The sequence below is a fragment of the Coffea eugenioides genome, chromosome 6 (genome assembly GCF_003713205.1).
Source record: "Coffea eugenioides isolate CCC68of chromosome 6, Ceug_1.0, whole genome shotgun sequence".
Lineage (NCBI taxonomy): Eukaryota > Viridiplantae > Streptophyta > Magnoliopsida > Gentianales > Rubiaceae > Coffea > Coffea eugenioides.
In genome coordinates this window covers 11,885,197-11,986,961 of record NC_040040.1, presented here as the reverse complement: position 1 = coordinate 11,986,961, position 101,765 = coordinate 11,885,197, and the positions used below count along the sequence as shown (strand labels likewise).

The window sequence follows — 101,765 nt, the reverse complement described above, 5'->3', positions numbered from 1 at the left end:
GATTGCGAAGGCATTGCGTTTTTACTAGAAAGCAAGGAATAAAAGATGTTTTTCCCGTTGGGGAATATTGTCGAACACCTGGCGTGTGTCAGAGGCCAGTCCAGAGAAAGGAAACTAGAACTAAACTAAAAAGCTAAACTAGAGGTCCCCCCTTGCTTCTGTACGTCCTCTCCTTAAAAAGCCAAAAGTAAGATGACTAAAAGCTATCTCCGGTGGTCCCCACACATGTGGACAAAGTCTCCAAAATTACTCCTTCTTCCAAGTCTCTCTACGTTGCTTTCTTTTAAGAGCCCAAAATGACTTATAGCTTTGTGGTCCCCACCAATCCAAGGCCTAAGGATTGAAGCCCTTAGAAGTCTCCATATTCTCCATAAAGTCCCTCCTTTTTGGTAGTTTTCTGCTTCATTCCTGAAATTAAGTCCCGATACCAAATATGAGTAAATATCAGCAATTAACACAATATTTGTCAGGGATAGAAGGGAAAATTAATAATTAAAATACCAACAATTAACACCCTATCAATTCCCCCCACACCTAAACCATGCTTGTCCTCAAGCATGAGAACAAGAAACAAACACCAATATTTGATAGTGGCTATTGCTCTATCCAACAAATTGCCAAGATACCAAGAAAAATAATATTCAAGCATCAATGGTCAAGTCCAAGAAACATCACTCCGGTTAGCTTCTAAACCACAAATGCCTCTAATTCCAGGTTAACTAATCTAAGAAAAAGGAATGACACACAACAGTTATCAGCAAATGGTCCAACTATTAACCAAAATCTCAACATTAAATCCATAATTCGGCAAGCTGACTTTTATTACACACTAACACAACCTTCAACTTTTTTTCACATTTTTTCTACTTTTCTCTCCTTTTTTTTTTCTTTCAATAGTAACAAAAGACTTAGTCGCTAGCCATTTGAGCCTTTTGACGCGAACTCCAACATTGGCCAGATGAAGGAGCCCGGTTACTCAGCTTCTATCGCCACGTGACCACGTACTCATAGAAGTTACTACCTTTTGACGCGAGAATCAACACTTTTAGGTGCAGATCCCCGGTTACTCAGTAGTAACTAATAGCGGAGTACAGTCAAGTTTATTCATAGTTAAAAATCACAAAAACTCAATATAACACAAAAACCAAAAGAAAACTTGCATCAGCTAGCCTCATTTTCAAACATGGAGAACTAAAGTTAATAACCGGACCAATTCACACGAAAATGCCAATAATCATTCCCTATGCCTAGGAAAGTTAACCAAAAATTATAAGAGTAAAACAATCATTGATATTCACCAAAGAGATGTTTTTGGATTCAACCACATTAACTTGGTACCCTTTTATTATTAAAACTTGGCAATAGCAGAAATAGAGGCAACAATCCAACATCAAACTTGGCATCACATACGAGCTAATCACTAAAAAGAAGAAAAAGAAAATGAATGAAAGACACTAGCACCATAACTGCTCCCCCCACACCTAAATCCTACATTGTCCTCAATGTGACAAATAAAAAGCAAAAGTGAAGCAAAAGTGAGAGGGAAAGCAACCACACTTCCCTGAAATCGGGGCATAGTGAAGGGCGAGGTGGAAACGGAGGTGCAAAGCCTGTAAGAAACAGAGACTGCGCCAAATCATGTGCCATGCCGGCGACATTGGCATCGACGTTGACCATGCGAGCCTCCAAAGTCTGAACCTGGAAAACTAAGAAGAGAGGAAGAAATGAGCTGAAATCGCGTTTCTGAAGCCTTTGTTGGGACACATAAAACGCGATTGAAAACGCGCCTTCAACTCGCGTTTTATAAGTCGCGTTTCCTTCACAAATCTTGCAGGAATGAAAACGCGATTGAAAACGCGCCTTCAACTCGCGTTTTATAAGTCGCGTTTTGTGCACAAATCTCGCAGGAGTGAAAACGCGATTGAAAACGCGCCTTCAACTCGCGTTTTATAAGTCGCGTTTTGTGCACAAATCTCGCAGGAGTGAAAACGCGATTGAAAACGCGCCTTCAACTCGCGTTTTCTAGTCGCGTTTCACTGTGGCTTTCGGACGATTCTCATTGTGAGCTTCCTGCACGTCATCACGCGGGCACGTCAAAACTGAAGGGCACCTATAAATCGGCAAAAACGAAAACTGAAACCCAAAATTAGTCGAATTCAAGGAGAACACCTCTAAACTACCACACGGAATTGAACAAACAATTAAAATGAACAATTGGGTTGCCTCCCAAAAGCGCCTTTCTTTAAAGTCTTTGGCTAGACAAAATAATGCTTCAATCAGAGAGTTCAGGCACTGCAAGGGTCACCTCCTCAACATTATTAACTTGAAATCCTTCATAAAAAGGTTTGAGACGATGACCATTAACCTTAAAAATCTTGTCAGTGTGAAGACTTTGAATTTCTACTGCACCATGAGGAAACACATTAGTCACAATAAAAGGTCCAATCCAACGAGAACGCAATTTACCAGGAAAAAGTTTAAGTCTAGAGTGAAAAATGAGTACTTTTTGACCAATACAAAAAATTTTCCTTGAAATTGCTTTATCATGAAATGCTTTTGTCTTCTCCTTATAAATGCAAGAACTCTCATATGCATCATTTCGGATTTCCTCCAACTCTTGCAATTGCAACTTCCTGTGTTCTCCAGATTCATCCATCCGCATATTATAATTTTTAACTGCCCAATATGCCCTATGTTCCAATTCCACAGGTAGATGACAAGGTTTGCCAAAAATTAATCGGTAAGGAGACATACCTATGGGGGTCTTAAAAGCTGTACGGTAAGCCCAAAGTGCATCATCTAAGCGCAAACTCCAATCCTTTCTATTGGGATTCACCGTCTTTTCAAGTATCGACTTGATTTCTTTATTGGAGATTTCTGCTTGACCACTAGTCTGCGGATGATAGGACGTAGAAACCCGGTGAGTGACGCCATATTTCTTCAACAATGCTTCCATTACTCGATTGCAGAAGTGTGTCCCTCGGTCACTGATAATTGCTCTTGGCGTGCCATACCTGACAAAAATATGAGATTTAATAAAATCAACTACAACCTTAGCATTGTCAGTCCTAGTTGCCTTAGCCTCTATCCACTTTGAGACATAATCAACTGCAAGTAATATATACATATTACCAAAAGAGGAAGGAAATGGACCCATAAAATCTATACCCCATATATCGAAAATTTCACAAACCAGTATAGGAGTAAGAGGCATTTGATCTCTATGGCTTAAATTACCTGTCTTTTGACAATTTGCACATGATTTACAAAATAAGTATGCATCACTAAACAAAGTTGGCCAAAATAAACCACACTCTAAAACCTTTCTTGCAGTTCGCTTAGGGCCAAAATGTCCACCACACGCATATGAGTGACAGAAAGATAAAATTGATGGAACCTCTTCTGTAGACACACACCTGCGAATAATTTGATCAGAACAATATTTCCACAAGTATGGTTCGTCCCACACATAATATTTAACATCACTTTTAATTTTTTCCTTTTGAGCTCTAGACAAATCATTAGGTAGCGTTCTAGTAACCAGATAATTCACTAAATCAGCATACCAGGGAGTTGTCTTTTGAACTACAAAAAGATGCTCATCTGGAAAATTATCCTTCAAGGGAGCAGGTCCTTCACTATTGATCAAACGACTGAGATGATCAGCAACCATATTTTCGGCACCCCTTTTGTCTTTAATTTCCAAATTAAATTCTTGGAGTAGGAGAATCCACCTTATAAGTCGTGGTTTGGCCTCTTTCTTGTTGAGCAAATATTTCAAAGCTGCATGGTCAGAATAAATAATGACTTTAGTGCCAAGTAAATAAGAACGGAATTTTTCTAAAGCAAAAACAATAGCTAAAAGCTCCTTTTCCGTAGTCGAATAATTGCACTGGGCACCATCCAAGGTCCTCGAGGCATAATAAATGACATAAGAAGCTCTGCCCTCCTTCTGGCCAAGTACTGCACCAACAGCAAAATTGCTGGCATCACACATTATCTCGAAAGGAAGACTCCAGTTTGGTGGTCGAACCACTGGTGCTGAAGTCAATGATCCCTTGAGCGTGTCAAATGCACTCTTGCAATTATCATCAAAATGAAATACCACATCTTTTTGAAGTAATTTGCATAGAGGATGGGATATCTTTGAAAAATCTTTGATGAAACGCCTATAAAAACCTGCATGGCCAAGAAAAGAGCGAACTTCCCGCACACTTGCAGGGTAAGGTAAACATTTGATAATTTCTACCTTAGCCTTATCTACCTCAATTCCTTTTGCAGATACCACATGGCCTAAAATTATGCCTTGGTCCACCATAAAATGGCATTTCTCATAATTTAAAACAAGATTAGTCTCAATGCACCTTTTAAGAATTTTTGTGAGGTTAGTTAAACATTCATCAAAAGAATTACCATAGACAGTAAAATCATCCATAAACACTTCTATGATATTCTCCACATAATCAGAAAATATACTAACCATACACCTTTGGAATGTAGCAGGCGCATTACAAAGACCAAAAGGCATTCGTCTATAGGCAAATGTACCAAAAGGGCAAGTAAATGTGGTTTTCTCTTGATCTTCAGGCGCCACTGGAATTTGTAGAAAACCTGAAAAACCATCAAGACAGCAATAATGAGATTTTCCTGCCAACCTTTCCAACATCTGATCAATAAAAGGCAATGGAAAATGATCTTTACGAGTTAATGCATTTAATTTTCTAAAATCGGTACAAACTCTCCACCCATTTTGAACTCGAGTGGGCACTAACTCACCTTTAGGATTTTCAATAACAGTAATTCCTGTCTTTTTAGGAACTACTTGAACAGGACTTACCCACTTACTATCCGAAATGGGATAGATTATACCTGTGTCAAGAAGTTTTAAAACTTCTTTCTTCACTACCTCCATCATTGGTGGGTTCAATCTCCGTTGAGCCTCTCTCGAAGGCTTAGCACCATCTTCTAACAAGATGCGATGCATGCAAGTGGCTGGACTTAATCCTTTTATGTCAGCCACTGTCCATCCTATTGCCTCCTTGTGGTCCTTCAACACCCGAATTAGTTTTTCTTCCTCTAAAGCAGTCAATTTACTGGAAATTATTACTGGGAGTGTATCTCCATCTCCCAAGAATGCATACTTTAAATTATCCGGTAACTGCTTTAATTCCACCTTCGGGGCTTGCACAATAGATGGCAAAAGCTGTGAATGAGACAGAGGTAATTCCAAGTAAGACACATTGGAAAATTCTGGGCAAAGAGAATTCAATTCAAAAATAACTTCCTGCAATTCAAAAGGAAAAACAAACTTCCCTTTTATCTTTTGCAAATTTTCCTGACAGAGACCAGTAGAAATAGCAACCTTCAACGCATCGTCATTATTAAATTCAAAATTTTGCTGCGCCAAAGAATCAATTACATCTATAACAAAAATTGAATGAGATTCACCAGGATATTTCATGGCATCATAAATATTAAATTTAATAACATCACCATCAAATTCCATAGTCAATGTGCCAGTGAAAACATCAATTTTTGTTCTAGCAGTTTTCAAAAATGGTCTCCCTAACAGTATTGGAGATGAATTAGAATTATCATCCTCCATATCAAGCACATAAAAATCTGCAGGAAAAATCAAATTATCAATTTGCACTAAAATATCCTCCAAAACTCCATCAGGATAGGCATTTGATCGATCAGCCAGTTGAATTATTACGCCCGTCTCTTTTAAAGGCCTAATGTTCATCAAATTATAAATAGAACGAGGCATAACATTTATCGAAGCACCCAAATCCAACATAGCTTTTTCAATTTTAATATTACCTATTTTGCAAGGGACAGTAAACATACCTGGGTCCTTGCATTTAGGAGGCAATTTTTTCTGCAAAACTGCCGAAACATTTTCTCCCATATGCACTTTCTCGTTTCCTTTCAACTTTTTCTTACCAGTGCATAATTCCTTCAAAAATTTAGCATATCTAGGAATTTGCTTAATTGCATCTAAAAGAGGGATATTTACCTCAACTTTTCGAAAAGTGTCCAAAATCTCCTGTTCGTGCTCTTGCTTTTTGGACTTTGCCAGTCGACTAGGAAATGGAGGCGGAGGTGTAACCACTTGTGTTGATTTTTCTCCAAAATCTGGTTGTTCCAAGGCTCTAGGTTGAGACACATTCCCCTCTTTTTCGAGCTCTTCCTCGATTGCTTGTTCAGAAATTTTCTTGCTCGGCTCAGGCAACTCTTTGCCACTTCTTAATGTGATGGCACTAGCATTTTGCTTGGGGTTGACAATTGTCTGCGAAGGTAGCTTTCCAGATAATTGGGATTCCAATCTATTGACTGTGGAAGCTAACTGGCTCATTTGATTCTCCAAATTATGAATGCTAGTTTTCGTCTCCTGTTGAAATTGTTGAGTGTTAGTAGCCAAAGATTTCACAATATCCTCAAGTGACATACCTGATTTAGGAGCAGGTTGTTGCTGTGAAAGTTGAGGTCTAGGTTGATATTGTGACTGATGTGAAAATCCTGGTGGCCTTACTGCATAATTAAAATTAGGATGATCCCTCCATCCTGGATTATAGGTGTTTGCATAGGGATCATACCGTCTCTGAGGTGGTCCTGGAAATCCAACTGCATTAGCCTGCTCAGTCGAATCATCTTGGAGTGTGGGGCACATATCTGTTGGATGACTCGAACCATAGCAGATTCCACATGTTTTCAATTGCTGCATTTGTCCTATAGCTAACTTTTCAACCAAAGAAGTTAGACAATCTAATCTTTGCTCTATTGTAGAATTACTTACCTCATTGACTCTACGAGTCGTGTTATCCTGCCTGTCTCCAAATTGTTGAGCATTTGCAGCCATACTCGATATCAAATTTCTTGCCTCCGTGGGTGTTTTATTCACTAAGGAGCCCCCACTGGCAGCATCAATAATTCTTCTGTCAGTTTGGGACAGACCCTCATAAAAATACTGGATGAGGAGTTGGTCAGGAATTTGATGATGAGGACAACTAGCACATAGTTGCTTGAATCTTTCCCAATATTCATGTAGAGTCTCTCCATTGAATTGTCGAATTCCACAGATGTCTTTCCTAATGCTTGCAGCTCGGGATGCAGGAAAGAATTTTTCTAGAAAATGCTTCTTCATGTCTGTCCATGTGGATATTGACCCAGAGGGCAGATAATAGAGCCAATCCTTAGCTTTATCGGCTAAGGAAAATGGAAAGGCTCTTAATTTAATTTGCTCCTCTGTGACTCCCTGAGGTTTCATTGTCGAGCAAACCACATGGAATTCTTTGAGATGCTTGTGGGGATCTTCACCTGGTAAGCCATGAAAAGAAGGAAGTAAATGGATTAGTCCAGATTTTAACTCAAATGCAACCTCTAATGTAGGATAAGTAATGCATAGAGGCTGTTGATTTAAATCTGGTGCAGCCAATTCTCTCAATGTCCGTTCATTAGCCATGGTGCTATCTATCTCTTCCGTCTCACTAAATGAATCCACAAAATCTACTACTGAATTATGTCCAGTAGATGAGGAGGATGCCTCTGCTCGTTCTCTTGTTGCTTTTCTCAATGCACGAGCAGTTTTCTCTATCTCAGGATTATATTGCAGTTCACCTGTACGAGAAGATCTAGGCATAAACCAGTAACAATAAAAATAAAAATAAAAAGTAAACAAAGAAAATATAATTCAAAGAAAATAAATTTATTTTGACACCAAGTCCCCGGCAACGGCGCCAAAATTTGTTGGGTGTCAAACCAGCAAAAATAAAATTCCTACTCTTAAGTCACGAATTAAGTCCACTATGGTACTGGAGCAGGGACTTAGGCTGTGCAATGGGTTACTAGCTTCACCCTGGTGCCAGAGTTTGCTTGATCCGATATACCAAAGTATATTAATTACGTGAAAGACAAAATTCGAATATAGCAGCGAGCAGGGTCGAATCCACAGGGACTTGGGAATTTATTTTGAATGAATGTAACATTAAATAAAAATGGGGGAAGTTGATATGGAACTGTCTAATTTAATTGCTCAAATTAAAAATATAAAGTAAATTGACGGAAGGAAAATCTCTAGTCAAAGGTATAATCTCCACTTATGGTTCGAATCACTGATCACAGATGCAGAGATAAAATCTTTCATTTACAAATAAACTGGTTATGGTTGTCAACAAGCTCTGACAACCTGCCTAACCTTACTGATTCGATAACCACAACAAGCTCTGTAGTTATTGCCCTAGCCAATTAAGCAGTCCTAAACACGCTCTTAGGATTTAACCTATTGACAGCATTAATCATTAGACTGGCCACCAATTATAACCAACAAACACACACGCTCGGTTTATTTAGGCTATATCATATATTTCCGCAACAACGACTCAAAAGTTTCTACTACAATTGAATCATATCACTTGCCACATGCACTAAAATTACCCAACAATTACGGATTGAGCACTCTTAGATGGCTGTTAATTACTCACACAATTAAACAGTGATCAAGTATTTAATTGCAAGAAATAATCATATGCATAAGTGAACAGGAAATATATAAACACTTGCAAATTAAAGAACGTAGGGAAATCAATTCGATCTCACAGTTTTGTCGAACCAAAGCTTCGATTTAACCTCTGACTAGATGAAGAAATTAGCCACTCCTCATAGTTGAATTGCAGCCAAAAGTACTGGATTGCAAAGGCATTGCGTTTTTACTAGAAAGCAAGGAATAAAAGATGTTTTTCCCGTTGGGGAATATTGTCGAACACCTGGCGTGTGTCAGAGGCCAGTCCAGAGAAAGGAAACTAGAACTAAACTAAAAAGCTAAACTAGAGGTCCCCCCTTGCTTCTGTACGTCCTCTCCTTAAAAAGCCAAAAGTAAGATGACTAAAAGCTATCTCCGGTGGTCCCCACACATGTGGACAAAGTCTCCAAAATTACTCCTTCTTCCAAGTCTCTCTACGTTGCTTTCTTTTAAGAGCCCAAATGACTTATAGCTTTGTGGTCCCCACCAATCCAAGGCCTAAGGATTGAAGCCCTTAGAAGTCTCCATATTCTCCATAAAGTCCCTCCTTTTTGGTAGTTTTCTGCTTCATTCCTGAAATTAAGTCCCGATACCAAATATGAGTAAATATCAGCAATTAACACAATATTTGTCAGGGATAGAAGGGAAAATTAATAATTAAAATACCAACAATTAACACCCTATCATAGGTTAAGCTGGTGTAGTAGTATAGGCTATACATGCACCTATGCTAATGCATTGAACTGATGTTAGAAGCCAAACGTTGTTCAATTAAGCAAGCAAGGCGCTAGTGTTTATTATCATGTTAATTTGGAGTATGTTCAATTTGCACCCTTACAGTTTTTGGATTAATTTTTCATACACTGACCGTGTATATAATATTACCGTTAAATGTATGACAACTTATCTATATTTAAAATTTGAATCCAAATTTTGCTCGTATGTCATATACTTAATCGCGATAATGTATACACTGCTAGCGTATATAAGATGTATTCAAAATTTTTTAGCTAATTTCCATGTTTCACACCATAAACTCTTATGTTAAATAATTAGCATCTAAAAGATTTTTTTTTTTTTTAGTTAAATTGCAAATTTTTATTGATAGAGAACTAAAACGTATACGAAGTGGCATATACACGCTATCTATACATCAATGAGTCTCTACAATTATTCACAATCCAAAATTCAATACAGCTCATCAAACTGTATCAAAACACTTATGAAAAATACCCCACCTACGCACTCAACAATCAGCGACCAATTCTCCTGAATCTTTGGCGCACATCTTTTCATGAGGCTCCAATATACCGGTTGGTAACCACGTTGCTTCACTTGCATGTATCACGAAAGCAAGCAAGCCGGAAAAACAGTTTTGAAAATTCCTGCCTGTAATAGATAAATGGTTCTTTTGGAAAAGAAGAATAAAAAAAAATATATGAACATAAAAGGGAAGGCATTTAACGGCGTCCATTATTCAAAGTTTGCTATACTAGTGTCTAGCTTGCAATTTGCACGAGAGGATGACTGCAGTCTTTTTCAAGGATATTTTAAGAGATACACACATTACTTGGACCTTCACAATTTTCACATTGAGTAAATAAATCATCTGGAAATTTCGAGGCAAAACGAAGGATCACAACCAGCTTAGGTCTGAACAGTCATTTTTTAATACTTTCTTAAGTAGACTATGGTGATCAATCATAAAGCCAAAACTGGAATCTTGCATTAATTCTATGTTGGTTATGGAGTTGAATTCAGAGACAGGCCATCACACAATGTTCCAAGTTAACAGCGCCACGACAGGAGGCGATGCACACCCGTTTAGGGTCAAAACCATTTGCTGGGAACGAAACATTGCCAGAAGAATGTCTTAGACCCCAGGATCATGAAATGGAGAAGTTTGAATTTCAACTCTGATTTTCAGGCTAGCAGCTCCGTACCTACCCCAAATAGTCAGCCGTGGTCCAATTGACCAGCTAACTAGGATTTTTTTGGGCAAACAAAGATGAAAAAAATCAATAGAATCATCGCCATCACCCCTCATGGAAACATTAACATACACACAAATACACACGGAATTAACTAAAAGTATTAGTTTTTACAAGCTTATGCACATATTATAATACATCTATAGCCTTACTTGTATTTTACACTTTTTTTTATCAAGCAAGAACCATTCCATAGCCTTCCTTTCAGCCAATGCCTAAGCAAATTAAAGACAATTGACGCTCTTATAGTTAATGCTTAGGTACAATCCACAATAACTACTGATCGTCTTTTTAAAAAAAAAAAAAAAAGACTCGAAAATGTCCTACTACTAAATTACCCTACCAACTTATATCTTGAGGGGACAAACCTGCCAAGCATTAGGCTTAGTGTCTCCGCAAGTAGCATAACATGAAGCAATCAGTTGTTCTTGTATCAGTAGCCGTAATGCCATTTTTCTTTTTTTCCCGTTTGTTTCTTCTTCGGTTGAATTTGTCAGATCATTTTTTACAACTTCTTGGTTAAGTATTTTATCCTATTTATGTGTCTCATTGTCATCCAAGTTCCAAACAGAGGCTTATTTAAAAGATAAATCATATTATCATTTCAGCATTCGTCAACCAAACAGAATTCCAGTTTTTCCCCCTTTGACTAAACAAATGATTCTCAGGGACTTCAAGGGACAGGACGTGATTTTGTTAAGTTAGACCACCTTTGGTGGATTTGCTCTATTAAATTGTGCACTAATTTGAATTTCTATTCCGTCTTCCTATTCAGTGACTTCGCCAGTCCATCTCTCTAATCAAATTATATCCCAAAATGGAGTTTCAGAGCCATCAGTATGACCATGCAGACAGAACCTTGATGCTACTTCTGTGAGTCAGTAGACTGAAAAATTCAAACCCCGCTAGCTTTCTTCCTGCCTAGAACACAATTGTTATAAGAGTGAAGAAAATCTCTCTAGTAAGAGAAAATATAGTGCACAATTGAATAATGATAGATCACAATGACATCGCCTGCCATTTCATTTTAATATTCTTGAAGGGAGTACCGATTTGATGGTCCAAGAAATGAAATGAAACTTGTTCTAGAAATCCAAAAACCATTGCTATGAATTCTGTTATAATTAAGAAAACGTACACATCATGCAATCAATAAACATGCCCGAAATCTGCATATTGATCTAGAAGAGTTGAAGGCCATATAGAATTAGTTTAAGCCTTCTCATTAGCCTACAGTAGGAGTTCGGTATACCCGGAAAACGGGTTTAAACGCATAACAAAATTCGGAACCATCGAAGTCCATGTTCTCCTTCAACGCTCACATGACGCGAGCCATAAAATTGTTCGATTGCTCTCTAAAAAGCATACATTTAACTCTTCAATTTACCACAACTTTTGGTTATCATACTTCAAGAAAATGTGTTTATAGGTAATACAAATTACAAATTCTAAAATATGCAAATTGTTTGTACATAATATGAATCTGAAAGTTGTAGCGGGAGTCCAGTAATACACAAACAAAAACAACCTTAAAAACACCGAAAACAACTTCACAAATATCAAAAACATAAAAAACAATCTTAAAAAATACCAAAAATACAAAAAGAAAACCTTATATACAGTAAAAGTTTTTCAATTACATTGCTACGGTAAAATATTTTAATAACACCTCTAAAAACAGCTAATCCAAACGGATCCTACATCTTCGAGGCAAAAGTAGAGGAATCGATTTCTTGTATATAATATATGCTCCTTAACTGGTAGTAAAGGTATAGAGTCTCAAGAATCAATCGTATGCATGCACAGATACAAGAAAAAGGTTAACGCTTTAATTTTGATGTAGGTGTTGGAAACAAATACTCATAATTTACGCCCTGTAGCAAGGCATCTCAAGAAGGATCAACAGACCATAATTAATGGATTCTTGGTGCTGGAGTACTATTAAGCCTTCGTCGTGAAGGGCTGGGACAACTAGGCCTTCTAAGCCATGTTTGGTTAAGTCGAAATTTGGACGACTATGGAAAACAAAACACATCCGGCCGACTTAAATTAAATCCTTATGGGCTCGAAACCCTCAGTCAGCATTCATGACATGCAGACTGACATAACAGTTACAAAGCCTAATTAGGCTGGCTTGTAAGTAATTAGATTAGTGACCAAAAACGTTAATAATTTAGTGACACTCGGCGTCATTTACTTCTCTCTATAGTCTATATGTTCAATGCAAAAGTGAAGGAACCGGTTTCTTGTATATGTGCTTTTCATTTATTGGTGAATTCTTACGCATGTAAATACAGAAGAAGAGAGGCAATGCTTTAAATTTGAAGTAGGTGATGGAAACAACACTCATAGTTTACTTTTTTTTTTTTGGAATAAACGAATTCTATTAAAATAACATACTAGGATAATTTACTGATAACACCTTTCTTCTGAATATGACGCTTTTTCACAGCACCAAGGCATATGAAGAAGAACCAGACGATAATTTACTGATCTTTGCTTGGGTTGCTCTGCTAGGATAATTTGGTTGATTGAAGCCTTTCGACCTAGATTACCAACGTTTATTTCTGAATGGGGAAGCCATTCTTGAGTGCTCGAGAGCAAGAAAGCGTGGTCTTTTCACTACGCCTTTGTTGTCAAGGGGTGGGACGATTAGGCCCTCTGAGTTTGTTATGAGCAAATTGGGACGACTTAGAAAAGGCAACACTTCGGCCCAAGTTCGCTCCTGCTGGGCTTAAAGCCCTCAATCAGCCGACTGATCACAAGAAACTTAGCGTAAAAGGTTGCAATATCTAATTAGTTTCGCTTGTAAAAAGTTAGCTTTAGCTTTTAGCAAATTGACATAACTATAACTAATTGGCTTTTGGAACCCCTATTCACTAGTTTTTGCTCTTGTGAATTCGATCCCATTTATTCTTATTTTCACAAAATTCCTCAAAAACAACAAAAAAAAGGAATTCACAAAATGAACGGTGATTATTTATATCTTTGAGCTCCCACACAATCCAAGCAATGAAAAGAGGAAGTACCAAGATTATACTCAACCCAATTGCCATACATCATTGGCAGGAAAGGAGCAAAGATACCGCTCACCCTCTATATCTTAAATTACCACTTACTTAATTTAAAATCGTGGAAGGAGCTTGCGTCCCATAATTATAAGGTCTTAAGTTCAATATTCACGGGAATGGAAAGGATAATACTAGGAGAGCTTTTTCCTACAAAGGGCCTAATCTAATTGGAATAGGATCAATCGCAAACTGTAAAATGGACGCGAATAGCTGTGGTTTATACCAAAATATGGTAACGACAAATATAGGTATCTTCCGTGAGATGTATAGTATACAACTCACCGAAGCGCTCAGATGAATGAAGCCTACTTAACAAAACGAATGGGCCAAGTTCTATTTTGATTTGGACAAAAGACCTTCCATTTATTTATTTTCTTTTGGGGGCAAAAGAGTAGTATCTTTCCATTTACTGACACCACGATAAGAAATTAAGACGATGTATTTGGGCCCCATCCACGAGTAGTTAACATCGCAGCCCACAAAATCAAACCTGTGGAGGAGGGCAATTTCTCATAAAATCGTTGCAGTTATACTGGAGGACCACAATTAAAAACATATCAAAAAAGGGATATTGCAGGGCTTGAAATCAGCGGGATAGTGTAGGCGAACCACACATCTCCAGATCCAGGGGCCTCTCCAATCCTCAAACTCCACAACCCCTTTAGAGTTTAGCCTTTAGCGCTCCAACGAGCCAACTAACCAATCACAGTAAATGACAATAGTGTCTTGCAAGCTGCCTTCAAGAATCCATTCCATCACCTTGACCTAACCTCAAACATGCTATGCTAGTAAGTAATCCTCCTGGTCAAGGATGCTGTCACCTTCAATTTATTATTGTTAATCTTTCCTAGTCCTGTCTGGTCCACCAGCCAACCCCTTACATAACAATCCCACCATAAATTGGATCGTCCATCAATTTATTACTATTAAAGAAAATTGGGTTCTGATCCTCAGCTGGTTTTCCTCATTTGTCAGTGTATTGTTATACTTGTACTTAGTGGTTTTGGTTACATCATCTTGCACTTCATTAATCAAGCAATTCTTCAATTATTATCCCGGAGTCTTCCAACCGCCCTTCATTACATCCAAACATGAAACAACAGTAATGATGGTTCGCATGGAGTGATCATTGTGTTTGATTATGCCATATGTAAAGTCACGCCAATTGTTTGATGGGCTTCTTAATTATGTGCAAGTTTTGCTCGTTTGTATACGTACGGTTTTTAAGGGTCGGTTTCGAAATTCGATAACTTGTTAAAAAGTACTTCATCAACGGAGCATTCGATAAATAAGTACTTTTTTAAGTATGTTGTCTGAATACATAATTCAATAATCGCTTATTGTATTGAATAATGTGTAATTTAAAATTTTTTAAATTTTTTTATCTCTTTATTTAGTTCATAATATAGGATAAAATAATTAAATTCAATGTTTCATTTTTTAAGCAACAGAAGTTATTTTAAAAGTACCAAATTTAACCTTTTGCTATTTTTAATTTTATGAGATAATGTTTATCAAACACCTCAAAAAAGTACTTTTAGCACGTAAAAGTGCTTTTTAAACAAAAGTACCGTAATTCCAAACGAGGCCTGTGTGTAAGTTGAGAAAGATGAAAAATTTGTGGATATTCTCTTCTGTTATTTTCCACAGTAAAATAAAGCTCTTCTGTTAAAATGATCAAGCACGACAGTAAAAATTTCTAGTGGCTGCCAAGTAAACAGTAAGGTACCCAAGTTTAGCACGACAGCCACTCTAAACTATACAAGTGGCAACTGACATCCGCTAATTTGATAGAGTTCGGGTATCAATATTCGGATCTTCCTTTCGCATCTCACTCTCGATTCTTGGCATCTAATCTCAGATGCCTTCCAGCTATCCAATCCAACGGCCCCCATTCATCTCTCTCATCCCATAAATACCACTCATATTTTCACCATGCTTTTCCGAGAAGGCGGAAAGGAAAGAAATACTCTACTAATAAAAGGAACCGTCCTCTTACCGCTACTGTGTGACTGTGTGAGAGAGAAAGTGAGCAGAAATGAGTGCTCTGGATTCTCCGCTCGAGGTTCTGGCATTCGACTACCTGCGCTTCGGCCTGTTAACGCTCGTCAACAACGTCTGGACGTGGGTTGCCGTTGTTACGGCCGCCGTCAGCGTGTGGAGATTAAAGGCTTCGTCATTACCTCGCAGCAACTTTCCACGTGAAGCATCGCGGCCGGTTGAGAGACTGGTGGCTGAGCCTGCATCGGCGACGGCTGTGGTGGCTTCTGCTATAGTCGAGGCAGCTAAACCTTCGACTGCGGCGGCTCCATCATCGCCGTACTTGTTCAATGCAGAGGGAAGAACGAGCGGGAAGTTTACACTTTACTATGATCGGAGGGAGGAGGACGAGGAGGAGGATAGACGTGATGACGTAAACGGAGAACTTGACTGCGAGGACGGATGTATCGGGGATGAGAAGCAATGGTTCGGGGAAGGTTGGTGGGAGGTAACGATGAGAATGAGGATGGGAGATCATATGGGGTTCTACCGTTATCAGGATTTAACGGTGCTAGACGGAAGTGTGGTGAGATTGTGGGACGGTTTGCCGGCTGAGAAATGGAGTTAGTAGTTGCGCCCCGTTAATTAGCTGCGGTGGCGGTGAAGGTGGTACCATTATGTGGTAGGTGTATTTTCGGTGGTGGATGCAGCAGCGCAGAATCAAATAGCCGGTGGGCTGGCCCGGCCTTGCCTTGCCTTGACTAGAAGCAAATTATTATTATAATTAATTAATAATACGAAGAGATAGTGGTATTTACTATTTAGTTTTGGAGGTGATCAATTGATAAGGATCATCCCAAAAAAAAAAATTTTGTACATAGTATCAAATATTTCTGCTTGTTAATAATTTAAGATTTGCATTTCTACAATGTCCCTCTCTCATCAAACACAATTACAAAATAACACAACATCTGGAAATGTGCCTGGGCTTCATTTCCTGGCGTATTTTAATTTTTCCTGTTATTGGGGGGTGTGTTTGAGTTTTATTTATTCATTACCAGTATTTTTTTAGTAGCTTCATTTGACTCAATTATCGTCGGAGTTTAGAATTACAATTTAAGGACTTTTTATTTTAATGTGATGTGATTACAGATTATAATGATGAGAAGCGATATCCAGTCAAAGCTTCTATTTCGAAGTCCGTCTCAATTTTCTGTCACGAGCGCAAAACGGCAGGCAGGCCACAGGAATCTCAAGCTGAGTGAAAGAGAAAAGAGAGTTAATTGATGACACGGCTCAAATTCTCGTGGTCTCGTTCTCAACTGCTGACTGAATTGGATTGCTATCCTTCCATTTCAAGTTTGGACAACAAATTCGAAAGGATGGTTTTAATTCCCTTTCTTTTTTATCGAAAAAAAAATTCCCTTTCTTCTTCACCAACCAATAACAGCTAAGGGACTTCACATATTTCACCCAAAAAATTATGACCACTGGTAAATCAACGGATGAAACCTAAGTTGTTGGCTACCAAAAGAGAGACACTACTTGGATGTATAGGTCAATAGATCATGTATAGATCAAGGGATCGATTGATCGTGTATAAGTTAAGGGATCGAATCGATCCCTTGACCTACATTTTAATGTCCAGAATATCCTGAAATGTTCAGTTCATGGGTGCCTACGTATCCGTTTGAGTTGGTGGTGATTTAGTCTCCATTGGGTTATCTTTTGATCCCTTTAGGTCTCCTGCTTCTCCTGATATAAAGCAACAATATATATTATAGAATCTATCGTATTCGGAAAAAAAAAAAAAAAAAAGAAGGAAGGTAAAGCAACGGATGAATCACCTCACAACAGTAGAGACGTTGATTTCATTTTCTTTGGTTAATGCATACATTTGCTGACACTAATTCTCATGAAATTGATTTGACTGATGAAAGGCGCACTAGTAAATATCCTTATACTATATAAGATTGAGTTTTAGTCAAAAAATAGGTTGAATTTCAACAGCATAGGTGGGGGCTTTCTAGGAATGTGAAATGTTGTGTGTGAATTTAAAAGTTTTAGGTACAAGTTAATAAAGCATGTATTTGGGTATGTTTACTGAAATGACCCCATTTTAATACATTTAAAGTTGTCATTGATGAGCCATCTGGGTATTGATGGAATGTGTAATTAGTGTGTAACTGTTTTTGCATTTTGTACAACCCATCCATGCTTGTATGATGGTGTAATTACCGGAATATCCCTTAACTACCAATAATTCCCCGCCGCAAATAACCGTTTGAGATGTTGCTTTGTCTGAAACATTTGAATGGCAATCGGATTTAGGAAATGAGCCAACGATTTTTCTATCAATGGTAGGAACCCATTTCTCTATCATTTATAATCTGCATTTATGAGCCACAAACGTTGGTCAGTTTATCCCCTTTCAACTTCAGGAGTTAAGTTTTCTCTTTTTGCCTTTGTCTACAACAATTTGCCTTATCGTTTTCTCTTCCATCCGAGCTCAACGCTGAAATTACCTATTATTTCGTCATTAATTACACCCAATTCAATTGCCAAACCATTGGTATGTTAATACCTAAATGGTTAATTATCAGTTTCTCCCTGTTCGCATTCTAGGATTGAGATAATTCTACCTGGTTTCATACTAATCAGCTTAGAATGCTCTTCAGTCCCAACTACTCCTGGTGGTTCAGTATGAGGTTAGATTTCACCCCTCCCCCCCAATTTTTCAGTTCCTCCCTTAATTTTGTCGGTGTGTTCTTAGTACCTATAATTAGTGACTCTTATTGCATTGTCTAGTTGCAAGATAGCATTTTTTGGGTTGCTTAACCCCAATTGGTCTGAGTTGATTATAATCTTATAGGTTTGGAGCAACAGCAATAAAGAACTCTCGGTGGGGATTTTGGAATCAGATTAGCTCTCTGTGTTGCTCTGCCTTTCTGCATTATCAATGACCTTGAATTTGACATAGTTTTATTGTAATGCTGTGTGAATTGATTGATCATATCGTTTATTTTTTCATACTAAGTTTTATTTCTTCTCACAATGTACTATTATTTGTTCAACAAAAAAATCTCCTTTCCCACAGGCACCAAACACCCGCGCGATGCGTGGGCACTCCTCCCTAGTAATACTAATAATAGAGAGTAATGGGTTCTGTCAAGTTAATCTTTAAGTAGAATCCACACTCAATTAAAATGCAACTAATGTTTGATTAGCATCTGGTAATTGCTGGTAGTATAGTTTTTTATCTCCGTCACTGTGCACTTACCCAAACAATGTTAATTACTATTAAGGGAAGAAGGCTGGAAAAAAAAAGAAGGTCAAATAAACTGCATGTTGCAAGGCAGGGATACAAAACCTTAATTACTGCATGCTCTTTAGCTTGAAAACCTTAATTAATTAATGCATGTTGCTGACGGACTAGTTTCGCCAAAGCCAAAATGTGAATTCTCTACTCCATTCTACCCTTTATTAAGCGAAGCATCAAAATTTCCTTGACGTTTAAGTCTATTATCACAAACCTATTTATAAACTTTCTTTTTCCTGTATCTGATAATACACTGAACAGCATATGACTGTTACTTTTTCTAATTACACTGTACACAACTGCTTAAAGGTCTTTCAGTCGCTTTCCCAGTATTAATTGTAGCAAATGCTTGTGCTTTTTTTTTTTTCCCCCCCTTAAAGTAGTCACCCAGAGGCAAATTCTCATTTGGCCTCTTTATCATTTTCCTAAAGTAGATTGATGTTCATCTTATTGGCCAACACTACAAGGATCCATCAAAATCAACCCCCGTAAGTGGAAGAATTCATCTCCCCATTTTATTTAAAGGAATATTCAATTTCCAGATTCCAAAATGCTTTGGTCTGCTTTTGTTCTTTTGTTCTTTCTTTCTTTTTTAAAATTTCCTTGCGACCCTATGGTGTCCTCGTCTTTCTTGCTTGCTTGATTCCTAATTAAGAGTTTTCCATTGTGTAAATATGATTATTATCTTTTGTTTTATTTTATCTAACTTAGACAATCGAAACTGCTTAAATTTGACGGCAATTTGCATTTTTTGCTTCTTTTTTGTAATAAACATTAAAGTAGTATCAGCCATTTCCTTCTCTCTTTTTTTTCATTTTTTCTTTATTTTTAAATTTTGGTATCCTTCTAATTTTAGTATCTGTATTCCCTCTTATCGTCATATTCATATCAATTCTCATTTTAATATGTAACTGAATGCCATAAAAGCTTTTTTTTTTTGGGTGTTAAAATCAAAGTATGCCCAAATTTGTTTCTTTTCAACTTTAAATGGATACTCAGTTAACTTGTTGTCCTATCACAATCTCTTTTTCCTTTTTTTTTCCCCGCAGAAAGATTGGTGTCATAGATTAAAATAAATCAACAAATTTGTGAGTTACTAGAATATTTGTCTTTTAAAAAGAGCTCTATCCAAACACACTCACAGTATATAACAACATGATTTCAAACTTTCTTATTCCAAAAAACACACACAAGATTCTTTCCCACTGCCCCGAATTTTATAATCGTTTTCTCTTCAACCTTTGTCATTCTTTTTTTTTTTTGGCCCCCAAAAAGGGGCCCACTCGACAATTTTTTGTTTGGACATGACGACGCTGGGGGACATTTCAGCCGCCGCAGATATGGTTGTCAATTTGACAATTCCTCTCGCCGTTAATGGCAATTTACTTCTATTTTTAGACGCCGAACCTCAAATTTAATGTCGTGTAAAATTATGAGACCTACCGTAGCAGTCGTTTAACTTCTATCAGAGTTTTCCGGCCAACCTCATATTTCTGAAAGTAGTAATTTGAAGTAATTTACGCAGTACGCTATGAAATTAAAATAAAGACACAGAAACTGACACGGAATTTTCCTAAAATATCAGGACCTTGTGATTGTTATATAAAAAAAAAGAATAAAAGAAACAATAAAAATATGTTTCTATTTGACTCGTCCAAGAAAATCAGCACCAGGAGTATTATTAATATCTAAATGGAAAATCCAACCGGAATTGACTGCTCAAATGGTCTTTCCAGCGAGACGCCAGCTTTGTGAAATTGCATGAATGGAATAAATTGCTTGCACAGCAGTAATTGTCGCGTCTGCCATTTTTAGGAGCAGTAGTGCTACTACTCTCATTTATTTTGATCAACAACTTGCGCTGCAAGTTTATGCTGTCACTGTCAGGCGGCGGGCCTGATCCATATACATATACAGTATATTATAAGCTCATTTTTAATTAATAGTATATGTCCAAACATCAAAATAATAAGGTGGAATGCCCAACAACTTGTGCGTCTTTCTGCTTGCCACATTCAGTAATTCCCTCCCTTCCCTTGTATGTTTGTACATCACATCCTATTCTTTTTTTTTTTCGATACAGGGGTGTCCGGACCAATCCTTATGAGATCCGATTAATCCCCTGCAACTCGAGCCCGACGCCCCAACCCGACCAAGGCACGTTAAGTGCACAGGCGTCCCCGTAGCGCAGTTTCGAACCCGAAACCTGAAAGTCCCAAGGGAACGCTGCTTCCATGTGGCTAAATCCGTGGGGCCATCACATTCTATTCTCTGGGCACGGCTTTTACAAAATGATGCTTCACTTAATTCTTTCTTCTTCTTCTTTGCCTAAATGAATGCTGGTTTTGTATCCAGTCAATCATTACCCCATTTGCAAGGAACACGCCCGCCTTGATGGCAAAAGAAAATTGTTTTTCTTTTCTTTTCTTGTTTTTCCTCTACTAAGATGGTGGAATTTGAAAGGACGCCTTTTAACAAAAAAAAAAAAAGAAAAGAAAAGTCAATCATTACCATGGCTGCTGAACATCGAGGAAGGTGGAAAAGTTCGCCTGTGAGCATGCAAAAAGCAGAGACGTGGGCGTGCGGTGCTTGCCTTAACGCTTGTGGATAATTGTCTTGATGACTTTCTTTTGCAATGATCATATGGAAATGTCGGGATGGAAATGAATCCTCGTCCGTTAATTGTGTTTAAAAAACTTGTCATGTGGGGTACTTGTACTGAGTTACGACACCAGACCGGTGGCGGGTCAAGGCAGGGACGCTGAAGCCACGGGGCTGTGCCCACACAATTGCATATCCCTTCAATTAATTTTAGGTTTGCTCCCAATAAAACTTTCGGGTATGAATATATTGTAGGACTAATTTATGATTTGATGAAATTGAAATATGAACAAACACAAATCAAAAGGTTTTGTCTCTGGTCATTTTGTTTCTTTGGAAGTTATTTATATGATTTGCTCCTTATTAGTCAAAATGACGTGTCTAGACATTTTCCAATTCTTTTTTAAAAAACAAATTACGTTACTTTAATGGTGTATCTAGAATTAAGTAAAACATTATAATTTGATTAAAATCCGTACTATTAATGTAAAAATAATTATAAATTAACAGTATATAAAATTGATGGCTAGCTCAAGAGTCACTCTGTTGTTGTGCAAGTCTATGTGGACTATCCGTGTTCTAAGCTATGCTCAAATTTCTATCTTGGCCCAAAACGTCAAGCATGCGGGCACCACATGGATGGTCCAGTCCAACATTATCTGAGAAATTCTGGTGTTACTGTTGACAAAAAATACTTACCGGATGGATTTTATTGCATTGCTTCGACATCGACGCTGTATAAACAGTTTGCAAGTTCCGCATTGCATGAAGCATATATTATATCATTCTCAGAGAAATAACCTATTAATACCAATTTCTTTAGAGTTTTACGATTGCTTCTACTTCGTTAAAACTAATTTCTTTAGAATTTTATGTGAGAATATTGGCATCAATAATTTGGGAATTTCATCAACTGTACTAAGCTAGCTCAATTATGTGTGCACCAACGCATTGATGTGACTATCTGGGGCAAATTACTTCCCATCAACAATAAAAAAGCCTCCTACACGTAACATCATGCTTCCTAATATGGGTTGAAGCTTCCCACATGCCAGGACGCGGGGCTGTAGCGGTTGTCAGAACAACCGTTCCGGAAGGTGTAACACCATTTGTACATAGTGTAATATCATCTGTACAAGGTGTAATAATAAAATAACAGCGAGTAACACTAGAACAACATTTTTGTGGATCCCACACGGCGTGAAAATCGAGTTACAAGACGTGATCTGAGCCGCATAAATTTTTGAGGTCTCATCCAATCTGTGAACTGCCAGGGACGGTTATCTCTGACAACCGTCCAGGCCCCTCGTCCTCCCATATGACAACATGTTCTAAAAGCCTGGCAACCTCATCAGCAGAATCTCTATCATTTTAGCTTTTCCATCCAAAAAGAAAAGAAATTATTATCGTAATCCAGTCTGAGCTGTTTCTGTTTCTTCTAGTACTTCTGAGTTAGGTATAGTGTGACTGCTACACTTCAGCTTCTAAAATCCCAACCTATTTCTGCTCTTCGTTTCTTCTTCTTCTTCTCTCCCCCAACCCCCTCCACACGCACCGTGAAGATCTGGCTATGATGATACGTCGAAGGACTAATTCAGAACCTCTCACTATATCCAAGGGCAACGGCTCACCTTAACTGGTCCATAGTAAACTTACAAAAAATTGCTGATGCATGGGACATAATAATATGAAGACGGAGAAGCTTTAATAAGGTGACCAACGGAGCTGTTAAATGGAACGAGCAACTCGAAAGCTCGATTGAGCTCGACTCGATGAAGCTCGAACTTGGCTCGTTAATTGTGGTAAACGAGTAGAGTTTGAGCTCGAGATATACTCAACTCATTGTTATCCGAGTAGTTCGATTCGGCTCAATAAGAAAAGGCATATATGTCATTTCACAATTTAAAAGAATAAAAATTGAAAAATATAGGTTTTTATTGTGATTAATTTACATGAGTTTGAGCTCGAACTCATGAAAACTCGACTCGTTTGTGATAAACGAGTCGAGCTCGAAATCGAACTCGAGTCATATGTCCCATTTGATGAGTCGAATTCAAATATATTTCAAAACTCGTAGGTCTAGTCGAGCGAGCTCGAACCTGATTCGATTTAAACTCGACAGTCAAATACTCGGTTCCACTCGGCTCTCAATTAACAACACTAGTGACCAAGTTTTGACTATTGAGTAACCACTGACTCAATTATTTTCATGGGATTACATCCTGCTGGTGCGCGATAATTTGCTTAAACCGGGGCATTCATTGGATTAGAACTTTTCGAAGTCGAAGCTCGTCTTGCAAATAAAAAGAAGACAAGAAGAAGTAGACAGACGCAAGGAAGAAAGAAAATTTGATCTCTTTCATAGAATTGGTGTAGCTTCTTTTTTCCTACCGTACAACGTGGGCAGCTTCAAAGATGTTGTGGGCAGCTTCTATTCTCTTGGTGCAATTGCAATATTTATTTTTTTTGTCGTCGGGAAGGGGTTCAGGTTTAACGAGATAAGGATTGATCAAGAGAGACGGGTCACAGTGCATATTGAATACGGAGGCATCACGAGTTGTTCAACACAGTTGATAAGTGACGTGTAAACTCTTTAAAATAAATGGCTTTAGCATTCACACACAAATCATAGCCCATGCACAGCGAGGAGTCTGGGCCCTTTCAAACCTGCAATGTCCTGCAGCAAGCACATGCCATGCTCTGCTACCCTCCAATAAAAGCGCAGTGCTTTCGAAGGAGAAATACAACGTTTAGATCACATGATTCCTTGAGGTTTCGTCCAATTATTTGGTTTGGCATGGAGCCCTTTGTCGTGCCATTTGTTTCCCAACTGCAGCTGAGAACCAAATATCAAGAACAGTTGCAAACTGGTGTTTAACTCCGAATCAAACATGACTTCGTCAATTCCCGTAATTGGTTGGTTTTTGAGGTGTTTTGGTGACCATTTGAGACTTGATTAGGAGTAATTGGTTGGCAAGGATGCACAAATTCAAAGCTTGAACGGGAGGGATGAGAGGGTTTGATTTCGTGTCCATGCTTGCTGGCCAATCACTACTTTAATTTCTGGAAGCCGTGAATCGCTGTCCATGCCATGGGAGCAGCGGAACAAAAAGAAAAGAAAAGAAAAGATAGAAGGGCCCATTTGAATAGTACTAGATTATAACTCCATCAGGTCGGGAAGAACGAATCAAAAGAAAATGAAAGGCATCATAGCAAAACCGCGAAAAGCACTTCATTAAGAGCATCAAGAAATTGTCCGAGTTTATCCCGTCAATTGCAGACAAGATAACTTTTTTAATTTTCCACAATTTGTGTGGGGAGAAAATTGCTGTCATAGGTTAGCTTGCAGCAAGCACTGGCATTGAGTGGTGATTTTCAATACATGTGAGATCGTTTGAATTGTAATTTATTTATTCATATAAAAATGAAAAATGCAACTATATATCATGGATTGAGACTTCAGCACAGCATTAATTACTATGATATCAAAATGTGGGACCGAATTAACATGGAACGAGCGTCCGAGAGCCCTAGGTAATCTTTTGGGCACAGCACTGCAAGATCCAAATAAGAAGCGGAACTACAGTAGTGAAAGTTCATCATGCAACTTAACTTACGGCGGACCAGTGATTAAGTACGCAAGAGCACCTTGCCTGGTAAAACAAACTGTGCACCTAAGCAGCCGTATAGTTCGATTGTATAGTTCAATTTCCGTGAATTTCTTAAGATTCTGTTAGATGACTTCATAATATAGGTTAGAATAAGATTAAAAGTAAAAATAAGTATAGATTATAATAATAAATAAATAAAGCGAACTATGCATGGCTGGTAAATTTGGGTGGTGGAATTAATGCTGGACAATTGTGTAGCTGCCACTGCTGCCTTGCCTGCGGCGCATTAACTCCTATATGAGGCGGTCCATTTGTTTTTACGATGAGTATATGTAAATCACATCCAGGGAGCATTACCTATCTCACGTTTTTTACTCGCAGGCAAAAATATACTAGTAACAAGATTGTGAACCTGACCAAAACATATTTGTATTCTTTCAAAGCCCGAAAGATCACCATAGCTACGGACATTCTCATATTTTAATTTTCTCCAACTTCGAGACCATATATACTAAAGAATCTCTTTCTACTCTAAACTCACCTACCCCTACAAAATAAAACCAATAACTTCCCTCTTTCTCACCCTCAAAGCCCACAACACACTATCTATGTACCTAGCTGCTAACGATTGAACTATCCTTTCCCACCCCAAACCTACATTAGAAAAAGAAACCAACAGGACACTGAGATACTCCGTCTGAGAATGGCTTTGCCTTTCTCTTTCCTCCTCTCCCTCTTCGTCCTCCTCCTCTCCTCCACCGCCTCAAAAGCCCCCAAAGACCTCGTCCATGCATCATGTGCTCATGCCAGCTACCCCAACGTCTGCCTCAGAACCCTCTCCTCCTACTCCGGCCAGGCCAACAGCCTCCGGGGCTTAGCCCAGGCAGCAGTCAAGGTCAGCATTTCTCGATCTCACAAAGCCTCCAGCTTCCTTGCACGACTCAAAGGCCACAACAAGAGAGAGCGGGGGGCTTTAGGTGACTGCATACAACAAATGAGTGAGTCTGTTTATGAACTCACCAAGACTCTTTCAGAGCTCCAAAATCTCCGCCAGGGCAGCGAATTCAAGTGGCATTTGAGCAATGCAGAGACCTGGGTGAGCGCTGCCTTGACTTATGAAGATACTTGTCTAGATGGATTCAGGGAGATTGATGCTCAGGTCAGGTCTGATGTCAAAAGGGCCATCACCAATGTTGCTAAAGTTACTAGTAATGCTCTCTACCTCATCAACCGTCTTGATGGATCCCGTGGTTAATCAATCTTGGAGTTACAACCTTCAAGAAAAAGGTAAAAAAAGAAAAGAAAAGAAAAGAAAAGAGATGCCTAGTACGTAGTACCATGCTTTTCTGTAACTTATATATATATGAACCTTTTTGTCACATGATGACTATGGATTTTCTGAGTTTTTATCAGGTCTGTAATCTGTATGAATTTGTGTTCGCTGATTGGTGAGTGTTAAATTATTAATCTTTTTTTGTCAAAGTAGTGGCTGTACAACTTCTTTTGCATATTATTATTGTTACCTTTCTTTCTTCTTTTCTCATTGAATGAAGAAAAAGAAGCAGATTTTGCAATAGTTTTTAAATTGATTTGACTACTGCCCATGAGTCATTCTGTATGACAAAAGTATCTGGTGAGTCATTCATTTGCGTAGTTTGAAAGAAATCGTTTCATGCTCTCTTGAATCTTGGCATAGCAGTAGCAGCTGTACGTACATGGCATATTGATGCCGAAATGATCAGCCAACAGCATGATGGGATGCCATGACCGGAGAACCCCACCACTTGTTCTTAAGCATCACGATTACCGTCTGTTTTAGCACAGGCATTCTAAGGATTAATTGTCTCTATTAGCTGGATTCAGGGAAAATCGTATTAGTAATAATAGTCTAGTTGCGCAATATTCAGGCTTCGGATTATTCAAGAATGAGGACAAATGTGAGTTAAATATTTCAGCTCAATAAATCCTTATCTCATAAATGCGCCTGTCTCATGCCCACTCGCCATAATTATTACTAGGAAAGAGTGTTCTGGTATGACGCACAACTGCAGATGCCGAATGCAATGCGCATATTTTGCCCCGCAGGGTCTGAACTAAGTAATCAGGGGATTTTAGCAACGAAAGAAAAGAAAAGGAAGATACCAGATGCTGTATTCATTCATATCAAAAGAACCAGCCTTCAAAAGAAAATCTGGAAATGCATCTAACCAAACAACTCTGGAATCCAAAAGTTTTGGGTTTGGGGTCTTGGAAACGAGCAAACGAGTTTGTTCTACCATCTTTTCAAAAGTTCTGAATAGACTGGAGTAGCTAGCACAGAGGACTGATAAAATCAACAATTTCATCATATCAAAGCTACGAATGATGATGATATTTTCTTACTCACGCAGCACTAATTCATTTCAAACCTAATTGGCACAGCAACATCAATCGATTGTCTTAAATAAAAGACTAGTAGTGTATAACATCTTTTAGTGAAGGAACTCTCAAAATCAGAAACTGTTTTCTTGATGTGAAGGAACTTTTGACTTGTTTTAAGTTACTTCACTTCCTTCTATCATCAATCTTTTAAGTTATTCCTGTTCAAAATGTTTACATTGAAGCTAATGCTCTTTGGAATTTTTGTATGACAACCAATAATGTTTTTTTAAGTACTTCCAAACAATTTTTAATTACTGAAATTCCCTACGATTGGCAAATTAGTAACAGAGTTTTTCCAATTGTTTTACTTCCCGCAAATATTTGTCACTGCATGTACATAAAGTTATGATTAATGATCTTGACTGCATTAAGAATTTCAAAAGTAATATTAAAATTGTTTAGTCTCGAAGGATTTCTTATCACATGAAATGAAAATTTCGTTTGTTTTCTTCTTTTGGTAAATGCATGAAATAAAATGTAAAATCAGGTTATTAGTGCAGATTTAAGAACTACTTGGGATGCTATTGTGGTTATGTCAGACCTAAGGGGCAGTCATGTAATTTACTTTATTTCCATATCTTCTAAACGAAATAATAATAATACTATAATGTTAATATGTTCTGTTAAACCCATTTCCACCTAAAACCCTAGCGCCACTGCCTTCCGTCACCTGCTGGCCGGCTGGGGTTTCTCACTCCCTAACAATGGAAGGCATTGAAATGGACGACCCCCAATTCCCACACGATGACGTATGCGCTGAAATTCTCTCACAATTCGGCGACGCTGCAAACGAGCATCACCTCCACGTATGCACGGCCATCGGTGCAATGACGCTGGAGTTAAAGGAACAAAATCTCCCGCTCAAACCCCTCTCCTACTTCTGCGCCACCTGTTCTTCTCTCCACCGCCTCTCTTCGGCATCCGAAACGGAAACTCCCGGCCACCTCGTTGATGCCCTAATTACGATTTTGTCTGTCGTCACTGGGAAGTCTAATAACGCGGTTCTGAGGAAGAAATTTGGTTACTTGTCGGACCTTTTGATTCGGATTCTTCGGGTCAAGTCGGTTGGTCCCAATGGGATTGTTCCGGGTCTGAAGTGCGTCTCGCATTTGTTGGCTGCAGCAAAGGAGAAATTCACCTGGTCTGATATGGCTCAGCTTTACGGAGTTCTAGTTGCTTGCATAACCGATGATAGAACAAAGGTCAGCCAAAAATAATAAATTAAGCAATCATTAACTTAAAATTTCAATAAACTTGTTGCTTTTGAGGTTTTTCAACGCCTTTTATGCATTTCATTTTGACCGTACTAGAGTATATCATATCAATATATTGGAATTTTGGTGTTAAAGTTTACTTCTTTTAGTTGTGTTTTCAATTTTTCTTTGGGTGTTTTCAATTGTTAATCCTGTTAAGTTATGAGCGTCTGTCCTTTCAGTTATTGTAAACTGTGAGTAACAAAATGTTGATGGGTTTGTAGCAGGAGCATGAATTATTCAGTAGCGAGGTTGATTCTTTAACTTTGTGTATTAGTTAAGAAGGATGTCAAGTATACTAGGATACAACTTTGAGCATGTGAAATGCCTAGTGCATCTGAATTAGAATAGGTGTTGTCCACCAAAGAAAGCAATAGAGCTTTTATGATATACTGGCGAAAGACGCAAGCGCAATCAAAGTGCTTCAGGGATTTGTCTTGTTATGATAACCAAATTATCTCCTTTCTCCATTAGCTTTGCAGTTACATGGTCGAGATAAAGTCCAGACACTGAAAAGATATAGACGTGTGTTAAAGGGAAAAAAAAACATTTTGCTCTGTTTGATAAGAGGGAAAAACTGTGAATAGGAGTCAAAGCTTATTGATTCTCAAGTATTCATATGTTTAAGACATATTCAGTTGTACTGAATGTTGTTTTTACCATATGCAGGTAAGAAAGCAGGCACATGCATGTCTACGTGAAGTCTTGATATTGTATCGTATGTCTCCACTGCATGCTGCATTGCTGACACCAGCTAGTGAAGCCATATTGAAAGTTTTTGAACGGTCTCTTCTGCTAGCTGGAGGATCCAATTCAAACGTTTCTGAAGTCCCCAGAGGAGCACAGGAGGTTCTGTATGTTCTTGATGCTCTGAAAGTTTGTCTCCCTTGCATGTCTGGAAAGTCTTCAACCAACATCTTGAAGAACTTCAAATCTCTCTTGGATTTAAAACAACCTCTTCTCACTAGGCGAATAACAGATTGTCTGAATGCAATTTGTCTCAACCCACCTGGAGAAGTTTCCCCTGAAGCCCTTCTTGACCTTTTATGCTCCTTGGCAACTTCAGTCTCTTCAAATGAAACATCTGCTGAGAGCATGACATTTACAGCTCGATTGTTAGATGTTGGGATAAGAAAAGTTTATTCTCTTAACAGGCATATTTGTGTTGTTAAGCTTCCTATTGTATTCAATGCCCTCAGTGGTAGGTTATTCTTCTTGTTTGGAAAACTTTAAGTCCCGTCGGTCGTTATTCATATATATCTTCTTGTCATGCTTTAGCACTCTTGGTTTACTGATTTTGATACTTTGAAACTCCTGTATGACTATGAAAAGAAAAGCTAACATGGGAAAGCTCTTATTATTGACACCGTAATCAAGCTAGTTTAGAAAATCCTAAAGTTTGAGCAAGAAAATAAAATGATTTGCTTATAAAGGCATTAATGAAGTAGATTAACGTAGCATAGAATTTTTGTTTTCCTCAACAAATGGTTTCAACAAACCAATTCAAAAGTTTGATAGTAGAAATTTGATCTGTTGTTGGTTAGTTTCTTATGTGATATTTGGCTTCTGCAGATATTTTGGCTTCTGAACACGAGGAGGCTGTATTAGCAGCAATGCATGCATACAAGAGCCTGATAGATGCATGCGTTGATGAAAAGTTGGTCAAACAGGGTGTCGACCAGGTTATGTCAAACGCAAGGCAATCTGTGCCAACTATCATTGAAAAGGTGTGTGCAATTGTTGGAAGATTAGTTGACTATAATTTCTCTGCTGTCTGGGATGTGTCATTACAAGTTATCTCAGCAATGTTCTATAAATTAGGTAAGTGCATTCATTTATCTTCTGTCTACTTCAATTTGGCATCATTTTTTGGCTCTACAGGACAGATATACGTGTTGCTATTGTCAGTCGCCCATAGTGCACAGGTCTCCTGGCAGTACTACATAGCATAGTGCACACAACGTTCCAAGTGCTTATGACACAGTATGAAATTAAAGCAAATACAAATAAATTCTTATAAGAAGTTTCATTGAATCTAATAAAGAGTTGACTATTAACCTATCCCTAATCTTCACAATAGCACAGCACAAATGTATAAATAACACTACACCGGGGCTGTTTCTGCCATGTACCACTTGTAACTAGGATTGCTAATTGACCAGAATTACATAGGAAGGTCTTACCCTTCCCCACAAAAACCAAATTGAAGGATGAAATACTTTTTGTTATTTTATGTACATAGTAAATTTTTTCCGGCTTCCACTTTAGTATGGTATACGTATATAAGCACATAGATATAATGCCACCATCTTTATTTTTCTTCAAGTTTTATTTTTTTCCAAGTATGTAATTCTTATATAACCCAGTGAAATAATGTCAGAAATCTGTACTGATGTGTGGCCAAAATGCATTTTTCAGGCCAATATGCATCATATTTTTTAAGTGGTACACTTCAGAGCTTGGCAGATATGCAAAAGTTGCCAGATGAGGACTTCCCATTCAGAAAACAGGTGGGTTTTTTTTTTCTCTTACACCATTGTGTTATTGGCTTACATACATAAGATGAGGAATAACCCTGGTTCTTTTTGGTTTGAAGATTATTTGGAAAAACTTGCATTTTTTACTCTTGCACTTTTTTGATGTGATGTGAGATAAAAAGGTGGTTGGTAAATGTTTTTGGGGAATACTAAGGTGCGTGTTTGGATTGGTGCTATTTGGAAAAAAATTTTAGGATAATCTGTAGAATTTTTTGCAACGTGACATGTGTGAGTCAAAAAGATGGTTGGCGTGATAGAAAAGTTGTTGGAAAACATGTTTACGATGCAAGCAAATAATTTTTCCAATTAATGTGGTACCCAAACACTCCCAAGGGAAATATTTTCTAAATAATGATTTTCAAATGAACCCACTTGTTTCATTATTCTTCCTTGTTGCAGTTCTGGTCTCTTAGTATTTTGTCTCCTAGGAAAAGTTGTCATTTTTATTTGAGAATTGTGCTGTCCTACAAAATACCTCTGCCCTGAGAATGGACCGCAATCGATCCTGATCATGTGCTAAATTTAAAGTTGGTCATGGATTCAAAGTGAATAGATTTTTGAAGAAGTCTAGATACCTCATTAGGATTGTGCCTCCAATGGAATATTTTCCCTTTTTTGTTCAATGATTTTTTTAATTGTTTCCTTGGCACCTACTGTACCCACCATAATATTCAGCTCTGCAAAATCTGATACAGATTTTATCTAAGTCTAGGTGCCTTAAGACATGATTCTAGCTCATTTTCTTCTATCTATGCGTGTTCTTGGAAAACTTTCTATCATCTATTCATGTGTTTTGCTTTCTCTTTGTTATTGATTGAAAAGCTTCTGTATCCTGGTCTTATATTGTGGTGCTTTGCAGTCGTAACATGCTAACATTTTGATGAATGCAAATATGAGATATGTGGTGCTTACCTTGATTATTTCTAAGAAAAAGCATATACTTTTGCATGCAATGGTGAAATCCTTGGCTAGCTGACCATGAGAAAGCCCCTCTTTTTAACCTGAAATTATTTCTATGTTTTGGAGATTTTAATAGTTGGTCTGATAGATAGAGTCTCAATAAACATACGATAATATGTGATGTCACTAAGTGCTTTTAGTTCTAGCTTATAAGTTATGGATATTTATATAAGCTGCTGGGTAAAAGCTAGTAATGTGCTATATGGACGGTTTCTGTAAAATTTTAGATGAGAAGACTGCCTACGGGAGAGGTAATTGGTGGATCTTATTTGTACAGACTTCTATCATTTTTGCTTCTTTGTGTTCAGCATATGACAGGTGTTCAATTATCATCTGATATCTAGTTTTCTTGTTGATTAAGCTGCATGAATGTGTTGGATCTGCACTTCGCGCAATGGGACCTGAAACATTTTTGAGCATGTTACCACTCAAGTTGGATTCTGAAGTCCTAACTGAGGCGAATCTTTGGTTATTTCCAATTTTGAAGCAATATATTGTTGGTGCTCGGTTAAGCTTCTTTACTGAGTCAATTTTACCCATGATTGGAGCCATGTCACGAAAGTCAGCATTGGTATGATATTTTGATGCTAATGTTCCTTCTAGCCGCCTCCTAATTCGTGTTGCAGAGTCTTTATTTTCATTTGCTTGTGCCAGCTTGAACGAGAAGGAAAAGTTTATTCAGCTAGGAGTATAGATGGAATTGTATACTCCTTGTGGTCCTTGCTGCCATCTTTTTGCAATTACCCTCAAGATACGGCTGAGAGCTTTAGGGATCTGGAGAAAGCACTTTGTTCTGCGCTTCGTGAAGAACCTGATGTTTGGGGCATAATATGCTCCAGTTTGCAAATCCTTGTTCAGCAGAATAGGGGACATCTGGAAGGAAAAGAGGACATGTCCATCTTTGACCTAAGTGTTCCAGAACAACGAGCAATTGCACTTTACAATCCACAAGTTGCAGCCGATAATTTAAGTGTCTTGAGGTCCTCTGCTCGCGAATTGTTATCTGTTATGTCGGGAGTCTTCTTGAAAGCTCCCAAAGATATTAGTGGCTCTATACAGGTCATTACTTCACAAAATTTTACATCTCCGAGTTGTAACTCAGTATTTCCTCTAAAGGTTGCATTGAATGAGGATATTTTTGTTCACATTTTACAGTATAACTTTGAATTAGCTTCCAATTTAAATTGACTGTCCATCAAGTTGTGCAATGTTATGAGTTCATCTCAAATAGAGACTGGAGTATGGTTTTAGAATTGAAATTAGAAATTGCGCTGTCTAAGTCAGAACTCAAGATTGGTTGGCTTTTAGATTGTAGGTTACATTTTCTTGGAATTCAGGGGGTGCTGTCTGTGTTTTCAATTTGAAGATGCTTTCCAAATGTGAATATCCAAACTCTTTAAACAGTGAACTTGACTCTGTCTTGTGCCATATCTCATTTCAAACAAAATTATGGTATTCTTTTTTATTGTGCAAAACTAGGATGGTGATGAAGATAACAATCTTTTTTCTTACGTTTTATCGTGGTACTTAACAGTCTTTGAGGATTTTGAGGAAGCAGCAAGTTGATGAGAGGTTGTTCTTTTGGTCTTTTTTTTAAGCAACACCTCATTCAAAGTATATAGCGTGTTATTTACTTACTTTGATAGTAATTCAATATCTATTTTTTTGTTTGATAGCTTTTATGAATTTTGAAAATTTTGAGGAAGCATTGGTGGGTAACATAGTTCTCAACAGTTAGTGGAGTTCTTAAATGGGTTTGCTTATGCTCTTGATGTCTAGTAGAAATATAATACATAGTTAATAATTTTGCTGTTTCACTTTATGGTATCATTGCCAATTTTTTCCTTATAAATAGAGAAAAGGAAAACTTGTTGAATCTCATTTCCTGAACATGTGTTTAAATCCCCTTCTAACCTTGTCGAGTTTGATGAATTGTATAATTGGTATGTTTTACAGAGTACAATAGGAGAGCTTGCTTCTGTGTCAGAAAAAGAGGTAGTTGCAAGGTTCTTTAGGACCACAATGCAGAAGCTTTTGAAGGTGACTCAAGAGGCAAGTAAAGCGGAAAACTTTAGAAACTCCAAATCGATGCAGGTTGATGACATTTCTGGTGAAAGCTCGGTGTCAACAGCAAGGTGGGTTCTTTGTTTAGATTCTGCAATTGTATGCCACTTTGTGACTCACAGAAAATTGACTGGAATGGATGAGCTGCTATGAAAGCCTATGTTATTTTTGACTTTCTATTGTTTGGTTTGTTGTATGTACAGGGCACAGTTATTTGAATTGGCAGTTTCACTTTTGCCTGGCTTGGATGCCAAAGAAATTGATCTTCTATTTATTGCTATAAAGCCTGGATTAAAGGTCAAATGTCTCCTCTTCTTACATAAATTTCATGAAAGAAGAAAATTTCTGCATTTTGACTTTTGTAGAAAAAAATTGAGTGCAGGATGTTGAGGGCTTAATTCAAAAGAAGTGTTACAAAGTTCTTTCCATTATTCTCCGGGTAATGCTTCCCTTTTCCCCCTTTTACTCTGACTACTCTGCAGCTGGGATCACTATAAAAAAGATCATTTAGTTGTTTGATGTGGTCAAACTGTTTGTGACTTTTTATTTAAAAAAAATAGTATGCCATAGGTGGAGGCTTTAAACATGTATTGCAAGAAAGTTCTCTCTTTTTTATAGCACTTTTATCAAGGATTTGCAAAGGAGTGGTATTAGACTGGTTGCAAGTTTGACCTTCTGTAGTACAAGACTCTGTTTAGATTAATGAATAATCTCTAGGGAAGCAATGGTAGCGAGAAATCTTGACAAATTTTTGGAAACTGGACATATCTTGTTACCAGGAACATTGACGTACTGTAGCTTCTTGGACACTGCAGGGTACATGAGTGATGTTCATTTTGGATGCGAGTACCTTCATTCTGCCCCCCCAACAAGCCAAACAGAAATTAAATCCATATGGCAGCAGGAGGGGAGAGGGGGGGGGGTGAATAACATTTGTGTTTGCTGTGTTGGATATGGATAAATTTAATATAAAAGTGATGAGTTGTGCTCCACTTATACAATTTTCAAATATATGTGAACTTATAAGCCTTCTATTTTTTTCACAGAACTCAGATGAATTTATTTCGAGAAAGCTTGAAGAGCTGCTTAATCTGATGATTGAGGTTCTTCCTTATTGTCATTTCTCGGCCAAGCGTCATAGGCTTGACTGTCTGTATTTCTTGATTGTCCATATGTCAAAGGTGATTAGCAAGATCTTGAAATTCATTTACTTGCAAAAATCTTGTTGCTGAGAATGCATGGAAGAATTGTTTGTCTGAACTCGAGCATGAGAATTTATCTGCACTTCTACACCTTTGGCTGCAGGATTTATCTGGGCAGAATCAGCGTGACATCATCTCTTCTTTCCTGACTGAAATAGTTCTTGCACTGAAAGAGGTATAGCTTCTTAACTGCCATAATCTTCTTTAGTTTTTGCTGTATTTGGTTTGTTGGTTTCCCGACTGATATGGTAATTGCATTGAAAGAGGTACGGCATCTTAATCGCCATGACCTTCAGTTTTCTGTTGTATTTGGTTATTGTATTATTATAAGGGGAGATTTTGAAATCCAAAGTTTCTTGAGTTGCTTGTCTTGCAGTGTCTAATTGAAGAGTTGTTCTTGGTTGTCTTGCTATGTTTTAGTATAGCTTGGTATGGCATGCTGTTCGGGATATTGATGAGGTGGTTTTGTAGCGAGGCTTCACTGGGTGGTTGAGAGGTGTCAACAATCATGGGAAAAATGGCTTGTAATGGTGAATTTTTGGGGAAAGGGGAGGAGGTTCAGGTAGTGAAGAAGGTGTTGTGGTTTCGGTAGAAGTGGAATGTGAGGCATGACTTATGGTACCCACTGCCACTCCAATATACGCAGCTAATTGATAAAAGTAGAATCCACTACTTAGGTTTTAACATTGTAGTAGGGGCTAAGTACACGTGTCATATCTGACAAGTAAAATTATGTTCCTTATGACTTTCAAATTACAATGACTTCAAGTTTTACTTCTCATATCCTTCCTAATTTTAATTTCAGCGACTTCTCTTCCTGTGGTCCTTCTAACATTGGTTTGGAATTGTAAGCATAGTTAATGTTGACATGATCATTTATGGAAGGTTCAATTGTATATTATTCGTAATCTCAAAAGCTACAGACACACTTGGTGATCATGACAAACCTGGGGAATGCAGTTCTAGAATTGGATACTAATTTATAATAGTTTTGCTTGGACAAATATGGTATTACTTCGGATTATCATTCTTTTTTCTTGAGTGAGGGGGGATAAATATATATATATTTTGGGGGGGGGGGGGGGAGAGAGAGAGAGGTTTCTACTGTAAGTGTGTGCACATTCTGTGAAACCTGGCTTACAGCTTAATGCAGTTTTAGATACAGTAAAAAAGTCTCATTTGCTTGTATCCTATCTCCTAGGTCAATAAAAGAACAAGAAATAGAGCATATGATATTCTGGTTCAAATTGGACACATATATGGGGATGAAGATAAAGGGGGCAGAAAAGAAGACCTGCACCAGTTTTTTAACATGGTACAGAATCTTGGAGTTCTTACCTATTGAAATATTTCGATTTTGTCTGTTTTCCATCTTAAAGATGCATATCTTACTGTAATAGGTTGCTGGAGGATTGGCTGGAGAGACCCCTCAAATGATTAGTGCAGCTGTGAAGGGTTTAGCTCGCTTGGCTTATGAGTTTAGCGATCTTGTTTCTGTTACTTATACAGTTCTTCCATCCATGTTTCTCCTCCTCCAGAGAAAGAACAAGGAAATAATCAAGGTTTGCTTTACCAAATAGATAGCTACACTTGTGTTGATGTAACCTTTGTTGTAACCAGTTAATCTTCAGGTTGTCAATCATGAAATACTGTGATCCTCTAATATTTGCTTCTAATGTAGGCTAGTCTAGGATTGTTGAAAGTGGTGGTCGCTAAGTCCCAGGTTGAATGGTTGCAAACACACTTAAAAGGAATGGTGGAGGGCCTATTGAATTGGCAAGATAGCAGGAAGAACCATTTCAAAGCAAAGGTTTGTCTTTCCTTTCCTTCTGATTGCTTCTTGCTTAAATTTGGAATCTAATTTCTTGGTTGGGTAAGGTTCACATATTTTTGCACATGGGAAAGCACTACACATCCTATTTTTGTTTTAACTTCAGTGAGGCCATTTTGAAAACTAAATGAATTTTGTAATATTTTTTACACAAATTGGAAATTTTTCTTATTTTTGTCATTCAACATTACTTCACTTTGTACATCAGACCTGACTTTCTTCGTGCAGGTTAAAATGCTATTTGAAATGCTTATCAAAAAATGTGGTTTGGAGGCTGTTAAAGAAGTCATGCCTGAAGAACACGTGAAACTTCTTACCAACATAAGAAAGGTTTGTTGGAGATTGCCTGAAGAAAAGTGTTTTTGAAAGGCTTGATCAGGAACATTTATCATATTATGATCATGCAGATTAAGGAGCGCAAGGAAAGGAAACTTGCTTCCAACTCCGAGGAATCCAGATCTCATCAGTCAAAAGCTACTACATCCAGGTTTTTCTTTCTTCCATCTTTGTGAGCCTTTGAGCTTGGAAGCATGCTGGTATTACTCTGTTTCTGTACAAAATAGGCATTAAGCTTGTTTAATGTAGAGAGATTTAATGTATTTACTGCATTTTTACAAGAAATTCTAAGCTTGACAAGCACAGAATTAGGAAACCTAACAACTAAGCTTCATCGTTGTGAATTTAGTAAGGTACCACCCTTTGGAGTTTGTATAAGTTTAACTAGGATTTTATTGTTGCTGTAGCCGAGCTTGTTGACTCTGGAAATATACTTTAAGCACCTATATCCAAGTTCTCTCTCTCTATCTCTCTCTCTCTCTGTGGGGCAACCCTAGTACAGGGTTTAGAATTGAGCAAGAATTTAGAGTAATATATGCTAAGGAAATTATTAAATGGACTTGGATAAAAGCATTATTGAAACGTTTGAGCAAGTCTTATAGCTGATTTTAGTAACATGTTGTAACAGTCGTGGTGATTCATTGGCAATACAAAGATAGTATGGTTCCTCACATAATCAGTCGTATACTTCTTTGTGACAAATTTTTCAATCTTTTTACAGGCGGAGTAAATGGAATCATACCAGGATATTTTCTGATTTTGATGCTGAAGGAAGTGAGAACAGTGATACCGATTTCATGGATGTGAAGTCACTTAATGGCCGGAAGATGGACACGTCATCAGTGTCAAAATCCAAAGCATCGTCACATAGGTCAGTTTATGGACATTTAGCTTTTTACATCTTTTTAAACCAAGACCACATGAAAGGTTTAGGATGGCAGTTTCATGCTCGTTAGTGAGACAGTGATACGTACTCCGAACTGTTAAAAAGTAGAATCTGTATGTTTTGATCATCATTAGGTCTGTTTCTGAACCTGGGGTTTCTATACTAGCCAATTGACTAATAATAAGAAGTTTAATATTTGCATTAGAGCGCTTTCGCTTTAAGCTTTCAATTAACAGTAATCTGAAAAGTACTTATGTGCAAACATCTAGGACGCGTAAAGCTACCAAGGGCTTGCAGGAAGACTTGCTTGACCAAGTAGATGATGAACCACTCGATCTGCTGGATCGACAAAAGACAAGATCGGCTCTTCGATCATCCAAGCATCTAAAAAGAAAACCTGAATTGGACGATGAGTTAGAAATAGATGCTGAAGGACGGTTGATTATCCACGAAGGTGATAAGAAACAGAAGACAAAAAGAAATGTGTCATCTGACCCTGACACAGATGAAAAGAGCCATGCAGATAGTCATTTGTCAATAAATTCACGAAATACCCAGAAGCGAAGGAAGACATCCGAGTCTGGGTGGGCTTACACTGGTAATGAGTATTCAAGCAAGAAGGCTGGTGGGGATTTGAAGAGGAAGGATAAACTTGAGCCGTATGCTTATTGGCCACTTGACCGCAAGATGTTGAGCCGGAGGCCTGAGCACAAGGCTGCCGCAAGAAAAGGCATGGCTAGTGTGGTGAAGCTGACAAAGAAGCTCGAAGGTAGGAGTGTCTCAAGTGCACTTTCCATGAAGGCAGTAAAATTGAAGAAGCATAAGAAGAAGGATGGCCAGAAGAAGACTAGGTAGATGTGAAACATAATTTTTTTCAGCCAGTGGAAGAAAGCTGGAAGGTACCGTGGTGGTTTTTTTGTACTTATGCCATGGCGGTCTGCTTTTATCGAGACTAGAGTCGTCAAAAAGAGATGCAATTGTGTGTGCTGCCGGCTGCTGAAGATTTTACACAGGAATTGATTTTTAATTAGCTCCGGCTGTCATTTGGTTTGGTTCATGAAGGATCGAAGGGGAATTTCTCATGTTGGTCTCTGCTTCTATAACTAGAGGCACGAGGGATAGGATATTTTCAATGATCCTAATGATCATACGTGCTTTTGTTTTCGATATTGTACGTGATATGGTATCAAACCGGGAGAAAATGTATTCTTCATGTATATATGCACGTGTTTACAGATAGTTTTGTGGAAAAAAAGGGAAATCCAGCTATATTAGCAATAAAGAATATATTGATTTTTAGAACAGTGACAAGCCAAAATGGGCAAGTGCATTCTGGCTGAAGCATGTCTACTTGATATAGTTATTCATTTATCATCATTGAATTCCAACAATTGTCTTTGGTATTATTGGCATTTACAGCATTTTATTTACTGCTGCAAAGTAATGATTTTGCAGATTTACAACGAGGGCAGACTCACATTTGAGCTTAGCTTTAGTGGGTAGAAATTTGGTTTAACAAGTTCGTATTTGGAGGGATCTGGGGCCTCTACATCCGCCCCTCACCCTATTTTGAAGTAATTTTTCTGACATATTCATGGCCCAAAATAAATTCGGATGTGATGTGAGCACGAAGTGTTCGATTATGATAGTTGTTTGACTTCTTCAATTGCGTCAGTTCAATCAAAAATAAATGCCACAGGCAAATTTTTAAGATCAAAATTTAGTGATACAGGTCAGCAATAATTACTTGTACAGGGAGACGGCTAAACCAAGCACAGGCACCTTGTACTGTCGCAATGCCCTCTAGTTTATATCATCGTCAAAGCCCTACAATAATTATATGCATGAAATGAAGGGAATGTCTGGAGGGAAGAAATCCAATAAAATCTGCAATAGGTTCATAGGATTCAGAGGAGCTCGTGTTTTTCCCTTGAATAGCACCCCAAAAGACCCTTTGTCCGGGCACAGGCAAACATCCAATTCGTTCGGTAAAAGGAATCCAGAGAATATCACTAAGTGCACTGTGCACTAGTATATGATGCATTCTCAGTAAAGCAGCCACAAGAGCCTTGAGGATTTCTGAAGTACTCGAAAAAGTTAAAAAGATTGAATATCTTCCTGAGAATCAAGTTACATACATATCATGTTTCTTGTGATTCACACTATCAAGAGTAAGGTCACCTCTGAGGGACAACCTCAATAGAAATATTTATGAATATGATTATTCCACGTAAACCAATGAGTACATACCTAGAGCATCACATCAGGCAGAATCAAGCCCCCCCCAAAAGAAATTCACTTGTATGGAGCGAACAATATTGAAGAGTTGTGCCCACCAAATCCAAACGAGTTGGACAAAGCTATTTTAATATGAAGTCGTTCTTTCTCCGGGCCAACCAACAGTTTAGTGTCCTGATTCAAGGTATAAAAGCATCGTGTCTTGTCAGACAGACCCCGCTTGGAAACAAAATGATAGCATAAAAAGTACTCCACCCCTAAAGTCCAAAATACGTGTAAGCATGAAATGCATTTTCTTCTTCAACATAAATACAAATACATATTAAGCATTTTTACTAGCAGGATTGGCATATTATGCAAGAGAGTATGCAGGACAGTTATTAAATAGAGCAGCATCTGGATCAAATCAGCAAATGCTATAAGACAACATTTCCTGACTAAGCTAGAAATTGTTCTACAGTAACAGCAAAAACCACCATGCCATAATCCCACCAAGTCCCTTCCAAAGCAATAAAAGATGCTACAGCAGTCACTCCACAAGCAAAACTAGATACTATAAGCATTGTAAACATACCACGTCATCATCTGGGTTTTCAAGATTGATGTTTGGATGAACCCATCCTGTCCTTATAGCCTGCAAGATAAGAAATTCCAATTTATACAGTCAAGCTATTCATTATGGCATCATTTTCTATAGATAGCTCATATGAAAAACATTACTGCAAAAGAAGATGGCAAGAACAAACACTTGATCAAATACCTCAAGTGTACTACTTCAACAAACATAATGATTTCCAAGAAAACCCTTCAACAAAAGATACTAAATTATATATTTCAATTCAACAACAAAGTAGCTCAGGTTTCCAGTAAAAAGCTATAAGAGGTCCCCTTTATCATGTAAATTGACAATTATGGATTGTCTAAGAAGGTTAACATCAGAAACACTCAGTCATCTAAGGCTGCATGGAGTGCTACAAGTTATAGAATTCAAGTTAATGGACCTAGTCCATCACTAGCCTCGTCTGAAAAAAGAATAATAGGAGACACACAAAGCTGATCTTACAAGGGGAAAGTGTGAGTTAAATTACTATTGATATCCTCTTTCCACTCCATGTCGTAGCTTCCAAAGTTCATATTCCTGGACTACTGCAGTTACATACACAGCGTCTAACTTTGTAAATAATGACTACAGCACAAAGTCTGCATCTTCATGGCATTGCCAATGATCAAGAAACAGCTGGCAGAGTCTTGGGTCTCAAAAATTTGGTAGCTTGTTTCTAAACTAAAAAGCAATAACGCCTTTGATGTTCAATCAAATTCTCATGAAATTGTTGGCCGCCTAGTAAGAAGCTTCTTTTTTCATGGTTAATATCCAAAGCTGGAATCATGGCTTTCCTTTTCCTTAGCAGCCTGATAGATAACCTGGCATCTCTTTTATATTCATATCTAACTAGAATTTCTTGCTTCTGCTCACAGATAAAGAAATTATGATACAACTTCAAGATAAATAAAGAGGAAAAATATAGCACTTCCTAATAAGGCAGACAGCATGAGAGTTACATCTCAGTGTTAGCTGCAACCATAAATTCTTAAATAGATGAAAAAAAAATAATACTCACTATGAATGCAGATAAATGGCATTTCTAGCATGCCTATCATCCAAAGCATTTCCACAATCATGCAATCGAATTAAAGTTACGATCCAAAAGACACTCCAAGTTTCTCAGGAAATCATGAATAACACAAGTTACCTGAACGGTAGCAACAGCTTCAACACCCCCAGCTGCTCCTAGCAGATGGCCAATCATGGATTTTGTAGAGTTCACACGTAACTGCAGGAATTGAAAAAAAAAAAATCACAAATCAGAACCATAAAACCCAAAACTGGGAAAAAGAAAACAAATATATCATGTTATAGAAATTGAAAGTAACCTCTCGGTTCTCGCCAAAACAATGAACAAGAGCTTGATATTCCTTAAGGTCTCCTGCGGGTGTGGATGTAGCATGTGCGTTAATATAGTTTACATCTCCCCTAGACACCCCAGACTGAGACAAAGCCTTCTCTATGCACAGGATGACACCAGTTCCTGCTTATGCAAGCAAACTATAAAGGTTAAACCACAATGCCACAGAAAGTTAGTCATACACTGCAGTTAATTTGTGCACTAACTTTTTATTATTTGACCTCCATTTAAGGGTATTTATGAACCCAGCTGTGACTATATTGCTTTGAAGCAGATACAGTTTCCAGATTTTGGGATGTCAAAAGATTCTATCTCATACTCAGATATACTTAAACCAGCATAAAGTGCATCCACACCCACTTGGCTAACCACATATATCAGTTTCAGTAAAGCTCTATGCGCATCTAATGAGAACTTCTTGCCATAAAAAGTTGCAGTATTTTAGCATCAATGTCATGAATCATAAATCAGTTACCAGGAAAATATGCGAAAGAACAAATTTCTACACTGTGACTAGAAGAACATTCACTCTATCATGTCATCCACAAGATAAAACAAAACCCAGAAGTCAGAACTGGCCAACATGAATTCAATTTAATCATCCAATCATCTTTTAGATAAACCCCAAAAGTTTTCACATACATATGATCAACCCTTGGATCTTCAAGCTGCACATGACAGCTTTTGTGGGATTATTTCCACGACTAGTTCAATCCTATTTAAACAAAATATTCAAGGTTGCGTGAGCACTTTATTCCTAGAAGTTACAGCAAAATCAACAAGTACTGTTTACCACCCTTCTCTCAATGATCAAGTCAAGAGGATACACATTCTATGATTTCCAATTCATGTTTATCCAGGAAAACAAACATTCAGAATGACGAAGATTTGTAAATCCTGACACTATCCAATCTATACAGCAACATGCGGCTGAAAAAAAAGCTCAGAAGATTACCTTGTGGATGTGGCTCTGTCATGTGATAAGCGTCACAAGTAAAGCTTCCACCCAAAAACTCTGCATAAATATTTGCACCTCTTCCCTGTCCATTTGGGAATAATAAATCAACTTTGAAAAGGATAAAATGCAAGCGTTGTTGTTTCATTGACAAAAATACACAATCTGAGTAATGTCTCAACCTAGCTTTACCTTGGCATGTTCAAGTTCTTCCAGAAGTAGAACTCCAGCTCCTTCTCCCATAACAAATCCATCACGATTCTGTTAAATAAGAAAATGAAGTTTTTTGTCATGTGCCCAAAAAAATAAAAAAATAAAAAGAGAGTTATTTGTCGTACAGAAAGAAACCCGAATCAGATAATCCAATTAGATTTAATCATATAGAACTCATTTTTAAGGCATGATCACGACATTGGTAAAACTTTTTCTTGGCAAGGACAACACGAACTAGGATTAGCTATCTTACCATCCGCCTTTTTTGCTCCAGAGCTCAAGAAACAACTCAGGACTTTGTTATCGACAGTGTACAATACCAAAACTAACAGAAGGTAATATAAACATGGGATTTGAAGAAATTACACTGTCCCAAGGGCGTGAAGCTTTACTTGGGTCACTGTTTCTTTGAGAAAGTGCTCTACATGCGACAAAACCGCCCAATCCTGTAGCCAATTTTATGACATTAAAATTCAAAAACTTATGTAGCTAAAATTAATATAAATCGACAAAATAATACAATGGGTACCAATGGGTATGATGGCAGCATCTGAGCCTCCACAAAGCATCATATCCTGCATGTTCGCCATAAGTGTAAGAAAGCATGGCAAGCAGCATGATGTTTTATCTCTGTATAATTACTTGTCATAATTATTTAAAAATGATACACAAAAGTAATATCAAAACAGCTTAGATGCATCAAGCTTGACTTCACGATCAATAATGCAAGACACCTACAGCTTCTCCTCTAATGATGTGATTAGCTGCATTCAATATGCAAAAGTTGCTTGTAGCACAGGCAGTAGATATCGAATAGTTTGGACCCATCCATCCCTGTATTCAAAACAAAAGTATACAATAAGAAAGACATCAACCGCCACTGGCCATTTGGTCCAGTGGTCATCACCATTAAAGGTGATGCTGGAGGTCAGGGGTTCAATCCCTGCCTCCCACAAATTTGCCACAATTTGTGGCGGTCTTAATTGACCTTCATCGATGGAGACTGTACTCACATCGAATCCCCTCCCCTTCCCCTTAGACTAGGCTAGATTAGGTTATAGGACATCTATCGTTGCGACAAAAAAAAAAGAAAGACATCAACCAGTTTAAGTAATTTCTTCAGTCAGTATTAAAAAGCATAGGAATTAAACTAACCAAATCCATGGCCAGCATGGCAGAACCCATGTTTGTGGTTGCAAAAGGTACGCAAAAAGGATTCATCTTCTTGTATGAGATCCGTAAAGCTTCAATTGCATCATTGAAAACCTGCCCCATTCACAAAAATTTCAGGAAACCTTAAAAATCAGTTAATAAATTTGGACTAGTGTTTAAAATTTCACACAATCAATGGTAAAAAAGAATTTCATGTCCTTTTTCCTATTCAACAAAGGGATGTGAGAGTCCAGATACATAGTTTATGTCAAAAGTTTTTCTAAGATCTCACAATGACAGAAGCTAAAAAGAGCACTAGTAAAAGTAGTCGTCATTTTTGTTCTCGTATTAAATGCTTCCATTATGGCCATCTCTCTTTTAGCTAAAGAAAATTGTAGAGTGGTTCAAAGGTTCAACTTTCCAGCTTAGAAAACCAGATAGTGCATGAAAACCATTGAGTTCACAAGAACCAGAGCACTGCTTAATATAATCAGTGGAAATGATGAAGGACAGTATATGTAAGAAGGTCTAGATATAAAATCTGGTCAACTCATCTAGGTAACCATCATGGTCATTACATAACATCCTTGTAAGCACTTTTACAAATTAAGCACGTATGCAGCCTTATTACCAAGTATTTAAACCAAACTATGGACACAAAAAGACAGCAATGGTTCCAATTCCTACATGTGGAGGCATTCATGAAAACCCAATATGAGATCCATCAGTCAACTCTCTACTAACAAAGACACAAAACAGAAAATTTACCTGCATCCCACCCATAGCTGAGCCAATCAACACCCCACACTTAGTTTTGTCCAGTTCATCCATAATATCTTCAGTAATTCCACCATCAGCCAATGCCTTCTTCCCTGCAGTCAGCATGTAAAGCATGAACTTATCCATTCTTTTAGAAAGTTTAGGCGCAACCCAACCATCTGTTGTGAAAGATTTGATCTCCCCAGCAATTCTCTGTTTTTGAGCATAAAGATTGAATTATATACCAGTGGTATCCACCCAAAAAAAAAAAAACCAAAAAAACAGAGATCATTAAGATGACATACTGTAGGGAAATTGGAACAATCAAAAGCCTCTATCTCACTTATGCCACTAACACCTTGAAGCAAATTAGTGTAAAATACATCTGGATTATCACCAAGAGGAGTCTCTACACCCATTCCTGTCACAACCACTCTCCTTTGCTTGGTGGGAGGTTTCTTCTTTGGAGCAGCTTCCATAGTAGGCTGCACTGCTATGGCTACTGCTTTCCCTGAAATCCTCCATGTCAATAGATGGAATATAACTTACAAAGAAAAGGGCTGCACCAGAGTGGCTTAGATTGCAGAAAAAGCTAACATCATAACCATTACTGAGCGGAAGTGCAAGTTAACAAGAAGTCTAAATAGGTGAAGCAGAACCAAGCAGTGAATAGCTGCATTGATTCTAAAAGATCACATTTCTTTATGATTTTGAAGGAATTAGCATCTGGAAACCTAAATCTAGTGAACCTATACTGTTATTGCTATGCATCCTCCAATTTAATGGCAGCAACCTTGAATATAAGCCATCCACAAAGCTGCTCTGAGAGCAATTGGGTGGATGTAAATCTCACAGGACAGCATATGTGAAATGTCATTGGCTGCAAGTTAACCAATAGCAGCTCTCTCTTGCAAAGCTAATAACTTGTGCAGTTCTTCATGCATAAAGACTGAATAGCATGTTGCCACCAACCTTCTTCTCAAATACCAAACTTGTGAAAGTAGATTTCACTAATACTCCTATTTATCTAATATACTATATTGAAAAAAAAAGTTCACAATATTCAGATGATTACAATTTTCTTAAGTAACAAATGACCAAAAAAATAAAAATAATAGGAACTGAAGCCTGCCTGAGTTTTTTTTTTTTTTTTCCTTTGGGTTACTTTTTTAAAGGAAAAAACAATGCAATAAGGCCCCCGGCACTATAGGGTCTAACACGAGCTAAGAATCCGTCTGTAATCTCTATTACCAACCCAACTGACAACAGATAAAGCTTACAGTTCAAACCAAGGCCTCACCTTTAAGTCAAGTCCAGATCCCAAACAACATAAAACCCATAACATTTAGCCAAAAGCACTAAAAACCAGCAAAAATACAATCAAACAGGCAAATAAATGGCGAAATTCAATAAAAACACGAAAACGAAGATTACCAGAATGGACAGGTTGATTGAGCTTATTGCGCCTGCCATGACCGAGAGCAAGAGCTCCGTTATCACCACCAGAGAAGAAAGGGGAAGAAGAAAGGGCTAAGGAAGGAAAAGAAGAAGAACTATTCCTGCAAAAGTCAGGGCAGGGCTCAAAGGCCAAACAAGAACTCATAAGATTACGAATTCTAGAAAATTGAGGGGGGCCAGCTGCACATTTGGGCGAAATAGGAACAGCCCTCCTCCTTTTACGAGCAGCCCATTTGGTAAATCGCGAGGACAGAGATGGGTCGGAGCTCATCATCGAAATGGTCGTCTTGGAGTCATTTTCACAAGCAACTGACATGCATGCCGCCATCAGCCATGAACACACCACGGATGAAGCCATCCCTTGACCCCCCCCCCCCAACCCCACCAATAATTGCCAACCACCCACGTGAAGATTATACGTATACCGCTAATCAACCTATAAACATGCATAAAAAGTATCGAAACTTGCTGAAATGAAGTACAACAACGGAGGCGATGGAGGCACAAAAGGATGCTAAGATTGGGATGGTGAGGAGAGCGGATGGGACATTGGTTTTTCGTAAGCTTGTTAGTAGTGTATTTCTGAATCTGAGAACGCTGAGGGAGAAGCCCGGGATGCTGGGTGGTGGGATGTGGTGAATGTGCGGACTATAGAGCTGTCGTTTTGTAGCGTGCGTTCCACCGTTTGGACTGGGAGACGCCAAGTAATGTTGGGAATTAAATAATGAAATGCGAGTGTAAAGACTAGGGACTGTGATTTGTTCATTTGTTGGACAAAATCTGAGTCGTCCTTCCCCGGGGCGGGCAGCAACACGGGGCAACTCACGGCATTGTACAAGTCTAGCTAGGTATAGACAGGAACGGTTGCAGGAAATGCAATCGTTTCTGAAGATTTATGGTCAAGATTTGATCCAAAAAAATATTTGTTTGGATAGTAATTTTTTAAACTGTATTTTTCCTGAAGGTATTTTTCAATCATTTTTTTTACCTCACATATATTAAATTATTACAGTAATTTTTTCACAAAAAATTCAGAAAAATATAATCCAAACAAGGCTTTAAGATTCAAATTATATTTTGTACATCGTTTTTCACACTATGTGTGAGATTAATAAAATTTTGTTCTATAGTTACATATTATTTAAAGTGAATTATACCGTATGCATACAAAGTTACTTTTTGTGCATTTTTACACAAAATCGGCCTGAACAGTTTTCCAAGCAACCGTTCGAGGCCCCGTGTCCCCTGTGCACCTATCTGTTTCCTAGAATTGTTGATTGTAATCTCCTTTCTATTAAAAATTAATTTTCTATACACTGATAGTGTATACATTTTTACCATTGAATGCATGACACGTAATTCGAATTTAAATTTGAAACCCAAATTTTGATATGTGTCATGCATTCAACTGTAATAGTGTTTATACTATCAGTATATATAAGGTTTATTCTTCTATTAATTGCAATCTTACAATCATTTTTTTATCATATAATTTTTATTCGATCTGTCTAATAGGTACCTTATGGACACTCGTTAAAATATATTTTAAATGTTAGATTTTTAAAAATATAAACTTAATTAAGAGAAGTGCATGAATGTAAGGGAATTAACTAAAAAAAGTATATAAATGTAAGAAAAGGTAGTAATTGTTAATGTGTATATATATGTGGTAAGTTGAGTGGAACGGAGGTGTATTAACGAATACTCATTAGACACGCGTTGGAAAAATTCATTTTTATTTATTAGACTATATAATAAAACAAATAGTTGGAATGTAATTAACCAAAAAAAATAGAGTGCTAGTAATATTTTTCGTCTTTTTCCAACTCTACGTGGATTTGAGTTTTTTAATATGATTTCCTTGTTACGCACATCAAATTACCGAAAATAAAAGATAGGTGTGTACTCTTACCTAGTGATAGACTACTAAATCCTCCCCCCCCCCCCCCCCCACAAAAAAAAAAAAAAGAAAAGAAAAGATGGGGTGCAACGTACAATTATGAAAAACAAAAGGAGAGAATTTACAACAACCATTCTTGGGTTTTTTTTATTTAAATTAAGGTCTAGTTTCATATTGCCTCATATAATTAGGGGTCAATAGCTTATTATATGAAAACTACTACAAATTGCCCCTGTGAATACTAACAAGCATAAGTATTTGGCCAATAAAAAGTTAATGATGTCCTCACTGAAAATAAATTTGTCATAATCATTCTCATCTTTCGTTTTCTTCCCTCTTGTTAATATATTTAAATTTATCTTTTCTCCTCACCCTTTCCCATTATAACATACAAACTTTAAAATAATGCCTTTCTTTACTAGGACTTGAATACTAGTTGCAATCAAGAACAAAAAGAGTTACGCATATGGTTCCAGAATTTGAAACTATGATGGTACTTTTTAAAACTGCTGTTGAACAATTTCATTTTGAGAACAAAAGAAAATACCTTTTTACAAGTAAAAATTTAAAATTAGGTATCTAAAATAAACTAAAGAACAAACTCTAAGTGTTAGGAGTGCAACTATTCCTGGTTCGATTAATTGATCTAATGAGTTAGCTAACAAGGCACGACTCGAAGAAAACTCATTGAAGGAAACTACCTACTTGAGGCACAACGAGCTAAACTGCTCCCTCCTGAAATGGACAACCTCAGACAAGTCTTCAAGGTCATACCAATTAAATGATATTTCCCCCCTCTCCCTCTCAACTAACTGGGAGATTTTCAATCCTATCAGAGTATCATAACCTTAGTTGGGAAAAAAAAATGAACAATATGGTTATATTAAACTAATTTAGAGTATTAGGTCCATTTGGATTTTCAATTTTTTTAGAAAACATCTGTAGAATATTCTCAACTGTCTGTTTACTTTACACTTATCATATTGTCACAATATATTTTTCTATAATAATTTCAAAAAGCTCAAACTCAAATAGGATCTTAGCTTTTTACAAAGGTATAAATAAATTAACAAAGTGTTCGAACATAAAGGGTTAACATATACGGTGTTAGTAATTCTGGCCTCCCAATTATACGCTTGTAAATTGTTCAAGTACTAAACGGCTATTATTATCGAAATAATCAAAAAACACGAATTTATTATTTAATTGTCTAAGTTATATGTATCAATCACATCATATTGCACGCTTAGTGGCACATCAAATAAAGTCATTCCAGAGTAGATGCGCTATGTGACGACGAGTGGTGCTTTTCAATTTTCACGTGTTACATGCTTTATACATACTATCTCTTTTAAGTGTTGCTATTAATTATGACTCTATGATCCATCCTTCCAAAACTTTCTCTTTTTTTTTGTTCAATTTTTAACTAATAACTCAACAAGTAGATCATTTTAGAAAGTGGATTGTTTGATCCAATTTTATTGTCAAAAGCAGAAATTTATTCTTCTGTAATATTTCATCTACATCCGGATGTTGTGTTACAATCTATCTATGTCAATGTATCTATTCACCATTTTACATTTTCTAAAAGGTTTGTAATGCTCATAGGGCCTGACGCATGTCTAACAAACAATAGCACTACCAATGTCTTTTTTTTTTTTTTTTTTTTTTTTTTTGTTGTCTATGTAGGAGGTATCCAGGCTTCGGGTATGCCGGACCCGACTAATCCTCCTACGGCTCAAGAAGAGAGGCCCCTTCTCCTTGAACCGATAACCCTAGGACTCAATCCCTGATCCTTGATGGGGGAAATGGACAACGGATTCTAAGGAGCTTCCGTGATCAATCGGGTTGCCCAAGTGGGGCTATAGCACTACCAATGTCACTTCGTTACTTTTGAAATACAAAGTTAGTTATGGATACAAATTTCAAATAATGACTACTACCAGTCCAATGTGTATCACGCTTTCAGACATCTGTATATTGTCGACCTAAATTTAATTAGTTAATTAGTTAGTTGTCACTTATTTCCATATTTCTTTTAAAATTACGTTTAACAAAGTTCTTTCAGACATCTGTATATTGTCGACCTAAATTTAATTAGTTAGTTAGTTAGTTGTCACTTATTTCCATATTTCTTTTAAAATTACGTTTAACAAAGTTCTTTCAGACATCTGTACAATTTTTTTTTTTTAAAATAGAACCGATAAAATAGTACTATCACATCCAATCTATTTGCAGTTACTTAGTTAATTAGTTAGTTAGTTATCACTTATTTGTAGGTTGCTTTTAAAATTACGTTCACCAAAGTTCTATCACATATTTCTACAAACTTTACATGTACAAATTTTTTCACATCATTGAAAATATCAAGGACAATGACACAAAGGATATGTAGAATGAGTAATGCACCATATGCAATTTGGAAGTACTTACATGTTATGGAAAAATGGTTTGCATTAATTACAATGATGTCATAAACACAATGTCCAGGCAAAATGGATTACTATTGTAGAATATTTTGAATATTAATTTAACAATTAATATTTATTATATCTCATAGAAATAATAACTTTTATATTTTTATAACAAAATTTGCATCAACATTACTATTAGGGATTCAATTGGCCACATACAACTTAACCTTTATGATAAATAAGCAGAAATGATCCTCTGTTGCTTTTCAGCTTATTTAAAAGAGCTGAAACTAAAGATAATTTCTATCATACAAAAATCAATTGTCACTATTTTACAGCATAAATCTTACATTTTTACACTTTTTCTTTTTTTACTTCAGGAAAAGTGTTGCATGATAGTACTTCAATACATGCAATCATGCAAAGATCGTGTTTACTATCCAACTCCGTCCTCAAAGTACAATTCGATCACTAGATCCTCCCCCGTCAACGCGACATGTTTGAAGATTAAATGGTGCGAAGGAAGAATGCTTGCATCTTTTGATAAGAATCACAAATTCCGACAATAATTAATTTTTGTATATCTTTCCCAAGCCTCACAATCCATTTCATAGGGAATTGCATTTAATTCTACACAATCGAGATAGCTTTTCATTAATAATATAATGTTAAATACTTTATTCCAAAATTATAATTATTTGCACAGCACGGGGATTAATGGTAGCATGCAGAAAAAGACTCCCATACTATACATAATAAAAAATAATAATGTCTATCAATTTAGATACAACCATTGAGGTACTGGGAGGATTGAGAATGCGAAATAACAAGCATCAAACTGGTTTATTTAAATAAGTGTGTTATTAATTGCTTAAGTACCTGAGATATCTTCACAGAAAACCTGCCGGGAGAAAAAATTCACCCCGAAACCTGAAATGATCGACCGACATTCCGGCCTGGCACCTGCATGCAGAGCAAGAGAATGTCTTTTACCCATTTCGGCTCCCATTCGGTGCAGCTGATGGAGCAAGCTTTGTCCATTCCTCATTCTTAAATTTTGCAAATCCTCAACACCAAGAAGAACAAAGGATAAAATTGACTCTCACCAAAAAACCCAACTAAAATTTAATCCAGACTGATCTGTTGTGGGTTCGTCTACTTTTTATCCTCAGTGGCACAACAAGGTACGAGGTGAACCCCGTATTTAAAAAAACAAAAACAAAAAAAAAAGAGTGTAACAGTAGATGCTACTTTTTTTTCTAGCCTTAAGTTGGAGAGTTAAATGTTCAGTGATTAGAAGAGGATAGGGCTAACTCATGCTTCACAAAAATTGAATTGGAGCCGTCAACTCCAAGATAGAGCCATTTTCAATTGCCCATGCATGCAATTAGCGCGACTACGCATAATGCTTTTCATGTGGGTAACGTGTGTAATGTGTTCTTCTGTTGTTGTAGTGTTTCATTTGCCACTTAACCACTAGGATTAAATTAATTCAACGGTGGCTGGAGAAAGATTATTCTCAGTGCACTCTTCGCTATCAGGTTCGTGATTTCAATTATAGACTAACAGCACCCTTTTTAACTTACATATATCACACCAAAAAAAAAAAGTGTTACGTTATTTTTTTCAAATAATCCCCTATCTAAATATTTTCTTGCCTGACTTGAAGATAATTGAACAAATCTTTGTTTGGAAAGCAATTTTTCAAAGAAAAATTGTTATTTTTTTCGTGAACACATTTTTCAATCACTTTTTTACCTCGCATTTATCAAATCGCTACAGTACAAAAAATTCAGAAAAATACAATCCAAACAAAGCTATTAATTTATTTTTTTTGTAACAGATGTCTAATTGTTATGATATTTAAATCACACTCGACCTCTCTTATGAATACTCATACTAATAATTATTATTGTCTCTTAGATTTACATACTTTCTCTGATTTAACTTCTTTTTTTGGGTGAAAATTTTGATAGTTATTGAACTCTTAAACGTGTGTCCAATGGGTGCAAAAAAAAAAAAAAACTAGTTTAAGCATAGAGGGCAGCTGTAAACCCCTTACTATTTCGTACTATCTGATTCTGGGAACCGTGTGAAGTTGAATAAGAGCCCCAGCACGTGGGGTAAAAGTGCACATGTAATCGAAATTCATGGAAATGAAAAAAACAAAGTTTGGAGAGTTTTCCCCCGCCGCAAGGAGTCGAACAGGATTAATCGCAGACCGTAAAACGGATCCGACACCTATGATTTATATAAAAAAAAATAAAAATAAGTGCAGATGTAACGTAGTCCTAGTGAGATTCCAGAAACGGTTCTCTCTGCTACTCTGCTATAACCATCAGATGACCTACCACAATATTTAATCAGTCTAGTACTGTTTAATTAATGGGGATGACTTGTCGTTTTAGCCCTCCACGTTTTATCCAAAGCTATTATTGTATTATTAAAATTTGCCTATTCTAAATTATGAATTATAGGACAAGTTGAACCTGGGATCGTATTTTAGCCCTTTGTTACCGTTCGGTCTTTACATTGAGGAATATGCAATTCCGATATTCTTCTTGTCAAAAAAATATTCCTCTTCACTATTTAATGTTTCGTACTAAAGAACTAAATGAGACTACCCAAAAGGATAAGATAGCTGTGACTGACTGAGTTCCCTAACCTTGCTGTCTCACTTTCAAAGTTTGTTGGGTCTATTCCGTTATGGCTTATGTCTTTTAAGGCCTCCAAAAATGAAAAAAAAAAAAAAAAATCCTATCAAATTCGACCAAACCCATCAACAAGGAGGTACCACGTAGCCTAGAACCAAAAAGGGCAACAAAAAAGACCACACGAGAGACCAAAAGAACGCATGTAATTATTATAAAGATTGCATAAGACATGATGTTCCCTTTGATTGTTACCGTTCTGTAATAGCAATTAATGCAAAACTGAAATACGAGAAAATTTTAGGTGAGTTTCGTTTTTAAGACTCAATAGTCAATCTTGTGGACGGTAATTACTACTACTAGTTGGTACAATCAGTGCAACGTAATTAGGGGGACCAAAAAAAAAAAAAAAGGTGGAGTCTCGACTCTCTTTTTTTTTTTCGGAGAAAATAAATCTATTCTATCCTACATTAAGGGGGAGGGGACGGATCTAAGGAGGTCCAGGAATAATTCGGAGGGAATTGAACCACCACCGGATCAAACGGGTGCACAACACACCCGTCTGAATTTTTTTAGAAACAAGCCACTGAAATGTGATATTTTTGGTGGGAGGCAAGATTTGAAACCTTGCTAGGAAATTGGGGTGGCCACCCAAAGGCTGGTGGTTGGAGTCTCGACTCTCGACTGGCGAGATTATACACCAACCAAATTGAAAAATTCTAGCAAGGAAATTGGGGTTGGTCTGTAATTGGTAGCCGCGACTCAAAGGAAGACTTTTGCAATAGTAGAAATTATTAAAATCCAAACCAAACGTACGTCCTGTCCTTCCGCAGTTTAGATGTCCCACCAAACGCATCTAACGACGGTAAACACGAACCGATCAACACGCGTATGCAAACTCCTTTTTTTTTTTTTTTTTGTGGAGCTTAGTGTCGGTTGAAAATGGTTTTGGTTTGGTTCTCTCCAATTCCAAGTTCCAACCACTGTAGAATTTAGCAAATCGCCTTGTTTGGGTTATGAATTTTTGAAACAAAATTTTTAGTTTCTTTTTTTTTAAAAAAAATATTTCTTATATAAATTTTAATCACTTTTTTATTTTATATCTATCACTACGCCCTAAAACAAAACAATGCTACAATAAATTTTCATAGAGACGGTAAAAATGCAATTCAAACGGGCTCGTCGTTTATCATTAATGCAACATACACGTCCAACGAGTTTTACAGCAAATTGTTTGACAGCTTCTAAGGAATCTGGTTATTTTTTTAATATTTATGGGAGTCGTCTGACAAATGAATTTTTTGGGTGTTTGTCTAAAATTATACTGTAACTTACTGTAGAAATTGTAAAAAAATTTTTTGAAATGTATAAACTTTTGAATATTTTGAAGTGTATGGTTTAAAAATTTTTGAAATTACTATTGTTAAAAACTTTGTAACAGGTAAACTTGGTCAAAAATTTACTTGACAAACAAGGCCCAAATTATTAGCGCTGCACGAGCGGGCTAGGCCTAGGCCGAAGATTCGGACACTGTTGAGCGAGATCAGCACAGGGGATCACCTAGACCTAGCCTAAGAGCCTTCAAGGGCAATAATGTTACTAGCCCATTTCCTCTCGCAAGCAGCCGGGCTCCATTTGATGTAAAACTTGACCTCAAAGTCCCAAGCTTTTTTATTGCACTGACTAGGGCTGGAGCTGAACCAAGTAGCTCGACTTGAGCTCGCGAGCTACTTGGTCAGCAATTCGAACTCGAGCTCGGTTGACCAAGTTCGAGCTGCTCGTTAGAACTATCGAGTCGAGTTCGATCTTGGAAATATGATACTCGAGAGTTCGACGAGCTCTATCGAGATTTTTATAATATATATTTTAATTTTTATTATTGTAAAATATCAATAATATCCTTTATTTAAAATTATATATAAAATATTAATTTTTATTACTTGAACTTGATTAGACTTGATTGAACTCGAATAAGCTCGATTTGAAATAATTACATTTAATTAAACTCGAGCTCGAGTTTCATAAATTGATGTCGAGCTCGAGCTCGAATTTTAAAAGCTTGACGAGCTCGACTCGATTCGACAGCACCCCTAGCACTGACCACCTCGCATGTTTAAATAATTGAAATCTATAGCTAACTCACACAAAAGCCTCTAGTGTGATTATTATTATTATTATTTTGGTTTGAAAGTACATGGAGAGCCAGTGTGTTTGGAGAGATCCTTTAATATTCTACAGTTCCATGATTCCATACATTCCAATTTCACACCGGTGACGTCAATAGGTTTTTAAAACCCAAAATTAATAAATAAATAAAAAGGGGTAAGCCCTTAGCCTAAAAGGGAGAAAAAGAAAATTCTACTTCCACCGCTTTGCTCAAAACTCTAGAGTGCAATATCTTCATCAGCCAAAAGGGAAGATGCAAGGCTTATGCGTCGACAATGATTAAACTAAAAGCAAAACAGTTAGCAGGAGAATAATCTAGAGAAGGTAATAATTTCATTAAGAGAGGGAGCAAGCGGTTGCAACGCAAAGATACAAGCAAACAATTATCTACGCACTAAACTGGAGTGCCTAACTGGGGAAAATTTCCAATAAGACGCAAGAATTTGGTAGATAAAGCAGTACGGAAAGAAAGAATACATAGCCGACTGATGAAACTCTGGCAATAGCTATTGCTGCCGCCACATAGCCAGAGGATAGGAGGACACCAACCATGCAGGATTCAATGATGAAACGCAACATGTTACATAAGATCGCCATTTCCAGCAATGCAGCTCACTCTAATTCAAGTCCGCAGCACCAGTATGTATTGCCATATCCAATCTTTTAGCTTTTTGAATAACTTGAGCGAGTATCATCCAGCAAAATATAGCTACACTGAGGATGTAATAATTCAGACCTAAGGTAAGTGCTCTAGGCATTATAAAAACAGCAACAGCAGTTGTATCTAAAGCTTTAATTGTGGTTCCTTATTTTTATTTTATTTTTTTTTAGATAAGTGGAAGGTTTTGAATCTAAGACTCTACGTACAATCCCTTCCACCTTACCACCCAACCCAACCCCTCTCCCTGTAATTGTGGTTCCATAGAACTACTTCAGACTGGCAGAATTGGATCAGAAGCATCGATTTGGTTCTTTAGGCTAATTCAGAATACCAGGGCAAGACAATGGAGGGGCAGGAGAAGAGTCTAGAGGCAGCCACCCCCAGGAAGGTAAAATATGTTCAGATCTAAATCAGAAAGATTACAAAATCCCAGTGTTAATTCCTCCTTCAGATCCATCCTATTAACTTAGCCATGTGTGTAATCCGTAAATTTGAATATTCAGCGACTGATCTCTACCTTCAGAGATATTCTCCAGAAAAACATCAATGCACAAAGTAAATAAGCATAACAACTTTATATGACCACGAGCAGAGATAGAACTTTTCCTACAAACTCCCTCAATCTGAATGTTCTGCTATTTGAGAGTTTCGCCCTTCAATCAAGTGTTGAACTCTCTGCAGCCAAATCCACATACTAGATTCATCAGCAGCAGGAAATGCAAAATTCTAATTCAATCAAAGTAAAAAGACTTCAAACTTAAACACCCAACCCCTTCCCAATCCATCCCCACAAAAGAAGCAACTTTGTGTCACCTTCACTGAACTGCCAACCTCCTCCAGCTTTTGCAAAATTACCCACTCCGGAATATGAGAAGAAGAATCATGCCTGAGGAATTTTGAGGGGGACATCTGGAAACCATTCAAAAGAGCACATGAGAGACCAAAAACTCGAATATGAATGGAAAAATTAATACTTGATTAATAGTAAATGCAATAATTTCATGAGCTTTTTAAACTAACTTACCGAAGCAGTTGATGATTGAGCTAGCCTTGAATTTGTATCTTCCACAGCAGAAGCTTGTCTTGAGAATGCCTGACTTCTTATATTTGAAAGACGCATCAGAACAGCCTGAAAAAGTTTTCCTAATTAATGTAATTATCCCAATGAACACAGAAGAATTGCTCAGGGAAATCACAAAATGAAATTAAAGTATACCTTCCTAAAAGCATGAGGATTAGCAATGCCTTGGATTTGAAGATCATCGCTTGGTGGCCTTCTCACACCAACATTCTCAATTCGTATTGAGTAGACACCAAACTTAGACTGTAGATATCCTGACAATATCTCAAGGTTAGAGATGCTGCATACAGTAATAACCCTATAGTATGCATAACCAAATGCCAAATGACATCACAACTAGCATTTTCTTTTTCCTTTATCGATAAGTATAGGAAATACAACCCAAAGCTGGAACAGATACTTTAAATAAAGAATTAACGGCCAACATAAATCTTAACCAGTAACTTCTTGTAACTATTAGACTAATCAATCTTCAAACGGCCAACATAAAATTTGAAACACCATTTTTCCGATTTTGATAAATAACAAAAAACTGACTGCACCATTTATATCTTAACCAGCTAAGTCGGCCAGGAAAAAATAAGGAATTAACGATTGCCCCTGTGCCAATGAAAGGCAATGAGATGCTTTTATCATCAGTTGCACTCATCTAACACCATGAAGCTCCTCAACCAATTAAACCATGCATTACTGCCTAGACCAAATCTTTCCAAGAAACATTCTTTATAAAATTCCAATTTTTAAGCAGTCTAAGCAACCATCTCCAATGAACAAAAACAAAGAAAAGAAAAACAACCTATTTAAGCACTTAAAGGCGAATCACAATCAGCTAGGTAATTCATCCACCCAGACCCATTTGTATCTCTTCCAAGCCAGATGTGTAGGTTATCAGCAGACTAATTCATACAATTAAAACAATGTAAGTGGGGGAGAAAAGATGCCCAAGCTTTTTACCTTGTTCAATCGCAATGTCAGCTACTGAAGGCAGTACAATATGCTTCTCTCTTTTAAAAACCCCAAAACAAGGGAATGGAACTGGCTTTATCACCTAACCCAACCCAAACCCGAAAAAAAACTGCATTAATTTGATTGCTAAACTTAATTCAAATAAAGAGTGTCAAAAAAAAGAAAAAGAAAAAAATTACTTTGTAGACAATGGCGTTAGGGGTGACGTAGAGCTTTCTGGAGCGGATATGCTTACGCAGGATATATCTCCGAAAGGGCAAATAAAGCAGCATGAAAAGCCCTATCCCCCATGCCAAAATCAACAGCAATGAGTACAATATCCACTGAGCTGTCTCGTAATTTACGAAATTCTCTTCGGCCTCCTCGAACGACGCCGTATACAGCACCGGTTCTTCTTCATCAAAATGATCGGTCTCCTCCTCCTCCTCCTCGTTCGCCGATTGGGAATCCACGCTTGAGCCGCTGCTGTCGAGTAATAGCCCCCTTTCTAGCCGGTCTATTTCCTCTCCTCCGTTTCTTACTTCCATCTGAACATTAAAAATTGGAATCTAATGATCAAAATTAGTGAAGAATATATTAAGCATGCATGAATTTGGAGGAGGAAGAAAATAAAAAAGAAAATTACGGTCAAAAGATATTATACTTCCGAAAATAAGTAAATAAATTTTGTGAAATGGAGATCGCGGATGCTAACTGCTAAGCCTCCTTTTTCGGGCTGTTCCAGGAAGGTAAATGATGGTAGCTGGTGGTCACCTGCGCAGGCATCAAACCACTTTTCAAACTTCAGACGGTGAAATGGTAGGTTGATTGCAAAATACCCCCTTCAACTGCCTCCCTTTCATATTTGGCCCCCCAAACTATACAATCTGGGTTGATTATCTCTAAATGTTTGGATAGCAAGTTTTTCCAAAAAAATTTTTCGTTTCCATCGTAAACACATTTTCCAATTCACCTTTTTATATTTTCAACTATCTTTTTATCTCACATACATCACATCACAAAAAGTGATACAATAATTATTTCAAATAATTATTTGGAATAATGCTCCATGAGCGGCAGTGCAATTTCAATTTGTGTGAAAAAACAATTGTTATTTGAAATATATACCTCTTAGTATCCTTTTATATCTTTGTTAAGTGAATTTGTACATTTTCATTTGATCCTTGTTAGTTTATTTATTTATTACACATGTTTATAATATCAAACAAGATAGGTTATAGCATTGGACATATAATTGAAAGTAATTTGTTTTCCATTAATCACTAATGTGAAGGACATTGCCAATACGAAAAAGTTAATCTAATCTAATCACTTTGTAGCTCTTAAGTAGCAGCAACAAACAAAATTCTCACTAGATCAATATAGTTTGATATGTTACTCAAAAAAAGAAAAAAAAATAGTTTCGCATGAAAATTTCTTTCAATGAAGGAAGATTACAAAAGGTTCAAGGGTGCTCGACAGTCCTTTTAGAATACAATAATACTAGTGGGAATACCCGTGCTATGCACGGTGCTGACATTATTGAAAAAAAAATAAAATAGTGAACAAATAAAGGTGAACAAAATTTACCAATAAAATTAAAATATAATATCTGTTTAACAATAGAATGTAAATATCATTCAAGAACCGTCTTTTTTCGGTTGTATGAGAATTTTTTTTATCATTGTATGAGAATTGTTAACAAAAAAATACAATAGTTAATATAGAATAGCATCAATAGAATTTAATACAATTGTGTTGTAATCAAATGAAAAATACGCACCAATTGAATTGTTATTGGCACCCATAGTTAATAAAGTAATCCCTATATAAAAATATTTTGATACATGTAGTAATTGGTAATCTATAAAATAAAATAAATTGTTAATCTATAAAATTGCTAAGTTGTCTATAAATAGCATCAATAGAATGTAATACAAATGTATTGTAATCGAACAATTGTAATACAATTGTATTGTATTGTATTTATAGTTGATTTAGCAAGATAGTGCAGCCAATAAGTGTGTATGTAAAATGAGTATGACGATATAAGAAACTGTATATTTACCATGATCACGCAAAATCATTGGTGATGTGGATGACTGGCGATCTTGAGGACAGTTAGATTTTTCATTTCTTTGATCTATAAATAAAATATATATTAAATTAAAAATCAATAGTTTATGTATTTATTTTATGTGTAAATAGTGATACATTGTATGAGAACTGTTAACCAAAAAAATACAATAATTAATATAGAAATAGCATCAATAGAATTTAATAGAATTACATTGTAATCAAATGAAAACAATTACAGAGAAGTGGTTACCTGAACTAAGAAATGCAGTTTTAAATGCTCAAAAGTGCCTTGACGATTGCACATATGTCAGGGGCTTGGTGAGTTTTTTGCTCCTCTTGAATCATTTTCTTTTTTCTAATTGTAATATATTACTTGCAGGTGTTAAGTAGGACTTGGCTCTAACCTTTCGTTTAAGTACTTTAAGCAATGAACTATTTATTCCATGAGTTGAATTGTGCTGTTGCTAGATAGATGAATCACGTAGTTGTAATTGTCATTGTTGATAAAGAAAAGAAAGGCTAGAATGCAATTTTGCCAAAAGGATTTCTGACGAAATTAAAAATTAATCCAATTTTAATAATGGGCGTATAGTGCCTTAGTTATTAGTAGTATCTGAATTGTTTTTCTCCAATTATAAACCATTTTTAATTATTTTTTTTAATTATCAAAAAATCTTTTTTTTATTTCATGCACGATCATTTTTGGAATAAAATTATGAAAATAACTATCGTAACACCTATTTTATGTGATAAATGTGCAATAAAAAATAATTAAAAAAATTTCAGTAATACAAACAAATAAATTTTTATAATATACAATTTATGTTAGAAATAGTAGAACCCTCAATCATGAACCTATACCATCCGCAATTATATAAGCAAGCAATACCTTTTTATCTTTGCTTTACAGTGTAACAATAAGCAAACAACCGTTCATAAGATTTTGTAAAAAATTTTCAGAAATAATGGATGATCAGAAAATCAATGCAATATCATTCATGACAAAAAACAAAGCAAAAGCAAAACATACTTAAAAGGCAGAGGGGACTGACCTGGAAAATTAAGCCGGCCGCAAGAAGGTTGATTTCTGCTGGAGTCTCTGCACATAATATCTTCCACTACTGCTCACAAAAGAAACAAAATCAATACATTTACAAAATCAATAGAGAACCCAAAACAAATAAGAAACTGAGAGAGAGGGTGAGGGAATTAACTCGATAAGTTAATTAAGTCGATCAGTAAAAGAAGAATTTGTAGGAGTAATTGTAGGATGAGTTAAGATAGTGGGATAGTGGGAGTGAGATAGTGGGAATATTGATTGGTGATAAGGTGATAGTGGGATAGTGGGATAGTGGGAATATTGATTGGTGATAAGGTGGGTTATAACCCACTACTTTTTTACGTATTAAAATAAATACAAAAATATGAGTTAAGATAGTGGGATGGTGGGAGTGAGATAGTGGGAATATTGATTGGTGATAAGGTGATAGTGGGATAGTGGGAATATTGATTGGTGATAAGGTGGGTTATAACCCACTACTTTTTTATGTATTAAAATAAATACAAAAATATGAGTTAAGAGAGTGGGATAGTGGGAGTGAGATAGTGGGAATATTGATTGGTGATAAGGTGGGTTATAACCCACTACTTTTTTATGTATTAAAATAAATACAAAAATCTAGAAAAAAGTATGACAAGTTTAGAAGGCATTGAGAGGGTTTCTGCTAAAAATCCCTTCCTGAATACATATAGATATAGATATAGATTATTGAAATTAAATTCATGATTGGATATAGAATAAGAATTATTAATTATTAAATTATTTCAAAAGTTTAAATCACGAAATTATGAAATAAGACGTAAATGAATTAGAATTATAGGTACCATAGCAAAAAGAGACGGAGCATTTTCCAAAGATTTGCCGGTACTTGCGCAAATGTGATTTGGTTTAATAAGCGGTTAAGTGGCGTGCTTCTAAGACAGCCCAATTGCCCATGAGACGGGGGCTATGAAACAAACTGAAAAGCCCAAAAAAACAGCGGGACAATCACGACTGGGATAACGGGTCTTACGGCAGCAGGCTCACGACGTCGTTTAGCTTAAACCCTAGACCCTATTCGAACACCGGAAGAGTTTTCGCAGGAAAATTCTCAGTAACAAAAGGCCCAAACGATCGTTAGTAAGTAGTATTTGATTTGAAACAAATTTAAGAAAATTCAGCAAGAAAAGGCCCAAACGATGGTAAGTAAGTATTTGATTTGAAACAAATTTAAAGACCAGGAAGAAGAAGCAGCAGCAGGAAAGATGGAGGTCAAGAAGAGTAGCAGTAAAGTTTCTTCGGAAGAGGTGTTCGCTTCTTGCTCCTTCTCTAGCCTCGGCCTCGACCCTAAGTTATGCGACCAGCTCAAAGGTTTCTCCTTTTCTTCCCCTTTAAATCGGCCTTGAACTTACATTTATTTTTGTACATTCTACTAAAATTGAGGTATAATTGGAGTTCATATTTTAAGAAAATGTTTCATTTATGTCAACAGAGAGGCTAGGATACGAGGTCCCAACTTTGGTTCAAGCTCAGGCAATTCCTGTCATTGTTTCCGGTCGACATGTGTATTTCTCTCTGCTCCTTGGGTTCTTTTTGTTTAGCTTTTTTTTTTTTTTGATGTTGTAAAATACTTTTTGTTTATAATTTTATGATTGTGAACGCGGAAAATGGGATGGTAGGCTTGTGAATGCGGCAACTGGGACTGGGAAAACTTTGGCTTACTTGGCTCCAGTTATTCATCACTTACAAAAGTATGAACCCAAGATTGATAGGTCTGATGGTACTTTTGGTAGGTCTTTTTCTTTTTAAATTTTTGGAGTTATATTATTACCTCAAAGTTTGTTGCTTATCCTTACTTTGATTTCTTGTTATTTCCATTGGTTGCGCCCTCTTTCTCACAATCCTGTGTTCGGGAGCAACCTGGCTGGTTTTTTTTTTTTCTTTGGAGAAAATAATGCTATAAAAGGGAGGGGTTGGAAAAACGAAGCAGGGACAAAGATCCTTAACCACTAAGCTATGTCTGATTCTCAACATATGGAACTTGATTCTATGTTGTGTTTTTTTTTTTTGGGAATGCGAATTATGGATAATATGAGTTATGTCTTGAACTTTTCGTGTACGTCATTGAAGTACTTTCATTTGTAATACTGTACTTGATTTCTCTTGGATTTTATTTATTATTTCTCTTGGATAAGTTTTAAGTAATCATTGCTTTTCTTTTGGAGTGGGAATGGGGGCAGGTTTTGATAGGCAGGGAAAGCAGGTTAATGTGCTCATGAATATAATCTTTTTGGAGCTCTTTAGGCTATTTTTTTAATAAAAATAAGTGCACACTTTGAAATGTTCTTGCAATAATTTCAAAAGCTTGTTGATTGGTAAGAGGAATGATTAGGGGGTACACTATTTCCTGTGAAAGAAAGACATATAACTGGCCATTTTGCAGGCTCCTAAAAAAAAAAATTGGTTTGCAGGCCCGTATTTTTATGAACTTTTACTACTTCTCATGGAGTGTGAATGTCTTTTCTTGTGTGGAAAAGATTATCTTGGATGCCTTACTTAACCAGCACCTTGCTGTTACGAGACATTTTCTTCTGCTTCTGCTTTCCCTTTTCCCTTTTCCTTTTTTTTTTGTCTCTTTTATTGTTTTCTTTTTTGCCTTTCCCCTCTTTTAAGGACTCTGTATTTTAATTTTACTGATTTCTTCACTATAGCGTTGGTTCTTGTACCAACGCGTGAATTATGCATGCAGGTGCTTGAAATCTTGCAGAAGATATTGCACCGTTTTCACTGGATTGTTCCTGGATATATAATGGGTGGGGAAAAGAGGTCAAAAGAGAAAGCTAGGTTGCGCAAAGGTAGACATATTATGTGAAAACATCTTATTTGACAGTGTCAAAATTTCTTCAGTTCTCCAGTTCAAAATCTTTTTAGTTTTCTTCAATTTACGTAGCCAACCTCCTGTGAGATCCAATATTTAAACTTTTTATTCTATTCTACCTCCATTTGTTACTTGGCATTTATACTAGTTTTTAGAATGGATTGAATGGATAAATGCCCATGCATTTCGTAATGTGATAACATGTTCATATTCAGTGAAGGGAGCTTCATAAACTCAGAAGAGTGTTAGAACTTTCAGACTGCAGTATTTAAGATTTCAGAAAGCAGTAGAAGATATTTTGTTGATATGACAATCATCTTTGGCGCTTCAACTCTGTATTATGTTTGGTGTCATCTAAGCCACTAATTACTGCCAGACTAGACTATCTATTTGACTTTCTTTTGATAAGACAATATGTCCTTTAACTAGGATTGTTTGTTTTTCTTACTCTGCAGTTTTTGTAATCTTTACCACTGTTGTCGGTAGATGTTAACATGTAGTTATTCTTCTCTCTCCAGAACACTTTATGTGTACTTTAAAACTTGATGTTAACATTTTTAGGTATATCCATCCTTGTTGCTACTCCAGGACGTCTTTTGGATCACTTAAGAAATACATCATCATTCCTTTACAAGAATTTACGTTGGGTAATATTTGACGAAGCAGACAGGTATTGTTCACACTGCTCTATCATTGCGGTTATTATGTGAGTTACACATTTTTTATGATTTAGTTTATTGTTTTCAACCTGCATTTTAATTGTACACCATACAGAATTCTCGAATTGGGGTTTGGAAAAGACATTGAAGAGATACTTGATATTTTGGGTTCAAGGCAACAGAGTGCTGTAGCCAAAGATGATATTACTTCTAGGTATTCTCATTTCCAGAGGCAGAATCTACTTTTGTCAGCTACACTGAATGAAAAAGTGAACCATCTTGCCAAAATTAGTTTAGAAAACCCTGTTTTGATTGGTCTCAATGACAAGAAAGTGCAACTCAAGTCGTTTCATGAGCATGTGGGTCCTGTAGAATCTGACTTGGAGAATGAAATGGGCAATTCTGGTGAATATCTGTGTTCTTCAGACGAATTTAAACTTCCTGCTCAACTAGCTCAGAGATATGTAAAAGGTACACAAGAAAAGATATTCTTCGAATTGTTATTTACAAGCCTGGCCAGTAGAGTATTCATGATGTTCAAATTAAATTGTTTCTGCAGTACCCTGTGGTGCTCGACTTGTTGTGCTTCTTTCTATTCTAAAACATCTGTTTGAGAGGGAAGCTTCACAAAAAGTAAGTGGACTGTTACATGATTTCTCTGGTTGCTGCCTCTCATTTTCAATCTTGGTTGTCTGATTTTTCTACACCGGTATTTTTACTGTGAACAAGTTGTGTTATGCATGTGGTGGTTTTAACATTTGCAAGTTATTATAACGCAGACATGGCATTGAATAAAAAGCAAATTTTTGGTCACATACTGACTGTGGTACAGTAGTAGTTAATTTCCAATTTTCACAGCCCTGTCTACTTGTCATTTATGATTTTATTCCTTTGAAAGTTCTCAAAACTGTCTCATGTAACTTGTTTTTAGTTATTGCCATTTTTTTTACTCTTTTTAAGACTAAGAGTACCAATACTGCTCCTGCACTTTTCCACAGATTGTGGTATTCTTTTCAACATGTGATGCTGTGGATTTTCATTATTCACTTGCAACTGACTTTCAATGGCCTCCGAATTCACAAATGGAAGCAGAATTCAGGCAGATGTTTTTGGGATGCAAAATTTTTCGCTCACACGGAAAAATGGATAATGAGAAGAGGAGAGCTACATTTCAGGCTTTTAAATCTGAAAAATCTGCTCTACTTTTGTCTACAGATGTTGCTGCTAGGGGCCTGGATTTTCCAAAGGTCAGATACATTATACAGTATGATTCTCCTGGGGAGGCAGCTGAGTATGTGCACAGGTGTGTCCTTTTTGTATTCTTATTTGGTACTTTTCACCCAAAGTTTTCTTTGCTCTGTATTCATCTATTCATCAGGTTCTGGGATACTATTCTTGGTGCTAAGTATGTATATCTAGCAGACTCATGGTGCCATCTAATACTGCCTTTCTTAAGTATTTGGATTACCTGTTACGTCCTACCTGGTAAGACGTGCTTGTCCATAAGGAGAAGGGCAAAACCTTGAAAATTGTGAAATATTATCAATTCCTTTACCTTGAAGTTGGAATTACTTATCATCATTCAGCAATGCACAAGAACCTGCAAGCGTGTTTACTGACTTCCACTGGCAGAGTTCTGTAGAGTTCTGATGCACTGTTAATTCCTATTGCAGGGTTGGAAGAACTGCCCGTTTGGGTGAGGAGGGTGAATCTTTGTTGTTTTTGCAACTGTTAGAAATTGATTACCTGCAAGATCTGGAGAAACATGGAGTTGTGCTTGGAGAGTACCCTCTCCTCAAAATGTTGGATGGCTTTAGCGTGCATGGAGTCAAGAAACAAGTGAAGAATTTAGTTACAATAGAGAGGCACCCCTGGGTTCTTTCTTTGCAAAAGGCTCTAGAAACCTTTATTTCAACAACAGTAATGACTCTTAACTTTATTCTTTTAAATTTGTGAAGCTCCAAAACTTTAATTGCTGTGCTTGTACTTTTTTATTACTTGTATTTTTCATTCTGCTTTCTGTTACTTACATTTTATTTTTTTGGTATCACTATTCTTTTAATTTGCGGTTCGTTAAAAGTTCCTTTTCATTTCTGTAACTGGGAAACAATATTCTCGATTAGAGACAAGAAGTCTAGAAGTATTGTACTAGCATAAATTAATCAGGTCAATATTTGATAAGAAAGCAAAGGATGATTTTAATGTCATGTATGATTATTAATAGGTTATCCAACAGAAGCATGAAAATGGAATATTTGTATTTCCAATGCAGAATGGATGAATGCATTTCTGTTGGGCATGACCGAAACTATGTACATTATCTTTAAATAGAAATTTTTTTTCATAAATTTTTATTTCACCTCTCCATCTCAATAGTTGAAACCAAAAAAAAAAAAGTAAGAAAAAGTGGTAGCCTCTTATGTTTCAGTTTTACTTTCAAGTGTAAGGTCACCAATACTCGCACATGTTATTGACTTTTTAAATGATTGTAATTGAAACTTCCTTAGCAGAGAATCTATATAGCTGAACAGGTTGAGGGTTTTTGTTCTTTCTCTTGAAAGAGGGTTCATGTCTTACCGTCTATTCCTGTTTCAGTTTCTTTTTTTCCTGGTCCCCATATTATTGGTATTGTTATCCTGTAACTCCCCCTTTTTATGCATGCAAAGCTAGGAGGTTCTATTATTTTTTGATTGAAGGACATGTCTAAAGGAGACGCTGGTAGGAAGAATGAGATATCCTTGTTAATTTAAGACACAGTAATATATGCTTGGAAAAGAAAGCATTCCAACTTGTCTGATTGTTTTATTGATCGACTGCTATTGTCAACTGCACCAATAAGACTGGGATGCTGAACATATTTCGAGGCCTTGATTTGCACTTGTACTAATCCTTTGCTGTTTGGCATAAAAAATTTTGCACCTGGCTGCATTGGATGGACTTTGTCATCTCTTTCACATATCCCATTATGTGATTGCCAATGATTTTCTCCTTTCATATAGTTCAACGTTTTAGAATTTAAAAACTGATATCTGAATCTTGAGAAATGTTGTTTGAATCCTGCCAAATTTACTCTTCTTGATCTTTCCTCCCCTTTGTTTGTTTAAAATCTAATCTGTTCTCTCTCTCATTGTTGCTAGCCAAAGATAAAGAAACTGGCCCAGAATGCGTTTTGGTCATGGGTTAAAGCATACTCAACCCATCGTGGTGAGCTGAAAAGGATTTTTGTGGTGCAAAAACTTCATTTAGGGCATGTGACAAAAAGTTTTGCATTGAAAGAACAACCCTCTCTGGTTAGTAAATCAAATCAAAAGGAATTTAAGAAAAGGAAGAGGGATGAGAAACAGAAAGGAATCTCAAAGAAGAGAAAATTTGCTAAAAAATCATGATGCTCATGTTACTGGGAAGCCGTGTGCTCTCTCCTTGAATGTGCTATGTAGACAAAGCTAAAATTGTACAGCATCCTCATTCATACAAGCTCGTGTTGACCTTGTCAAGGTATGATGTGGAAGCCTTGAGAAGCTCGTGGGCTTTTCTATCCTGCCTGTCCAGCGAGAGTTGCAAATGCTGGTGCGGATATGATTCTCTCGTCAGGTGAAGGCGTGTTTACCATTATGCCTTGAGTGCCATGATATTTTGTAGAAAATTACCTACGGCGCAGGTTTCTATAGCCATTTACATTGTCGGCACTGTAATTCCCAAAATCTAGTGCTTTCTGCCGTGTTGGTAGCTTTTTATTGCATTATATTCTTTATATTCAAATGAATACTGTCAAACTGGGACGCTCAGGTTTTTTACTTTCTCAGCTAGTTTTGTTCTTAGTGCGGCAGCAGGGATGGACCGAACAAAGTTTGTTTTCTGATTGTACTGGATCTTCACGTGGACAACTGTTAAAGGTAAAACAGTTTGTCCAATGGATGTTCATGTGGCACTCGTTAAGATATATTTCAGGTGTTGTATTTTTGAAAATATAAGATTAATTAGGAAAAATAAATAAATACAAGAAATAGTAGGCAAGATTAAATATGAAAAGTATATAAATGTAAGAAAGGAGAATAATTATTAATATCTGTATATTTATATAATAGGTTAAGTGAGTACTAGATCACTAGAGAAATCTAAGGTAAAATTGGTCTCTTGGCATAATGGAACCATCGATGTCCCACTGTAACTTTTTAGGTGCAAAGCCTCAGAATTCAAGTTCTGATGATATGATACTATTCTGCTGCATTCCACAAGGATTGCGTCTTTTGACATGGTGGGCAGGCTAGTATATACCGTCGCTGTAATACGAGGAGCTTCCGGTGTTAGCTGCGAAGATTAAATTAACAATCAAAGATCCGTAATGCCAAATAAGATCACATTCACAAAATCTGTGGGCCTTGATTTTGGTTTCCATCAGCACCACCATCGTGTATGGACCCATGGGCTTTGACGAACCCTCTAGCCTCAACCAGTCACCCTCCAACAGTCAGTTTCCAACCAAAAACATACGTGGGCCCTCACAGGACCCAGAGAGACTGAGTTAGATTAGCTGCATCCACAACCACAAAGATGAGGTATGCAATCTCCCACGTCAGGTAGGTCTAGCATCTCCTGGTTGGATCTCTTCTGGGCCCGCAACAAAGACTTGTTGAGTATCGATGGTGGGCCAATGTGCATTAATTTGCAGGCCATGCACTCGTGACTAGGCCCACTTGAGGTCCTCAATGTCCGGCTGTGCCTCTCCCTTGCACACTTTTTATTCCTCCTCCCCCCACTCAAAATATATTGGCTTTCCAAGTTCCAACATGATAAAGATGACTATCATGGTTTCAATCAATTCGTTATCTGATCTGCTAAAAAAAAGGAAGAATATTACTATTATACTTATGGTAATTTGATGCGTAGAAGAAATGTTGTATGGCATTAAAAGGGCATTTGGCATAAAGTGCTGGAAAAATGCAGAAGAATGATATAAATAAGGTAAAATGGTCTTAGCAAGATGATTCAGGAAACATGACTAAATCAAGTTTTTCTTTAACCAAGTTGAGAGGGGGCGGTGCTTGCATGCACCATAACTGTTTTTAGGGGGGCGGCTGGGCAGTGGCCGCTGGAAGTTGGGGTATGGAATTTTATTCACAAAAGGTTTAGAGCCTATTACTTTCAAGTACAACTGGTTCCATCTTTATTAGTATGGAGTATAATAATCCTCTGCAATGACGACTCCCACGTGGGATGACAATAATAGAACATTAATTGCTGAAAAATAAAAAGGAAACTGCTAAGAAGAGGAATATAATAGCAGCAGCAGCAGTAGTGAATTAAGAATGGAATAATTTGGCGGTGTGTCGGTGTTAAATGCATTTCTTGGTTGATTCTAATTGACAGGCATATGTATATATATAGATGCAGCAGCAGACTTCTGCATGAAAATAGGGTTAGATGGATTGTACGAGGGTGGCTGATGATGGAAATAATAACGACCCCCAAAAAAAAGAAAGAAGAAGGAAATCCGAAATACTAGTAAAGAAGAGTTAAGAAAAGCAGCTCAAGGAAGGAAGGACGTCCCTTCATCCTTTAGCATATTGTACATGGGCACTAGTCCTCAATTATTCATGCCGTGAATCGTGTTTCCTGTTTACCTTTCACTGTTTGTATAATGTTTATCTGCCTCTTTGTACCTTCGTTGTCTGCTCAAATCATCAATTTTATAACGACGTAAAACGCAGCCAACCATCCATGCATTGAAGCCGAAGATGCTTCTGTTTAAAAAAGATACTACATACTACTAGTAGTATTAAATACTACTACTATTAGTTAAGGTGGTTAGTTACCGCAACCTCTGTTTGTGCATGCAAGCAGCAAATCAAAACTTCAAGAAACTGTTAACCCTTAGAATGACCATCGACATCTCTTGATCGTCAGTTCCATGCATCTCCATCACTACTTACTTCTGCTGTTTTTGTTGTACATTACAAATGGAGTACAATCTACCTAATCAGTGATGTACATCACGCAGTTTCTCCCTGATGGAGTTCCTAAACTCTACAATTTCATCTGCTAGCTAGCAGTGTTTTATGCTTGCTTGTCTTGCCATCAAGTCTTCCAATTAACATTAGGATAGAGTAGATTATACAAATGTATCGTTGCTGACAAAAAAAAGTGGCGATAGATTGATTTATTTTCATCAAGGAGGAGCTCAAATCCAGCACAAATAACAAATCTTTTTGATCAAGTCCAATTAACTTCGCATATAACAGGCAGAGTTTAATTAGATGGACGTTAAGCATGATTGTTAGTCACCCCACATCTGCTAATTAATGATAGACGTAACTTGTAAGGGGTCGGCAAACGTGCTGCTCAATCCGGTTAAAGTAAGAGATATTTATCGACCACGCTTCTTCAAGAGTAATCATCATCTACTCGTCTCTCCGCTTTCCCCATCTGAAAGCTGGATCACTACTGTCCAGGCAACTTCAGCTGTTCAACTTAGAATTAATGTTCATATTAATTAATCTTTGATGATTAATTAAGTTCTTTGATCCATTTGAAATTTGTGTACATCAAAATTCTAGTGGTGCATATAGAAAGTCAAATATAAATGACCCGAAGTTTCAACATCATCAGAATACCACAGTTAAAAAATTATTCTTAATTACCACCATTTACAGTGGCAGAGCCACACACAGGCCAGCTGGATATGTGCCCCGGCAGGCAAAATTTTTTTTTTTTTTTTTTGTAGGTATAATAAATTTTGTAAATCTTGATTCTATCCAACTAATTTTCAACTGTGCCCCTGCTGGTCCAATGAGAATTTTTGTGTTGGAATTTAGGAAAATTTTATTTTAACCCATAATAACGTGTGAAAAGTCAATTTACATATGTGCTTATACGTAATAAATTTCATGGGAATCTTAACTAAAGAAACAAATACTAGATATATATATATATATATAAGTCATTATTTTAATATCGGTCACAAGTCTAATTCTATAAGGAGCTTAGTCCACTAATAAGTTTTTTATACAAGAAACTCTTCTTATATTAGTGGATTACTAACCTCTTCTTATAGTAGTACATTTAATGTGTGTATGTTCGAATATTATTGACGTGCGTATAGAATAAATGTTAATCAAAAATTTTTTTTTGTATTCTTCGCTATAATACTCTTGTAATATGAACAAAATAACGATTTAAAAAATGTATTTTAAAAATTTTCCTATAATTAGTTACGAAAAATTATCTACTTCCGAACTAAAATAATTATTTTCTTTTACTTGTGCCCTACTGAAATTTCATCCTAGCTCTGCCACTGATCATTTGTTAAGACGTTGATGTTGTATCTTTTTCCAATTGATGAAGATAACAACACATCATGTGGAACCATGCACACGTAATTATCAGTGGTGTAGTAACAATAAAATGAAAATTGTAGAAAATCACATGACTTTGGGGTCAAAGAGTCACTCGCACTCACACAACTTTCAATCACCTTCATACATAGGCGTAGGCCAATCTGTTAAATATATCCGTATATATATATATAATTATGGGCTCAAGTTGAAGGCCAGAGTGGAAGATGATTGATTGAACCCCACCTTATAATGGTGCAATTAAATGCAATGTCCCACATATGAAACATATGTAAGGTGGCTTTTCTTTTCTTTCCTCAGTAGATAACCAAAAAAAAAAAAAAAGGAAAAAGATTTCCAAACTTCTCCAGCATCGATCCCACAGCTAGCTCCTAAGAGATGAGATATTGTTGTATCACCTGCTGGATGTTGAGCTAAGTGCATGCATGGCTCCATTCTCTTTATTATCAAAATCTTCTCATCTCTCCCTGTAAAATCATGGACACACTCATACTAGCATATCAGCTCGTGTTTAACTAGTAGTCTCTGCACTATATCTTATATGTAGACCCTACACGCCCTTTTCTGCTCATCTTAGGTGAAAAACTTGTAATGAATCACTACCCTCAGTTATATTCCTAAGTGTTTATAAGAGGTAGCTGAGTATTATATGCACTGTCTGTTTCGCAAATGTTCTACTCCATGGGCTATCCTGTTTTTTTTTTTTTTGGGGGGGGGGGGGGGGGGAGGGGAAGGGGTAGGGGGGTTTGGTTGCTTGGTATATACTTGAGGAGGAACTCCTATACAAGAGAGTGGAATAAAGTCCAACAATAAGGTGAGTAAATTGGTACAACTCCTCCTTTAAAGCCTTAGCAGTATCATATTATTACAAACATATAGAGTAACAGTGATCTGTAACTGGATCATCTCCAGAGCAACTTTCTTGAACGCATTTAATTAATTCGGATATATATATGTAGGGCCTCTGATGTTTTAACAGCAAGCGGATTACTCGGAGGGATGTATATGTCCCGTCGTTGTCTTCAAATATACGAACATAAATTGCTATAGTGCATTGAACTTAAGCAAAGCTGTCCAAATTTAAGGTAGTTGAACAAAGGAATAATCTTATGATTAGTTTGTTAATTATAAAGGCACTTCATTCGAAAAGATGCCCCAATGATTTCATGCATCCTTTTTGCTTTACTTCCTTCTCTCTCTTTCTCTCCAACCAAACTTTAAATGAAACGTTGTTAAAATTTAATGGCGATGACCATGTGCTAACCTAACCAGCTGCTGAGTATCATTCAATAAGCATGTTTTGTGCCGACGGAGTCATTCCTCTGTTCTACTACCACTCATGTTCAATCTGTAACCACCTTTTGAGATGATAACAATGACAAGTAGGCCCTTGAATCGATTATTTTGACTAACATATGGAGATCATCACTCAAGGGTTTGTTCTCGATGGATTCACAGAACAGGCTAGTGATATTATTGTTTGTTTGGAAGATTTAGACAATATTCTGGATTCCTGCGTCTTTTATATGATCTGGATTGAAGCACTGAAGCAGCTTTTGCTTTTTCTTTTGAGATGCAATAAAAAAAGGTAACTTTTTGGAATACTTTTCCTACTTGAGATAAACTGCCTTGAAAATTCCCGAATTACAAATCCAGTGCAATAAGACAAAGACCTGAGATAAACTGCTTTTTTTTATGAGATCATCAAAGGGTACCTGAGAAGTTGGGGGGAAAAAAAAGACAAAGACTCTCCATAAGTTAGTACAAATGTTATGGCAAGGATCTTCTGCCCTCACGGCAAGATATGGTGACCAATAAGATATAATCGTGTGTTTTTTTGAAGTGAGAAATCAAAATTGCAACTTAAATTTGTAATCTTGTTATGGTAGGTGATTGTACGTAAACAACTTCATATTCCCCTTTTAGGGCTAGAAGACATAATCCCATGTATGTATGACTAAGCATTAGTGATGTCTTGTCTCCTTTATCCAGTTTAACGAGTGCTGTAAGTTTTGCTTTATGACTAAATACAATTGTAATCAACTGTCGCGTTTCCCAAACTTCCAATGCCATGCCTTTCATCATATATGCGATGCCAATCCCATCAGAAATTGCATATACCAAATAAAATTGCCGATGGATGATTGAGCTTCTTCATTCGTTGAGAAACAGGAAAAGAAGTTAAAGCTGCAGAGTGAAATGTGTCTGGTTTGGGCGTAATAAATCAGCTGTTCTCCTACTGATTTTTCTCTACGTTCGTAGTCATTAATTTATTTGTTTTTCATTATGAATGTAACTAGTTAAACAATTAGCTAGTAGCTAGTGAAAAATTTTCATGAATCACATCAGTTTACGTGGTTGAACAACATTCATGATTTACTAGCTACTAGCTAGCTTTCTTCTTCCTTTTTTTTTAGGATTTTTTTTTTCATTAAAACCCTATCAGAAAAATAATAGTGCAATTTTAATGATAACCGTCAATACAAAATTCTTCCTTATGTCTTATCTTTCTTTAAAAAGAGAGAGAGAGGGAGGGAGGGACTTTCAAAAAGATTCCTGAATCCGGAGTTGATCTTTTCATACAGCAAATTAAACCCTAGAAGATTTTGCAATAGAGGAGATAGATACCACTGGAGCCGAAGTAGGCGACATGCCTGGACTGATCGTGGAAGGGGAAAGTGGTAAAGGAATCTCCAATTCTCTCTGGATTCGATCCTAAAAAACCTGTGAAAATCTCTCAACATGCATGCATGGTTTTACTGATAGGTTTTAAGCATATAAAAAACTGCACCATCCAGAAGAACCTCAGTACATGCTGCTGCATAGCAACTTACGCCAATTAAAGAAAGAACGACAATAATAAAATATTACTCCGATGCATTGGCAAATACCAAAACTACAAACTAGTACTACTGCAACTAGAGCACACTGCACCCTGTCATCATTGTCAGCAGTGATTAAAGAAATTCCGTATTCCGTACAGCCAAAGCAGCCAGAGCTAGCCCAGTTGACGATGTCCGTCAGGTTGAATTTTTTTTTTTTTGGTTTTAATTTCCATTTTTCTCTTTTCAATAAAAGTACTGGGTTTTTGGGTCAGAAAGAAAGAAACTGGGGTGAGATAGAGGAGTAAATGGACGAACCAGTGATTAAAAAACAATAAATATATTTGACAAAAAGGAGTAGAAATTGAACCTTACATCCTGGTCGGAGGTAAGGCGGTAGTTGGCCCGACAAAAGCTGCAAACCCTCACATGCTCCCCTTCTTGGATCATCGATTCTTGGGACTTCTGCATGCTGCTGTTGCTGCTGCTGCTGCTGGTGGTGGTGGTGGGGTGGGGGAGCTCCTTCTTCGTCCTGCGGCTTCAAACTTGAAACTGCAGCCGACTGCAATGTGCAGTTTGCATGAGCACAATTGCCGTTTGAAAAATTCCTAGGCGGTGGTGAAGATACAGGATCTATCGCCACTGTACTCCACTGTAGTAAGTAATTTATGAATCACATTTTGGAACAAAATAATTACAAGACGGGTTTTCGATTTTATTAGTCACCAAATGAAGAGGATTAATTTTAATCATTTAGTAATAAATTGCGACTAATAAATATGTGAAATCACATCATACCATAGTATCACGTAATAATATATATGCACAATACCTTCCACGATGAAATCTCTATTTACACGCACCTCCTCGTACCATTTCGACCACATGCATCATGGAGTAATCTTGATAAAGATAACAAAGATGAGGAAGAATCGTGCATCATGGATTAATCTGCATCGATCTCTTTCATCTTAGACGATGCATCATGGATTTTCCCTTACTTTCAAGGATTGACGGCTTCCTTGTGATGCAGACATGGGCCATTACAGTAATTCAATTTCTGATCATCATCTGGTGTATTAATTGACGAAGCTTATTTAATCATCTGATTTCAAGGTAAACTATATCCATCAAACAATGACGAAATTTGACATGCATACTAACGTTGCTTAGCTACATGGTCCACAAGTTCTTCTTTTTCTTTTTTCTTTTTTGAGGAAAAGAATAAAGTTTTTTTTCCCCTTCTCATTACTTTAAGAGAAACTTTTTCTTGTTTATTTAACAATCGAATACAGCCCGAAACCTATCAATTGTCAAAACACACTGCATCAAAAAAAAAATAAGTTTTTATCTATTTTTATGCAAAGTACTGCTAACTTTTCTAAGTTGATGCTCGAACAACTTCTTTTTGTGTACTTTAATTGCGTTGAAATATTATTATTATTATTATTATAATGTCCAAACTCCATAATTTAAGGCATGTGAAAAATCTCCGGTTTTTGCGGCTTTGTGGCTAATAAAGTTCGTTTTCTTTACATTTTTCAATTAAGTTAAACATTAATTAATTTATGATACGTTATCAAAGCACTGCTGCATTCACAATTTAAGAATCATAATAACCATATATGGTGTGTAATTATTATTGTTACTCTACTCTTGGAAAAATCTTTTGCAGAGGGAATTAATAATTTTGATTGATGTAATAGTAAAAAGTTGCAGTACTAAAGAAAGATGCAATGTGGTAGAAGCGTGAAGCTTTCTCCAAGTGAAAAAGGTTTTTCAAGAAGACTAGAGGAGACAGCATAATGCTTGTATTAAATTTAGTCCTGCGGTTCCCAATTAATTGTGATGTTCAAGTATTTTTCAAAGTGTCGTCAAAGGAATCCTTTGCGTGTATCGGTTGGGATTATTGTTTGTCCAAAAAGCCATTAAATACCAGCAAAAGTTGAATCAATTCATCAAAAGTTAAATTAAAAAAAAAAAGTAAACTGTTCAAGCCTTCTGTTCTTCTAGGTACATATATAATTATTCTTGGAAAAGGGATTAGAAGAACAAAAAAAAAACATATAAATGTAACCATAAGATGAGGATGATTCATGTTAATTAGTAGCATTAAGAACATTTTGTAGGCTTTCATTGAATGGTAAAAGCTAATAAGGGATAAGTTGTACAAGCTAATAGGTTTCTTCTTTGTTTTTCCTTCCACTTTGTTTCTTTTTTAAAAGTAGAAACTTAAAAGCACTGAGAACAATGGATTTGAAAAGCTATCGTTCTCAAATTACCCTTTCGTATTTCCCTTGATTTTTACTCCATGCATAGCTGGTTTTGCCTTGATTACAACAATATTTGATGGATAGGAAACAAATTCCCAGAAACTCATCCCCTACCAATAGAAAAGACAACACGAAAACTTACCTCGTTTGGATGCTAAGTTTTTAGAATTTTTATAGAAAAATGTGATGTATATGAGGTAACTAAAAATATGTTGAGAGAATTTTTTGTAATACTTGCGGGCCAAACAAGTTATATATATATTTTTTTTTTGTCGACGCAGGGGTGTCCGGGTCAATTCTTACGGGGCCCGACTAATCCCCTGCGGCCCGGACCCGGCGCCCTAATCCGGCCCGAACACGTTAAGTGCGCGGAGGAATCCAGCGTAGCGGGACTCGAACTTGTGACCTCAAGGGTCACTGGTGAGAGGCGCTGCCGCTGGACCATTCACGCGGGGCCCAAACAAGTTACATAATCCCAATAAAGTTTTGAACAATAATGCAAGGAGCACCTCATTGCAGAGTAACATATATATAAAGAATTATTCTGCAGCTTTTTAATCCAGCAAATCTGACCCTTTATTAGCAATAATTCTTTTCCAATGATTCGAAAGAAAAATTAGGACCAGTTGCAAAATAATAAGTTGTTAATTCACATCCAATCTTGATTAATTAGTTGAAACTTTAACATTTTATGGATCGATTTCAGCTAGTAAACTTCCTTCCAGAGCTAAAACAGAAAACTCATAGACAAGTGGCTCAAAACCAACATCTTAATTGAGTATCAAAACAGAAATCCCTCATGATGTGATTGTGAAAATATTCTCAAAAGTTCTAACTTCATTAAATATCAGCTGGTTGTTTCATTATAATTCAAATTGATTTTAGTTAGTACCATATTACTAGTATAATGTAATTCGTCTCTACTCTCTACATGTCTTTCAAGCTACTCTACGTGTTTAAATTAAGAAATGTTAACAAATTAGTATTAGCATATGTAAGTGAGAGGTCATATGAAAAATTTTGGGAGGCTTAGATTGTTTAATTTCTTTTAATTTTGAGTAGTTGTTAATAATGTTACATAGTACTAAGCAAGAGATTCCGAATTATTTTTTCATCACCCAACTCATCCTCTCCCCCCTCCCGAGCGGGCGTGGGGGTAAAGAACAATAGTGATCAACAAATGTCATCTCAGAACAAAACACGGCTTAAAATTCCACAACTCATTAAACCAGACTTTGATAAATAACCTCACCAATAATATTCTAAATAATGATGTCGGCCTATACTTTACAAATTACTATACCCACGTTACATCACAGCCTTACAATTTAATTTAATTTTTTTTTTTCAAAACTACCACAACCTCACCATAACTCCGACATAAAACAGCATCCAACACAATTATTATTATCATTATCTTTTATTTTTGGGCACTACAAAATTATTGTTATTATTATTACCATTGTTAATTACTGCTCCTTACAGTTTATTATTATTCATTAAAAGCATTAAGCATTTCCATGTAAAAAAGTACTTACATCATAACTGCTGTTATCAATCAGCACTCCTACTACTCTTATTACAAAACTGGCTTGTCGGAGCACTAGTATAAACTATAAAGCAGGTCCGGTTTGATTGGCGTCAAAATTTCCGGCGAGTTTCAAGATTCCCTCTCCTACCAACGTGATCTAAGCTGCTCTGCCTGATCCTGGATTCCCGCGCCACCACGGGCCACTCTTACTTGCTCAAATTCTGTTTGGTTACGTTTATGGGACATCCTTAGTTTGGTTCAGGGCAGCTTTCTACTTTCGGAAACTTTGGGTCTGCTTTCATTCTCCGGCGGAACTTGCCGGCTGTTGGGACTTTCAGCGGCTGAACTGTGATGGATTTTTCGAGTTCTAGCGGAATTCGGCTTTGTATTGGCATTTTCAGTTGTGTTTGGATGGTGGGACAAAATCTTTCAGCTGCGGAAGGTTTATTTCTTTTTTGAAAGAGAAGGGAAGTTTTGTGAAACTTTAAGGACTAAGAAGAAAAAGAAAGATTGAATAGTGGTTTTTGTAGATTGAGAATTTGAAGAAAAGTTTTTTGGATTCTTGGCAAAGTGGGAGTTTGTATAATGTCTTTGAAGAGTTTCAAATTACTGTTTTTGCAGAGCAAAGCAGTTTCTTTTGTGGGATTTCAGAGTCTTTTTTTGTCAATTCTAAGAGAATACGTTTTCTTCCATTGCAGACTGATTCCAGTTAATAGTATCTGATTACTAGAAGATTTTAATTAGTTAGATTGTGTAGATTGGTGTTTGTGAATCCATTTTGCTGAAAAATGAAGGCTCCAACAAATGGTTATCTTGCTAATTCAGGAGAAGGTAAGCCTCATTTGCTCAATTGCATCTATAGTTCTTCAGTTTTGCTAGTCGTCCCTTTTAATCATTTTTCTTCTTTCTCAGTTTTGTCTGAATTTTTATTTTTGACCTTCTTTTGATGTTCATGAAAGAGGCTTATGGAAAGTTCTTGTTCCTCTGTTAATTCATGAATTCTAAAATTTTTGAAAGATTTAATTTTTACTATTTCAGTTCTCTTACAAACCTAAAAGCAACTCCCGTGCCTTTCCGTAGTGTGTGTCATCCCCTTTTCACCACTTTCTGATTCTTGCAATTCTGGAGATTGTTTCCTTTATGCCCTGGACCAAATTTTAGCTTCCTAATGTATCATAGTTTTCGACTACGTTATTCAGTTGTGGAGTTGATCTTGTCTACCGGAATAGTATTTTTTTTTGGTCTAAGTTTAATTATATATCGGAGGCTTGGCTAGCGAAGACAAAAAAAACAAAAACAAAAAGAAAAGAGAGCTGGTTTGTGGAATGAATTGTGATCTGAGACTGCATGTCTTTTTGTGAAACTCTTTTATTACCCTCTGTTAACATTTGTTTTGGTTGGGCAGATATTCTACTTTGGTGGCTACATCTGGACTCACTTTATAACTGATATGTTTCTTTAATTGAAATTTTGAACATGTAAACTAAATCCTTTTGAACAATTTTAAGGATTTTTTTTTCAGCCAAACGCATGCTAAATAAGCCTGTTTCTTTTTGGCTTCTTGTAGTATTATAATTGATTTGAAGAAACTTATATATATATATATATATGTATATATGTATGCATGCATGCATGTATGTATGTATGTTATTTTAGTCCCTCTTATATCTGTACTGTGGAATGGCTATGATTCTTAACGTTGATTTTCCTAGAGTAGCTGTAATAGTTTCTACCAGTTGGGCGGATAGCTAATTGTCAGCTTGATATCTACGTTATAGGGTTTTTGACACTTAAAACTGAAATCTAGCAGTAGTGCATCTAATGTCAATGACATACTCTTTTGAGAGAGAAAATTAGGAGGAGCTGATAGAGAGGTTCTAGAAGCTCAAATGTTTTTGTCTAGCACAGAGAGAGAGAGAGAGAGAGGGAGTAATGCTCTAGGATAGCAAATATTTTATTTAAGAATTTTCAGTTAAATTTACAGGTTCATCTTGCATGAAATACCATTCAAGCTGTAACCTATAAGCCTTTTGACCTTCAAACTCAAACTTAGTAGCTTCTGCTGTATCAAATGTCAGCATATACTGTTCTCAGTAGTAAAGTTGTGGTGCAACAGTCTTTCTTATTGAAAAATGCATCTTATAATGATCTTCTTGTCATTTTGTGACATTCATTATCTTGTGTGGATGTGTGATTATATCCTCCTTAGCTCTTTCTCAATGTCGGCTAGAAGAGCCACTTTTTATTGGTGATCTAGATTCATTATGGAAAAGAAGTTGATCTTGACGGCTTTAGTTTTTAGGCATGAAATGCATTTATATACTCCTCTGCATATATGAAGTTGGCATAGCAAGTTCAGCAACATGAATTGTTAGAATTTTCTGGAAATCTCATTACATTAATGTAGTTATCATGTTCTCCATGTTATAAATTTTTAGGACATTAGACAAATTAAAACTCACTGGATCTTGTAGTTAGTCTTCTGATATTGCTGTTTGGTCTTCAACAGGAGAACGAAAGGCAATAAATTCTGAGTTATGGCACGCTTGTGCTGGTCCACTGGTTTCTTTGCCTCCTGTTGGAAGTCTGGTGGTCTACTTTCCTCAGGGTCACAGTGAACAAGTATGTTATCTTTATGTTTATTCTGAAATGCTGCAAGACATCTGTCTCTAATCAGAGATTTCTTTATATGTATGTTCTCCAGGTTGCAGCATCTATGCAAAAGGAGACTGACAGCATCCCCAGTTATCCTAACCTGCCATCGAAGTTAATTTGCTTGCTGCATAATGTAACTCTACATGTATGAGAACTCCTTGCCATTCAGTGAATAGGACATGAAATTGTCACAGAGTGTTTTGATTGACATATTCACCTGTTTGGTGATAGGCCCATACCTAAATTTTAAGACTTGTAAATGGAAAGTGCATATTGATGTTAGATTACCATTTCTTCCAGGTTGTTCATGATTGTCTTATGCCTTAACGTGTTGCTTTATTTCTAGGCTGATCCTGAAACTGACGAGGTCTATGCACAGATGACTCTTCAACCTGTAAATAAAGTAGGTCAGCTATGTTATGTCAGATTCAATAAAGATATTGTAGTCTAAAATCTGGCTTTTCTTGCTTTGGAGCATAACTTAAGCAGAATAAACACTCTAAAGAAGCATTGGAAACTTTTCCTTGTTTGGCTGACAGTATGACCAGGAAGCGTTACTCCTATCAGATATGGGCCTCAAGCAAAGCAGACAACCTGCTGAATTTTTCTGCAAAACTCTTACAGCCAGTGATACAAGCACACATGGTGGATTCTCTGTACCACGTCGAGCTGCTGAAAAGATTTTTCCACCTTTAGTATGTGCTGCAAATCTCCATTATTGTGTTAAACTTAGTACATGTATTGCTTGTGGTCTTGTTATTCGGCTAATGCTGATGGTCTTTTTTAGGACTTTTCAATGCAACCACCTGCTCAGGAGCTAGTGGCTAGGGATTTGCATGACCAAACATGGACATTCAGACACATATATCGAGGTTCTTATTTTTCCATAGCTTTTTGTCCAACCAAACTATTTCACTTTCGTATGGTTTTGATGCTTCATAAGTTTCTGTGAAGCAGTACTTGTAGACTGGTGTGGTCCTGTAGACGTTAGATTTATTCATGCTATATAGTTTGGTTCATATTTTAGCTTTAATGAAGCTGATAATCTTTAGCTGTTTCTTGACTGCCAATATTGGTCGATAGCGAAAAACTTACTAAAACTGCTATTTCATAACCCTAGGTCAACCAAAAAGACACTTATTGACAACAGGGTGGAGTGTCTTTGTCAGCTCTAAAAGACTGGTGGCTGGTGATTCGGTCCTAGTCATAAGGTATGAAGACATTGCTAAAACTTTCTGGTTTCAACAGTATTCTCATCGCTAAAGTGAGAAAGTTTCATGTAGAGATGAAAAGTCGCAGCTTTTATTGGGTATAAAGCGTGCTAATAGACAGCTGCCTGCACTCTCATCATCAGTTATATCTAGCGATAGCATGCACATTGGAATTTTGGCTGCTGCAGCTCATGCTGCTGCCAATAGCAGCCCCTTTACTATTTTTTACAATCCAAGGTAGTAAAGTGATGCCTTTTTGCTCCAATTTGAATGCCATTGGCTTATATCAAACTTGTGGAGATTACCGCTGACGTGATTTTTTTGATTTTAACAGGGCTAGTCCTTCTGAATTTGTAATACCTTTTGCCAAATATAACAAAGCCATGTATACACAAGTTTCCTTGGGAATGAGATTTAGAATGATGTTTGAGACTGAAGAGTCTGGAGTGCGTAGGTACATGGGTACAATTACTGGTATTGCTGACTTGGATCCAGTCCGCTGGAAAAGTTCACAGTGGAGAAATCTTCAGGTATGTTGGCTTTGGTTGCTGAGTCCATGAAACATAGGTTAGATGAGTAGCAGTACATACCATGGTGATGCATCATAGCTCCCAAGAAAGGAAGTCAGTAAATGCATTAAAAGTACTGAATTTGCAATTAAACCCAGATCCATGCATCTAGAACTTTCGTACATGAAGTGGTTATTCACACTACCAGTATTGATGTTTTTACTATCTCTGAATCTCCGTGTAATTGTTGAATTGCATGTCTCCAATTGAATTTTTGTCAGAAAGTGAAAATTATGTTTGCATGCTGATTCAAGCCTCTTGATGTATCATGTTGCTTGCAATTCTAATCTGATCTTGTGGGACTTTTCTCAAGAGCTGGCTTTGATGAAGATCATGATTTATTGTTCTTGTGTCTTACTGTTGTCTCTTCACTGAATATAATTTTTAAAGTTCAACCTGAACAACAATGCCTAGATGAATAAATAATGTAACTGTCAAGTTCGGACTTCTCTAACTTGGTCCACTTGTTTTTCTGATACTTTCATATGACAAGTTAGATGTAATAACCCAACACTACTCGGTTGTGAAGAAATATGGCTGTTGATTTTCACTTTCTTGCCTGTATGCTCAGTCTACTGAATTTCCAATTACCAAATTGAACATTCTAGGATGAAAGCACCGATGTACAGACACATGTTTCTAGATAAGGTTAATAAATGATATATATGGACTTATTATCCTTATCGGCACTAAGATTTATGGATAATGAATTAATGACCTTGTATTTGGTAGGTTGGATGGGATGAGTCTACAGCTGGGGAACGTCCCAGTCGAGTTTCAATTTGGGAAATTGAACCTGTTGTGACTCCTTTCTATATATGTCCACCCCCATTTTTCAGACCCAAGTTTCCGAAACATCCAGGCTTTCCAGGTAAGAAAAGTTCATATTGAGCACATTTCCCTTATCCTGTTGAGTTTCCAATATTTAGACTTTATATACTTTCCCCATAACTGTCTGTCCCTAAGTTAACATATTCATCAACTTGAAAGAGGATACTTGTTATAAAAAGTAGAAAATTCACAATCATTGGATGACCAGAAATTGAAATCAGATCCGACATTCTGTTATTCAAAGCACATTTTTTGGATCATGTAATACTCCCTGCTGCAAGTTACATCTATCCATACTCTGTATCTTGTTGAAAAGCTTGTCACCTCTTCAAACCAGCAGATTCTCTGCTCTGAGTCTGTTTAAACGTCTGCAAAGTTTAGTGATCGATGCTGGAGAATTGATTGTCAAGGAGGAGCATTGTACTTGCATTTGGTAGATCTTATCACTCACTACTTCCATAATGTGCCGCTTTTGCAGATGATGAATCTGACATGGAAAGTGTGTTTAAGAGAGGCATGCCCTGGCTTGGAGATGATCTTGGCCTCAAAGATGCCACTAGCTCTGTATTACCTGGCTTGAGTTTGGTCCAGTGGATGAACATGCAACAGAATAACCAATTATCTGCTGCTCAGTCAGGAATTTTTCCAAGCGCCTTAAATGGTAATTTGAGCACAGAAGATCACTCGAAGCTGTTGAATTTTCAATCCCCTGCACTTGCTGCAACAAATCTCCAATTTGGGAAGACAAATCAATTCAATCAGCAAACTAATCAACTCCAGCAGACATCTTTGGTGGGGACCCAACCACAACAGCTGCAGCAGTTGTTGCATTCTTCTGTGAATTCCCAGCCGCAACAACACCCACAACAGCATTCAATCCAGCTTCGGCAGCAACCCCAACTACCACAGCATCAGCAACAGTGTCCTCCACATTTGCAGCAGCCGCAGCAGCTGCAGCAACAACAAAATATGATGCCGTTGGCTTGTGTTAATAATGGTTCCTCTGTAGCAACCAGCCAGATTTCAAATCAGAATTTGCAGCAGCCTGCATTATACTCCCAGCTTCAACAGCAACACTTACTGACAGGAAATACACAACCACAGCAACCTGCCTCATCTAACAAAAGTTCTTTAACATCCTTACCCCAAGACGTGCAGTATCAGCAACTGGAACACCAGAATAACCTATTGCAGAAGACCCAGCAACAGCAGACACCTATGCTTCAAGCTCCACTACAGACACTGCAGCAAAATTTAATCCAAAGACAGCAAGTACAACAGACATCACAACAGAATCTTTCAGAGCAGAACCTGCAACTCCAGCTACTCCAAAAATTGCAGCAGCAACAGCAACAGCAACAGCAACAGTTGTTGTCCCCGTTAAGCAATCATTTGGAGCCTCAGTTGCCCCAACAACAGCAGCCTCTTCAACAAAACCGGCCGTTCCAGCAAGCACCAGTTGCTCAACAGCAACCCAGTGGCAACAGCTTTTCAACATCTACGCTTCTGCAGTCACCACAACATCCTGTTAACCAACTCCAAGGTCAGAACAAATCACGTATTTTTGTCAAAGCCTATTCTGGACCAACAGATGGAGATGCTCCATCATGTTCAACATCACCTTCAACAAATAATTGCCATGTGTCCTCATCAAAGTTCCTGAATAGGAACCAACAAGGGCCAATCACTCAGGCAGGAGAATCAGTCATTGATCCTTCCCCTATCCTGGTTCATGAGCTTCAGAGCAGGTCTGATGTCCGAGTAAAGCATGAATTATCCGGCTCAAAGGGAGCAGAGCAACCTAAATTCAGAAGCAATACAGAACACTTGGATGCAGCCTCATCTGCTACATCATATTGCTTGGATACTGGTGGCATCCAACAGAATTTTCCACTGCCTGGCTTATGTTTGGACAGTGATGTCCAATCGCATTCTAGGAGCACTCTGCCTTTCACTTCCACTGTTGACTCATTGGCGCCTGACGCTTTGTTATCAAGGGGTTATGACTCAGGAAAGGACATCCAGAATGTGCTTTCTAATTATGGTGGCAGCTCGAGGGATATTGAGACAGAGTTATCTGCTGCTGGTTTTGGAGTTCCAAACATGTCTTTTAAACCAGGCTGTTCAAATGATGTACCCATTACTGAAGCTGGTGTCCTGAATAGTGGCCTGTGGCCCAACCAAACTCAGCGCATGCGAACGTACACAAAGGTAACTGAGTTCTTGCAGGCATATCAAAATTTTCTGCTCCTACATTCTGCAGAAGAATTTATTATTATTATTATTATTTTTTTTTTTTTTTTTTAAGCAGGGGAGGGGTGGGAACTTGAACCCAAAACCTTTAACTCCTGAGGTTTCAACCTCAGCCACTAACCAAGGCCTCCTCTGCAAACATTTTGCAGAAACCTGCTATCATGGTGCATCACAATAAACTAGATCCACTATTGTAGTGATTAGCTCTGTTTCTTCTGTTAGACTTGCTCACAGAGATGCAACAAAGTGGTTCAGTTTAGGATATGCAACTTCTGCCCCTATTGTTTAACTTATTATTTCAGAAATAACAGTACCATCTAATACTGGTTGAAAAATGGAAAAGGTTCAAAAACGTGGCTCTGTGGGAAGAACTATTGATGCCACACGCTACAAGGGCTATGATGAGCTTAGGCATGACCTAGCACGGATGTTTGGAATTGAGGGACAGCTAGAAGATACACAAAGGATGGAGTGGAAGCTTGTCTATGTAGATCATGAAAATGATATACTGCTCGTTGGTGATGACCCATGGGAGTAAGTTCTGGCAGCTTGCCAATTAAGTCCAAGTTAAATTAGTATAATGTGCTAACAAATGGTGCTAACATTCTTCACAGGGAATTTGTGAGCTGTGTCCAGAGCATAAAGATTCTTTCCTCTGCAGAAGTACAGCAAATGAGTTTGGATGGAGATCTAGGCAATCTACCTGTGCCGAACCAAGCTTGCAGTGGGACTGATAGCGGTAATGCATGGAGAGGACACTATGATGACAACTCAGCCGCCTCATTTAATCGATGAGAGCATTCTGTAATCCCAAATGAATGTAGACCTTCAGCTCCCAAGGCTCCTCGGCCTTTAGCAACTTGGATCAAGCCCAACTCATTTTAACCACTAATGTTGAAGAAGGCTTACAAATAGAGTAGCAAGTGACAACTATATCTGTGTGTTAGCCCCTGGCGCTTCGTAACTTGAATTTGCCTTAGACACGGCTGAGAGTAAACTCATGTTGGTGTGCTTGCTGCCTGCAGCTTCTAAGAGTTGAAATTACTCTCCCGTGCCAGTTGGTTCACGTCTGTACCCTCCTGCAATTTATACAGCGAATTGTAAAGGCTTACTCTAGAAAAGATCAGATGATGTAAATCTCATTTTCTGTAATCATTTTAAGTAGGTTACTAAGGCGTCAAGCTGTTGATAATATTTAGCTTGATATAGCCGCCCCATATTACATTCTTGGATGTTACGAGGACTTTCCAAGATAAGGCTGCATAGCTTAATTCACGGACTTTCGAACACCAAGTAAATCCTTTCTTTGAGAACATCCTTCAGTGCAGACCTGTTTTGTCTTCAAGACTTCTACTCCGGTGGAACAGTCTCTTATACCTGCACTGTTCCACTATTGCATGAGTTGTTACGAGGTATGAAATTCTTCCAATTGTTTGCGTGACCATTTCTCAAATTTGTCTGCTTTAATTAACTATCGATTTAACCTAGTCCCCGACGTACATACCTCTCAAAAACATGCTACATACTCGAAAAAGTCAAGCGTTTGATGCTGCACTCTACGGTAAGCATGCAAGCACGCCGTTGTCAGAATTGGGCGGCCATGGAGCCAATCATTTGACTATAGCGCAAACGTTACTCGTACTAGTTCAAGAAGGAAATGTGATGATTGGTAGTGCAAATTGTTACTTCGAGCGGAAAAGCACTTAATATGAAGTGCTTAAAGCCTACATGCATTCAACAAAAATAAAAATTAAAAGCTCAAACTTCATTTGATTATCACCTATTCGGGCAATGTAGATACAATTCGGGAGGTAAATGCCTCACCCCGCCTGATCTCGCTTTCCTTAGAACTGAGCAGCACTATCTTACCGTCACAGAGAAGATGCACATACCAACCAAAAACGCAGTTCCCCATGCGGATTCTAGAAAAAGCAATTTTCACTTATCGAACAACATTCTATTAACTGTAGCAAATCAATCAAGGATAATCATTTAAGTTGAGACTTCTCTAACTCAACATATCAGAAATCTCAATTTGCCAAAAAGTGATTGCAGAACCCCAATGATGAAAAAGAGCAACTCAACCAACTACAAGGAGAGAATAGACACAGATAACACAATCACTAGCTTGCTAAAAAAAAAATATATTTTTTGTTGATGTGATTACATCCATGTCCTCACATTTAAAATTGCTCAAATTTTCCGGATGAAACCAAAAATGCATACATATTCAATTAGGCAATCTAGGAGAGGACAGCCATCACATCCGATGCCCTCAATGCAATATAGTCTGAATCATCACTGCCCTTGAAATCATTACCAGCATATTTGGAGTACAACACTGTATTTCCGGGGGATACTGACAATGCCTTCCTGTTCCCTTCTTCATCAAGAGGACCAGGCCCGACAGCTATTACCTGTCAGCAAAAGGATGGCGGAAATAACAAAAATATTAGCTCACTACCAGAGAGTGAATAGAAAATGGAGAAGCAAGAAAAACGGATAAAACTTAAAAGAAAAAAGAAAAAAAAGGAACGAGGAACATGGGAGGACCCTATACAGAAACAGGAAAAGAGGGCACAGACTGGGAAGAAAGGAGGAAATTTGTTCTCTGCTAAATGAGGAGAACAAATTTCACAAGGACTAGCAAACTAATTAGCTCGTTAGGTAGTTCTTACTGTGCCAATGGAAGGCCTCTCCTTGGTTGCCTCTGTCAGCAACAAGCCTCCGGCTGTTTTCTCTTCAGCCTCAGCTACCTGATTTACAATAAGACAGAACAAAGCATGAGCCATGCCAGTCCATCAAGAGGTGAACCTAATGCCTAAAAAAAATTGCAGATCATGGCAGCAGTTGATTTTACAACTCATTAAAACACCCTGGAGTAAAAGTGGTAAATGATACTTCACAAAATGGATGAATACGCTCATTCCAACACTAAACCCGAAAAGATGCTACAGTTGCTGGTCTTAAGCTTTCCTAGGTACGTCTCTATTACGCAAATTTCTTTTAAGTTATCAGGCCTTGATTATTTTGATAACAAGTTAAAACAGAGGTCCAGTTCTTACAATTGCATATTTTCTCATGGATTACATAGCCCAGCAAAGCAGCAAAGAAAAACTAATTAAAGGTGAAAACAACTATATGAAAGTCGACATGAACCTTTATCAGCACTCTGTCATTCAGAGGCTTCATGTCCTTGACGTCATCTGTATCAAGAATACCAACAATGTCATCTTCCTTCAATATAAGATGATTTGATCCATTAAACTCGACCTCTGTCCCAGCATACTTGGAGTAGACAATTTGGGTCCCAGTCTACATGTTAAAAGAAGAATCAGCTTTCAAGCCCCAAGAAACACACACAAAAATTAATTCAAAAGTGTTTAGCAATTTACCTTGACACTGATGTCCACCTTGCTCTTGCCAATTATGCGACCCTCTCCAACAGCTACAACCTCACCTCCTTGAGGTTTCGTCTGTGCACTTGTTGGCAATAGGATACCACCTACAGACTTCTCTTCTGGAACCTTAATCTTCACCAAGACTCTATCACCCAAGGGCTTCAGTGAGGTGTACTACAACACAGCAAAAGATCCGGAACAGGTATCAAGTAACACTACAGAATACTCGCAAAAGCAAATCACCCAAATTATCAAACTTAGCAGCAGATGTAGCTTACCACCAAAACCCTGTAATATGTCATGAAACTTCTTTACCTATGTACGGGATATTGTGTACTATTATCCTATTGACAAATTCTTTAATTCCTTCCAATTTCAAGCAGATGCATTCAGGCATTTTCAATTTGAATTTAAATAAATACCTGAACAGCATATAAAACTCAAAGACACAAGCAAGAGACAAAGGCCTCTCTCCATCATTATACCGCATTTACACATTGTTAAGCACATAGCAGATTATGACAATGCGTAGCACTGGAACATTTGGGTGTTCCCTTCGACAATTGTGAACTAGCAAAGAGCCCAATACTTTTAACCCTACTTCAACCACATACCCTTGTGTGTAGCAATCAGTTTGACCTTCACTAAAGCATCTAATAAAGGATTTCTTCTTTCGATCTTCTACAGTGCATAAGTCAACTAGATTTCAAGAGGCCTAACACCTAAAAATAAAAGCAAGAAAACACAACACTAAGCACGACTCAATTAATCCAAAAGAAAAAAAATCAGAAAAATGACTGCTACATAAATTTCAGCTAAAATAAGATACCTTAGGGGCAACAACAGTGGCAGCTTTAACAACAAGGCCACGGAAAGACCTCGTAGAAAGGCCATTTTGCCTCAGAGGTGCAAAAGTAGAGGCTTTGACTGTGCTAGAAGAAGCCCTTAAGCCCTCAAAGGATACAAACCCCTTTGCTGAGATTGTTGATGCTGTCAACTGAGCTGTTGCCATTTCTCTGCATTCAAATATCAAAGCAAACCCATAGACTTCAAACCCTTAACTGAGAGGGAAAAATATAGAACTTTACATCATAATTGAAATTGAAGATTGGTAAAATTGGTGAAAACTCGAAGATTGGTTAAATTTCGATTAGCTAGTACAGAGGAGATTGAACCTGCTTACACGTTGGAGGAGGGTTTGATGCAACCGAAGAAACTTAGGCGTTTGAAAAGGAAAATGGTATAAGCAGTAGAGCAAGGAGATGGATAACAAAACCCTAGAACCTTCTTAAGTAGCGGAGTGTTTTTTACGGGGTTTTGGATGGAAGATAAAAGAGTGTTCTAGAACTTGTTGGATGGAGCCCTCTTTTTTTCTTTTTCTTTTTCTTTTTTTTTCTTTTTGAAGCATTGGATGGAGCGTTGTTTACTTGTTTTCTTGTCCATAGGCGGGATTATGTAAAAGTATTTATTTGTCTTTTTTCTTTTTCTTTTTTTTTTTGAAGGATTTCTACAAATCTCATATCCCCAGTGAAGGACATTTTAATGTGTAATCAACATGATATACGCTCCTTACCTAAGAGAGATTGCAAACATATGCTGTTAAAAGACACCCAAATATCGATTAGGTACATCACCTCATCAGCAGCATCCCAAAAATGAAGATTTTAATATTCGTTTGGATTGCTATTTTTCAAAATTTTTAGTTAAAAATTGTAATATAACAATTTAATGTACATAAAATAAAAAAGGTGATTGAAAAATATAAAATATTTTAGAAAAAAATTGCAATCCAAATTCAAATATTAGTATGCATAAAAACCATCTTTAATAAATTTAATCCCATAGCAGCATAAGAATAAGTTATTCATTAACAGATTAGTATAATATATTATTTTAGTAAGTCATAATACATATGATAAGTAGTTATTAACATACAAATTCAATAATTCAGTCAATAAATAGAAATGCGAGAATCATTGGGCGACTGACAACTGACTGAAGGTCATTGGGCCTTACGAGGGGTGGGTTTGCAAGCGGACGCAGTCATTATAGTCTGCACAAGCGCAACTCCTGAACTTTGGGCTTATTGAAGAGGCCCCCTCAACTTTTCACTGGAATGCATCACATACCACGATAAACAAAAGAACATGTAAGCATCAAAGCCCATTGAAGAGAAAAAGCACAAAAAAGTTCAGGGCCTGTAACGTCTATTTCAGAATGGTTGCCCCTCGCATGTTGCACACCTGTCAATTTTTTGCCCTTCTATTGGAAGCGGCTTACCATTAGCGAAACCAATAGGTGGAAGGAGAGAAAGCCAACTCGACTGTGATGGTGGTTAGAATATTTGAGTCAATGAAAAACATTAAACCAATAATATTTGAAAGTAGTGTCCAATTTTTGCCTTAGCATCCATGGAGTTGTAATAAAATAAAGAGAAACAAGAAAAAAAAGGGGTGAAAAATCGTTCAAAATGAAAATCTAAAACAGACTCGAATCAAATTTTTGGTATCGGACTTCTAATGTTACAATAGAAATAGAAACCAACTGAATAGTGAGTTATTCGTACAAGTTTATTTATTTATATTATCAACACATTTTTCAATTATATTTTGTTTCACTTATATCATATCACATAAAAAAAGTGTTACAGTATTTTTTTTTTCACAAACCTATCCCAAATAATAACTATCCAAACATGCTCGGGTAGAACCAGAAATTAAAACTTTACCTAATTTGGAGAGACTCATAACAAGGGCGAGAACGAGATTTCAGAGGTTGAGCCAACCAGATTCTATTACCCAATAGCAATAAAGTGAAAAAACATATTAAATAACTTTTTCTAACCTAAAAAACTCCGCATTTTTTGGGGAAAAAAATACCGAGTCTCGTAGGGTAGAAAAAAGTTTTTAGTTTTTTTTTTTTTGGGGGGTGCTTGTCATTGTATTACCACGATTGAGAACAACAACCAATTGGAGTTTCTCAAATTTGTAGGTCTAAAATTATTGATATCCAAATGGCCAAAGCTTTTTGTTCTTGTTATTTTTCCGTTTTAATTAGGAGAAAGGTCAGCCAGCATCTGCTGCATGTAATTCAGAGTTTTGATTGAACAAAATACGTGATTTAGACAGCGTTTATGTGAATAGAACTCCTCAAGAAACAGTAGTAGTGTTGGATGGAAACTCGGGAGATGCAGAATGCGACTAAAGAAGATGATTCAACGAACAGGAATGTGGTAGTGACCAATGACTCTTTGACAGAATTCAAAGAGTAGTCAGTTTACAGACACTACTGATAACGTAATTGATAACGCATTCCGACACCCCTCGCAACTACCTCGAACTAGAAGAAGCCCATGTATGTAAATATGCAGCTGAAAATGATTGGGCATCTTGGTCCGAAATGATGGTCATTAATTGTTTTTCATTTGTTCTGGAAAGAATTGCTATTAAGAGACAATTATGTACTCTACATAAAACTAAAAGGGGTGCAAGACTTTTTGAAAATCTATTTCTTGATTACGTGCAAAATAAAGCCCGATGAGTTCTAAACTTCGTACAGGAGTTGCTAATCGAGTAACTTCACTTCCGTATGGAATAACACTAAATGGGAACGAGATGACTCGATAAATAAATAAATAAATAAAAACTAAAACCAAATAACATTTGAAACTAGCGTCCAATTTTGGCCTTATAATTCATAGGGAAAGAAAGAATATAATACGTTGCAGGAAAGAAAAAGAAAAATTAATAGTCAGTCGACGTAATATTGGGAAGGCTCGAACTCAATTGGATCGACCTCGAGAAATTGGCGAGCTCGATATTGAGCTCAAGTACTCGAACTCAGACAAACGGTTAGGGTTGTAAATATTGCAAATAATCAACCTAAAAAGGTAATTTAATTATTTATAATATATTAATTAAATATTATATCGAATATTCAATAAAACTCAACGAGTTCTCGAATATATAATATATACACTTGAACTTGACGCGAAACCTCAATCGAACAGTTCAAACTCGACTTGAAGTCGACATTGACTGAACTCCAGTTAAGCAGTTGATCAAGCTACTTGCGAGTTCAAGTTAATCTACTCGATTGAATTGCACCCCCACGCAGGTGCATGAAATGGAAGCGAAGGCACGTTGCATGACATAAGCACTGAGGTGGAGGACAGAGAAGAGTGGCACGGCAGCCTTGGACGACATTCAACTCTTTTGGCCGTCTAGAGTTTAAGAAAGAAAAGGCAACTAAAGTGCACTATGGAGTACCGTACTTAGGATTGTATTGTATCAACGCGTAAAAAGGCTTGAATGTTGAAGTTAGTTTGACGCAGACTTAAAACGCTTGCAACTAATCGCAAACAGGTTTTTTAAACCGGACCCGTGATTTTGAGGGGACGCAACTGGGACCCTGGCCTTACCTCGGGAAAACGACCTCTTAGAATTGTTTTCAGGCTTAATCGTCATCAATGGAAGTGGATCATGCTCAAAAGAGCATGATCCACTTCCATGTCAATTTTATTGCTCCCCTAGTTTTTTTTTTTTTTTTATGGGAATTAGTAGTTAACATTATTATTATTATTTAAACAATAATTCAAGAGGAGAGTTAAATCCTTTCAAGCTGGAAGTCATAAAGGGGAGGATTTAAGAATCGCATTAGGGACCTCTTAATCACCTTGTCTATGTCTTTATCCTTAACTCCGCTTAGGGACAAATTAGTATTAGTAGATAAATTTACCTCTTACACCACGTTTGTTTGGTATACAGGAATGGCCTTGAAATGAAAGGCTTTTCCAACTCGATCGTTTCGTTCCAATATTTGGCACCGGTCATTTTAGTACAAAAGCTCTTGTCCCCTCAATGCTCATTCAAACTTTTTTTTCCCATAGAATCCCTGTGTCTCCAAAAAACTTGGGGGAAGTTCTTTGCAACTTTTTTACTATATCACCATATTTTAAGATATTAGTGTCCCTAATTAATAATTGAATATAATTTTCTAATAATAAATAATTTTTCTTATGTTTACAATAATTTTTTATACTAGCAAAAACATGTTTTAAGTTACTTTATTCTTCCACTTTTAGACAATTGTGCAAGAATTTTTTGAGTTTCATATCAAAAAACGAAAATAGAATAAACATATATTATATTTGTTTGGCTTCATGTAATATATAATTTATATTGCTAAATGCTAATTATATTGTTAAGGGACGCAAAATTATAACATAAAATTTTATATGCTGGAACAAATGAAGTATTACTATTGAAGTTTTTTTATCAATCCTCAATTATTCTTAATGCCAAAAAAGTCAAAAATACTACATAAATAGACAAATAATATAGTAGAACAAATAAAAACAAAAGTAATAAAACATGTTATGTTTATAAACTAATCTAGGGTAATTAACTCGAATTTATATTGATTGTATTCCATTATGATATTTAAATATTGATCATACCAAATATCAAAAAATAAATAAAGATTTCATCCTGATTTGTGTACCAAACATTGAAATCATAATTTCTTTTTGGCATACCATTCTGGATGACAAAACTTTTTGATCTTGGACATTCTCTCGTACACACTAAATGAGGAGTACTACTGTAGTAGGCATGGCAAAATGGCAGGATTGGCTTGAGATGGGCTAATGCCGAAACTTACTCATATTCACATTAGGACTTATTTGAGCAGGACCAAAATGGAATGAGACTCGATCGATCTTTCTCAAGTACCTGAATTACTTATTGTAAATTTATTGATGTTGACCCAATACATCTATTGTGTTTTTATAGTTGCTTATTTTATTTTGATTCTTTTTTTTTATTATTGTTCGTTCTTTGTTTTCTATATTTATCTTTTCATAGCTTTGATTTTAATGATACCAGAAATCAATTTTCGTCCAAGTCTAAAACGAATGTAGATGGATTTGAAATCTAAAATATTTTAGTTCGCTTTCAGTTATTTTTCACCAGTAAGTGTGAAAGAAGCCGATGAAGAATCAAACAAATATGCGCATTTAGTTATAGTATTACATTATTGTGTAATAAGTGAAAGGGGACGCAGCTCCAGGGGACCTAACAACAACCTAGGAAGCCCACGTAAACATGCACCTGATAATGATGGAGAATCTGGGTGCAACATGGGTGATACTAGGGTTTCATTTGTTCTGGAAAGAGTTCCCAAGTTAGGAGACAATTGTGTATATCAAAACCATAAATGCGACTGAAGATTTTGAAATTCCATTCTTTGATAACAGCTGAAACTAGTTTCCAATTTCGGCCTTATCATTCACAGGGAAAGGAAAAGAAAAGGAAAGTGCCAAAAAAAAAGGGGGGGGGGGGCGAAAAGTTGGATAGAATTTTCTATACCAACGCGACATTGAAACTGAAAGCACGACAAAATTGGAACAATTTTCGAATGAAAATTTTGGAAGGTCATAGTAGAAATCATCTTGGGTAGAACCACAACGTAAAGTTTTGACTAAATTCGGACAGTGAGCCCCCAATAGAGAGTGTGAACAATTTTAGAGGTTGAGTCAAACGAAATTCTATTAGCCAATAGCAATGAAGTGAATATTTGAAGAGCACGAGTGAAAAAATCAATTTTAGTACAGTTTACCTAACTTTTCCTGGATTAGTACAAAAATCATTTATAAATATGAAAAAAAAAATGAAGACATCAACAAACTACTAAAGAGACTCGGGAGTCTGGATCGAGTTGCTACATCTTAGGAAGTCAGATAAAGAAGGGAAGCAGCGGTCAAAACTCTCAAGTCTCCAGTGATAACGTGTGCGTCTAAATATATGTATATATGTATGTATGTATATATCACAATTATTTATATCAATTTTACGATTTACTTACGACTAATCATTGTTCAAGTTAGATCCGGCTCCTTGTGAGAACAATGATCTTCTCATTCTTATGGATTTTAAACTTAAAAACTCATGATTAAGAAATGCAGATCCCTTTCACTTGCACTAATATCCATTGGGTTGGCAGTGATAACGTATATGAAAACATAGATGCTGATGTTCTAGAGACGATATTCTTTGCAAAACCAAGCGACGCAATAACCTAGAAAGCCTCATGCAAGCAATCATTTAATAATGATGATCAAGCAAGGTTGATTTGACGGACAATCTAATTGTGTTTGCCATAACCGTGGTCCATTTGGGCAACGGTTCAGTACAAATGTGGCTTTGGGTGAGTTGCTCTCTAATATGGGTCTCTGTATGACAAGTGGTTCGCGGACACTTCTCAAGAAACACTGAGTTTGTTTGGATAAGAATTTATTTGGATGATTTATTTGATCCAGTTATTGTAGCACTTTTTGTGATGTGACGTATGTGAGATAAAAAAATGATTGAGAATTGTGTATATGATGCAAGTAAAATAAAATCTGAAATTTTTATTCCAAATTCTTGTTATCCAAACAAACTCAGTAGTAGTGTTGGATGGAAACTCGGGAGATGTAGAATGCGAGTAAAGAAGATGATTCAACGAACAGGAATGTGGTAGTGACCAATGAGTCTCTGACAGAATTCAAAGAGTAGTCAGTTTACAGACACTACTGATAACGTAATTGATAACGCACTCCAACACCCCTCGCAACTACCTAGAACTAGAAGCCTATGTATGTAAATATGCAGCTGAAAATGATTGGGCATCTTGGTCCGAAATGATGGTCATTAATTGTTTTTCATTTGTTCTGGAAAGAATTGCTATTAAGAGACAATTATGTACTCTACATAAAACTAAAAGGGGTGCAAGACTTTTTGAAAATCTATTTCTTGATTACATGCAAAACAAAGCTCGATGAGTTCTAAACTTCGTACAGGAGTTGCTAATCGAGTAACTTCACTTCCTTATGGAATAACACTAAATGGAACGAGATGACTCGATAAATAAATAAATAAATAAAAACTAAAACCAAATAACATTTGAAACTAGCGTCCAATTTTGGCCTTATAATTCATAGGGAAAGAAAGAATATAATACGTTGCAGGAAAGAAAAAGAAAAATTAATAGTCAGTCAGATTATTCTATAGCAACATGAGTCATGACATTGAAACAGAGAGCAAGACAACAAAACTGAAACAAATCTTCGAGTGAAACTTGGAAGGTCGTCGGAGGAAGCTTGTAGGTGTAGCAACTGGTCAGAAGCAGGACGTCAAATTTGAAAAATAGAATTCAGAGGTTGAGTCAGACGAAATTCTTCGAACATCATTACGAGCCAAGAAAGTAAATTAAGTACAGCTTAGTCATTCAAATTATCACCTAACAAACTACGGTGGAGACACAAAAAAAAAGTGTCAGGATGGATCGAGTTCCGACGTCTATGGCTGATGCAATGGCTTACGCTTATTTAGGTGCGTAAGGTATGTGTCAGCTGCGTGTTAGGATTAGGAAGTGAGTTTGACTATGTCGAAAAGTCTCCAGTGATAAAAGTAGATGCTGAATTGCTGATGTTATGGAGTTGACATTCATTCCATGTACGAAGCCTCGCGCAAACAAATCACTTTGATAATTATTGATGGTGGAGCCAACTTGAATTGACGAACTACCTAATTATTATATTGCCATAACCGCGTTCGTTCGATTTGGCCAACCATGGAATTATGGATCCATTTGAATGGATTTGGATGGTGTGTTTTTTTAGGAGTTTGTTTACTATAAAATTTTTATAGAAGCTTTTGTGCATTTTGTGTGTTTGGGGAATGGATGAAAATTTTTTCTAATTTTCTTTTCTTTTCTCTCTTTTCTTTCTCTTTCGCCCCTTCCCTACCACCCCTTCTCCGCCACATCTTGTCACCCCCTCTCTCCTCCTTTTTATGTTTTTAATACTTCGTTCATCTCATAAAAAAAATGACTCACTTTTCTTTTGTGTTTGTTTTACATTATAGCTAGACCTACTTATTCTTTATAGTTTATTTATAGTATTATTAATGTGTCCATATTTAATGTACATTTTTATCAACAAATATGAATCATCTAATATTAAAGAGTGATAAGTTCTAAAAATAATTTAAGTTAAACTTTCTAATTAAGTAACAAAATAATAGTAGGTCTATCTTTAAAGTAGTACTAAATAAAAATGATTGCTCAAATTATGTTAACTGACACTTTCTAATCTATGTCGAATTAATAGTAAGTCTATCGGATGAAAGAGTACTTTTTAACTGATGCACTCAGTACAACAATTCTAACTACGGCATTTTAAACTTTCTAGGAATTAAAGTTTGCTTTAAACCAAAAAAAAAAAAAGGCTCAAAGGGTTGCTGAAGTTGTAACAAGTCGTGAAAGCAATGCTTTGATAACATGACATTCAAGATTCTAAATGAAGAGCAAATACAGCCTGGAACGTTTGTCTAATCGAGGTGATTTTTTTTTTCTTTTTTTTTTTGGACACAGGGATGTCCAGGTCAATTCTTACGGGGCCCGACTAATCCCCTGTGGTTCGGGCCCGGCGTCCCAACCCGGCCCGAACACGTTAAGTGCGCGGAGGAATCCAGCGGAGCGGAGACTCGAACTTGGGACCTCAAGAGTCACCGGTGAGAGGCGCTACCGCTGGACCATTCACGCGGGGGCTTCTAACAAAAAATGACTCACTTTTCTTTTGTGTTTGTTTTACATTATAGCTAGACCTATTCATTCTTTATAGTTGATTTATATTAATGTGTCCATATTTAATGTACATTTTTATCAACAAAATATGAATCATCTAATATTAAAGAGTGATATGTTCTAAAAATAATTTAAGTTAAACTTTCTAATTAAGTAACAAAATAATAGTAGGTCTAATCTATGTCGAATTAATAGTAAGTCTATCGGATGAAAGAGTACTTTTTAGCTGATGCACTGAGTACAACAATTCTAACTACGGCATTTTAAACTTTCTAGGAATTAAAGTTTGCTGAAGTTGTAACAAGTGGTGAAAGCAATGCTTTGATAACATGACATTCAAGATTCTAAATGAAGAGCAAATACAGCCTGGAACGTTTGTCTAATCGAGGAATGTGACCCCAAATGTTATCAAAAGAAGCGACATCATGTGTGAGTTCAAGTATTATAGGGAATTTCTAGAAAAAAAAAATGTTCTGCTTTACAAACAAGCCCCAAGCTAGTTAATCAACTTCTCCCAAAGCACAACGAATAAATGATTATCACGGGAAAAAAAAAAAAAAAAAATCTTTCGGTGAGCCACAGAGATTGCCTAGAAGCTAAAACCAGCCAACTAGTTAAGTCAAGTTTATCCGACCAAATTGAAGTAGAAATTTGAAACTTGAGCGCTCGCCTACCTGGTAGCCGCGTACCCCACCATTGATAAAAAAATACTAGTGAGTGTTTACGTTGATTAAATAGACTGATAGACAATAGAAATTTCTTTACACCCGAGGAATTAAGAAATTGCATTTGTAACACATTTTTTTGTAGCAGGGGGCTGACGCGGATCTAGGGGTGATATCGAATCGAGTCGAATTCGAATGTCATCGTAGTCGAATTCGAACTCGATGCCTAGTAACAATACTCGACCTCAAGCGAGTTGTTTGAACAAAGCTCGAGCTCGATTCGACGTAATATTGGGAAGGCTCGAACTTGACTGGATCGACCTCGAGAAATTGGCAAGCTCGATATTGAGCTCAAGTACTCGAACTTGACAAATGGTTAGGGTTGTAAATATTGCAAATAATCAACCTAAAAAGGTAATTTAATTATTTATAATATATTAATTAAATATTACACCGAATATTCAATAAAACTCAACGAGTTCTCGAATATATAATATATACACTTGAACTTGACGCGAAACCTCAATCGAACAGCTCAAACTCAACTTGAAGTCGACATTGGCTGAACTCTAGTTAAGCAGTTGATCAAGCTACTTGCCAGTTCAAGTTAATCTACTCGATTGAATTGCACCCCCACGCAGGCAATGATGGAGCCAAGGGGGGACAGAGGGGGGCCATGGCCCCCCCTAAGTTTTGAAAATTTTAATTCATAATATGTAAATATGTGTGTAAAATAAAATTGGCCCCCCTTAAATTTTTACAATTTTAGTTTATATTAT

At 36.8% G+C, this 101,765-nt stretch overlaps 9 protein-coding genes across 14 annotated transcripts; 5 read left to right on the top strand and 4 right to left on the bottom strand.

Moving 5' to 3' along the window:
- Positions 1 to 2,272: 2,272 nt before the first annotated feature.
- On the bottom strand, positions 2,273 to 7,642 carry LOC113773558. The gene is made up of 6 exons (XM_027318194.1): positions 7,026 to 7,642; positions 6,800 to 6,938; positions 6,454 to 6,742; positions 5,363 to 6,336; positions 4,739 to 5,308; positions 2,273 to 4,264 (listed from the first exon to the last, which is right to left on the bottom strand). The coding sequence occupies exons 1-6, from the start codon at positions 7,640 to 7,642 to the stop codon at positions 2,273 to 2,275; spliced, it is 4,581 nt and encodes a 1,526-aa protein (XP_027173995.1).
- Positions 7,643 to 15,465: 7,823 nt separating this feature from the next.
- Positions 15,466 to 16,578, top strand: LOC113774676. Its single transcript, XM_027319274.1, has one exon. It carries the CDS (start codon positions 15,622 to 15,624, stop codon positions 16,189 to 16,191), a length of 570 nt encoding a protein of 189 aa, XP_027175075.1. The 5' UTR covers positions 15,466 to 15,621; the 3' UTR covers positions 16,192 to 16,578.
- Positions 16,579 to 25,609: 9,031 nt separating this feature from the next.
- On the top strand, positions 25,610 to 26,607 carry LOC113774842 (pectinesterase inhibitor 3). The gene has a single exon (XM_027319476.1). The coding sequence runs from the start codon at positions 25,798 to 25,800 to the stop codon at positions 26,347 to 26,349; it is 552 nt and encodes a 183-aa protein (XP_027175277.1). The 5' UTR covers positions 25,610 to 25,797; the 3' UTR covers positions 26,350 to 26,607.
- Positions 26,608 to 28,162: 1,555 nt separating this feature from the next.
- On the top strand, positions 28,163 to 39,888 carry LOC113775914 (RRP12-like protein). The gene is made up of 18 exons (XM_027320965.1): positions 28,163 to 28,717; positions 29,438 to 29,969; positions 30,341 to 30,589; positions 31,187 to 31,278; positions 32,627 to 32,836; positions 32,920 to 33,324; positions 34,222 to 34,400; positions 34,533 to 34,626; positions 34,712 to 34,768; positions 35,376 to 35,510; positions 35,635 to 35,706; positions 36,733 to 36,846; positions 36,932 to 37,093; positions 37,213 to 37,341; positions 37,591 to 37,692; positions 37,770 to 37,849; positions 38,420 to 38,569; positions 38,854 to 39,888. Exons 1-18 carry the CDS (start codon positions 28,220 to 28,222, stop codon positions 39,437 to 39,439), a joined length of 3,846 nt encoding a protein of 1,281 aa, XP_027176766.1. The 5' UTR covers positions 28,163 to 28,219; the 3' UTR covers positions 39,440 to 39,888.
- A 357-nt stretch (positions 39,889 to 40,245) lies between these two features.
- On the bottom strand, positions 40,246 to 48,032 carry LOC113774578 (3-oxoacyl-[acyl-carrier-protein] synthase II, chloroplastic-like). Of its 3 annotated transcripts, none has more exons than XM_027319139.1 (14): positions 47,300 to 48,032; positions 46,171 to 46,367; positions 45,875 to 46,078; positions 45,110 to 45,220; positions 44,693 to 44,788; positions 44,484 to 44,529; positions 44,321 to 44,400; positions 43,934 to 44,002; positions 43,742 to 43,826; positions 42,755 to 42,909; positions 42,574 to 42,654; positions 41,397 to 41,456; positions 40,835 to 40,996; positions 40,246 to 40,702 (listed from the first exon to the last, which is right to left on the bottom strand). In XM_027319139.1, the coding sequence occupies exons 1-13, from the start codon at positions 47,679 to 47,681 to the stop codon at positions 40,880 to 40,882; spliced, it is 1,683 nt and encodes a 560-aa protein (XP_027174940.1). In that variant the 5' UTR covers positions 47,682 to 48,032; the 3' UTR covers positions 40,246 to 40,702; positions 40,835 to 40,879. The 3 variants fall into 3 exon arrangements, with proteins under 3 accessions (XP_027174940.1, XP_027174938.1, XP_027174939.1); XM_027319137.1 differs by having other exon boundaries at positions 46,171 to 46,376; positions 47,300 to 48,031; XM_027319138.1 differs by having other exon boundaries at positions 40,246 to 40,698; positions 46,171 to 46,376; positions 47,300 to 48,031.
- An 8,733-nt stretch (positions 48,033 to 56,765) lies between these two features.
- On the bottom strand, positions 56,766 to 59,905 carry LOC113776355. The gene is made up of 7 exons (XM_027321493.1): positions 59,857 to 59,905; positions 59,342 to 59,689; positions 59,151 to 59,244; positions 58,332 to 58,450; positions 58,140 to 58,244; positions 57,929 to 58,024; positions 56,766 to 57,790 (listed from the first exon to the last, which is right to left on the bottom strand). The coding sequence occupies exons 2-7, from the start codon at positions 59,687 to 59,689 to the stop codon at positions 57,734 to 57,736; spliced, it is 819 nt and encodes a 272-aa protein (XP_027177294.1). The 5' UTR covers positions 59,857 to 59,905; the 3' UTR covers positions 56,766 to 57,733.
- A 3,525-nt stretch (positions 59,906 to 63,430) lies between these two features.
- On the top strand, positions 63,431 to 69,590 carry LOC113773027 (DEAD-box ATP-dependent RNA helicase 17). Of its 3 annotated transcripts, none has more exons than XM_027317541.1 (10): positions 63,431 to 63,630; positions 63,752 to 63,824; positions 63,939 to 64,048; positions 64,971 to 65,114; positions 65,726 to 65,807; positions 65,912 to 66,267; positions 66,356 to 66,429; positions 66,795 to 67,099; positions 67,470 to 67,716; positions 68,934 to 69,590. In XM_027317541.1, the coding sequence occupies exons 1-10, from the start codon at positions 63,525 to 63,527 to the stop codon at positions 69,180 to 69,182; spliced, it is 1,746 nt and encodes a 581-aa protein (XP_027173342.1). In that variant the 5' UTR covers positions 63,431 to 63,524; the 3' UTR covers positions 69,183 to 69,590. The 3 variants fall into 3 exon arrangements, with proteins under 3 accessions (XP_027173342.1, XP_027173341.1, XP_027173343.1); XM_027317540.1 differs by having other exon boundaries at positions 65,699 to 65,807; XM_027317542.1 differs by lacking the exons at positions 63,431 to 63,630; positions 63,752 to 63,824 and having other exon boundaries at positions 63,972 to 64,048; positions 65,009 to 65,114; positions 65,699 to 65,807.
- Positions 69,591 to 79,817: 10,227 nt separating this feature from the next.
- LOC113774696 (auxin response factor 19-like) lies at positions 79,818 to 88,466 on the top strand. Its single transcript, XM_027319298.1, has 13 exons — positions 79,818 to 80,605; positions 82,284 to 82,396; positions 82,479 to 82,574; positions 82,776 to 82,832; positions 82,969 to 83,124; positions 83,217 to 83,301; positions 83,550 to 83,640; positions 83,713 to 83,877; positions 83,975 to 84,170; positions 84,942 to 85,080; positions 85,519 to 87,251; positions 87,637 to 87,827; positions 87,908 to 88,466. Exons 1-13 carry the CDS (start codon positions 80,563 to 80,565, stop codon positions 88,086 to 88,088), a joined length of 3,246 nt encoding a protein of 1,081 aa, XP_027175099.1. The 5' UTR covers positions 79,818 to 80,562; the 3' UTR covers positions 88,089 to 88,466.
- Positions 88,467 to 89,321: 855 nt separating this feature from the next.
- Positions 89,322 to 92,024, bottom strand: LOC113773467 (20 kDa chaperonin, chloroplastic). 2 transcript variants are annotated; one of them, XM_027318113.1, is made up of 6 exons: positions 91,878 to 92,024; positions 91,524 to 91,710; positions 90,689 to 90,868; positions 90,453 to 90,608; positions 89,972 to 90,049; positions 89,322 to 89,710 (listed from the first exon to the last, which is right to left on the bottom strand). In XM_027318113.1, the coding sequence occupies exons 2-6, from the start codon at positions 91,704 to 91,706 to the stop codon at positions 89,537 to 89,539; spliced, it is 771 nt and encodes a 256-aa protein (XP_027173914.1). In that variant the 5' UTR covers positions 91,707 to 91,710; positions 91,878 to 92,024; the 3' UTR covers positions 89,322 to 89,536. The 2 variants fall into 2 exon arrangements, with proteins under 2 accessions (XP_027173914.1, XP_027173913.1); XM_027318112.1 differs by having other exon boundaries at positions 91,870 to 92,023.
- Positions 92,025 to 101,765: the final 9,741 nt, after the last annotated feature.

Excerpts from the sequence above, each read along its gene's own strand:
- LOC113773558 (XM_027318194.1), bottom strand. The coding sequence starts at position 7,642 with ATGCCTAGATCTTCTCGTACAGGTGAACTGCAATATAATCCTGAGATA. Across the intron at positions 6,337-6,453 it reads ACAACCTGCTCCTAAATCAG|TCAATAGATTGGAATCCCAA; the intron begins GTATGTCACTTG and ends TAGCTTCCACAG. Across the intron at positions 4,265-4,738 it reads GAGTTCAAAATGGGTGGAGA|GTAGATAAGGCTAAGGTAGA; the intron begins GTTTGTACCGAT and ends AAAGGAATTGAG.
- LOC113774676 (XM_027319274.1), top strand. The coding sequence starts at position 15,622 with ATGAGTGCTCTGGATTCTCCGCTCGAGGTTCTGGCATTCGACTACCTG.
- LOC113774842 (XM_027319476.1), top strand. The coding sequence starts at position 25,798 with ATGGCTTTGCCTTTCTCTTTCCTCCTCTCCCTCTTCGTCCTCCTCCTC.
- LOC113775914 (XM_027320965.1), top strand. The coding sequence starts at position 28,220 with ATGGAAGGCATTGAAATGGACGACCCCCAATTCCCACACGATGACGTA. Across the intron at positions 28,718-29,437 it reads TAACCGATGATAGAACAAAG|GTAAGAAAGCAGGCACATGC; the intron begins GTCAGCCAAAAA and ends TACCATATGCAG. Across the intron at positions 37,693-37,769 it reads TTCTTACCAACATAAGAAAG|ATTAAGGAGCGCAAGGAAAG; the intron begins GTTTGTTGGAGA and ends ATGATCATGCAG.
- LOC113774578 (XM_027319137.1), bottom strand. The coding sequence starts at position 47,681 with ATGGCTTCATCCGTGGTGTGTTCATGGCTGATGGCGGCATGCATGTCA. Across the intron at positions 45,221-45,874 it reads CAGCTATGGGTGGGATGCAG|GTTTTCAATGATGCAATTGA; the intron begins GTAAATTTTCTG and ends TGAATGGGGCAG. Across the intron at positions 44,401-44,483 it reads TGCTGCCATCATACCCATTG|GATTGGGCGGTTTTGTCGCA; the intron begins GTACCCATTGTA and ends AATTGGCTACAG.
- LOC113776355 (XM_027321493.1), bottom strand. The coding sequence starts at position 59,689 with ATGGAAGTAAGAAACGGAGGAGAGGAAATAGACCGGCTAGAAAGGGGG. Across the intron at positions 58,451-59,150 it reads TGACATTGCGATTGAACAAG|GATATCTACAGTCTAAGTTT; the intron begins GTAAAAAGCTTG and ends AGATATTGTCAG. Across the intron at positions 58,025-58,139 it reads CTCAATCATCAACTGCTTCG|ATGTCCCCCTCAAAATTCCT; the intron begins GTAAGTTAGTTT and ends AATGGTTTCCAG.
- LOC113773027 (XM_027317540.1), top strand. The coding sequence starts at position 63,525 with ATGGAGGTCAAGAAGAGTAGCAGTAAAGTTTCTTCGGAAGAGGTGTTC. Across the intron at positions 63,825-63,938 it reads ATTGTTTCCGGTCGACATGT|GCTTGTGAATGCGGCAACTG; the intron begins GTATTTCTCTCT and ends ATGGGATGGTAG. Across the intron at positions 66,268-66,355 it reads AGCTCAGAGATATGTAAAAG|TACCCTGTGGTGCTCGACTT; the intron begins GTACACAAGAAA and ends TTGTTTCTGCAG.
- LOC113774696 (XM_027319298.1), top strand. The coding sequence starts at position 80,563 with ATGAAGGCTCCAACAAATGGTTATCTTGCTAATTCAGGAGAAG. Across the intron at positions 82,833-82,968 it reads CTCTTCAACCTGTAAATAAA|TATGACCAGGAAGCGTTACT; the intron begins GTAGGTCAGCTA and ends TTTGGCTGACAG. Across the intron at positions 83,878-83,974 it reads ACTATTTTTTACAATCCAAG|GGCTAGTCCTTCTGAATTTG; the intron begins GTAGTAAAGTGA and ends TGATTTTAACAG.
- LOC113773467 (XM_027318113.1), bottom strand. The coding sequence starts at position 91,706 with ATGGCAACAGCTCAGTTGACAGCATCAACAATCTCAGCAAAGGGGTTT. Across the intron at positions 90,609-90,688 it reads AGGTGGACATCAGTGTCAAG|ACTGGGACCCAAATTGTCTA; the intron begins GTAAATTGCTAA and ends TTTAACATGTAG. Across the intron at positions 90,050-90,452 it reads ATGACAGAGTGCTGATAAAG|GTAGCTGAGGCTGAAGAGAA; the intron begins GTTCATGTCGAC and ends ATTGTAAATCAG.